The sequence below is a fragment of the Arachis ipaensis genome, chromosome B8 (assembly GCF_059453495.1).
Source record: "Arachis ipaensis isolate K30076 ecotype BB chromosome B8, ASM5945349v1, whole genome shotgun sequence".
NCBI classification, from domain to species: domain Eukaryota; kingdom Viridiplantae; phylum Streptophyta; class Magnoliopsida; order Fabales; family Fabaceae; genus Arachis; species Arachis ipaensis.
The window spans coordinates 37590459-37734637 of NC_142443.1; the positions used below are offsets into that span (position 1 = coordinate 37590459).

The 144179-nt window shown below is 35.2% G+C and overlaps 5 protein-coding genes, 1 non-coding gene and 1 pseudogene across 9 annotated transcripts; 3 read left to right on the top strand and 4 right to left on the bottom strand.

The window, feature by feature from the left end:
* The first annotated feature begins 14183 nt into the window (after window positions 1-14183).
* Window positions 14184-17899, top strand: LOC107610905 (uncharacterized). The gene is made up of 10 exons (XM_088495534.1): window positions 14184-14344; window positions 14387-14580; window positions 14659-15116; window positions 15243-15525; window positions 16002-16139; window positions 16231-16302; window positions 16348-16432; window positions 16503-16776; window positions 16990-17169; window positions 17270-17899. Exons 1-10 carry the CDS (start codon window positions 14184-14186, stop codon window positions 17897-17899), a joined length of 2475 nt encoding a protein of 824 aa, XP_088351660.1.
* A 1722-nt stretch (window positions 17900-19621) lies between these two features.
* LOC148547723 (small nucleolar RNA R71) lies at window positions 19622-19729 on the bottom strand. The gene has a single exon (XR_015897899.1). It is a non-coding gene; the product is annotated as a small nucleolar RNA R71 (small nucleolar RNA).
* Window positions 19730-25446: 5717 nt separating this feature from the next.
* LOC107610906 (peroxisomal and mitochondrial division factor 2-like) lies at window positions 25447-25764 on the bottom strand. Its single transcript, XM_016312886.1, has one exon. It carries the CDS (start codon window positions 25762-25764, stop codon window positions 25447-25449), a length of 318 nt encoding a protein of 105 aa, XP_016168372.1.
* Window positions 25765-45707: 19943 nt separating this feature from the next.
* On the top strand, window positions 45708-54955 carry LOC107613206 (putative leucine-rich repeat receptor-like serine/threonine-protein kinase At3g14840). 3 transcript variants are annotated; one of them, XM_016315096.3, is made up of 24 exons: window positions 45708-45981; window positions 46107-46284; window positions 46759-46830; window positions 46917-46985; window positions 47565-47636; window positions 47728-47799; window positions 47934-48005; window positions 48100-48171; window positions 48290-48361; window positions 48491-48562; window positions 48688-48759; window positions 48898-48969; window positions 49459-49521; window positions 50470-50535; window positions 50640-50675; window positions 50772-50812; window positions 51230-51606; window positions 51824-52019; window positions 52107-52259; window positions 52560-52678; window positions 52811-53021; window positions 53127-53373; window positions 53554-53704; window positions 54575-54955. In XM_016315096.3, exons 1-24 carry the CDS (start codon window positions 45834-45836, stop codon window positions 54941-54943), a joined length of 3072 nt encoding a protein of 1023 aa, XP_016170582.1. In that variant the 5' UTR covers window positions 45708-45833; the 3' UTR covers window positions 54944-54955. The 3 variants fall into 3 exon arrangements, with proteins under 3 accessions (XP_016170582.1, XP_088352746.1, XP_016170581.1); XM_088496620.1 differs by having other exon boundaries at window positions 52155-52259; XM_016315095.3 differs by having other exon boundaries at window positions 51824-52259.
* A 1199-nt stretch (window positions 54956-56154) lies between these two features.
* Window positions 56155-58608, bottom strand: LOC148547724 (uncharacterized). The gene has a single exon (XM_088496621.1). It carries the CDS (start codon window positions 58606-58608, stop codon window positions 56155-56157), a length of 2454 nt encoding a protein of 817 aa, XP_088352747.1.
* Window positions 58609-60775: 2167 nt separating this feature from the next.
* LOC148547725 (uncharacterized) lies at window positions 60776-62172 on the top strand (annotated as a pseudogene).
* Window positions 62173-100056: 37884 nt separating this feature from the next.
* LOC107614255 (uncharacterized protein At4g14342) lies at window positions 100057-102432 on the bottom strand. 2 transcript variants are annotated; one of them, XM_088497136.1, is made up of 5 exons: window positions 102311-102432; window positions 102140-102225; window positions 101938-102061; window positions 100940-101011; window positions 100057-100829 (listed from the first exon to the last, which is right to left on the bottom strand). In XM_088497136.1, the coding sequence occupies exons 1-4, from the start codon at window positions 102314-102316 to the stop codon at window positions 100964-100966; spliced, it is 264 nt and encodes an 87-aa protein (XP_088353262.1). In that variant the 5' UTR covers window positions 102317-102432; the 3' UTR covers window positions 100057-100829; window positions 100940-100963. The 2 variants fall into 2 exon arrangements, with proteins under 2 accessions (XP_088353262.1, XP_016171965.1); XM_016316479.3 differs by having other exon boundaries at window positions 100057-101011.
* Window positions 102433-144179: the final 41747 nt, after the last annotated feature.

The window sequence follows — 144179 nt, forward strand, 5'->3', positions numbered from 1 at the left end:
TGCAGGTATCAGGTTGATGCTTGCCCCAAGATCGCATAAAGCTGTCTTGGTGCAATCACCTTCTAATATGCATGGTATCAGAAAACTCCCAGGGTCTTTAAGCTTTTCAGGAAAGCTTTTCAGAATGACTGCACTGCATTCTTCAGTGAGGAGAACTCTTTCTGTTTCTCTCCACTCCTTTTTATGACTCAAGATCTCTTTCATGAACTTGGCATAAGAAGGTATTTGCTCAAGTGCCTCTGCAAATGGAATCTTTATTTCAAGAGTCCTTAGATAATCTGCAAAGCGAGCAAATTGCTTATCCTGCTCCTCTTTCCGGAGTTTTTGAGGATAAGGTATCTTGGCTTTATATTCCTCAACCTTAGTGGTTAAAGAAGCCTTTTTAGAGGGGTTGTTATCAGCACTTGTGTGTGTCTGATCCCTCACTGGCAATTGAGTGCCAGAGTCAGAAGCTGGAGTGACGTTAAACGCCAGCTCACTGTCTGTTCCTGGCGCCTGAACGCCAGGAATGTGCCCATTTTGGGCGTTCAACGCTGGATTTTGCCCCATTTGGGCGTTCAACGCCAGATTCTTGCCCATTTCTGGCGTTGAACGCCAATCCTGCCTTGTTTCTGGCGCTGAACGCCAGTTTTGGGCATGGTCTAGGCGTTCAGTGCCAGCCTTCCACTCATTTTCTGGCGTTTTAGTGCCAGAATCATTTTTCCCTGGGCTCTTACTGTCCTCAGGTGAATCTTTGGTGGGTCGCTCATTTCTTGAATTTTTGATGCCTTGAGGTGGGGTATTTAATGTTTTCCCACTTCTTAATTGAACTGCTTGGCATTCTTCTGCTATTTGCCTTGATAGCTGCTTCTTTGTTTGCTTAAACTGTTCGTCCATATGTATATTAGCTATCCTTGTCTCCTGTAGCCTGTCCTTGAATTCAGCTAGCTGCTTTGTTAGAAAATCCAATTGCTGATTAAATTCAGCAGCTTATTTTACAGTACTGAATTCGGCAGTTACTGTTTTAACCTCTTCATTCATGGAAGGGTTGCTGCTTAGATACAGATGCTGATTCCTGGCAACTGTATCAATGAGCTCTTGAGCCTCTTCAATTGTCTTTCTCATATGGATAGATCCACCAGCTGAGTAATCTAGAGACATCTGAGCTCCTTCTGCAAGCCCATAGTAGAAGATGTCTAACTGAACCCACTCTGAAAACATTTCAGAGGGGCATTTTCGTAGCATCTCTCTGTATCTCTCCCAGGCATCATAAAGAGATTCATTATCTCCTTGCTTAAAGCCTTGGATGTCCAGCCTTAGCTGTGTCATCCTTTTTGGAGGGAAATACTGATTCAGGAATTTTTCTGTCAGCTGTTTCCATGTTCTTATGCTGGCCTTAGGTTGGTTATTTAACCACCTCTTAGCTTGATCTTTTACAGCAAATGGAAATAGTAATAGTCTATAGACATCCTGATCTATTTCCTTATCATGTACTGTGTCAGCAATTTGTAAAAATTGTGCCAGAAACTCTGTAGGTTCTTCCTGTGGAAGACCGGAATACTGGCAACTTTGCTGCACCATGATAATGAGCTGAGGATTCAACTCAAAGCTACTAACTCCAATGGAGGGTATGCATATGCTACTCCCATATGAAGCAGTAGAGGGGTTAGAATATGACCCCAGAGTCCTCCTGGACTGTTCATTTCCACTTATGTCCATGATGGATGTATGGATATAACTTGGACTGATTTATCTTTTTATTTATTTTATTTTATAAGAAGTAAACACTTAAATAAAATAAAATAACTAAAAAGAATTTGAATTTTGAAATTAAATTTTTTTTTTCGTAAAAAAAAAATAAAAATAATTAGTTAAAAAAAATAGAAATTTTTGAAAAAGAGGGAAGATATTTTCGAAAATTAGAGAGAGAGAGAGTTAGTTAGGTAGTTTTGAAAAAGTTAAGAAACAAACAAAAAGTTAGTTAGTTAGTTGAAACAAATTTTGAAAAGATAAGAAGTTAGGAAGTTAGAAGAGATATTTTGAAAAGATATTTTTGAATTTAGTGAGGAGAGAGAAAAACAATAAGATAGTACAAGATTTAAAATTTTTAGATCTAATGCTCCTTGTTTTTGAAAATTTTGGAGGGAAAACACCAAGGAATACCAAACTTAAAAATTTTAAGATCAAGACACAAGGAAAACTCAAGAACACTTTGAAGATTCACAAGAACACAAGAACATGAAGAAAGAACACCAAACTTAAAAATTTTTAGAAAACCACCAAAATTTTCGAAAACCAAGGGGGATTCAACAAGAAAACACCAAACTTAAAGTTTGGCACACAATTTAATAGAGAAAATATTATTTATGAAAAAGAAGGTTTTGAAAAGAGTATAAAAGATTCTAACCCAATTACCAAGAACACAGATTAACGCTCTAGCCAAATGAGTTATGGAACTTTTGAAAATTTTAAGAAAGATTATTTTTGAAAACACCAAACTTAAAGTTTGGCACAGGATTTAATAGAAAAAATTATTTTTGAAAAAGATTTTAAAAAATATGATAGCCAATTACCATGAACATAAACACCACGTTCTAACTAATTGAGCTATAAATTTAAAGTGTTTTAACAAGGGATAAATAATAAAAGACTCTAAACCAAAAAAGAAAGATTTTTCCTAATCTAAGCAACAAAATAAACCGTTAGTTGTCCAAACACGAACAATCCCCGGCAACGGCGCCAAAAACTTGGTGCACGAATTGTGACTCTCTTACAATTTCGCACATATGACCAGCAAGTGCACTGGGTCGTCCAAGTAATACCTTACGTGAGTAAGGGTCGAATCCCACAGAGATTGTTGGTTTGAAGCAATCTATGGTTATCTTGTAAATCTTAGTCAGGAAGTCAATTATGTTTATCAGTTGAATTGCAAATAAACAATAGAGCATGGATTAAAGGTTACTTGTTATGCAGTAATGGAGAATATGTTGGAGTTTTGGAGATGCTTTGTCTTCTGAATCTCTGCTTTCCTCTGTCTTCTGATTCACGCACGCACGTCCTCCTATGGCAAGCTGTGTGTTGGTGGATCACCGTTGTCAATGGCTACCTTCCATCCTTCCAGTGAAAACTACGCTCACGCGCTCTGTCACAGCACGGCTAATCACTGGTTGGTTCTCGATCCGGTTGGAATAGGATTTACTATCCTTTTGCATCTGTCACTAACGCCCAGCCTTCAGGAGTTTGAAGCTCGTCACAGTCATTCAATCCTTGAATCCTACTCGGAATACCACAGACAAGGTTTAGACTTTCTGGATTCTCATGAATGCCGCCATCAGTTCTAGCTTATACCACGGAGATTCTGATTAAGGAATCTAAGAGATACTCATTCAATCGGATATAGAACGGAGGTGGTTGTCAGGCACACATTCATGGTTTGAGGAAGGTGATGAATGTCACGGATCATCACCTTCATCACAGTTAAGCGCGAATGAACATCTTAGATAGGAACAAGCGTGTTTGAATGGAAAACAGAAATACTTGCATTAATTCATCGAGACACAGCAGAGCTCCTCACCCCCCAACAATGGGGTTTAGAGACTCATGCCGTCAGAGAATACAAAGTTTAGATCTAAAAATGTCATGAGATACAAAATAAGTCTCTAAAAGTTGTTTAAATACTAAACTAGTAGCCTAGGGTTACAAAATATGAGTGGACTATGATGGATGATGCAGAGATCCACTTCTGGGGCCCACTTGGTGTGTGCTGGGGCTGAGATTTAAGTGAGTCACGTGCAGAGGCCATTTGTGGAGTTGAACGCCAATTTTTATGCCAGTTTGGGCGTTCAACTCCAGTTTTTGATCCTTTTCTGGCGCTGGACGCCAGAATTGGACAGAAAACTGGCGTTGAACGCCAGTTTACGTCGTCTATCCTTATGCAAAGTATGGACTATTATATATTTCTGGAAAGCTCTGGATGTCTACTTTCCAACGCAATTGGAAGCATGCCATTTCGAGTTCTGTAGCTCCAGAAAATCCACTTTGAGTGCAGGGAGGTCAGAATCCAACAGCATCAGCAGTCCTTTTTCAGCCTGAATCAGATTTTTGCTCAGCTCCTTCAATTTCAGCCAGAAAAATACCTGAAATTACAGAAAAACACACAACTCATAGTAAAGTCCAGAAATATAAATTTTTCCTAAAAACTAATGAAAATAGACTAAAAACTAACTAGAACATACTCAAAACTATATGAAATTAACCCCAAAAAGCGTATAAAATATCCGCTCATCACCTGCCTTATGGTATGTTTTTAACTAGAATATTTGAGTACTTTAAAGTTAATTTGTTAAATGAAGCTGTAGAAAACAAGGTGTCTTCAATCAGAGGAGGAGGAGCAACTAAGGAAACCAAAGGGCGAAAATCTGCTGCATCGGATAGTGACTATGAAGGCAGACCAGAATCTTCCAAAATAGTTAAATTCATCAAAGAGATTTTGGGTGAATTTTCCAACATGGCAGATATGATTATTCAATCTCACAAAGAGACTCGCAAGCAAGCCTCTGAAAGCGAGAAAGCTTGGAAGAATTGCAAAGAAAGGGTCGGTCTGATGCTAGCATCTCTTAAGGATGATCTAGAAGATGAAAGTGAAGGAGGCGCTGAAGAGGAAGATATTAATTTTTCTGATTGAATGACTGTTTTTACTCTGTTTGATATTGGCTCTATTAGGCTCAATCTTTTTTTTGTAGGAGCATGACTTGATACTCACTGCTCTAGGATAATCTCTAGGATACTGTGATATACTTTTGCTACTTTACTTTGAATATTTTGCTATGTTGATCATGTTTTGTGCAGGTGCCCCCATGATGACAAAAGGGGAAGGAGATTTATGTTCCAAAATTGAAATTGGAACAAAACAGGGGCTGGAAAAACAGGGGATGAGAACAGGGGCTGAAATTTTCAAAATTGAAAATTTATGATCACCCTTGATTCAAAGAATGCATGTGTTCAAAGAATGAATGTTGTTATAGCATTTGTTTTACTGTGGTTAATGCTGTTTGAACTGCATGAAGCATTTGGTTTATCATGATTAGTTAATACTCATTTGGCATTTGGTTTATAATGATGTTTGATTTATCTTTGATGCCTGGCTGTTGACTCATCATTGACAAACTTGTTAGATTGAAAACTTATTTTTGGCAGTTCCTTTAAATTGTGTAAACTGCCTTGTTTTGCTCATGTGTAATTCAAATATTTTTCCTATCATTTTGTTTTGCTCTGATATACTAACAAGAAATGTTTGGAAAATATTTGGATAGATTTTTGTTTATGTTTGAGCAGTAAATCAGTTATGATATCAAATGAGTTTTGATTATCAATTAAAACTGCTCATAGATCAAGCATTTAGCATCATAAAATATGCTAAATAACATTGTTACTTGAAGCTTGATTTAAATGTTACAGGTTAGTGCTTCCCTTGATAAAATAAGCATGCATCAAGGGGGAGCTATGTGACATTTAGAAAGGGGGAGAAATTCAAACTCAAAGGGAGTATTCTTTACTCAATATCTAAATTTCTTTCCATTTCAATTTTAATAATGTTTGTCATCAAGGGGGAGATTGATGAGTTTGGAAAACTCTTATTTAATTTTGATGATAAACAAACATTATTAAAATATTTAATTACAAAATTATTAATTTGATCTTAATTCATACTTACTAGATTAATAATTTTGTTGCAGGTTTTAATTTGGGCCGAAAAATAAAAACTGCAGCAGGCCCAAATCAAAATACACAATCAGACCTTGCTATATGTTCCCTACATTATGTGGCTGAATTGTTGTAATTAATTGGGCCAGAACTCAAAAGCCCAATTAGTTTGAAGGAATCAAAATTTTATTGGGTCAGATTAAGCTTTATTGCTACCAAGCCCAATTTGAATTTTGATGAATGTTTCCATGCATGATCCGAATCCAATATTCATCAGGAAAGTAAATGTTATCATTTGGGCCAGATTAAATCTTAATGCTACCAAGCCCAACATTATTTTGATGAAAGTTTCCAAGCTTGGTCCGAAACCAAGTTTAAATGAAAGCTAAATGGCTTCATGCTTTCCAACGGATTCCATCTCTTGTTAAGAATGGATTTCAAATCCTAATATGTTAGCATTGGAAACATGAGAGAGAACTTGACTTTGATTTGATGGGAATCATTATGATTAATGCTATACGCTACTCAAAGCAAGGGAAGTAAAAGCAATCTATCAATATGTTTCATTTTCATTTAATTGCTTTTACTTTAACTTCACATTCTCTCTCATCTCTTTCTTCTTCTTCCTTCGGTCCTTGTCCAGGAACCTATGGACGCTATGCTCATCAACTAAGAAAAGGAAGAAGTTGCATGCATCAAGACCATCAAGCTGATGATGGCAAGAAAACATACTAAAATAAAAATGAGTTGTGGCTGAGATATTCACCATATTTGGTTAGATTTGGTGAGGTATCTTGAGCCTTTCATGCTCAAAAATGGACGTTGAAGATTCGGCCAGTATGGAGGAGATTCTTGAAGCATGGCTTGTCTTTGATTCTGTTTAACCACCACAGGGAGTAGCTAGAGTGGCGAAGTGATGGTTGAGGTAGAGATTGAAGCAGATGAAGTCATTATCATCATGAAGCATCAAGGGCCAGAAATCCATCTTGGAGAGCAAGACAAGGATGGAGAGCTCGGATTGATGAAGGGTGATGATCAAGAAAGGTCCAGAGGTAATTGCATGTTGGGTTTTGCATGATTATCTCTTCTCTCTCTATGTGGCCGAACCGGTTTTGTTTCTTGAAGGAAGAAGAAGTTGGCTTGGGTTTTTGGCTTCAAGTGTGGAGGCTTCTCTCTTCTATAAAAAGGGGGAACAGCCACTAGTTGGAGCAAGGAGTTAGAAGTAAGCAGTGAGAGTGCAAGGCACAGGATTCTCAGAGCTACCTAAGCTTACAGATTTTCTTCTCCTTCAATGTATTCTGTTTTGTATTTTTCTATTTAATTTTGTCATGTCTTGAGTCTCATGGAAAAAAGGCAAACAGTGAGGTTTGTATGAAAAAGCCATAGAGCGAAAAAAGGCAGAGAGTGCAAAATTAAAAGAAAAAGCCATAGATGTCTTAGAGTTCCTTTGTTCATCTATGTTGTGTTTCATGATTCTGTGGGAATCCCCTTGTAAGTTGGGTTAGCACTTTACAGTTTGTAATCAAGTTGATTATAGTGAAATTCCATCATGTTTGTGATGGAGACTGGATGTAGGCTGCACTGCACTTAGCAGCTGAACCAGGATATATCTGGGTGTAATCTTTCTTCTCTTCTACTCTATTTCTGTTTTCTACTGCACAGGAGCAAAAACTAAAATGTCTCGTGCCAAGTGACGAGCCAAAACAAAAAGTCTCGTGGCAAGTGACGAGACAAAACAAAAAGTCTCGTGTCCAGAGACGAGCTAAAACAGAAAAGTCTCCTCTGAGTTCAGCAAGTGTTAGCAACGAAAAAGGGGCTAAGATTCAACCCCCCTTCTCTTAGCCACTGAAACCATCAAGATCTTCTATAATCACAAAATTTAATAATACTTTATCAAAAGTCTAGAAACCAAGGAAATTAGATTCTTAATTCGATAATGAGCAAAAACAAACACCATTGATAGAAAATTAGGAATTTAAAAACCCTAAATTTCAAAAAAAAGTGAAAAGAATAAAGAAAGACCTAATGTTCGGCGCTGGCGAATGAGGACCATGGCATGGTGGATTGACTTGGCCATGCCAAACTTGAAGACGAGAGTCTGGAGGCGGTGCTCGAGGAAGTTCTCGACGGTTATCGAGAGCGAGGACGTAATCGTGGAAGTGACAGAGACCATATCGAAGCCAGATCGATAGCGGTGAATTAAGCGGCAGTAACAATATCCAAATCAAAGCCAGATCGAGAACCAGATCGTAGAAGCTCGATGAAAGCAGCAACAATAGCATTTCTTGCAGTGGCGAGGAGATGAGCAGCGATGAGGGGATGAATGATAGCGAGGAGATAATTGGTAGCGACGCGAGCTGAAGGACAATGGTGTGAGATGAACGGTGGAAAAAGAGTAGTGTTCGTCATTTACATTGCCCACAAATTTCTCATATATGCAGCAACATTAATCATGTGAATTAAAAGAGAAACGGAAAATGATAAGGGCGGTTTTAAACCGCCATAATCAACTAAAACCGCCACAAAAATATAAAAATTCTGGCAGAGACTAAAAACGCCGAAATTGGCAAAAAAAATGGCAGTTTTGTGTAACCGCCGTAAAACTATTGGCATTTTAATCCATTTTTTTTGTAGTGAAAGGAGAATGCTTATGGTAATGGATGCAGAGTGAAAGAGATAAATGGCTTGCTGCGATCAACACAATTTTTGGTCATATTGAAGGTACTGTTAACAAACCTTTTGAAAATTATATCAGATTAAGAAACAAAAATTGGTGCTATATATCAAATTTTATTCTTATACCCCTTTTATTCTGTACCTCTTGAAATGCTAGTATCTATGATATAGAATGATTTGACAACATGCAAAAATAAAATAATTTCATGCCTTTTCGAAACTTCTTGTGATTTACAGTACCTAATTAGTGTTTGTAAATATGGTGATTTCCTCTTCAGCATATATTGCTTCTTATTTTGATTTTTCAAAATTAAAGTCTAGTTTGTGATATAAATAGAACACAATAAATGTTGGCCGTTAATTTCTATCCTAATTTTGATAATTATTTTATTGATATGATTCAGATTCTTTAATCCTGAATAGTCCAAAAACTTTCTGTTTTGTTTAGTTGGATTTTGATAGAAACGTAAAGTTTCTTGCAATCCTTACCAATACCGGGGTTGAATAGTGCTGTGACTCTCTATAAGTATAGCATAGGTGATCACCACACTTACTCTTTATCTATACTGAAATTCATAATATTTGAATAATTTTGTAGTGATAGGTAGCAATGGCAGCTAGGTGAGTTCATGTGCCATGTGGATTGTTTCACAATAATTTTTTTTATCTTTCACTAAATATGAGGTCCTTGATTTTTAGGTATGATCTCATCAAGTGTATCAATGCTGATCCAGCGCATAAGGTGTGAAAGCTCAAAGTACGTGTCATTAGACTTTGGACCGTTTCTCACTTTATAAGATCTGGGATGAAGGCACCTATTGAGATGGTTGTTCTTGATGAAGAGGTAAAATTTTCTCTTTGTATTTGAGATTTATTTTGGTAATGATTAGGCAATAAACCTCATTTATCTATGACTCTATAAAATTAATGCATTTAGGGGGATACAATTCAATGCATTGTTAAAGACATATTTGTTCCTATTTTTGAGGGTCTACTCGCTGAGGGCAACGTGTACGTGGTCACTAATTTTGGAGTTGCTTTGAATACTATCAAGTTCAAGCCTACTAGACACGAAATTAAAATCCACTTCAAGAGAGACTCGATTGTGCATCCGGTACAAGATTCTTCAGTTCCATTGAACGGATTCAATTGATGGAATTCTTTAGAATATAGATTTTTTAACTAATGAAATATGAGTCATTAATTATGTCTGCTATTTTTAAGCTCTTTATTTACTTTTAACCATCATTTTAGATTTTAATTTTTTTAAAACCAATAATAGTGAAATTTTATTGATGCTAGATAAAAAAGCATATGAATGGGATAAAATTATCTTAAATTTGCTGTGTATGATGCCTGGTTTAGAAAACAACAATAAAAGAATGAGATGACCACAGATTTGTTGAAATAGGAGTGGTTCACGAAGAAGACGGCACAAGTTTTAAGCAATCATGACATGGAACCGATATATATTATTCATATTCTAAATTCTTCAACCTAAAACTCAATCCGCAAACAAAAATTAGTATATGAATTTTTTCGAAATAAAATAATAACAATATATAAAAAGTGCTTTTAATTTATTATTAATTAGACATTGAATGTTAAATTATCAAATAAAAAATATTAATTGATGAGAGTAGTTACTGAATGAGAGTGATTGTTAGGGTGTTGGTGTTGTATGCTGCTGTGGCTCACTAAAGTAGATTACATTATATTTATGACTCCGTAAATAGAAAATTTTTATTTCGCTCAAAAAAGGAAACTTTTGATTTGAAATAAAATAATTTCTTTCCAACAAATTATAATATATACACATTAAAATTTTAGCCCAGCCCCAAATACAATAGCTCTATATAAGAACTCTACAATTACATATAATTATCATATTCAGTATTTGATTATTAGATATTTTTTCAAGGTGTTACTATTGCATATTGCACCACATCTTTATGTAAGTTTTTTTTTTTCGTTTCAAATAAATTTTTTAAGTGTCGATTAATCTTCTATTGAATAGTATTTTCATTTTATTTTGTTCAACTTCTTTGCAATCTTACTTTTTTACGGTTCACATGTTATAAACTTATTAGTTTAGTAATTGAAAATAAATAATATTTATATAATTATTAAATATTTAAAAAAAAATAAGACTATTATGCATTCTCTAAAAGTACTGTTACTATACAATACACTATGTTTTATATAAGTTTTATATGTTTTATGTAAGTTTCATTTTCTTTTATCAGATAGATCAAAGTTTGTTAGTTTGGATACTAATTTTTATTATTAACTTAATCTAATTATCCAAAAAAATTATTTTATTATTTATAAAATAAATTTAAAAATTACATGTCACCCAAAACATACAGTACTACCTTTTAAAAGTATATTATTATTATTATTATTATTATTATTATTATTATTATTATTATTATTATTATTATTATTGAAACATACCACAAAGTTTTATTTAATTTTTAATACGTAATCCAATTTTTAATATTTAAATTTTAAATGACTAAAATTATTATATATTAAATATTTTGTCCTTAACTAATTTTTTTGTTATACGTTGATTAAAAAAATGTGATTTATTAATCACTTCTAAATTCAAATTTAAAAATTGTTGTGCATGAGTGTATATTTTTAATTAATTATTTAATAATATATAATATAAAAATTAGTTTGCTTAAGATAGCTATGTATAAATTGGTTTGGCGCATATATATATATATATACCCCTTTTAATTAGATTATTAATTTGTGAATTAAAAGTCACTATTTTTATATATTTAAAAATTAAGTTTTTTACTTTTAAGAAAAAAATAGATACCTCGTAAATTAATTAATAAATAATCAGTATTGTAAGTTAATGGATATTTAAAATTTAACTTTAAGATAAGTATTAAAATTTGAAAATTTATATTCGTAACTCATTGTTGCGGGAGAAGTACATTGTAGATAAGTAACTTAACAATGATAAGTAGTTTAAACTATCATTATTGTTGAGAATATTAGCGAAGTAGTTTGTACTATACATAATTTTTTAGATATTTTAATTTAGTGATTGAAAAACTATAAATAATTATTCATCTTTATAATTTTTTTTAAATTCATATTTAATAAGCTATAAGTTACATAAAAACTATGCAATCTTCAAATTTTCATGTACTATTTAAGTTAATTAATTATTTAATATTATTTAAGATATACTCTGTCATAATTTAAAATAATATACTATTTAATCTAAATTAATACATGAAACTCTATACTAATTGGAAAAATATAAAATTTAATGCTTTTGTGTAGATCTATTTAACTCGATTTAAATAAATTGAAATTTTAAAATTATATTTAAAATTAGAGTTTTATTTATTATTTAAATTCAATTGTATTTATTTTTAAGTCATGACTAGGTATGTTTTAAATAATATGATATAGATCCTCATTGATTTAGTTTAATAATTTAAAAAATAATTCAATAAAACTAAACCAATACAAAAAAAATTTTAACTACGAAAGTATACTACTAAAATTGTATAAAATTAAATACGAGATTAGTTAATTGAATAATTATTATTTGTATTTCATTTATTTTTCTTGACTTAACAGTGTCGAAGAACAACAATAATAAATTTTGACGTACATGAAAATGTGCATCATATTACTACAAGTCAAAGAACAGTGTGTCAAGAAACTGGTACCTCATCTCAGTTTACAATCCAGTGAAGATAAATGTGATATTTTTCTCACTGTAATTGACTCATATTTATCTAAATTTAATTTATACCAGTTTAATGACGAAATTTTTTTATATATTTCTCAATACTCATTCATAGGGAAGCAACTATCTATGTATGGTGTACACTGTGCCTCGCATGAAATTGGACAAGAAAATACTCCTCCTAATTATGTAAGACCTTCTACAACAGAGATAAAATCTAAATCTTTAACTCTATAGACGAATCCCTCATTGACAAGAACTCCACTGTCCGTGTTAACAATAGTACGTATAATTAGTGATTGCCAAATGATTCATACACCAATATTTAACCAAAAGTATACTTCATCGAAAATCATTTATATAACATAGATTTATTACAATTCTAGCATACTCCGGTGTATAAGGACCCGTCAATAATCTAACGGAAGTTGTTCCGCAAAATCAGCTTCCATCACACTGCGATTCCCACAGATCGTGCCTAACAGAAAGGTAATTTAAAAAAGATGATCATCATTATTATATTCTTTTATTTCCTATAGTTTCTAACGTTTAATTGAATAAAATTGAACTTTTTGTAAAGAAGTTCTACTATAATTGGGGTGCAAAAAAGACAATCTTCCTCTGTTGTTGCTTCGATGGTTATTAATTTGGCACAACTTTATGAAGATGTAAATTTATCGACTATTAAGACGCACCCACCAAGCGGTGACACACAAAGTAGCCAAAATATTGACCCTTTTGTTGATGATGAAGGTAATTTCTCATTATATCAAGAATTTAAATTTGTAATTTGCAAGAGATATGAATTATTAGTAATACATCAACATATATGTTTGCATTTTTTATGATTTTTATTTATTGTAGTTTTGAATGGTTATGATGATTCAATGTTGGATGTGGATATGAAAGATAATTGTATACCATCCTCAGAAACCTTAGACGGTATGTAAAATTTTATCTGTATGTTTATTTGCATCTTTGTGTACATCATGGACTAAATTGCATCGGTATGACAACTGAGTATCTAAAGAGAGTTCATTTGGCAGATGTCTGGGATATAGGAAATCCTATTTATCAATGTCAATACTGTAAAGCATGGATGTGGTCTGGAGAAAGGGTTGCTAAATCCAAACAGTCGCCCCAACCAAAATTTTCATTGTGTTCTATGGAAGGAAAGATCGAGCTTCCTCTACTTTCTGTGCCTCCTGATAAGCTCATTCAGCTTCATACTGGAGGAGATCAAAAAAGTATTCATTTCCTAAAAAATATAAGGACATTTAATTCAATATTTTGTTTTACATCAATGGCCGAAAAAATTGACCGTGGGGTGAACAATGGGACTGCTCCTCCAATTTTTAAGCTTGGGGGTCAAAACTACCATAGTATTGGTAGCTTACTTCCTCCTGATAGTTTGCGACCAATATTTGCCCAGCTATATATCTATGACACAGAAAATGATATTGATAATCGAATAGGCACACTTCGGTAATTTTCATGCAACCAGTCAAATTTTTTAGTTATTTTTTATCTGTGAGAGAAAATAACATAAATTTTATTTTATTTTTTCGCAGTTCCAATGAAGCTATAAATGAGCGAGATAGGAAAATTGTGGCAATATTAAGAAATATGCTAGACAAATATAATAGTTTGGCAAAGAATTTTCGCTATGCAAGAGATAGGTACCAACAGAAAAATTGCACAAACATAAAGCTTAAGTTGATTAGCAAAAGGACTACAGATGGCAGGACATACAACTTGCCATTTGCATCTGAGATGGCTGCATTGATTGTTGGTGATATCGAACAACTTAGCAAAGATAGAGATATTATTATAGAGAGTCAATCTAGAAAGTTCCAGCGGATTGATGTTTTTCATCCATCTTATTTAGCCTTGCAATATCCATTGTTATTTCTGTATGGGGAGGATGGATTTCGTTTGGGTATTGCAACATCAGATTCTATATCCGCTAGGCCTACAAAGAAAAACAAAACAAACTTTGCAACAATTCTTTGTTTTTCGACTACAGAAAAGGACGGGTGAATCTCCATTAATTCTGAGATCAAAGAGATTATTCCAACAATTTCTGGTAGATGCCTACACAATGGTGGAATCAGAGAGGTTAAAATTCTTTAGGTGTAAACAACCACAGTTGAGGGTTGATAAATACAAATGTCTGCATGAAAGTCTTATAAACGGGGATGTAGATGCTGCAAGGCTTGGCAAAAGAATCATTCTTCCTAGTACTTTTACCGGTAGACCTAGGTATATGATGAATAATTGTAAAGATGCATTTGCAATTTGCAGATACGCAGGATATTCTAGTTATTTTATCACCATGACCTTTAACCCTGAATGGGATGAGATAGAAAGAGAAGTGACTCTCATTGGATTGAAGACAAAAGACCGTCCTGATATATTGTGTCGAGTTTTCAAGATCAAGCTTGATGATTTGATTGATGACCTAAAAGAGGGAAAAATCTTTGGCAAAATTTTGGGATGTAAGTCTGTGTTTATGCAACGCTTTATTAAAATCTTATGTTGTAATGCTTTGCTCATTTGTCTTTTTCAATTTTCAGACGTTTGCACTGTAGAGTTTCAAAAGAGAGGGCTTCCGCATGCACATATCATTTTATTCATGAATAACGAGTTCAAGCCACAAACACCAGATGACATAGACAAACATATAACAGCTGAGATTCCTGATGAAAATGAAAGGCCAAATCTATATGGAGCTGTTCAAAATTACATGGTACATGGTCCATGTGGTCCGTACAACAAGAATTCACCTTGCATGAAGAATGGATCCTGTTCAAAGTTCTATCCTAAAGAGTTTAGACAGCAAACACTCATTGACGAGGCTGGATTTCTCAAATATAGGCGTACTGATAACGGTCGAACAGTGAAGAAAAGGAAATGTGTACTAGATAATAAGTTCATTGTTCCATATAATCCAGAATTGTTACTCAAGTTCGGATGCCACATAAATGTGGAATACACATGCCAAACAAGTTCTATTAAGTATCTGTTTAAGTATGTACACAAGGGTAATGACGCGTAACAGCTACTCTATACAATGCTGGAGATCCGTTAGAAGCCACACAAGTTGTTGACGAAATTAGGAATTACTACGATTGTACGTACATTTCGGCATGTGAGGCAGTCTGGCGTCTTGGAACCTTTTATGATTAGACTTCCATTCCATTTGGAGGATGAGCAACCTGTGGTTTATGGTGAAACTTCTAATGTGAATGATATCGTCGAAAGAGCAATATCTCATAAGTCCATATTTTTGGGATGGATGACGGCAAACATGTCATATCCCTATGCTCGAAGTCTGACTTATGCTGAGTTTCCAACCAAGTTTGTTTGGAAGGAAGATTCTTCAAAGTGGTTTCCTCGAAAGAAAGGCTTCGCAATTGGAAGGTTGACTCATGTACCTGCAGGTAATGACGAGTTTATATTCAATTTTGATCTTACTTATTTAATGATTTAAATTTAAAATCTTAACAACCTGTACCCCACGTCCATTTTATTCGATTTATCTACACTAAAAAGTAAATGTTCAAATAACTTTCAACAGTTATAATCTGTAGATTATACCATTTTTTATTTTTCTATATTTTTTAGGAAAATTATTCTTATGCGGATGTGTAGCTACATAATAATTAAAATAGCGTAGCTTAATCCATTTAACAACTTAAAAGTCATATTTTAACCAAGTTTTTTGTAGCAAATACCGAAGAATATTACCAACGACTTCTCTTGAATACTCAAAGAGGATGTATGAGTTTTCGAGATATAAGAACAGTAGGAGGAACAATTTATGCTACGTATAGAGATGCATGCTTCGCCCTTTGACTCTTGCAAGATGACAAAGAATTCATTGATGCAATTAAGGAAGCAAGCTCTTGGGTCTCAGGATCATATGTTAGGAGGTTATTTGTCATTCTATTAACATCCAACAATATCTCAAGACCAGAACATGTCTGGGATAGATGTTGGCATGAACTCTCAGATGATATTTTGTATCGACAAAGAGCCGTGATGAACATGAGAGGTGAGTTTTTATTAATTACAATGATAAAAGTTCTTCCTTATTGATCATTTTTTAGTTTGATTGAATTTTTACAGTATCGTATAATATGCAGAGTTAACAATGTCAGATGATGAGATTAAGCAGTTGTGCTTAATAGATATAGACAATATCTTACATTCTTATGGTAAAACCTTGAAAGACTATCCTCCTATGCCTTTATCAATTTAAGTTGATAGTTCTTTGTTAACTGAAAGGGTTATTAGGGAAGAGCTAAACTTTAATAGGGATAATTTAAAGAAAAATGCCTCAGACATGTTAGCCATCGCAACACCTGAGTAGAGATATGCATTCGATAAAATTGTTACAGTTGTGATTGTGATGAAGGGGTTTTTTCTTTGTGTATGGTCATGGGGGTACTGGAAAAACATTTCTCTGGAACCTTATGTCTGCTGAGATTCGCTCAAGGGGTGATATAGTGTTAAACGTTGCTTCGAGTGGTATTGCATCTTTACTTCTTCCCAATGGAAGAACGGCACACTCAAGGTTCAAAATACCGCTGAATATAACTGAGGATTTTGTATGTAACATCAAATCTGGTTCCCCTCAAGCAATGTTGCTGTTGAAAGCCAAATTTATAATTTGGGATGAGGCTCCAATGGTTAGTAGGTACTGCTATGAAGCGCTTGATAAATGCTTATTGGGTGATATCATGAGGTGTTCTCCAACATATAAAAAAGATTTGCCCTTTGGAGAAAAAGTGGTTGTACTAGGTGGAGACTTTAGACAAATTCTTCCTGTCATTCCACGAGGATCGAGACAAGATATCGTTCATTCAACTGTGAATTCGTCTTTCCTTTGGAAGTTTTGTTAGGTGCTCAAACTAACAAAAAATATGAGACTCTCTGCAGGGACGACTACTTCAGATCAAGATGAGATAGAGCAATTTGGTGAGTGGTTATTGAAAGTTGGTGATGGTCTAATAGGTGACAATATGGATGGTGAATCTGAGATATGTCTTCCAGGAGATATTGTTATTCCTTCTTCGGACCAGGCATTTAATGAGTTGGTTCATTTTTCTTATCCAAATATTTTGGAAAACATGTCCTCAAAGGATTTTTTCAAAGCAAGAACTATACTGGCTCCCACACTAGACGATCGTTGAAGAGGTCAACAACCATCTGATGGCTATCATTCCTGGAGGGAAAAAATTATATCTTAGTTCAGATTCCATTTGTATAGATGAAGGGAATATGGAGAGTCAACTAGATCTCTATGGTCCTGAATTACTGAATAGCATAAATTGTTCTGGTTTGCCTCCACATAAATTAATACTCAAGGTTGGTGTTCCGGTGATGTTACTGAGGAATATTGACCAATCCAGTGGTCTTTGTAATGGTACAAGGCTACAAGTTACGAAGCTTGAAAATCATGTCATAGAATGTGAAGTCTTAACAGGTAACAATGTTGGTCATATTGCTTTGATTCCAAGAATGAATATGGTACCAACAAATGAAACCATCTCAGTTAGATTCCAACGAAGACAGTTTCCCATAATAATATCGTTTGCCATGACAATTAATAAGTCTCAGGGACAAACTTTATCTCATGTTGGATTGTACTTGCCCAAACCAGTTTTTACACATGGCCAACTATATGTGGCACTTTCAAGAGTTAAGAGTAAGAGAGATTTAAAAGTTTTACTTATGAATCACATAGGAATGTCTGCAAATTCAACCATCAATATTGTTTATAAAGAAGTTTTTGAAAAAATAGTATTCTAATGTAAATATTTTAATTTTATTTTAAATTCTGTATCAGTGTATAATTATTTTACTTTAAAAAATATAAAATAATTATTACTCACTTTTTTAAGTTAAACTTTAATTTTGATAATAATTTTATAAATTTTTTAAAATAATAATTATTTTGTATTTTTGTTTTAAATATTGAAGCATATAATTTTTTTTTACTTAGATAAATTTTTCCGTGCTGAGCACGGGTTCATACACTAGTTTTACTCATAAATTTCGAAATTTTGGGTTGACTTAGTCAAAAAATTTTAAAATTTAGTTGTTTCTTGTTAATCAAGTCAAATTTTCAATTTAAAAATTTTATCTTTTCAAATCTTTTTCAAAAATCAAATCTTTTTCATTTTTCTTCTTAATATTTTCGAATTTCTTAAATAAATTTTCAAAATCTTTTTCTTATTTTTATTTCATATTTTCGAAAACTTTACTAACATTTAATATTTTGATTCAAAAATTTCAAGTTTGTTACATTCTTGTTAAGAAAGGTTCACTCTTTAAATTCTAGAATCATATCTTTTAGTTTCTTGTTAGTCAAGTCATCAACTTTAATTTTAAAAATCAAATCTTTTTCAAAATAAGTTTCAATCATATCTTTTTCAAAATTTAATTTCAAAATCTTTTTCTAATTTTCTATCTTTTCAAAATTTATTTTCAAATCTTTTTCAATAATTTACTACTTGACTTTTTGTTTTAATTTTAAAAAGTTTACTATTTCTTATCTTTTTCAAAACCACCTAACTACTTTTCTCTCTCATTAATTTCGAAAACTAACTAACAAATTTTTCAAAAAAATTTTTAATTAATTAATTTATTTAGTTCTCAATTTGCTTTTATTTCCTTTCTTATATTTCCTAATTCTCACTAATAATTAAAATAAAAACAAAAATATTGTTCTTTTCTCTTAATTAATATTCGAATTCCCTCTCTCTCTCTCTCTCTCTCTCTCTCTCTCATCTCTTTCTATTTATTTTATTTAATTACTAACACTTCTCTTCTAATCATAATTTGAACCCCTCTCTCTTCTCTCTGTTCAAATTACTCATCGCCTCTCTCTTATCATTCCTCTATTCTTATATTCTTCTACTCACATAAAGGAATCTCTATACTGTGACATAGAGGATTCCTCTTCTTTTCTGTTTTCTTCTTTTTCATATGAGCAGGAATAGGGATAAAAACATTCTTGTTGAAGCTGATCCTGAACCTGAAAGGACTCTAAAGAGGAAGCTAAGAAAAGCTAAAGCACAACACTCTGGAGAGGACCTAACAGAAAATTTTGAAAAAGAAGCAGACATGGCAGCCGAACCCAACAACAATGCTAGAGATGCAAGGAAGATGCTTGCTGACTTTACTGTACCAACTTCCAACTTCTATGGAAGAAGCATCTCAATTCTTGCAATTAGAGCAAACAACTTTGAGCTTAAGCCTCAATTAGTTTCTCTAATGCAGCAGAATTGCAAGTTTCATGGACTTCCATTGGAAGATCCTCATCAGTTCTTAGCTGAATTCTCGCAAATCTGTGACACTGTTAAGACCAATGGGGTTGATCCCGAGGTCTACAGACTTATGCTTTTCCCTTTTGCTGTAAGAGACAGAGCTAGGATATGGTTGGACTCACAACCTAAAGAAAGCCTGAACTCTTGGGAAAAGTTGGTCAATGCTTTCTTGGCCAAATTCTTTCCACCTCAAAAGATGAGTAAGCTTAGAGTGGAAGTCCAAACCTTCAGACAGAAGGAAGGTGAATCCCTCTATGAAGCTTGGGAAAGATACAAGCAATTGATCAGAAGGTGTCCTTCTGACATGCTTTCAGAATGGAGCATCATAGGTATCTTCTATGATGGTCTGTCTGAATTGTCCAAGATGTCATTGGACCACTCTGTTGGTGGATCTCTTCATCTAAAGAAAACCCCTGCAGAGGCCCAGGAACTCATTAAAATTGTTGCAAATAACCAGTTCATGTACACTTTTGAAAGAAATCCTGTGAATAATGGGTTGACTCAGAAGAAAGAAGTTCTTGAGATTGACACTCTAAATGCCATATTGGCTCAGAACAAGATATTGACTCAGCAAGTCAATATGATTTCTCAGAATCTGACTAGATTGCAAGCTGCATCCGGCAGTGCTAAAGAAGCCTCCCATGAAGGGGAGGCTTATGATCCTGAGAATCCTGGAATGGAAGAAGTGAATTACATGGGAGAATCCTATGGAAACAGTTACAATCCTTCATGGAGGAATCATCCTAATTTCTAATGGAAGAATCAGCAGAAGCCTAATCAAGGCTTCAATAATAATGGTGGGAGAATTCGGTTTGGCAATAGCAAGCCTTTTCCATCATCTTCTCAGCAACAGACAGAGAATTCTAAGAAGAGCCTCTCTGACTTAGCAATCATAGTCTCTGATCTAACTAAGACCACTTACAGTTTCATGAATGAAACAAGGTCCTCCATTAGAAATCTAGAGGTACAAGTGGGTCAGCTGAGTAAAAGAGTTACTGAAATCCCTCCTAGTAATCTCCCAAGCAATACAGAAGAGAATCCAAAGAGAGAGTGCAAGGCCATCAATATACCCAAAGTGGCCGAACCTATAAAGGAGGAAGGGGTAGTGATTTCCAGTGAGAAAAACCTCAATGGACGTCCACTGACCACTAAAGAGTTCCCTAATGGGGAACCAAAGGAATCTGAGGCTCATACAGAGACCATAGAGATTCCATGGAACTTAATGCTGCAATTCATGAGCTCTGATGCGTATTCTTCCTCTGAAGAGGATGAAGATATTGTTGAAGAGCAAGTTGCTCGGTATCTAGGAGCAATCATGGAGCTGAATGCCTACTTATTTGGTAATAAGACTTGGGAGGATGAACCTCTATTGCTCATCAATGAACTGAATGCCTTGGTTCAGCAAAAATTACCTCAGAAGAAACCGGATCCCGGAAGGTTCTTACTACCCTGTACTATAGGCACCATGACCTTTGAGAAGGCTCTATGTGACCTGGGGTCAGGTATAAACCTCATGCCACTCTCTGTAATGGAGAAACTAGGGATCTTAGAGGTACAAGCTGCAAGATTCTCACTAGAATTAGCAGACAAATCAAGGAAACAGGCTTATGGACTTGTAGAGGATGTCTTAGTGAAGGTTGAAGGCCTGTACATCCCTGCTGATTTTATAATCCTAGACATTGGGAAGGATGAGGATGAATCCATTATCCTTGGAAGACCCTTCCTAGCCACAGCAAAAGCTGTGATTGATGTGGACAGAGGAGAGTTAGTCCTTCAATTGAATGAGGACTACCTTGTGTTTAAGGCTCAAGGATCTTCTTCTGTAACCATGGAGAGGAAGCATGAAAAGCTTCTCTCAATACAGAGTCAAACAGAGCCCCCACACTCAACTTCTAAGTTTGGTGTTGGAAGGTCACCATTAAGCTCTGCGTCTCTGTGAAGCTCTCTAAGAGTTCACTGTCAAGCTATTGACATTAAAGAAGTGCTTATTGGGAGGCAACCCAATGTTATTTAATTATATTTATTTTTATAGACATTTATTTTCCATTGCCATGTTATGTTTTCTTTAGGTTGATGATCATATGGAGTCATAAAAACAGCTGCAGAATTAAAGCAGAATCAAAAACAGCATCAAAAATAGCACACACTGGAGGACAGGCTTACTGGCATTTAAACGCCAGTAAGGATAGCAGAATGGGCATTTAACGCCTATGCAGGCAGCATTCCGGGCGTTAAACGCCAGAATGGGCAGCATTCTGGGCGTTCAGAAAAACGCCCAGTAAAGAAGGATTCCTGGCGTTTAACGCCAGTCAGGGTATCTGGCTGGGCGTTAAATGCCCAAAAAAATAGTCAAGTGGGCGTTAAACGCCAAAATGGATAGCATTCTGGGTGTTTAACGCCAGAATAACACAAGGGGGGTAATTTTGTTTTCAATTCGATTTTTTTCAATTTTTCATGTTTTAATTCATAATTTTTTGCATCAAACATATTTTAAACGTTCATCTTTCAATTTCTATTTTCAAAAATTAATAATCTTTCCAATTCTTTTTAATTCTTTTTCAATTCTTTTCAATTCCTTCCAAAACGTTTTCAAAACTTACATATCTTTTCAAAATTCTTTTCAACTCTTTTTAATTTTTCTTGCATACAGTAATAAGTTTTCAAAATTAATTGCATCATTCTTCTTCTACTCCCTTCTATCTTATTTTGCTCGAGGACGAGCAAAGCTTTTAAGTTTGGTGTGGAAAAGCTCAGCTTTTTGCTTTTCATAACCACTAATGGCACCTAAGGCCGGAGAAACCTCTAGGAAGAGGAGCAACAAAGGCAAGGAAGAGACATAGAGGAGCTCAAGAACTCCATTGGTTCTTCAAGAGGAAGAAGAAGCCACCATCACTAAGGTGGACCCGTTCTTTAATCTCCTTGTTTATTTTCTGTTCTGTTTTCGGTTTTTACGCTTTATGTTTTGACTATGTTTGTATCTTCATTACATGATCATTAGTGTTTAGTGTCTATGTCTTAAAGCTATGAATGATTCCATGAATCTCTCACCTTTCTTAAATGAAAAATGTTTTTATTTGCGAAAGAACAAGAAGTGCATAATTTCAAAATCTATTTTGAAAATAGTTTAATTATTTTGATGTGGTGACAATACTTTTTATTTTCTGAATGAATGCTTGAACAGTGCATATTTTTTATAGTGAAGTTTATGAATGTTAAAATTGTTGGCTCTTGAAAGAATAATGAAAAAAAGAGAAATATTATTGATAATCTGAAAAATCATAAAATTGATTCTTGAAGCAAGAAAAAGCAGTGAAAAACACAAAGCTTGCGAAAAAAAAGGGCGAAAAATAAAGAAAAAGAAAGAAAAAGTAAAAGCAACCAAAAAAAGCCAATAGCTCTTTAAACCAAAAGGCAAGAGCAAAAAGCCAATAACCCTTTAAACTAAAAGGCAAGGCTAAAAAGGATCCAAGCCTTTGAGCATTAATGGATAGGAGGGATCAAAGGAATAAAATCCTGGCCTAAGCAGCTAAATCAAGCTATCCCTAACCATGTGCTTGTGTCATGAAGGTCCAAGTGAAAAGCTTGAGACTGAGTGGTTAAAGTCGTGATCCAAAGCAAAAAGAGTGTGCTTAAGAACTCTGGGCACCTCTAATTGGGGACTCTAGCAAAGCTGAGTCACAATCTGAAAAGGTTCACCCAATGATGTGTCTGTGGCATTTATGTATCCGGTGGTAATACTGGAAAACAAGATGCTTAGGGTCACGGCTAAGACTCATAAAGTAGCTGTGTTCAAGAATCAACATATTAAACTAGGAGAATCAATAACACTATCTAAATTCTGAGTTCCTACAGATGCCAATCATTCTGAACTTCAAAGGATAAAGTGAGATGCCAAAACTGTTCAGAAGCAAAAAGCTACTAGTCCCACTCATCTAATTGGAACTAAGCTTCATTGATATTTTGAAACTTATTGTATTTTCTCTTCTTTTTATCCTATTTTGTTTTTGGTTGCTTGAGGACAAGCAACAATTTAAGTTTGGTGTTGTGATGAGCGGATAATTTATACGCTTTTAGGCATTGTTTTTACATAGTTTTTAGTATGTTTTAGTTACTTTTTATTATATTTTTATTAGTTTTTATGCAAAAAGCACATTTCTGGACTTTACTATGAGTTTGTGTGTTTTTCTGTAATTTCAGGTATTTTCTGGCTGAAATTGAGGGACCTGAGCAAAAATCTGATTCGGAGGCTGAGAAAGGACTGCAGATGCTGTTGGATTCTGACCCTCCTGGACTCGAAGTGGATTTTCTGGAGCTACAAAAGTCCAATTTCCACACTCTCAATTTTTTTGCAAAGTAGACATCTTGAGCTTTTCAGCAATATATAATAGTTCATACTTTTCCCGAGATTTGATGGCCCAAACTGGCGTTCAAACGCTAGCCAGAGACCCTTTTTCTAGCGTAAAATGCCAGAACTGGCACCAGAACTGGAGTTAAACGCCCAAACTGGCTTCCAAGCTGGCTTTTAACTCTAGAAATGGCCTATGCATGTGTAAATCTCAATGCTCAGCCCAAGCACACACCAAGTGGGCCCCAAAAGTGGATTTCTACACTATCTGCACTTAGCTACTCATTTTCTGTAATCCCTAGTAACTAGTTTATTATAAATAGCACTTTTTACTATTGTAAAGGATCAATCGATCTTTGGACTTGGAGGCTGGCCTCACGGCCATGCCTAGACCTCTTTTCTCTTATGTATTTTCTACAGTGGAGTTTCTACACCTCATAGATTAAGGTGCGGAGCTCTGCTGTTCTTCATGAATTAATGCAAGTACTATTGTTTCTCTTTCAATTCACACTTACTTCTTCTCCAAGATATACTCTCGTACTTAATTCAGTTAAGTCAAAATGAAAAGGTGACCCGTGACAATCACCCACTATCTTCGTTACTCGCTTAGCCAAGATCCGCGTGCCTGACAACCACAAGCGGTCTACATGATGTTCAACGTAGTCATTGGACGACAGCCGAAGTATATTCTCTTGGGTCTTTAATCCACGGACCGAGTCCGTGAGATTAGAACCTCCGTGGTATAAGCTAGAACCAATTGGCAGCATTCCTGAGATCCGAAAAGTCTAAACCATGTTTGTGGTATTCCGAGTAGGATCTGGGAAAGGATGACTGTGACGAGTTTTAAACTCGCGAATGTTGGGTGCAGTGACAGTGTGCAAAAGGATAGAAAGATCCTATTCCGACGCTAGTGAGAACCAACAGATGATTAGCAGTGCGGTAGCTGTACCTGGTATTTTTCATCCGAGACGAGAAATCCGACAGTTGATTAGCCGTGCAGAAATCGTACCTGGTGTTTTTCATCCGAGAGGATCATACAGCTTGCCATGGAAGGGAGCACACATGATTAGATGAAGACAATAGGAATGCAGAGGTTCAGAGGCAACAAAGCATCTCCAAATGCTTATCTGAAATTTTCACCAATGAATTATATAAGTATCTTTATTTTATTTTATGTTTTATTTATCTTTTAATTATCAATACTCATAACTATTTGAATCCGCCTGACTAAAATTTACAGGATGACCATAGCTTGCTTCAAGCCGACAATCTCCGTGGGATCGACCCTTAGTCACGTAAGGTATTACTTGGACGACCCAGTGCACTTGCTGGTTAGTTGTACCGGAGTTGTGAAAAGTGTGATCACAATTCCGTGCACCAAAAACCCCATTTCCATTCACTCCACTATTCACAGTATCAACCTTTTGATTCAGTCCTCTGATCACTTTCTCAGCTACACCTGGTTCTTCCTTCAACCGAGCAACAAACAATTCCAAACTCTTTTCTCTTTCCTCAGACTTCTTCAGTGCCTCCTGCAAGCTCAGTTTCTCGTTAACCCACTCTTCCATATTCGAACTCTTCGAATTTGCAAAGCTCTCCACTTTCTTAGTCTTCTGCCCTAATTCCAAAACCTCCTTTTCCTTCTCTTGAATCTTCTCCCTCAACTCCTCTTCAACCCTAGTCTACTTGTTCCTTTCATCAACATCTTTTTTCTCTAAGGCTCCAATTTTCTTCTCTAAATCCCTAATTTTCTCTTCACTCTCAGATTTGTCCTTCTTCAGAAATTCAACTTCTCGCTCCAACAATTCCACCTTGGATTCCATCTTCGGTAGCAGCTTCCTGAGCTCAACAGCCTCAGACATCGTCTCCTCGGCGGCTCTCATATCTGATATGGAGTCATGTTGGAGCCTCGCCAACTCTGTCTCCAGATTCGTTGCCCTCGCGGCGATCGCACTTGCGGCCTTAGTTGCATCGCGCAACTGCTCCAACTCCTTCTCCATCACGCCAACTCTGTTGTAGTTGTGGCTGAGGATAGGACTAGTTCGAGAGAGAGAGGGAAGAGTAGAAACTCGACGACGGTAGGGTGAAGATGGTAGGGTGACGGAAAGGGAGAGAAGAAGAATTGGGGGTTGGAGAGGATGTGGTTTCGAAGAGAATGGTAGAAAGAAGGGGATGGGAAGGGAAGACAGTGAAGAGACACCGGGGTGGGGTGGGGTGGAGTTTTATTTTTATTTTTAATATTATTTTTATTAATTGTTAAGGTTAATTTGGTAAAAAAATAAAAAAGGACGATTTTATAACGTTTTGTAACGTTGAATATGATTTTAATAACAAAAAAGGTCGGGGACGAATTTGATTTTCACCCCAGACCTTAGGGACGAAAAAAGTACTTAACCCTATTTTTTATATACTCGTTTTATTATATTATTCTTTTGATAATTTAATGATTGTTCTTACTCAAACTTATTCTTTTCGTCTAATGTTTCAATGAGATTGTCTTTCACCGCAGTCGTTTACAATGCATCACATCCATGAAATACCTCATCAAGTTGTATTCACTGATTCGGGTTCTAACTACATGGATGTAAATGTCCAAAGAAGAGGAAGTAAACTCTATTTTACCGAAGGATGGTTGGATCTACTCACATATTATGACCAACCTAATGGAATGTGGGTAAAATTAATTTTCTTGGGATGAGGTCGATTTTCTATTGAGGAATTGTTTTCACGGGACTTTGTAGGCCAAGTTCAAGTTCCATACCCTCTATGTTTTCTACGTCTACCCGCAGATCTTTAAAGTGGAGCATATAATGAGATTGAATTCCCTCAATTTAAGTTCAGTTTTGTTAAATTCGTGTCAAACTCAGATATGCAATTTCAACGATTCGTAATATATTTAAATTTTCTTATTTTAAATTTTTCGTTATTAAAATAATTTTATAACATATTGTGATTTTTTTTAGAAATTATCAGCCTTCTTTTGCATCAATGCAATGCCATTAAGGGGAATAAGGGTCAGTTTAGTTTCTCGGTGTGGCAATTCTATATATTGTCATATTGCATGGATAGCAGATGATGAAGTTTATTTAACAAGAGGATGGTCTGAATTTGCACGAATTTTAAATATCCGAACTTATGATGTTTCAGTTGGTTGTCGTTACGAGAATGAATCTAATCTATACGTGTCTAAGGATTAGAACAGATTAAATACTATTTAAGTAATTTAGTTCTAATATTGGTATTTGATTAAATTCATTTTATATTAATTTAAATTTAAATTGTTGCCTCAATTTATATATTATGACTATTTTTATTGGATATGTTATTTTTAAATATTTTAAGATAAGATTTTTTTTCTAATATTTAAGTTTATTTTTTTCTTGGATATATATATCACCTTTTTTTCTCTTTTTGTATTTTAGATTAGTAATGCAATTCTTAATAAAAGTTTACTTAAAACAAAAAAAAATTAAAATATCATTATTTAAAGGAAAAAGAAAATATACGTGAAAGAAAATAAAATGAAAAATTAAAATTGCTCTATTAAAAAAATTATATACATTTTGTATATGAATAGGGTTGAGATTGAAAGTTATATATGGATATCAAATATAAAAGCTTATTGCACGCATTGTGGAATAATATATATAAGAAAATAATTATAACAAAAAAATATTTAATATATGTGATTTAAATATTCTTATGTATAATTAATATATATGTATGTATAAATAAGGAAATATATAGAATTATTTAACAAAATTAATTAACTACTATAATTTATGAAGATTGCACATAAATTTTTTTTCTTTCAAATGAATTTATTCTAATTATATTACAATTAACTCATGAATAATGTATAATTATATTATTTTAAGAAAATATCTTTATTATAATTATATTAAATCAATATTCAATGTATTATTAAACTAATTATCAATCATCAATATTTTTATTCATTCTAATTATATTAATTGATGATATAATTCTAATTTTCATTCATGTACAATAATTAATTCTATCCACAATTTTATTAGTAGATAGTTGTATTCACAATAATTCATGCTATAATTCTCACCCATCCTAATAATGGTTCGTTAATTATATTGTTCTTTATCTTCTACTTTAATTAGTGGATAATAATAATAATATTGTATAGACACAAGATTAATTAGTTGACAAATTGAATTTTAATTATTATCTTTTATTTTTTACTCATATTTTTATTCATTAGTTATTTTATTTTTTATATTTACAGTAAATATTGAATGTAAAAAAAAATAATATTAATTGTTATCTATTTTATTTATTTAGAGTCATAATTAAATTTGATATAATTGTAGCAAGTATCTATAATTAATAATAACATGATACTATAATTTTAAGTTGTATAATATAATAAAAAAGAACATAACAATTTATATTTGTTTCCTATAGAGCAACAATATTATATATATTTATATATTTCTTCTTTTAGTTCTTTCCTAAAAATATTAGCACATAATTAATGTAGATAACGAGCTTGTTTGGGTGAGTTTCTAAAAAAAGATCTTTTTCGAGTTATCTTTTTTTAAAAGATCTTATGGAAAAGTAAAAGTAATTTTATGTTTGGGTATCTCATGTAAAAAGATCTTTTTATCTATCAATTATGTTTGGGTATAACGATATAAAAGTACTTTTTTGTTTATTTATTATATGAAAAACATCTTTTTTTTTAAGGAAAAAAGATCTTTTAAAAAGAGATGTAAATTACATCTTCTCAAAAAAGAAGTTTTTTTTTATTTTTCTAGTACTTTTATTTTTACTACTAGAAATTTGCCAAACACGTTAAAAAATAAAAAAAGATATTTTTTATTGAAAAAAGATTTTTTTTTATCAAAATAATAGCGCCCAAACAAGCACAACATATATATTAAGCAAGTATCTCCATTGAATTAATCATAAAGGTTAATAAAAGATAATGGCATCATTTTTACCTAATTGTAACAAGTATCTCCATTAAAAATATTGACTAATTATTACCGTGTACAATGAGCGTGTGTGTGTGTATATATATATAAGGAGTAATAGTGAATTGTAACAATTATTTATCATTTAGAAAATTCGTACCTCAGACATAGTTCTTTTTCTATTTATTATTTTTCACACTTAATGACGTACGATTCTATCAACAGTATTACCTATGGTAGATTATGTAGTGAAAAAGTTTGGAAAATAAAGGCAAGAGTAATAGGTAAAGATGGTCTGCGAGTGCTGTTGCAAGATCACGAACACTTGGAAGATAACTACACGATGAATGTGGTATATAGAGAAGTTTTTGAGAGCTTATAATGAAAAGGTAATAATAAAATTTCTTAATTAAATTTATTAATTTATTAAAATTTATTACTATTAATTTAAAAAATTAAAAAATTTTAGGTGCTAATGAGTAATGTATTCTTATTGTACATTTATAACTTATATTAGAATTATCATAAAAATTCGTATTATTTTATTCCCTTGTTAAACAATTTTATAATTATGTTAAAGAAAATTCTACCGTGCTTATACATGTTTTCAGCATAGTATGCTGACTTCGTGTGGCAATACTAAAGAATGACACGTGGGGTGGAAATGGTTGTGAGACAGAGCGAATTAGGAAAAGCATTCGTTCTGCGATTGAGAATAATTAATTAATTATACAGTAATTAGTTTTATAATTAGGTGTTAGGCTAATGGACCATTGATTTGTGGGCTAGGAACTTATATTTTAAAATGTATATAAGGAGTAAGGACCAATGAATGTGGCATGAAGGGAATTATTATTGTTATATTGATTCATGATTATGATGAAAATATAAAAGTTAGTAAGAGAGTTCGGTTTAGTTTAATTTAATAGGCATATCATGAAATGTGGGATGACAATCAGTTTTTGTTTTAGATGAAATCATTGATTTTCCATAATAGAAAGAGTATTTTTTAAAATAGGGTAGAAATAGAATTTTTGGTTTTTGGTTAGGGTTTACTAATAAAATTATAGTAATTAGATTAAGATCTGTAAATCAATTATACTATATATTATAATTATAAATTTAAAAATATTATATTGTTTATAAATTAATTAGATAATATATAGATTAATATTAAATTTAAAGACTCATTTATAAAAAAATTTAGAATTTATGTATAATTTAATATAATTATTTAAAAATAAAAAACAAATAAAAATAAACAACAATAATAACAAAAGTTTTGTGAAGTTGGTCTCTTTTTAAATATAACTCATATATTTTCTAATACCTTTATATAATAAAAATTTTTTTTATATACTTTATCATAAAATATAATCAATTCTAAGAAGTTATGTTTATTTTTATTTATTTTCATGAATATTTTTCATAAATAAATTATTCAAATTTTAAAAAATAAATTATATTTGTTTGTTGATATTTTTGAGTAAATGGTGGTTTATAGTGTAATTTTTGAAGTATTTTTTTAGTGTATTTAGATATTTTATTTTTTAAAAAAAAAGAGAAAGAAAAATTAATTAAAAATGAGAGGAAGCAGTGGTTTGAAGTGCAGTGGTTCTCATTAGTTCGTATTTTTCAGCTAGCCACTTGAGATCTTTTCAGAACCTTTTTTATTTTATTTTTTTTGGGATATTCTTTATTTTTTTCATTTACTTTTAAGTTTTAACCAACATCAAACAACCCACCACATGAAGGAGAGTTGGTCCATTACCTAATCATCTATAAATTAGTGATTATCTTCTAATTATTTATTTTCTACAAATCAATCAAAATGGAAACAATGAAATCACTTCACAGATCCCTAGTCTTATACTCACATTTATTCTTAGCTCCACGCGTCAGTATCTTGGCATGACACCACATGTAAGCATGTGATGTTTATAACCATCATCAACATTATAGAATCTCCCCTACGTTAATCATATAATTTTATATATTAACATTGATATAGTATTATTTCAGGTATATATTTTGCAGGCATTAAAGGATAGTGTTGAGTTGTTATTTAGTGGGTTTAAATTATTTATTGTTTATTGGAGAACTTTCTACATTAGAATTCTCTAATAATTTGTTGTTCATTTTCAGTTGATTTTAATATGTTCTTACACACATAACAATTTGTTGGTGGATTTAGGTATTACTAGATTATTTATGGTCACATTCAATATATATGTCTGGTTTATTGGAAAAAATAGATTACTAAAACCGGTTAATAACTATTTTAGAGTTAATACAATTAACACTAAATTAAGAAAAAACAAACAATGCATAACTCATTACTTTTTTATTAGTTAAATTATTATAGTTCAAATTAATTTTAACAAAACAACTTAAAATTATAATTTCAATTTTATCACGTACATAGCATGGGTAATTACACTTGTTAAGAAACTTAAAATCAAGATCTTATGATGTGACGTGTTCATTATTGACATAAATATTTTCTTACGGTTGTAGATGGAAAGAGTAAATTTATTTGGGAGTGGATCTTCTAATTTTTTTTCAATCATTTGATTAACTATGATATCTTATTTTATATTTTTTAAACGAGACTAAGAAAACATATGTGAAAAATATTAAATAATAAAAGATTATACTTTACCAAACAATTTAAAAAAAAAATTAACAAAATCAGAATCCACTCCCAATTTACTTGGGTCTTTTTTATGAAAACTAAATTAGAAGCTTCTCAACTTGTTCCAAAATTCGTGAATTATGTTAAAGTGCAGTTTGAATAGCAAATAAAATGCACAAGAATAGATAATGAGTTTGAATTCACTCTCAAATCCTATTTTGTTATAGTGAAATTTTACACCAAACCTCCTGTGTAAAAACACTGCAACAAAATAGAATTGTGAAACGCAAATATCAACATATATTAGGTGTCATATGGGCACTGTTTTTTCAATCAAATGTCCCAAAATACTTTTAACACTTTGCAGTGACTCATGCTGTTCACCTAATAAATAAATTGCCAAATATCAGTTTGAAAAATAATATTCCTTACAAATTGCTATATGAAAAACTAGCTGATATCTCGAATTTAAAAGTTTTTGAATGCTTGGCCTATGCATTCACACTTACCACCTTAAGGTCCAAACTTGATTCACGAGCAAGAAAATATGTCTTTTTTGATTTTCAAGTTGGGACCAAAGGTCTTAGATTAATTAATGTAACATTTAAAGAAATTTTTGTTTTTGGTATGTCACATTCTATAAAAATCAGCTTTCTTTCTCAAATTTTGCAGCAAATGAGAACATAAATTCTAATTTTGCACTTCAAATTTTACCACTTGACATTGTATCAAATACATGTATTGATCCATTCATTTATGATTCATGCATTATATCTTCGCCTTATACTCATTCTCACCTTTTTACCATAAAAAAAACTTCTTGTTACTTGAAAGATTATCACTGCATGATAACCAACTCCACTGCTAGTGACAAATCATCTTATTTTTTGTATCCATTCTCACACTGTTTATCACCCCAAAGTACAGATCTTTGTCCCTTGTCATTTTGGCCAATTCGAAATCTAGTACCTATGAAGAGGTTGCTACTCAATGTTGTTGGAGAGAGGAGATACAAGTTGAATTGAAAGCTTTATACCAAAATCAAACTTAGGTGCTCACTAAACTTCCAAAAGACAAGAAAGTTGTTGGGTGCAAGTGAGTTTTTCATGTCAAGTTCAATCTGGATGATTCAATTGAGCGGCACAAGGTCAAATTGGTAGCCAAAGGGTTCACTTAGGTATAGGACGTGAACTATGCGGATACTTTTAGTCCAATGATAAAATTCACTACTCTTAGAGTTATCTTAGCAATTGCAGCAGCCAAGAAGTGACACCTCAAGTAGCTGGATGTGAACACTGTATTTTTACACAGCGACTTAGATAAGGAGGTCTACATGAAGCTTCCATGCGGATTGAACACCTCCTAACCAAGATTTGTTTTAAACTACAAAAGTTCCTCTATGGCTTAAAGCAAGCTAGCAGGTAGTGGAACATCAAGTTAGCCCAAACACTAATTGCTGCAGGCTACAAGAAGTGTGATGATGATCATTCCCTCTTTGTTAAAACTAGGACAAGCGAGTTTACTGTTATCCTCGTGTATATTGATGTTCTAGTTTTGACTGGTGATGACATTGCTGAAATTGATGCAATTAAAGGATTTTAGATGCCAAATTCAAAATCAAGAATCTTAGTGATTTGAAATATTTTATAGGGATAGAAAATTGCAAGATCAATTGATGGAAGGTTGCTTTATCTCAAAAATACTATACTTGATATTTCTTATGCAGTGGACAGATTACTCGGATCACGAATTTGTACACGGTGTAATGAGCGTAGAAGCAATGCTATATTACACAAATAATTCTTACTCCTAATAACTATGGTAGTTAGAGTCATGCTATGTTAAGAGCAATCAGTTCTTAGTATATAAGACTCACGTTGCATATGAAAAAATTCTTTAACTCTCATATAGACAAAGTAGAGTTTTTGGTGGTATTATATAGTAATCATGATGATTATGTAATTTTGAGTTTTTGACAATATTTAAAAAATATTATTAAAATTAATGTCATATTATTTTATATATTTTTACAAACTTTTTTTTCAAATATTACAAAATTAAAGAATTATTTTAGTTTTAGCAACATTTTTTTAGTATTGTTAAAATTGTATAATCACTAGAACTATTATAACATAAACTTATATATAATATTTTATTGTTTACTGAATTTAACATTTTGTAGAGGATAAAAGCAAAAATTGTTAATGATTATTATATTAAAACGAGAAGGGTACATACCCTTTTCAGCCCTTGACCTTTTTTCGTGAAATATAGTATATTTTGATCATTTTTAAACTTCAACCAAGTCTCATTCATTAAGAAAAATAGACAAATCGACCCTCTTACTGAATGGCAACCGGTTGCCCGCTGATATGTCAGGTAACAATTTTAAATGTCAACTCCAAATGATTACAGGGACCAAAAATCTTCACTCTATCTCTTCTTCCTCCTTTTACTCCTCTTCCTCTTCTTCTTTTCCTTTTTTTTTTGACTCATCATCAATGGCTGCACATACTAACCCGTTTTATTTAAGTCCGTCTTAGTGAACCAAACCAGCTAAACCTTAAAAGCAACATGAATGAAATTAGCGCAAAAGAATCCCTAGCAATTGAAATTCTCAAATTGAAAAAAATCAGAAAATCCCAAATCTTTTCGAATTAGGTAGTGGAATGAGGGAAGAAGGGAATGGGAAGAAGAGGATGGTGGTTGAGTCGCTTGGATGGCTAATGGAATTGTCCATAATGCCGAAAAAGCACCGCGCCATAGAGGGCATGCGTGCATTGTCGATGATGGAGTTGAAGGCTGAGCTCTACAAGTCTCAGGAAGATTCCAAGAAGTCTAGGGAACTCGTTGGCCTCGACGCTGAGTACCAACGTGCCAAGAGCAAGCTTGCTTTCTTGAATTTTTTCCTGAAAAAGTATGCTACCACAATTTCTTCTTAATTGAATGTTTTACTTTCCACTATTGTGAATTGTCATGTCTATGGAAATTAATACAAGCTAGTGTTTCTGAAATTTTTTACTAAAAAAAAGAGTTTTAAGACTGTGGAGGTAGATAATGATGATGATGGGTCTGAAAAAGAAGAAAAAGACTAAGGGAGGAGGAGGATGAGAAGGAGAAGGAGGAAGAAGAGATAGAGGGGGGATTTGTAGTCTCTGCAATCATTTGGAATTGACATATGGCACTGATACCTGACATGTCAATGGACAACCGGTTGCCATCCGGTAGCAGGGGTCGATTTGTCCATTTTCCTTAATGGATGAGGACCTACTTGAGATTTAAGAATGATTAAAGTGCGCTATGTCTCACAGAAAAGAGATATTCTCTACATCCAAACAATTTTGGCATCCAAGTTCATCCAAGCAATTTTAGGTTACGCGCTTTTTCCGTTTTCTTCTTCCCTTACGCTTCTTCTCTTCTTCTTCTTTTTCTCTTCTCCCCACGCTTCTTCTTCTTCTTCTTCTTCTCCTACACTTCTTCTTCTTCTTCTTCTTCTTCTTCTTCTTCTTTTCACGCTCGTTTACGCACGAAGCATCTTCTTCTTCTTCGCCTTCTTCTTCGCGTTCATCCTCCTCCTCATTCTCCTCATTCTTTTTCGTGTTCTTTCTTCTTCACGTGTTTTCTCCTTATCGTCATTCTTTTGTTGTTGTTGCTGCTGTATTTTTTTGTCTTTCCTCCTTCTCTCCCTGGTGAAGAAGCAGTAGAAGGTAAAGAGGAAGAGTTTTGAATTGTGCATAACAGAAATGAACCGAACATGTTATTATAGTGAAACAATTGTATAGTACTAAATAAATGGAACATTATCCATTATATAAATTCAAATTCGAACAACTTTCTGTATAATGAACCGAACACGTACTCATGGTAAAACAATTGTATAGTACTGAATGAACAAAACATAATCTATTATATAAAATCAAATTCAAACAGCTTTCTGCATAATAAACCGAACACGTACTCATGGTGAAATAATTGTATAGTACTGAATGAACGAAACATAATCCATTATATAAAATCAAATTCAAACAGCTTTCTGCATAATGAACCGAACACGTACTCATGGTGAAACAATTGTATTGTATTGAATGAACGAAACATAATCCATTATATAAAATCAAATTCGAAACACTTCTATCTACAATTTAAAAATTATCAATTCAATTTAGATTCAGAACACCTGCGTCCATTCAATTCAATTTAGCAATTGCATTCCATTCAATTCGATTGAAAAAATAATCCATTAGTAAAAGGTTGGTGTTGTTGGTGATGACGATAACGAAGAAGGAGAAGAAGCGCGGGAGAGGAAAAGATAAAGCGTGTGTAATGACACTCTTTTAATGAGAGTGATTTTTGTTGGTATTGGACCTACTTGAATAAAACTTGAATGAAAAAATATTTAGATGTATAACATAATCCAAGAAAAAAGGTCATGGGATGAAAAGGGTATTTACCCAAACGAAAATGAAAAATGTATTATACCCTTTGGGTGTGTTTGTGAAACACGTTGGAGAGGATAAAAGTGCGTTTCAATGTTTTGAACGCTGTTCTTTGATGTTTGGCAATTTTTCTTCTCTGAACGCCAACGTGATTCTGCATCCCAAAAACTCGTTCACTAGAAGCAAAAAATTATAACTTCTGCGTTTACTCAACTTACGTTTAGATTTATTGCTAGTTATTATTGATTTTTTCATAATTTTTTTTAAATAAATACTGAGAATATTAAAATAATTATTCTAATTTTTGTGCACTGTTTACTATTTTAATTTTTTATAATATATATTATTGTTCCTATTAAAAATGATAAATTAAATAAAAAATTAATTATAAATAATAATAAAAATATAACTTTTAAAAAATTAGAACCTAAAATAATAATAAAAATAAGATTATTAAAAATACTTAAAAAGAGTACTAAAATATGTTATTTTATATATTTTTTAATTTAATAAATAAATATTAATTTTTACTATAAAAAATATTTAAAAAGTTATCAATTTTTATATGTTATTTTTAATTTCATAAATAAATATTAATTTTTATTATAATAATAAAAAATTATAATATACTAAAACAGAGTACTATAAAAAAATACTATATAAAAAATACTAAAAAAATATAAAAAAATTAAATATATTTAAAAAAATAATATTATAATTTAATATTATATTTTTTTAGTAATTAATTAATTATTTATTTAGAAGTGATTTTAACTAATATTATTTAAATAACATTTATTTTATCAAAATTAGTTTTAGTAAAAATTGCCAAACATAAATCATATTAGCACAAACTCACTTCTACTCAAAATCAATTCTACAAAATTACTTCAATTCAAACTAAGTTTGTCCAAAGTAAATCCAAACACACAAAGCCATATTGTAAATCAAATCATAGAGGTTCCGGAATTTACTCGGACAACGCAGGATGTCTTGTCCATGCCCATAGAATAGAAGGGTCAATTAAAGACTTTTCCACTGAAATTGATGATAATAAGCTGGCAAATTATTGCCATATATCATGGGCCTTAGTAAGGGGTCTCCTTAGTAAGTTTTTACTGTCATTGCCATATTTGTAAATGTAAGCTTGTGGCTTTGCATATTAGAGTACAGCATTGTAACTCTTTTCATTTTCTTATTATATATTACTACCAGTAAATTATTATTGATTCTAAAACACTCAATTTTGAAAAACAAAATTCAATTATTCTTAAAGATTATTTTTGGCAGAAAATATAGTAAATATCTGAAATCAAATTGAACCAATTAGTTCAATTGGATTAATAAAATTTTTTTTATTAATCTAATTCAGTGTAAAAATTAGCTGACATAAACTAATTAAGAATTTGGAAAAACAAGTAAATTGGTTAAAAGTTTATTTGTTTTTTTTTGGGACAAAATACCGGTTCAAAAGCTTTTTTTATAATATATCTTATAAAAATGATATAATTTCATTATATTCAGTTTAATTTTTGTTAAATTTGAATTAAATCTCTACATCTTTAAACATATAGTTTTATTTCTAATAGAATTCAAGTTTTACAATTATCTTTAAGAATTTAATTTTGATGCACTATCAGTGTAAAATAATTTTACACATATATCCAATTACCTAATGTCACATTAGTCAAAATAACTAATTTTTATATCGTGCGTGAATGAATCATCCAAAAGAATGAATGTGATTATACAACTGTATAAAATACTTATACTATCAATACATCAAAATTAAATAAATACCACATAATTTTTCCCTACTTATCCGATGTCAAGGAGTTCCTATCAAGAAAGGAAACCGGCCTTTTAGATTCCAAGCGGCATGGGCAACGCATCCTGATTACAAGGCCATTGTTCAGAAATCTTGGAATAGTACAGACTTTGGCATCCATAGGAAGTTGTTGGGGGTTCAAGAAGCTTCGTTGGAATTCAACTCTACGGTCTTCGGCAATATTTTTATTAAAAAGAGGGAATTGGAGGCTTATTTGAATTATATTCAACGAAAAATGGAGGCTGACGATGATCCGATTTTGAAGCACAAAGAGGAAGAATTGAGAGCTGAGTATAATCTAGTTTTGGCCCAGGAAGAATTGCTTTGGTACCAGAAGTCAAGAGATCAATGGGTTCGGTATGGTGATAGAAATACTAGTTTTTTCCATATGCAAACCATCATTAGAAAAAAATCTAACAAGGTTCATGGGTTACTGGTCAGTGATGGGTCCTGGTCTGATGATCCGGAAGTTTTGCAAAGAGAGGTCGTTCATTTTTTCAAAAATATTTTTTGCTCTACTGAGCCTGTTGAGGTTAATTGCATGGGAGAAATTCCTATGCCATCTCTTAGCCAGGATGCTTGTGATAATTTGTCTAAACCAGTAACAATGTTGGAGGTTAAAGAAACTCTGGATAATATGAGCTCGTTCAAAGCTCCTGGGCCGGATGGTTTTCAAGTTTTTTTCTTCAAGGAATATTGGGATGTGGTGGGTCATGAGGTGTGGCGTACTGTTCAGAAAGCATTCTTAGGAGAGACTTTAAGCCATTCTTTGTTAGAAACTTTGATTGTTCTTATCCCTAAATGCGACCCTCCAACTAGATTGAAGGATTTTCGGCCAATAAGCCTTTGTAATGTAATTTATAAGTAGGGGTGTGCAAAAAAACTGGTTTCACTGAACTGAATTGAAACTGAACTGAAACTGTTCTAAATAAACCGGTTTTTTTAAATAAAAAACTGAACTGAAACCATAGTTTTTATGAAAACCAGTTTATTAAAAACCAGTTTTTATGGTTCAGTTTAGTTTTAAACCAAATTAAAACTGGTTTTATTTAAACTCTAAAATTAGTTTTTACATACTATTTCTCTCTCTCCTTTCACTTTCTCTCTCCCCTTCCTCTCTCTCTCCACTTTCTCCCCCCTCTTTCCCTTCTCTCTCCTCTTTCTCCCCCCTCTCTCCCTTCTCTCTCTTTCCCCTTCCTCTCTATCTCTCTCCTCTTTGTCTCCCTCCTCTCTCTCCTCTCTCTCTCCATCCTCTCTCTCTCCTCTCTCCTCTCTCTCTCTCTCTCTTTCCTCTTTTTTCCTCTCCTCTCTCTCTCCTCTCCCTCCTCTCTATCTCTCTCCTCTTTGTCTCCCTCCTCTTTCTCCTATCTCTCTCTCTCTTTCCTCTTTTTCCCTCTCCTCTCTCTCTCCTCTCCCTCCCATCTCTCTTTCTCTCTCTCTCTCTCTCTCCTTTGCCTCTCTCTCTCTCCCTCTCCCTTCCCGTCTCTCTTCCTCTCTCTCTCCTCTTTTTCCCCCCTCTCTCTCTCCTCTTTGTCTCCCTCCTCTCTCTCCATTCTCTCTCTCTCTCTCTATCTCTCTCTCTCTCCATCTCTCTTCCTATCTCTCTCTCTCTCCCTTCTCTCTCCTTTCCATCTCTCTCTCCCTCTCCCTTCCTGTCTCTCTTCCTCTCTCTCTCTCCTCCTCTTTCTCCCTCTCCTCTCTCTCCCCCTCTCTTCCCCTTTCTTTCTCTCTCTCCTCTCCCTCCCCTCTCTCCTCCTCCCATCTCTCTTCGTCTCTCTCTCTCTCTTCCTCTCCCTTCCCGTCTCTCTTCCTCTCTCTCTCTCTTCTTTTCTCCCCCTCTCTCCCTTCTCTCTCTCTTCCCCCCCCTCTCTCTCCTCTTTGTCTCCCTCTTCTCTCTCCATTCTCTCTCTCTCTCTCTATCTCTCTCACCGTCTCTCTTCCTATCTCTCTCTCTCTCTCCTCCTCTTTCTCCCTCTTGTCTCTCTCCTCCTCTTTCTTCCTCTCCCTCTCTCCTTCTCCTCTTTCTTACCCTCCTCTCTCTCTCTTTTTCCTCTCGCTCTCTCTCCATGTCTTTCCTTTTTCTCCCCTCTCCCTTGCTCTCCCTCCCTTCCCCCTTCTCTCTCTCTCTCTCTTCCTCTTTTCTCTCTCTCCCATTTTGTTTCTCTCTCTCTCTCCCTCTTTTCCCTCTCCCATTTTCTTTCTCTCTCCTCTCCCTCCTTTCTCTCTCTCCCTCCCTTCTCTCTTCCTCTCTCTCTCTCTCTCCTTTTTTTCCTTTTCTCTCTTTCTCTCTCCTCCTTCCCTTATTTCTCTCTCCTCTTCTCTCTCTTTCTTCGCCCTCCTCTCTCTCTTTCTCCTCTTTCTTTCCTTCCCTTCTTTTCTCTCTTTTCTCTTTCTCTCTCAACCTTCTCTCACTCTATATCCCTCTCTCTCTCTCTCTTCTCTCTCTCTTTCTCCCTTCTCTCTCTCTCTCTTCTCCCCCTCTTCTCTTTTTCTCTGAACCTTCTCTCTCTCTTATTTTGGAGAAAAGAGGGGGAGAGAGAGAAGAGGGATATAGAGTGAGAGAAGGTTGAAAGAGAAAGAGAAAAGAGAGAAAGAAAGGGAAGGAAAGAAAGAGGAGAAAGAGAGAGAGAAATAAGGGAAGGGGGAGAGAGAAATAGGAGAGAGAAAGAGAGAAAAGAAAAAAAAGGAGAGGGAAAGAGAGAAAGAGGAAGAGAGAGAGAGAGAAACAAAATGGGAGAGAGAGAGAGAGAGAGAAGGGGGAAGGGAGGGAGAGCAAGGGAGAGGGGAGAAAAAGGAAAGACATGGAGAGAGAGCGAGAGAAAAAAGAGAGAGAGAGGAGGGTAAGAAAGAGGAGAAGGAGAGAGAGAGAGAGAAAAAGGGGAGAGCGAGGAAAATGAAGGAGGGAGAGAGGGAGAGAGAGAGAGAAGAAGAAGAAGAAGAAGAATAAGAAGAAGAAGAGAAGGGACGAGAGAGAGAGAGAGGAAGGAATTGGGAAAGAGTGGGAGAGGAGAGAGAGAGAGCGAGAGAGAGAGAGAGAGAGAGAGAGAGAGAGAGAGAGAGAGAGAGAAAGACGAAGAGAGATGGGAGGGGGAGAGAGGGGAGGGAGAGGAGAGAGAGAGAAAGAAAGGGAATAGAGAGGGAGAGAGAGGAGAGGGAGAAAGAGGAGGAGAGAGAAAGGAAGAGAGACGGGAAGGGAGAGGGAGAGTGAGAGAGGGAAAGGAGAGAGAGATAGGAAGAGAGACAGAGAGAGAGAGAGAGAGAGGAGAGAGAGAGGGGGAAAGAGAGAGAAGGGAGAGAGGGGGGAAAAAGAGGAGAGAGAGAGGAAGAGAGACGGGAAGGGAAAGGGAGAGAAAGAGAGAGAGAGATGGGAGGGAGAGAGAGAGGATGGAGAGGAGAGAGAGAGAGGAGAGGAAAAAAGAGGAGAGAGAGAGAGAGGAGAGAGAGGAGAGAGGAGAGAGAGGATGGAGAGAGAGAGGGAGAGAGGAGAGAGAGGAGGGAGACAAAGAGGAGAGAGATAGAGAGGAGGGAGAGAAGAGAGTGAGGAGAGGAAAAAGAGGAGAGAGAGGATGGAGAGAGAGAGAGAGAGAGGAGAGAGAGGAGGGAGACAAAGAGGAGAGAGATATAGAGGAGGGGGAAAGAGAGAGAGAAGGGAGAGAGGGAGGAGAAAGAGGAGAGAGAAAGGAAAGAGGGGGGAGAAAGTAGAGAGAGAGAGAGAAAGGGGAGAGAGAAAGTGAAAGGAGAGAGAGAGAGGGGGTAGGAGAGAGAGAGGAAAGAGAGAGAGGAGAAGGGAGAGAGAATGGGAAAATGGGGAGAGAGAGAGAGAAGGGAGAGAGAGAGAGAGAGGAAGGGGGAGAGAGAGAGGGTAGGGTAGGAGAGAGAGAGGGGAAGGGAGAGAAAAGGGGAGAGAGAGGAAGGAGAGAGAGGGAGAGAGAAGGGAGAGAGTGTGGGAAAGGGGGGAGAGAGAGAGAGAGGAAGGGGGAGAAAGAGGGGGGAGAGAGAGAGAGAGGGGAAGGGGAGAGAAAGAGGAGGGAGAGAGAGGGGGTAGGAGAGAGAGAGAGAATGGGAAAAGGGGGAGAGAGAGAGAGAGAGAGAGGAGGGTAGGAGAGAGAGAGAGGGGAAGGGAGAGAAAAGGGGAGAGAGAGAGAGAGAGAGGAAGGAGAGAGAGAGAGAAAGAGAGAGGAAAGGAAGAGAGGGAGAGAGAGGGTGTGAAAACTAGTTTTAGGCATAAACCAGTTTAAACTGGTTTTTTTAATTAAAACCAGTTTTATTTTTATGAACTGGTTTAAACTGGTGCACTGTATTATAAACTGGTTTAAAACCAGTTTCTTATATGACAAAGCAGTTTGGTTCAGTTTCTAAACCATTTAAAATGGTTTGGTGCAGTTTCAGTTCAGTTTATGAAAAAACTGAACCATGCACACCCCTATTTATAAGCTAGTGACTAAAGTGCTGGTTAATAGATTACGACCTTTTTTGGATGAGATTGTTAGCCCAACTCAGGGAGGGTTTATACATGGTAGAGGAGCGCCTGATAATATTATTGTGGCCCAAGAAGTTCTTCACTTTCTTAAGCGGACAAAGTCTAGAAAAGGAGCTATGGCTTTTAAGATTGATTTAGAAAAGGCTTATGACAGAGTTGATTGAAATTTTCTTGAGCACACTCTTGAATCTTTTGGCTTTCCTTCTCTAATTATTCGGCTTGTAATGAATTGTGTTCAGGCTTCAAATCTTTCCATCCTTTGGAATGGGAATAGATTGGACAGCTTCCAACCTCGCAGAGGGCTCAGGCAAGGAGATCCAATTTCTCCTTATTTATTTGTTTTGTGCATGGAGAGATTGGCGTGCTTCATTTCCAAACAAGTTGACGAGGGTATTTGGGATGATGTGGCTGTTTCTAGAGGAGGACCTAGAGTTTCTCACTTGATGTTTGCAGATGACCTCCTCCTTTTTTGTAAAGCGAAGAAAAATCAAGTTCGGAATGTTGTGCACACCTTGGAGTTGTTCTGCAAAGCTTCAGGTATGAAGGTTAACATTGAAAAATCTAAAGCTATTTGTTCTAGAAATATCTCTAATAGAAGGAAGGAAATGTTGTCTGGTGTTTCTCATATTCCTTTTACTAGTGACCTAGGCAAATACTTGGGGGTGAACCTTAACCATCCTCGAGCTGCTAGGTCTATTTTTTCGGACTCTTTAGAGAAGATCAAGAATAGGCTGGCTAGTTGGAAAGGTCGGCTCCTTAACAGAGCAGGCAGGCTTTGCTTAATTAAATCTGTTGCTTCTTCTCTTCCTATTTATCAGATGCAAGTGACTCTTTTTCCTACTTCGATTTGTCAAAAGATTGATTCTGTGCTTAGACAATTCTTGTGGAAGGGAAAGGTGGGGGAGCGATGCTTAAATTATGTCAAGTGGAGCAAAGTTGTCACTCCAAGAAAATATGGAGGCTTGGGAATTAGAGATACCCAGTGTGTAAATTTTGCTTTATTAGGAAAGCTTGTTTGGCAATTACTGCATAATAATGATAAGCTTTGGGTAAGAATTATGTTGGCAAAATATTTATCTGGGAGGTCTTGCTTTTCATCCAGTTTTTCTAATAATGTTTCAAGCACTTGGCGAGCGATTTATAAGACAATAGAAAAGCTTCGTGATGGTTTTGATTGGTGTACAGGCAGGATGTCTCAATCCTTTTGGTATCATGCTTGGCGACCATGTGGAACGCTAGCTCCTTTGGTTCCTTTTGTACACATCTCTGATTCTCACTTGAAGCTAGAAGATGTCTGGTACCATGGACATTGGCAGTGGGATATTCTTTGCACAATGATTCCGGAAGAAGTTAAACTTGATTTGATGCTCTTTGATCCTATCAAGCAGGCAGGAGATAAAACAGGTTGGTTTTGGACAAACTCAAATACTATCACCTACTCGACTAAAAGCGGGTATGAATGGCTATTGAAGAAGAAATTTGGCTGGAACGATAATGAAAATTGGCTTTGGCTTTGGCGCTTGAGAATACCGGAGAAGATAAAGTGTCTGCTCTGGCTTTGTCTCAACAACGAAGTTCCCACAACTAGTTACCGGTTTCAAAGAGGTCTTGCTACTTTTGATTTTTGTCAGCGATGTTATCTTGCTCTAGAGGATATTAACCACTGCTTTAGGACTTGCCAAAAAGCTCGTCAGATTTGGATTAGCTTAAATTTGGGAATGACCGCTGAGGACTCTAGTTTGGATTTTGTGTCTTGGATTCGTTCTAACCTCAACAAAAATGAGTTTCTCTTTGCAGCGGCCTTTTGGTGGATTTGGAGGGATAGGAACAATGACATCTTCCATCAAGATGATCCATGGAGTAAGGAGAAAATTGTTCACTTAGTTCAACATGCTGCTCGCGATTTCTCTAAGGTTGTTACCAACCAAAAACATATTATTCCTTCCTCTTTGCAATATAACTGGGAACCACCTCCAATGAATGTGTGTAAAGTGAACTGCGATGCAAGCGTTTTTGAAAATGGGCAATTAGCGGGCTTTGGATGTATTATTAGAGACAGCATGGGAATTTGGATGAAAGGTTGTTCTGCCAGTATACCTCTTTCTAGTGTTCTCTCTTGTGAGCTTCATGCTATTTGGAGAGGGCTTGTTATGGCTTGGGATTGCGAGTGTAAAGAGGTCATATGTGAAACTGATAATCTTGATGCATTTCTTCTTGTTTCGCGAGGCACAACCAGCATGATTACGAATGACTCTGATCTGCTTGGCAAAATCAAAGAGATGCTTCAGCGCAATTGGACAGCTACTTTAGTGCTCATCCAGCGTACAGCAAACAGAGCGGCTGATTTAATGGCTAAGACTGCTGCTTTAAACAAGCAGGTGTACCTAGAGTGGTTACAACCCCCTAATAATTTAGACATTATTATTAGAGAGGAGTGCTACTCTTTTTCTTAGGTGTTTTTTCTTTGTGTTATGTTCAGTCACAAAAAAAAAAATACCACATAATTTTAAAGTCTTGCTCCTACTTTTTCAATTTTCTTTCTCAAAATGGTCCTTTATTCTTAAACTCTTGATCAAATTAACTGCACCCGTTATTTACTTTTCAATGTTCTAGGCCTGGGCGGCTGGGCCACATCCGTAAACGGTAAACTTAGGCGTGGACTGAGGCCATAAACCAGATTTAATAGTACCACGATCCAATAATGTCTGCAAACGCTGTCTACAAGTAAAACCAAAGTATTATATCATGTACATAATATATAATGAATTATTCATGTAATTTCACATGAAATTTTGAATTTTTAAAAAAAATGATTTTAACTTAAAAAAAAAAAATCTCAAGTGAAATGACCTCATAGATATACAATATTTAAATATTTTACTTGATAATTTATGTTATGTTTGATTGTTATTTATATTTATTAGAGAAAAAAATGACAATACACTTCTATTTTTCTTAATGCCAATCTACACATGATTTTTTTCATTGTATATTTGTATGAGTTTATAAAAAAAATAAATGACATTATAAAAATAATAATATTCTTTTCTATATCAAAGATAGAAACCAGTAATATACGTCTATTATTTATTTATTAAAATATAATATTGTATTTGTTGTCCTGTTAGAAAGTTAAGTAAATATTAAACATGAGATTTACAAATTATTACTAAAATTGTTTTTTTTTATAATTCTTAAAATTTTATTTTCTATTGTCAGTATCTTTATCACCAATAATTTTCTTTTTATCAGAAATAAATTTTGATTTTCAATGACAAATAAAATTGTCATTATCTTTATCACCAATAATTTTCTTTTTATCAGAAATAAAATTTGATTTTCAATGACAAATAAATTTATATTTTTTTATTACTAACTTAACAACTAAATAAATTACATATATTTACCTACATCTATATTGTTTGTGTTTACGAGTATCTTTATATTTGTGCATTCGTTTTCTGAGAGAAACGAACAGTAGTCAAAGTGTCAAACACAGCTTAAGGATGGTGTGGACACAGAAAAAGTTCCTGCTCTAGTCTTTACTAATATATATTTTATATTTTAATATACATTTTATATAAATAATTTAGCAACTAATTTTTTTATGAACACCTAGTCTAGCATGATTGATAATATATATATTATTATTATAATGAGCTTCTTGTGCAGGAGCATGTGTTGTGTTGTGTTCCAATTTGCTAGTAGAACCGTAAACCATTTGCTGTTTTGCACTTTTCTATGCTTAATTGCCTAACTTATTTACTTTCAAGTCCCTGCAAATTTTGCACAAACTTCAAACTTCAAAGCATGAAACTCATAACTATCTTCTTTCTCTCCCTCCTTGCATCACCATTAGTTTCTGGAGCCACTCTAAAACAACAGGAAGGTAATTAACAAATGTATATATATATATATATATTTTATTTTCATGTATATTATTTAAGTTTCACACGAACAATGGTGACTTTGATTTGCTTCTTAATTATTATAAAATTGATATTGTGAATTCAGTGGAAGTTCTCAAAGAGATTGGGAACACGCTTGGGAAGAAGGATTGGGACTTCAGCGTAGATCCATGTAGCGGAGAAAGGAATTGGACTTCCCCTGCTTCAAAATCTTATTCAGAACTAAATGCAGTAACTTGTGATTGTTCTTTCTCTAATCACACTCTCTGCCATGTAGTTAGCATGTAAGCGTTGCTTCTAGATCCACATTCAACAATATTTCGCTTCTAGTGTTAAATAATTAGGTAAAATATTTTGAGTTTAAATTCTAGTCGTTAGCAATGTAAAACTTGTTAGGTAGAGTCACATAGGTAAAAATAGTTTCTATAGCTAAATATCATAAGTGTATCATAAAAAATTTTATTTTAGAAAACAAAATTCCAAATAAATTATCCTAAACCCTAAGAATTGTTATGCAGCCCAATGGAAGTTTAGACAGATGCTACCTCATAGGAAGTAGCCACCCAACATGATAACTAACAAACAGAATTATGCATAATAAATTGTCCGTTTCTTGAATTTTAGTATTATGGTTTGTTATTTTATATTCTCAATGTATAAAATCAATAAAAAAAATCCTTTTCAAAAATAAATACGTTAACAAGTGTGATGGGACATGCGAGTATGGCAGTTGATGAAAAAATATATGGCCTATACAGAGTTCTGAAATCACAAAATCTTTCTGGTAGTCTTCCGCCACAGCTTGCAAGGTTGCCTTACCTACAAGAAATGTTAGTTCCACACTCACATTTTCTGTTTCTCTTTTCAAATTTCATCACTATCTTTGCTCTCACTTGGTTTTCACTGTTTGTTATAGTGATCTCACCCTCAACTACCTTAACGGCACAATTCCAAAGCAATGGAGTTCCTTGAATCTTGTCAACATGTAATTTCTTTCTCTCTCTCTTTTTCTCATTCCTTTAATTTAGTCTCTCATATTTTTCTTCCTTGTATGAGGAAGATGAAAATGTCTTAGATGCACCAAGTTGAAGTTGGTGCATTGTGCACTAAGGTATTGAATAGTGTGAGAGTGATTTTGCGTTAAGGTGCAGGATGCAAATTTATACCATTGGATTACCTTGATGCATGATCTGCGAAGTTCAATCCCATGCATCGTAGCATGGTCTGTGTAGAGCATATGATTATAGATATTTTTAGTGTGAAATGTTTCACTTTCTTAGCCCATCAGATACGGTTATACTAATTCCATTCAGTGCTTGACATTTCAATCATGGTTCATGATTCATGATAATGTCTACTACTAGTTAGCTTATGATCTAAACTTTGTCAAATATTGAAATGAGTTAGTAGAATTTTACAGGACACTAAGAGGGTGTAAATCTAATAATTTCTTCATTACATCATTTTCATGTGCATGTTGTTTTAGTTTGAAGTTGTTAACTGTCTTTTGCTTTTCGTATGAAACATGATTCTAATATTAAATATTAATGTTCCCTTTTGCCAGTTCTCTTTATGGAAATCGAGTAACAGGTTCAATCCCAAAGGAACTAGGAAATATAACCACTCTCAAAAGTTTGTAAGTTTCTGGTTTTCCAACAGAGCATTTCTGTTTTCCTTTTTTCATTCCAATGGAAATTGTTGGGAGCAACTTAAAGTTTAGTGGATAGGGTCCTGGAGTTCAATCAATTATCTGGAAATCTACCTATGGAGCTTGGGAGCCTTCCCCAAATTGAAACACTGTAAGCCTTTTACAATTGTTACTATTATTATTTCAGAAAATCAATGTGTTACCATTTTATTATTTATTTTACTGATTGGTTTCTACTTCTAAAGTTTTAAATATATGGTTTGTTCTTTGATTGATTGGTTTTAGACTTCTTACTTCCAATAATTTCACTGGAGAGTTGCCTGCATCATTTGCTAACCTCACTACACTGAAGAACATGTGAGCTTCCTTCTTTTTTCTTCTACCTATTTTGTTTCAGACTGTATTTTATTCTAGTATTTAATTTTAAGTTTTTAACCATCTTGTAATGCAGTCGACTAGGTGACAATCAATTCTCTGGATCAATACCCAATTTTATTCAGAACTGGAGAAGTGTTGAGACAATGTGAGAAAATTTTTCCCTTTTGCTTTGTGATCGTCAACTGCTTTTCTATTGTTTTATTCATTATTGTCAACTTTTCATGACTCAATGTTGTTTTTCTTTTTCCTTTAAAAAAATATAGGGTAATCCAGGGTAGTGGCTTCAGTGGACCAATTCCTTCAGGAATTTCACTTATGAAGAACCTTACTGACTTGTAAGTATAAGTGGTTTATTTTTGCCGGCTTTTAAAAGCAAGTTCATTTTAAGGAAAAAAAAAAAGAAAAAAGAAAAACAAACAAGAAACAAAGCTTTTCTGACCATGTTTAGAATATGATATATGCAGGAGAATTAGTGACTTGAATGGATCCGATTCACCTTTTCCCCAACTTGATAGAATCACAAATTTGCAAACACTGTGAGTACTATTTCACTGCGTGAGTCAATTTCTTTCCAAGGAAAATTTTTCAACTATTTAAATTAAGAAGTGATAATCGTGCCTCATTGCTTTTGTAAATAAGAGAAGTATTATATGTTTCCCAGAATGTTGAGGAGTTGCAATATTATTGGAGCAATGCCTGAAAATCTTGGGAACTTGACTAATTTGAAAGTTCTGTAAGTGTGGATTGATTTTTTTTTTTTCTCATTAATATGGTGAAGAACTGCAACATCTTTCTTCTTTTGCAGCATATAGAATTAAGAACCATCTTTTGTTTCTGTTTTATAACATTGTTGATATAATTTCATTATCAGAGATCTCAGCTACAACAAAATAAGTGGGCAGATTCCGAGCAGCTTTGCTGAACTACAGAAAATGGACATGCTGTAAGATGCTGTCCTTGTTTTATTATAGGATTACACCTAAATGGGGAAAAGGTCTTCTTTAGCTTGGTGGTGCTATTCCATTTAATTTGGAAGTACAATTTTCAGATAGCTCTAGCTGCATTGCTCCCCTTGGAAAGTAGGACTGTGTCATTGAAAGTATTGAGTACTATCTTGTTCAAATAAGATTGTATCTTATTTGTCTTTTTGCTAATAATATGATCCAATCATTTGAAATAACATGAAAAGTATCACTGGAATTTGTGTAGCATTACCAGTATGTTTTTAGTTTCATAGAAGAACTGTCATTTGGGTAATTGATTCATGTTTGTAACTGCATTAAAAATGATATTGGTGAAGTGGAATCGATTAAGGCAATAGAAGAGACCTTGGGGACTGTAAAAATTAATTGGATGAGCTTATTTATTGATGTTTTAGTTCATAAACAATTCTAAACTCTATGAACTGACATCTTTATCTTGGTTTTGATAGATTTTTAACTAGGAACCTTCTAACTGGACCACTGCCCGATTGGATATCTAAACCAGATTTTGTGTAAGTTGTCTTCCAAATGCTAGTACACTATTCCTTGAATTAAATTTATCATTTTTATTTTTGTCTTTTTAAATATTGCCCTTACACTAGTTATTGTTCCTTTTCTCCTTTGAGTGAATATGAATTTTTTATTTTACACATTTGGGAACTCTTAGCTGATATGATTGTGCTTTATATCCTCAAGATTTCAACTCAACTCTGTTTATTGGACAAAGACACAACTTTGGCATTTATCAAATTTCAAAATACATAAATTTTGAGAGTATCTCCAGAAGCTTGAACCATTCATTGCACTTTCATATATGCTCGGTTTATTTTCCCTCCCTCTCTCTGTTTAGTATAAAGTATAAAGCATGTTTTTTGGAATATGAAGAAAAGGCAACTTTTTGGTAACGTGCCATACTATGCTTTTGGTTCATCATAATATGGTCTAGGGTTGTGTTATCAGAGCAACTGAAGCACTTTGAAGGAAATATTTTCAAGATTTTTGGTGCTCCACCTATACAAGTAAAAAAGTAGCCTTGTATACCCTTCCATTCTATTAATTCTATATTATAAACAATTGGTTCATGAAGATATACCAATTTGATATCAAACTGGTGACATTTGTAGTAAATAAATGGGGGAAGTAGTGCATGAGTACTATAAATCTTAACACATCTTAAGCTTATGTCTTTCTAGTGACATATATTGTTGTTGAAATAAATGTCTTGCTAGTGACATATATTGTTGTTGAAATAAATCACTTACCCTTAAAAATAGGTTTAAATTTCTATATGACCTAGGGAAAATGCGTTAGACAAGAATTGATGCTAGAATGGATGTCTATCAGATATTGTTACGATTTTGTTAAGCAATAAATGTTCTATGAAGTCAATAAATATAGTACATAAATATAATGTATTGCTGCTTCTTAGATTCTGAACCCATTCCATGAACTTTATTTAGAGATCTCTCATTTAACAACTTCAGCATAAGAAAGTCAGAGGAGCCAGGTTGTCAACAGGGAAGCACGTAAGTATCCATGCATTTATGCATTTTTAACTTTCTTCTTTCTTCTTTATGTGTGTAAAATTTTAGAAGTATATCTGATTCTAGCCATAAAACATTTTCCACAGGAACTTGTTTGCATCCTCCGTGAATGGCAATAGCATGTAAGTTAATACTCACCAGGCTTCATTATTGAATTTACAATGCTTATAAACGCTCTGACATTTTTTTGGTGTCCTTCCCTCCTATTATTCTTTCAGAGGAAATATTTCATGTCTGCAAAACACTGGCTGTACTAAAAGTAAGTTTATCAAGTATTTCCTTTAGAATTAAGTGTCACTTGAACATTGGAATATGTTAGCTTTGAATGTATTTATATATTTTTCAAGTTTGAGGCACAAGGAGAAATGGAGATTAGCCTTTCACGTTTTGCCATACTTTCATGAAGAATGTGTTAGGTTCTATGATTGCTGAGTTTAGAATGATGCTATCAAGTTCTTGTCAGGAACAAAACATGAAACCTTAAACTTTTGGGGCTAACAACATTCAGGATCAAACTCAAGACTAAGATTTCATTCATTCCTAAAAGGGAAGATAAAAAGAAGCAACAGACACAGAGTAGAAATAAATAATTTTAATAAATACCTTTTCTCTATTTTTAGTTTCTAATGCTGCTTGATTCCCTTAGTAGCTGCTCACCGATTTCTGCTTATCCTAGCTTGGTACTCTCTCTATATAAATTGTGGTGGAAAGCAAGTAGTTTCTATTGGAAATAAGACATATGATGATGATTCGGGTACGACTGGACCAGCAAGATTTCTCTCTGAAGGAACAAACTGGGCACTCATTACCACCGGTCACTTCTTCGACAGTGGTCGTGCAGACTACTACACATGGTCTACTACAAATAAACTTGCAATGGAAAATGATGAACTGTATAGGGATGCACGTGTTTCTCCCGTTTCTCTGACTTATTATGCATTTTGCCTGGGAAATGGAAACTACACAGTAAATCTTCATTTTGCGGAGATAATGTTTACAGATGATAAAACATATAGCAGTCTGGGAACGCGTGTATTTGACATCTACATTCAGGTGCATGGTTGCATTACTTTCATACCTTTGGAAATGTGATGTTTATTATTCAACAAATGTCTTTAGAGAGTACTAGTCTCAGAAAATTAATGATGCCAGATTTAAATTCATTGGAGGATTTATTATTATAAATCATTTTCTCCTAACCAGATCAAGGCATGAAGTTTGAATTTGAATGCCGTACTAATCATGAAGCATATGGATTTTAATGTTGCAGAGAAAGTTAGTGTTGAAGGATTTCAATATTGCAAAGGAAGCAGGGGGTGTTGGGAAGGCAGTAATAAAAAATTTCACTGCTGTTGTGAATGCTAAAGCCTTGGAGATCCGTTTATATTGGGCTGGAAAAGGGACAACTACTATTCCATTTGGATCAGTATACGGTCCTCTTATATCAGCTATATCTGTTGATCCAGGTGGGCTGTACTTGTTCAAAGTTTCTTATTCGTGCCATCTCCTCCATTATCTAATCTTATCTAAAGTTCTTACATGTAACAAAGCAGATTTTGTACCACCTCCTCCTTCGGTGAATGGTGGTGGCTTGTCTGTAGGCGCTATTGTTGCCATTGTTGTTGCAGGAGCAATTATTATCATATTGATTTTTGGCATACTTTGGTGGAAGCACTGTTTTGAACAAAAAAGTTCAGTGCCTAAAGGTAATCATCACCCATAAAAAACTTTGGTTATCATAATTACCAACCTTTCCAACGACACACTCAAGAGTATCATACACACAATAGAATTTTGCTTCCGCTGAATTTAAAATTGTTTCCAATAAATTGGTCATGTACCTATTAATTTTATTTATCATCTTGCTTGTTAAAGTAACAGCATTGAGATGGTGGATCCAATAAGGCCATTATTATCCAATATAATGTCAGATCTACGAACATATATACATTATTAATGATGTATAACATTCCTTATACAACATGTTTGTTTGCTTCTGATGGCAGAACTCAAGGACATAAACTCACAAACTACCATATTCACATTAAGGCAAATAAGAGCAGCAACAAACAACTTTGATAGAGCCTTCAAGATTGGACAGGGAGGATTTGGTCCTGTGTACAAGGTTGATTTTAAAACACTGTCCAATAGTTTTACTTGAACATGATGAAAGAAGATCCACTGTAACTGGACAAATGCTCCCCCCCCCAAAAAAAAAAAACTTTTCAAAACATTAATTCCATGCCACAAAATGCAGGGTGTCTTATCAGATGGCACAAGAATTGCAGTTAAGCAACTTTCCGATAAATCAGTGCAAGGGAATCGTGAGTTTATAAATGAGATTGGAATGATTTCTGCCTTGCGGCACCCTTACTTGGTTAAACTCTATGGATTTTGTATGGAGGAGGATCAGTTGTTGCTTGTATATGAATACATGGAGAATAATAGCCTTGCACATGCTTTATTCGGTGATTTCTCTCCCTAAGTTCAAGTGTCACTGCTTTTTCTCTTAAAATTTTTTAATGTTGTATTGGTAGTATATTCATGAGTAGATGCTACTATATTTATTGCAGATGGAAATTATGACAGGAAAACTGAATTGAGATTACACTGGCAAACAAGACAGAGGATTTGTGTCGGTATTGCTAAAGGTTTGGCTTACCTTCATGGAGAATCAAGATTGAAGATCGTTCATAGGGACATTAAAGCCACCAATGTGTTGCTGGATAAAGATCTCAACCCGAAGATTTCAGATTTTGGTTTGGCCAAGCTTGATGAACAAAACAAAACACACATAAGCACCAGAATAGCGGGAACTTAGTGAGTTATATTTTTCATATTGTTTTACATTGTTCTTTTCCAAATTATATTTCATACATTTGTTTCAACTGGAAAGAAAACAATACCTCATCAGTTTTGGATTACCCTACTTATCTTGGATTTAAAATGAAAAATGATTGTGCTCTGGTTTCTGTAATTGATGAATTTGCAATGTCGCAGTGGGTACATCGCTCCGGAGTATGCGATGCATGGTTATTTGACGGACAAAGCTGATGTTTATAGTTTTGGAATAGTCGCTTTGGAAATAGTTAGTGGGAAGAGCAATACGCTTACCAACCCCACAGATGAATTCTTCTCTCTACTTGATTGGGTAACTTCTTTTCTCATGCTTTCTTAGGCTATGTTTGGTTCTGAGAATAGTACAAAACAAGACATTGAGAATAAGACACAAAGAATAGAAACACAAAAATTAGTGTTCTTATATTTGGTTTGGTGATAAGCTAGAACAAATTATGAAAGTTCAATTTATTTTTATTTTTTTCATTCAAAAAATTTGAGAAGAAAAATAAAATAATAAAAAATATAATTATGAAAAATTAACAAGAATAATGAAAGAAAAAATGAAAAATAAGTTGTTTCTCTTGTTAGTATCTATGTGTTTTTCCTGTTAGGATGGATACAAGATACACTAATTCGGTGTCTTTGAACACAATGTCTCTGTCTATGTCTCATCTGCCCAATACGATTTTATGTCTCTGTGTCCCTGTCTCGCAGTGTCCCGTACTTGTAAACAAATGCAACCTTAATGCCTAACATTCATGTTAATCTAATTGCCCTTGAGACTATTTAGAATGGCAGCATATTTTGTTGTCTAGAAACTGTATACTGAATCTTGTTCAACTTTCAACAACATATATGCATTTATTATGCATTCTAAAAACTCTTGAAGTAATTGAAATGGAAGTTGTCCATGTATATGTGATCAGTGTTTCATACTTTTAGAAATTCTGGTGTCTATCCAGGCAAATATTACAAAATCTTGTTCACTATGATGCTTGTATTGCTTCACTGATAAAAATGGCAACATTCTTGCACCAAAACTAAAACATAAAATGAAATTTGCTGTAAATTCATTGGACTTGATGTACCAAAAGGAAAATGAGAGGAAAAGAATGGCTTGTTTGTTTCAACTTGGTGACTGAATTTAGAATCAAAAGCTGTTTGAGTTTTACTTTAACAGGCAAATCTCTTGAAAGAAAAAGGCAATCTGTTGGAACTTGTTGATGGGAGGTTGGGTGAAGACTTAAACAAAGAGGAGGCACTGGTGATGATCAAAGTGGCTCTTCTATGCACCAATGCCTCTCCGGTGCTCCGGCCCACCATGGCTTCAGTGGTAAGCATGCTTGAAGGAAGCACAGTTGTTCCAGATGTTATGCCAGGCACAAATGATTTATTGGATGAGAAGAAATTTGAGATGATGAGACAACATTACCAACAACATAGGGGAGAGAGAGAGATAAGTGAGACTCCAAGCTACGGTATCTCAGTTGGTGAAACTAGTGCAATTGTAACTGACACTGATTCTTCTTTTTTGAATGCCAGAGATTAATTAAAGAATAAATTAATCTGCATCACAGTCACATATACATACATTTGCTATGGTTTCGTTTACAGCTGATGATTTTCCTTTAGTATCCCTCTAATGTGACCAACACGTTAACCCTGTTCTAACAAGATAGAAGAAAGGAACTGAGACTGAAATTTGTTTAATTTTTCTTCATAAACATCTTGTATTTTCCACTACTCCATGATTGCTTTATGTAAATTTTCTAAGCATGATTAAATCAATTTTTTTTTCAGATAATTTATAGGTTCATTTGTAAATGAGATGAGATGTTCATTTGTAGATGATAAGTAAACACACTCACATATTAAGTTAGATATGAAAAAATGATGCATATAAACTAAAAATCAACCGCTATGAATTTTTATATTTATACATATTATTTTATATATTTCTCAACTAAATAATTAGTAACTAGAATAATCAAACCTATAATAGAAGAATAGTCAAATTTACAGTAGACAAATGATCAAACTTATTTACCGTAACATAATAAATTATTTATGGGAAGTCAAATTTGTATTTCTATACACAATGATTGATTGATGATTGATTTTTGGTATATACTTAATATAATTAGTGTGTTGTGTGTGTAAGCCATATAGATCTAGAAAATAATGTTTTGATTCATGAGAAGGAAAACCTTTAAATTTTAAATGCAATGTTGTATGCTTTTACAAGATATAAACAATGTTACATACCGAGAATAACATTGTAAGAATTTTTGTTGTAATTCATGGTGATGGTAGAATCTACTAATTACTGCTTCCTTCATTCGTGAGCTGAGAGTGTGGATATAGAAATGCAGAGAGTTTGTCAGAGAAGATTCTGAAATTGATTCATAGATTTTTTGTGACTTGACAAAGGAAAAGAAAGACGAAAAAAAAAAAAAAATGAGGCACGTAGTGTTGGAAGAAGAAAACCAACCTGTTAATGACAAGCTCTTGAATTTTCATCACAAGGTCTCTCTCTTGTTTGAGCAATAAGTTGATGGATGTGAAGAAAACCATACCCTTTCAAAGACCAAAAACTCAGTGGCGGAGCTTGAACCAAAATTTTGGGGGCCAGAAACTTAACATAAAAATTTAATAATAATATTTATATCAAAATAAAATTTATAAATATAATTATTCTTTAAGTTTGTTACTAATAAGATAATAAATAAATAATTCTACAGATAAAAAATATAAAATAATTTATAATGGTACTCTTCGAGTTTTTAATGACTTAAAATCTTCAATAATTGAGTCAGAACTAAACTTTTCAACAATTTCTTTCTCAATATAAATAACCAAATTATTCGCAAGAAAGTCGTCCTCTATCTTGTTTCTTAACCTTGTCTTTATTATTTTCATTGCTGAAAATGATCGCTCTGTAGTAGCTGTAGAAACTGGAAGAGTTAATATCAGACGAATCAATCTATCAATCAAGTAATATACTTTTGACTTTTTTGTTTCTGCTAAACATCTACACAGTTCATGAATAGTTGACAAATTCTTCATTTCTGGATGCTGACGAACATCAAGAATAAAATGCTGAAGCTGAAAAGGCAAATTAATCTTCTCTTGTTCAGTAAAGTCTTCGGGATAGTAGCTATCAACAAGAGTAGAAATCTTAGCAATGTCAAAATTTTTGTAAGCATCTTTAGGCATGAGAGTAGAGCTCAGACTTAGTAGATCCATTGCTTGATCATTAAATCTGCTATTTAACTCTTGTAATTGCTTATCAATTGTGACTAAAAATATCTCCACTCTAAAATAATGCTCAACTGTAATATGATCTTTTTGGTGACGCGAGCGTCTTTGCCTTGCAACATAAGAAGCAGTTAAATAAGGAATTAGAATATCATGTTGCTCACAAAATGATTTCACATTTTTTAATAATTCCTCCCATCTGTCATCTCTCATGCTTTGGATAAGTGTTTTTGTAGAATGAACTAGTTGCACAGCATTAACTATGTCTTGAGACTGCTTTTGTAAAGCTTGACAAAGAATATCAGTTATTCCCATCATATCTTTCATCAAATGCAAGATCAATACAAACTCAAATGAAGTCAGGGTATTGTAAGCACTATCTGCATCACCACGCTGAGAATAAGTTGATCCATCAACAATAATCTTTTGTAAAACAGTCAACGTTGTACCATACATATTTATCAAACTGCAAACAGAAGAGAAATGAGAACTCCATCGAGTATCACCTGCTCGTTTCAAAGTACCAATTTGATTTGCCCCTTTACCAGTTTCAAGTTCATCAATCTCTAATAAATGGACAATTTCATCTGTCTTGACAGCATGTAACTCATCATGTCGCTTACTAGAAGAACAAATGATATTGACGATGAAAGTCAATTTTGAAAAAAACTGATGTACAGGAATAACTTCTCTTGATGCAGCAACTAATGCAAGTTGTAATCGGTGAGCAAAACAGTGGATATAGTAAGCATAAGGACAATCTTTTAAGAATAATGCTTGTAACCCATTCCATTCTCCTCTCATGTTGCTGGCGCCATCATATCCTTGACCACGAATATTAGAGACATCAAGACCATGCCGAGAAAGAATGCCGCACAATTCTTGTTTTAGAGTTAATGATGTAGTATCTTTGACATGTACAAGATCAAGAAAACGCTCTTGAATAAAACCATGTATATCAACAAATCTCAAAACAAGTGCCATTTGTTCTCTTTTGGATTCATCACGAGCTTCATCTACTACAATGCAAAACTTGGAATCTCCAATTTCTTCACAAATATACTTTCTCACCTTGTTTGAGAGTATATGCAAGATTTCTTTTTGAATTTGATGTGAAGTATATTTAGCATTATATGGAGCATTTTCTAACACAGTTCTTGCAACTTCATCATTGTAAGATGTTATGAGTTTTATCATTTCAAGAAAATTACCTCGATTTTTTGATTCAGGAGTCTCATCATGGCCTCTGAAAGCACAAGCTTGAAATGTAAGCCAACGAGTTACATCAATGGAGGATTTTAGACGCAATCGATTCTTTTGAATTTCCTCAGAAGTATGATCCTTAATTACATTTTGGATGTGACTTGCCTGATTCAATAAATCTAGACATGCTCCAACTGCATTATTGTGTGGTGAGCAAGGATCTCCAATATGTTTAAGAAAAGCACAATTCTTTCCATCATTAACTTTTTTCCAATTTCTAAACCCTTTACTAATAAAAATATCTGACCCATTATGTCCACTGGATTTTTTGCTAACCAAATAACAAAATAAACAATATGCAGCATCTTCAGAAGGTGAATACTCTAACCATGAAGGAAAAATACCAAACCAAGCATATTGAAATCGTCTTGGATGCTTCGTACCAGATAGAGGATAATTGTCAAGATGTTTTTGATATGGACCCCATTTAAGATAAGCTCGTCTAACTTCATCTCTCTGGTTTGGGTGATATTGCCAAATTTGAAGCCGTTTTCCAGGGTCTCGTTCCAAAGAATTAAGATCAAACTCATCAGATGCAACTCTTTGAATTTTTGGAGGTTGTATCTCACTTTCTTCGTGATTCATTATAGTAGAAGAACTATCTACAAGTGTTAATATTGTAGAAGTTATATGTTCCCCTTCTTGAATATTAGCCTTTCTCTTAAAAAATACATCAATTCTTTGATTTTTCATCATTATTTTGTATAAAAATTTGAATATATATTCTGTAAAATATGTAAAAAAAAAAAGTTAGAAGGATAAATATTAAAATTTATAATATTTATTAAATTTTTTTTATGAATTTATCAAAATACAATAATATCAATACTTATTAAATATTATAATATTTTTATCATATAAAAAATTAAATTAAATAAATAATAAAATATAAAATAATATTAAATTAAATAAATAAAAAATACCTAATTTTTTGAGAAGCAAAGCAAAGGCAGTAGCGTGGTGTGTTTTGAGAAGCAAAGGTTATCTTTTGTATTTTTATAGTTATCTTTTTTTATTTGATTTGATTATTAGATGATTTTTTTTATTCTTATTTTTTTGTTAGATAATTTAGGGTTTAGGGTTTAGGCATGCCCCCCACTTTCTTTACACGCATAACCTTTCGAATTCAGGCTTCTAAAGAAACCTAAACTAGCATTTTTCAATAAGGAAGGATCAAGAGTATTCCATACCACCTTAGCTTTGCACAATCTCTAATGTAGTGAGCAACTGATTCCGCCCTTTCGTGACATCTGGGACAAATCTCATTAACTGCCAAACTGCACTTATATATGCCGAAAGATCTAAGTCGGAAGAGCATCATGGAGATAAAGCCAAATGAGAAATTTGGCCTTTTCTGAAATATTAGATTTTCACACCCAATCCCAATTCACATAATCTCTCCATGGAAAGCATTGCTTAGCTAATCAAGAGTAACCATTCCGAACGATGAACTATAACTACTTTTTATCACTAACATTTTCAAAATTCTTGAAAATTATTTCTAATAATTAATTTGATTTAATTGTGTACTTTTATTTGAAATAAGTTATTAAGATTACTTGTACTGTTAATTTTTTTGATAACCAACTATTAGTTAAATATTTATTTTTCAATTTTACATGAATATATAGGGTGCATCAGGTTTGTATTTGTAATGTATGATAATCAAATACGAAGGCATTCAAGCGATCATCATAACTAATTCCTTCCAAGTTCCGATGACTATTTTTGAATATTGGAAAACTAAATTATGATTAAAGTGATGACCAAATATTATTAGGATTATTATCAAATTGGTTGTGTGATATATTTTGTTTAGTATGCAAAAAAATCATTTGATCCATTTGACCCAAGAAAAATAAAATTGGTCCATTAAGCATAAATCAGCTCACAGACATTTAAACTCTATGGCCTTATACCAAACTCAGTTGTTTCACTCTATTCTTTCCATACTTAAATTCAAAGTTTGAACGGTTACCATCACAATTTCTTTCATCAGAAATAAATCAAGTCTCTAGTCAAATGAAGGAAACTAAATTTGGTCCAAATAAAGATCTAAGCTCAATTCGGTGACCACACACAAACTCATCTCACTTCAACAAAGTCACTGACTAGGTAAACAAATTTAAATATATTTGAATCCTCTTTTACTTTCATAGAACCCACAAACTCTCTCTTCTCTCTCTTCCCTTTCTTATCACAGCAATCTCTAAAACAAAAAAGAAAAAAGAGAAAAGATCTAAAGCTAGGGCATAAAGAAGAATGAAAAGCTAGCTTCCATTTTCAAACAAGAAGGAAAAGTTAAAATACTACAACAAAGAGAAGATCTCAATGCAATAGAAGATCACAAAAAGGTGGTTTCCTCATTCGTGCTTCAATGAAAAATCATAAAAAAATCTTCTATGTCTCAAGCACCTTTCATGCAACTATCAAGACAAAGAAGTCAAAGGTGCTCAATGGCTCATCAAAAGTCAATAATCAAACTTAGGGCCAAAGGAAAGATACACGACTCAGATTCAACAAGCTTGAGGAAAGTAAAGTGTCTCCTGTTTTCTCTACCTAGCAACTTCTCTATTTTTGGTTTTTCAACTTAGGAGATAAAAGTAAAGTGTCTCCTGTTTTCTCTACCCAGCAACTTCTCACAATAACTGTTCTTCTACGCTACTTCATTCTGGCTCTTCTTGTGTCAGGAGACAAAACCTAAATTTCTCCTGTATTCCTCATCAGAGAATAAAGTTACAAGAAGAGTTAAAAGGAGGCCAAGATTCAACCCTCTTCTCTTAGCCACTGATTACCATCAATTGGTATCAGAGCTTGGTTTCAAAGAGATCAAGGTTTGCAGCTTGGAGGAAAGATCCTGATGGCAAGCAACAATGGTTCCAACGTGGTGGCATACACTTTGACTGAAGGTCAATCAAACAACAGACCTCCATTCTTCAATGGAAAAACTACAACTATTGAAAAGAAAGAATGAAGATCTTTGTTCAATCGGCAGACTACAACATATGGAAAATCATCATGAATGGTCCTCAAGTCCCAACCAAAACCGGCACAAATGGCGTTGTCATTCCCAATATTAAAGCCGATTAGAACGATGAAAACAAAAATAAGATAGAGCTCAATGCCAAAGCTATCAACATGCTAAACTGTGCAATCAGTTTCGAGGAATACAGAAAGGTATCAAGGTGCAAAATAGCAAAGGAGATCTGGAATAAGCTTCAAGTCACAGATGAAGGCATTATTCAAGTCAAGCAAACTAGAATTGACATGCTGTGTAAAGAATACGAGATGTTCTCTATGAAGGAAGGAGAATCCATTGATTATATGTTCGAAAGATTTTCTATCATCATCAATGGCTTAGATGCTATGAGGATTACACACTCTGAACCAGTGCTAGTGAGAAAAGTTCTAAGAAGTCTAACAAAAGAGTGGAAAACCAAAGCTACAGTCATATCTAAGAGTGGTAATATTAGTCAAATGGCTTACGATGAACTGAGAGGAAAATTACTTACTTATGAAATCACTCACTTAAAAAATGATACAAAAAAGAAAGGAATGGCTCTCAAATAATGTACTGAGTCTCTGGGCGATGTATCTAGTGATGATTTATCAGATGAAGAGTTTATATTTTTTGTTAGAAAACTCAAGAGAATGATGAAACTAAGATGAAGAAGTAAGGGAAGCAGTTCATGAGGACCAAAGAAGGACCTAAGCAAGGTCATCTGCCACAACTGTAAAGAAGTAGGATACTACAAATATGACTATCCAAAATTGAAGAAAGAAGACAAGTCCCAAAAAGACAAGAAAAATGGGCTTACAGCCTCTTGGAAAGATCTGGAGAATGATTCAGATGAAGATGAAGATTCAGACAACAGCTCTCAAGCCTACCTTATGGCCGACCACAATCAACTTGATGAGGTGATTTTTATTGAACCATCTAATGAAGACCTTCATCTCATGATTGATCATCTCACTGAAAAATTGATAAGTTTTCTAAATCAGTATCATGAACTTGAATATGAAAATGACATCTTAAAAGCTGAAAATGTATTTCTCAAAGATAAATTGAGGAAAGCCAAAACCACTGTTGATCTTGTTGAAGAAAACAAACCGCTTAAGGCTGAACTTAAAGGTTGTGAAAAACAGCACTCAGTGATTGCATATTTAAACTATTTTGAAGAAAATAAAAGGTTTCATAAAGAGATTAAAGGTCTAGAACAAGATCTAGCCAAGTTTGCTCAAAGTTCTAAAAATTAAAATAAATTATTGGCTAGTCAAAGACCTCTTTATGAAAAAGTAGGTTTGGGTTATTGTAAAAAATTAAAAACTGTTTTCAAAATTTCACAATTTGAAAATGTAGCTTCCACTTCTAAAGACATAAGATTTCAAAATCCAAATCTCCATAAAAAATAGCAACCAAATTTTTTTTGTCACATGCAATAAAGAAGGTCATTTTCCTATTCAATGTTTCATCCATAAAAGGAAAATTGATGAAAAAATCTACAAAATAGTTGGCAAATATAATAATCTTGGTCAGAGAAGATGGTTTAACATTAAAAAATTTGAAAAGATTTGGATACCTAAAGTTACTTAAGAGCTTTGTGCAGTTTTGCCTAGCATCCAAAAAGAAGGATGACATGTGGTACATGGACAGTAGATGCTCTAGGCATATGACCGGAAAGTCTACTTTCTTCATCAAGCTTGACAAATACGATGGAGGCTTTGTGACTTTCGGTAATAATGATAAAGGTAAAATTTTGGCCATAGGTAAAGTAGGTAAAAATTTTTCCTCTTTCATTAATGTTGTATTCCTAGTCAAGGATTGAAACACAATCTTCTAAGCATTAGCCAATTATGTGACTTAGGATATTTGGTTATTTTCAAGAAATTGGTATGATTGGTTGTGTGTGAAAAATTTGGTGAAATTTTGTTTGAAGCTAAAAGATGCAACAATGTGTATGGACTTACTCTAGAGGAACTAAAAGAACAAAATGTAGCATGTTTTACCTCTATGGAATCCAAAAAATGGCTATGACATAAGAGATTAAGACATGCAAGTATATTCCAAATCTCTAAACTTGTAAAGAAAATTTTGGTTAGCGGTCTTTCCAACATCAAATTTGACAAAGATGTCACTTGTGATACTTGTCAATTGGACAAACAAATTAATCTTCTTTTAAGCCCAAGGATGACATCTCTACCAAAAGGCCATTGAAAATGCTACACACTGATCTTTTTAGTCCTACTAGGACTCAAAGCTTAGGAGGCAAACATTATGATTTAGTAGTGGTTGATGACTATTCTCGATATGGATGGGTCCTTTTCTTGGTTCATAAAAATGATGCTTTCATTGCTTTTTCAACTCTTTGCAAAAAGCTCCAAAATGAAAAGAATTTGAAAATTGTTTGCATAAGAAGCGATCATGAAAAAAAGTTTGAAAATCAAGATTTTGAAATCTTTTGTGATGAATTTGGAATTTCTCATAATTTCTCATGTCCTAGAACCCCCCAACAAAATAGAGTTGTTGAAAGGAGAAATAGAAGTTTCCAAGAAATGGTTAGGGCAATACTTTGTGAAAATGAAGTTCCAAAATTTCTTTGGACAGAGGCTGTAAACATAGCTTGTTACATTTTAAATAGAACCATCATTAAAAAAGGTTTAAAGAAAACACCTTATAAGCTTTGGAAAGGAATACCTCCTAATCTTAAGTATTTTCATATTTTTGGATGCAAATGCTTTGTATGAACACTAAAGATAATCTTGAAAATTTTGATCCAAAGTCTTATGAGGGTTCTTTTATTAATTACTTAACCACTAGTAAAGCATATAGAGTTTATCTCAATGAACATCGAATCATAGAGGAGTTTGTACATGTCTCATTTTGTGATACTAACATCATTCCAGGTACTGTTGTAGAAGATGATGCAGGAACTGAAGCTGATTTGAACTCACAAAAGGATCAAGGAAAGATAAATCGGTCCCCACTGTGAAAAATGCTGGCTCTAACTCTACAGATCAAAATACAAGAGACAATTCTATTTTGTCTCCTACTGAAGCTGGAGATTCTAGAACTGTAAACACTGTAGAACCGAATCAAAGGCAAACTGAAATCACCTCTCAAAAGCCCAGAGAATGGAAGTTCTTGAGAAACTATCCACATGAATTCATCATTGGAGATCTATCCCATGGATTCACTATTAGATCCTCAAGTAGAAAGAGAGTCAAAATTAACAAATTTTCTCTCTTATCACAAATAGAGCCCCAAAATGTGAAGGAAGCTCTTGAAGATCCATCATGGTTAAGACAATGGAAGAAGAGTTAGTCCAATTTGAAAAGAATGAGGTTTGGACTTCTGTGCCTTGCCCAAATGGTAAAAAGGTAACCGGCACCAAATGGATCTTTAGAGATAAATTGGGTGAGAATGGTAGTGTGGTTCGAAATAAAGCTAGATTAGTGGCCCAAGGGTATGATCAAGAAGACGGCATTGACTTTGATGAGTCATTTGCTCCGGTGGCTAGAATGGAAGCAATAAGATTATTGCTTGCCTATGCTGCCCATAAAGGTTTTAAACTCTTTCAAATGAATGTCAATTGTACTTTTTTAAATGGCTTTATTGATAGAGAAGTGTACGTAGCCCAATCCCCGGCTTTGAAAATAATAAGTTTTCAAACCATGTTTTTAAACTTTCAAAATCTCTTTACAGTTTGAGACAAGCTCCAAGAGCTTGGTATGAAAGGCTTAGGTCTTTCTTGTTACAAAATGGTTTTCAAAGGGGCACTACGGATACTACTCTCTTTATTAAAGAGTCCAATGATCATTTCATTCTTGTCTAAGTGTATGTGGATGACATTGTGTTTGGATTGGCAAATGAAATCTTGTGTGAGGAATTTGGAAAACTAATGATTAGTGAGTTTGATATGAGTATAATGGGAGAGCTCACATTCTTCCTTGGATTACAAATCAAACAAACTCCTAGTGGTATTTTTGTACACCAAGGTAAATATGCCATAGAATTAGTAAAGAAATTTGGTTTAGAAAACTCCAAACCAATGAGTGCTCCAATGCATCCTAATACCAAACTTGACAAGGATGAAAATGGGAAAGATGTTGATGAAACTCGGTATAGAGGAATGATCGGATTACTTATGTATCTAACTTCCTCTAGACTGGACATTGTTCAAAGTGTGGGTGTATGCTCTAGGTTTCAATCTCACCCTAAAGAACACATCTTTCTGATGTAAAACGGATCATTAGATATGTTAAAGGCATGTTTGATCTTAGTCTGTGGTATCCTATAACTGATGAATTCTGTGTAGTCGGATATTGTGATGCAGATTTTGCAGGTGATCGAGTGGATAGGAGAAGCACTTCAGGAATCTGTTGCTTCCTTGGACAATCCTTGAACGTTTGGTCAAGAAAAAAGCAAGCCACTGTTGCTTTGTCAATAGCAGAGGCCGAATATATCTTAGCTTCCTCTTGTTGTTCTCAGTTAATTTGGCTCAAAACTCAGCTTGTCGATTACAAACTGAAAGTCAACAGTATCCATTTGCTTTGTGACAACTTGAGTGCCATAGATATTTCTAAAAATCCTATTTTACACTCAAGAACTAAGCACATTGAAGTTCGGTTTCATTCTATAAGAGAACATGTGCAAAGGGAACAATTGATATTCAATTTATAAAATCGGAAGATCAATTGCTGATATCTTCACTAAACCGTTGTGTGAAGATAGGTTTTGTAAACTGAGAACTTCCTTAGGAATGGTTGATGCCAAGTTTTTGAATTAATTGTACTTAAAGAGTTTTCTGGTTGTTTTTGTCTCACAAGTCGCAGGAAGACAAATCTAGGTAGATGATGACTTCCTCTGTGTTTCGTGAGGCTCAAACGATGTACTGCACATTTTTGTGGGTATAAAATTGAAACTAATTAATCCATGGTGGCCTAATATGTTTCCGTAACACCATCTCTGGGCCTATGAGAAAAAGGTTTTGTTTAATGAATTGGGCCTCATGCTAGTTTTGATAATCAACTTAAAGGAGGAATTTTTTATTTTATTTTATTTTATTTTGCCCTAACTTAAATTTGTCAGTTACATTTCAAATCATCATGACTTGTCACTTAAAAACTGATTTCTTTAGATTTTAAAATCCCTTGAATCCCGTTTTATTAGTTTAAATTTTCAAGGAAGTTCCTTTTGCATTTAAGGTGATTTTTCAATCAAGAAAACTTCTCTCCTTCCCACTATTTCACATTGTCATATTCTCTCTCCTCTTTACCTTTTTCTTCTTCATGATGAGAAAGAAAGTGGTCACATGAAGAGACATAGGTTTTTATCATCCTCCTCGCAATCCTCCTCCTTTTAGGCCTCAGTCTCACACTCACATACATATTCACTCACACTCATCTTCCTCTTATTTCTCTCAACCTCCAGCTTCTATGGCAAGAACTAGGTCTACCAATCCCAGGCCGTCATCTGCACAACAGGAGGCTGATTCATCTCGAGCTAAAGCAGCTAAAGGTAAAAGACCAATGACAAAAGAGGAATGTCCACCGTCTCTTCCTCCTCGTTCATCCTCTCGTCCTTCTGGACGATCAACCCCATCTAGTCGTCATTCTAAAAGTACTAAAAGACCTATACTTCAATTTATCACAGAACCTCCTAATCTTGATTCTCTTGATTTCAAATGCCACTTTAGAAAATATTTCCATTCTCGCTATGATCCTCTTCATTTTTCATCATGCATGAACTTTAAGTTTCACAAAGAGGTAATCTCAAAATGCACTCTGTGTTCATCCTATGTCACTGACTTGGATGCCCTGACTGACAAGGGTATAGACTTTAAAGATAATTTTTATCTGTTAAAATAGAAAAAACATCTCCATAATCCAAAAGCCTGTGTATCTTAACCTGGTTAAGGAATTTTATGCAAACATGTTGTATCATGATGGAAACATTCATTCATATGTTAAGGGCTGTCAAATCATTTTGAATAAAGAATCCCTAAGTGATGCTCTTGATTATGAGTATATAAGGGTGAAAGCCTTTGTACCTGGTAAATGGGACAATAATCTGAGCTTATCACATAAGGATGATCTTGCTAACATATGTGATAATTTCTCACTCATGGATGGAATGATACCCACACACAGAGCTTTAGACCCAGTTAGAACCTAGCTTTATCGCATCATTACCCATATTATCCTGCCTCAAAGTGGATCCTATCAAAGGGTCACCATCTGTGATACCTTGGTTCTTTATGCAATCCTCAATCTTGCTCCAATCTCATTTGCCTATCTCATGATGCATCACATGATTGACTGTGTTACCAGTGATACAAATGTTTCACTCCCATACGGAATGTTTTCAACTTGTCTTTGAGCATTTTTCTGTTGAACTAAGCAATGAGGCCGTAGAGAACAAAATTTTATCTTTTAAAAGTGGCGGTGCAGTGAAACCTACCAAAAGAAAAGCTCTAAGGCCACTAAGGATCCGGTTATGGACGAAAGTGAAGTTGAAAGCCTCCCTCCACCTTTGGTTGCGGGCACCTTGATGAGCGGATATTTTATACACTTTTTGGCATCATTTTCATATAGTTTTCATTATGTTTTGTTTAAGTTTTATTATGTTTTCGTAGGTTTTAGTGCAAAATTCATATTTTTGGATTCTACTTTGATTTTGTGTGTTTTATGATGATTTCAGGTATTTTCTTGCTGAAATTGAGGAGCTTGACCAAAAGTTTGATTCAGAGACAGAGAAAGGACTACAGATGCTGTCAGGATCTGACCTCCGTGCACTAGAAGGAGCTTTTCTGGAGCTACAGAATTCCAAATGGCGCGCTCTTAGCGGCTATGGAAATCTGACATCCAGGGCTTTCCAGAAGAATATAATGGTCCATACTTTGCTTTGGAAATGAAGGCCCAAAACTAGCCTTCAACGCCAGCCACCAGCTCCATTCTTGGCGTCCAACGCCCACAGGGGAGTAGCTGGCATCCCAACGCCCAAAAAGGAGTCTCAAGCTGGCGTTCAATGCCCCTAAGGAGTTCTAGCACATGGAGACACCTTTAGCTCAGCTCAAACACTCACCAAGTGGGCCCGGAAAGTGAAATTTTGCACTACAAGACTAGTTTATCTTATTTATGTAATTCTTAGTTAGCAGATTAGTATTTATAGGAGAAGATCACCCTTGTTTGGGGTGCCGGTATTCTTCTCCCTCCCCCCATTTTGTATTTTCGAACATTATGAGTCACTAACCTCCTAAGGTTAAGGTTAGGAGATCTGCTAAGTTTCATGGATCAATAATATTACTGTTCTAGTTCAATATGTCTGATTCTATTCTCTTATGCATCCTCGTTCTTCATCTTATGAATTGAGGGTGACCCATGACAATCACCCTTGTTCTACACGGGTTCCGTGCGAGTGCTGACCCGGATAGCGTTAAACCAAAGCTAGAGATTGCATTGCGGATTCCAATAAAGTACCTGGGTAACTTTGGATACGTGACATGAAATCCCGTTGACCGTGGGTAAGTGAGGTCTCTGTGGCGCTAAGGCTAGAGTCTGAGAAGCAGCATTCCCTGATCTTGAAGATCTGCCTTGTTTGTAGCACCTTGAGTAGGATCATGAAGGGGAGTAGATTGCTTAGAGCTTCATCTTCTGCTATAGTGAGAAACCTAGCAGTGGCTTGATGAGAGGACATGAGTCACTTGCAACATGGTGGATTGCTGCAGTGGAGGAGGTTAACTTGATGAGAGGACATGAGTTAATCACCTACGGCTACCATTGAAGGAATCAGAAAGTTATTGAAGTGGACAGTAAGAAAAGTTAATCCGGAAAGACAAAGCATCTCCAAAGCCTCAACTGTTCTCCTATCATAGATTTCACACCTATGTAGTAACGTTTTATTTATTTATTCTATTTTATGCGTTTTATGTGATAAACTATAATTTCTATCCGCCTAAGTAAGATCTGCAAGGTAACCACTACTTGCTCAAACCAACAATCTCCGTGGGATCGACCCTCACTCACCTGAGGTATTATTTGGATGACCCGGTATACTCGCCAGTCTATCTGTGCGAATTCTGCGGAGCCAGTTTTGTACACGAAGTTTTTGGCGCCGTTGCTGGGGATTGTTCGAATTTGACAAACTATCGGATTATCTTGTTGCTTAGATTAAGTACTTTTTACTTTTGTTTTGTGTCATTTGCTTTTTTTCAAAGAGTTTTGAAAACCTTTTCTTTTCTTTATTAATCTTTGTCTTTTGTTTGAGTCTTTTGTACTTGTTCTTGTTAAATTTTTTGAACTTTCTTGTTTCTTTTTCCAAAAATTTTCAAAAATAGTGTCTTTTGTTTGAGTTTAACGTCAATTCTTAAGTTTGGTGTCCTTTGTGTGTTCTTGATCTTTTCTTTAAAATTTTCGAAAATTGCTCTTAGTGTTCTTTCTTGGTATTCAAGTTGTTCTTGTTTCTTTTCTTGTTTTGATCTTTAAAGTTTTAAGTTTGGTGTCTCTTGGTGTTTGTTTTCTTAATTTTCAAAAATTATTACTCTTTTGATATAAAAATTTTAAGTTTGGTGTCTTTTGGTTATTTTTCGCGTTCTTCATTAATTCAAAAAATAAAAAATATCTTTTCTATCTTTATTTAGAATTTTTGAATTCCTTGCTTACTTTTCTTGATTTAAAATTTTTTTAAGATTAGTATTTTCTTGTTAGTAAAGTCAAATTTTAAATTTTAAATCTTATCTTTTTAAATCTTTTCAAATCTTTTCTTTTAATTTTGATTCTTTCTTATCTTATCTTTCTTTTAAATTTTAAAATTCAAAACTTTTTAAATTCTTCATCTTATCTTTGGCTTATCCTTCTTTAAATTTCAAACCATTATCTTATCTTATCTAAAGTTTAAATTTCAAATTCAAAATTTAAATTTTAAAATTCAAATTTCAAAATCTTATCTGTTTCTAATTCAATTTCAATTTTTAAATTTTAAAATTTAAAATTCAAAATTTAAAATTCAAATTTCAAAATCAAATCCTTTTCAAATCTTATCATATTTAGTTATCTGTTTTCTCTTTCTTCTTTTTCAAAACTTCCTAACTAATTCCTCTCTCTTCTAATTTCGAAAACTTATCACCTCTTTCTCTCTCTTCTTTTTCGAAAATCATCCATTTAATTTTCAAATCTTGTTAATTAATTTGCTTTTAATCTCTTTGTTATTTTTGAATTTAATCAATAAATAAAATAAAAACAAAAATATTTTAATTCTATTTTTCCTTTTTACTTCTTAATATCCAATCCTACCTTTCTTCACCATGAACCCAAATGGGAATGAACAGTTTAGAAGAACTTTGGGATCCTATATGGCCCCCACTCCTGCCTTCTATGGGAGAAGTATCAGTATACCTCCATTGAAGCAAGTAATTTTGAGCTAAATTCTCAGCTCATTATTCTGGTGCAGCAAAATTGCCAGTACTCTGGACTTCCACAGGAAGAGCCTACTGAGTTCCTGGAAAATTGAGGGAGTAAATCAGGATGTCTACAGACTACTACTCTTTCCCTTTGCTATAAGAGATCAAGCAAAGAGGTGGTTAGATAACCAACCTAAATCTAGCTTGAAACCAGGGAAGCATCTAGTAGACAAGTTTTTAAATCAATACTTTTTCCCAAGGAAGTTAACTCAGTTAAGGCTAGACATCCAAGACTTCAAGCAAGAGACTAATGAATATCTTTATGATCTCTGGGAGAGGTATAGAAGAATGCTATGGAAATGGCCCACTGAAATATTTTCAGAATAGGTGCAAGTAGACATCTTCTATTATGGCCTCACAGACATGGCTAGGATGTCTCTAGACCACTCTGCTGGTGGTTCTATACATATGAGGAAAAAAATTGAAGAGGCTCACGAACTTATTGAGACAGTCGCCATGAACCAAAATCTATACTCTGTTGATGAGACTTCCATGAAAGGAGAAGTTAAGTCAATATCTACTGAGTCTAACCCTCCAGAATAGGATGGCCCATTGACTCAGTAGCTACACGCCCTCGCACAGCAGTTGCTGGAGTTGCAAGAGGCTTCGCGAGAAACTCAGACTTGCAATAGGAATGTAGAAGCCCAGCTAAGTCAGACAAGGCAGCAATTATCTAAGCAGATAAAAGATGAATATTAGGCAATCTAATTGAGGAGTTGGAAAATATTAAACACCCAACTTCAGAGCAACAGGAGACTAGAAGAAGAAAAGCTAACAGAGGACAACCAGACAACTGTCCAAGACACCCCTGAGGACGTTGCACGTCCTTAGAGGAATGTCATTGGCGTTCAACGCCAAGAAGGGGTGCTCACTCCTGGTGTTGAACTCCCAAAGGGGGGCAACACTTTGGCGTTCAACACCAAGAAGGAATACCCACCCTTGGCATTGACCGCCCATAAGGGAACAGTGTTCCTGGCGTTGAACGCTAAGAAGGGGGCAGCAAGAGTGTTGAACACCCAACTAGGAATGGTCAGACACATGCAAGTGCAGATAAGACCCTTCCTAAGTAAGTTACTAACCCCACTTCCGATTCTGTAGGCATCCAACCAACATCAACTAAAGTTGATGAGTACAGGGCTAAGATGCCATATCCTCAGAAGCTTCGCCAAGCGGAAAAGGATAAACAGTTTGCTCACTTTGTGGATTATCTTAAGACACTTGAGATCAAGATCCCTTTTGCAGAGGCTCTTGAATAGATACCTTCTTATGCTAAGTTTATGAAAGATATCTTAAGTCATAAGAAGGACTGAAGAGAGGCAGAAGTAGTCCTCCTATTTGAAGAATGCAGTGCAGTAATGCAAAAGTGCTTACCAGAGAAACTCAAAGATCTTGGGAGCTTTATGATACCCTGCACCTTAGGGGATGCCTGTACAAAGACAGCCCTATGTGATCTTGGAGTAAATATTAACTTAATACCTGCATCATTGATAAAGAAGCTCTATTTAACTCACGAAGTTAAACCTACCCGCATATGTCTTCAACTTGTTGATGGCTCTGTTAAGCTTCCATCAGGCGTGATTGAGGACATGATTGTTAGGGTTGGACCCTTTGCTTTCCCCACAGATTTTGTAGTACTGGAAATGGATGAGCACAAGAGTGCAACTCTCATTCTAGGAAGATCCTTCCTAGCTATAGGACGAACTCTCATTAACGTTCAGAAAGGGGAAGTAACCCTGAGAGTCAATAAGGATGAGTTCGTACTAAATGCTGTCAAAGCCATGCAACATCCAAACACTCCAGAGGAGTGCATGAGTATTGATATCATTGATTCCCTGGTGGAAGAAGTGAATATGGCAAAGAGACTCGAAGAAGAGCTGAACAACATCTTTTTTTATGCTTAGCCTGATTTAGAGGAGTCAGAGGAAATAAAGGAGCCTCTGAAAACTCCTAAGGAGGAGGACAAACCTCCTAAACTCGAGCTCAAGCCATTACCATCCTCCTTAAAATATGCATTTCTTGGAGATGGTGACACTTATCCTGTGATTATAAGCTTTGCCTTAGAACCACAGGAAGAAAAAGCACTAATCCAAGTGCTAAAGACACACAAGACAGCTTTTAGGTAGACACTAAGTGACCTTAAGGGCATTAGCCTAACCCGATACATGCACAAGATCCTGCTGGAAGATGACGCCAAACCAGTGGTTCAACCACAAAGGCGACTAAATCTAGCCATGAAGGAAATGGTGTAGAAGGAAGTCACAAAATTATGGGAGGTCGGGATTACCTATCCCATCTCTGACAGCCCCTGGGTGAGCCCTGTCCAAGTTGTTCCCAAGAAGGGAGGCATGACACTGGTTTATAATGAAAAGAATGAACTGATTCCTACAAGGACAGTTACAGGGTGGTATATGTGCATTGACTACAGGAGGCTCAATAACACCACCAGAAAGGATCATTTTTTTTACCATTTTTTTTGCAACTCCAACCACTAAACATCTTTCTCTTACGCTTAATTCTATAAAGCCTTCTAAGTTGACCATCCGTTTCAAGAATACCATACTCAGGTGGGACAGTAAAGCGAATAGAGATAAGTTTTACCCACTCAAATGAAGGAGTAGATGGCAACGTAGGTAGAGAAGTCTCCAATGATCTTGACAACGCATGTTCAACTCCCGTCCATCCTTTTCGAATGACTTCTACTTCTACATCATTCGCAGACTCAATCAGAGAAGAGTCTTCATATTCAAGGAGCTCATTTGCGGATGTAGATTCATCACTAGAAGGGCTTGATTCATGATCCTCATCACCAAGGGAACTTGCTTCTTGATCTATCCTATCCAAGTATTCATAGGGAATATGCCATGGAGGTTGTGCACTGGCCTTCTTGACATCAATTTCAATCTTTTTAGAGGAATACTCTGCAACTCTAGATTCCCATGGAGGTTCAGCATCTCCTAAGTCTTCAACCACTTCTCCCTCTGCAACTATTATGGCTTCCTCCACTTGTTCCAATACATAGTCACGTTTCTCATTGTCCACCAGAGTTTCTAGTGCCTCCTTCATGCTACGCTCTTCTTTAAATTCTTCATATGTAGCCATGGGAGTACTTCGAGTGTTCAAATGTTGGGAAGCTAATCGGTTTACTACCTCAGTCAAGGCAGCCGTGAGTTATAGTACCTCCCATTGCATCTCTCTTTGTCCTTGAAGGAGAACTCCAATAGTGTTATCCATTGGAGATTGGGGTGGAAATGGGGGCTCATTGTTTGGGAGGAAAGGTTCATGATAGGAGGGTGGTTCATCATAATAAGGAGGTGGTGGTTCTTGGGAGTAATTGTGTTGGGATTGGGGTGGTTCTAAGTATGGCTCATAAGGTTCTTGGTATGGTGGGTAAGGATTAGGATCATAAAAGGGTGTTTGGTAGTGGGTGGCTTGTGAGTATGGTGGTTCAAAGTTATGTTGAGGAGGGGCTCACAGGTATAGTGTGGTGGGGGTTGATTGTCACGAAAAGGTTCACCATAACTATTGTCTTGGTATGCATCATAGAATGGCTGTTGGCTATAGCGCATTGGAGGGGGTTGTTGCCAAGAGGGTTGATCAAATCCTTGTGGCTCCTCCCATCTTTGATTGTTCCAATCTTGATGCATGTTCTCATTACAGCGCCCATTCCCTGCAACATAATTGGAACCAAACTCATAGCGACAGGGGTGAGAATTCATAGTAGCTAATAAAAATTAAAAACAAAAACAAACAAACAAGCAAAAAGCAAATATTTACAGTAACTAATAATAAGGCACACGTTTGCAATTCCCTGGCAACGGCACCATTTTGATAAATGGATTTTTGCTAGTAAAGAATTCACAACAAATTCTCGTTGCAAGTATAGTTTCTAAACTAATAATAATCCTTTCATACAAAAATTTGGTTGTCACTTAAGCAAACCCAATAAAAATAAACCGAAGTATTTAAACCTCAGATCGTCTCTCAAGGAATTGCAGGGACATGTAGTTATTATTGGTTATGAGTTTTCTGAGAAATTTTAAGAGTTGAAGAACGGAAAAGTAAATAATTGTAAATTAAAGCAATGAAAATTAACAAGAGGTTTTACGTAATTAAAATAAAAAGCCTTGGCTAGGTGAAGGTTAATCGGAAGTTCTATCCTTGTTGGATTTCCCAAGATTAATAATAATAATAGGTTGTTGTTTCTACTTGGTTAACCCTCAACGAATGAAGGAAAGTCAAGTAGGGAGCCAACTTCTATTCACAAGTCCTAATCCTCTCCCTTGGAAATGATTAGCGTTAGTGGCTAGAGAGCCAGCCAACAACTTCCAATTACAATTTAACTCTTGAGTCTTCCAACTCAAGGGTCTCCAAATATTAATCAACTCCAAAGCCAAGTTAGAAGCCTACTCTAAAATAGAAGAAAGCATTAATATCATAAATAGAAGAAAGCAATCATAAATCTGAAATACCTCAAATTGTATTAAATAGAAAATCAAATTAAACATGAGAATTCAAAAACCAAATAGCAACATAAAGTAATCAACAAGGAAGATAAATAAACTAGAATGCTAGAACAAATGAAAGTAGAAGAGAAACTAAATTAAAGGAACATTGAACCTGGAATTCAGAAGAAATAAACCTAAAACTAAGAGAAATCCTAAAACCTAGAGAGAGGAGAGAGTCTCTCTCCCTAGAAAACTACATCTAAACCTAACTAATGTGTGAATGATTCGATGTGTCTTGAGTCTCTGCTTGTCCCCTGACTTTAGTCTGCGTTTCTGGGCTGAGAACTGGGTCCAAACTCAGCCCAAAATTGCCCCCAGCATTTTTTGCGATTTCTGCACGTGGCGCATGTCACGCGTATGCGTCAGTCACGCGTACGCGTCGTTTGGCAAACTTCCTTGTCACGCGTATGCGTCAGGCACGCGCACGCATCGCCGTGCAAAACTCCAATTCATGCACACGCGTGAGCCATGCGTGCGCGTCGATGCTCGCTGGTTATCTTCTTTATTTCTTGTGCTTCTTCCATGTATGCAAGCTTCCTTTCCATCCTCTAAGCCATTCCTTCCCTATAAAGCCTGAAAACACTTAACACACAGATCATGGCATCGAATGGTATAAAAGAGAGGATTAAACATAGGAAAATTGAGGTCAAAGAAGCATGTTTTCAATCACAGCATAGAATTAGGGAGGAAAATGTAAAACATGCGAATTCAATGAATAAGTGTGAGTTTAGTGGATAAAATTCACTCAATTAAGCACAAAATGTACCACGAAATAGTGGTGCATCACTTCTGTAAGAGTTTGATATAGAAATCAGAGACAGAAAAGGGGTCAGAAAACCAAGTGCTCGACCACTTATCTCGAATTGAACCAGTAGAAGGGACATCTCCTCCCTCTACTGAGGTATCTGAAACCTTCTCGGATGAACAAATCTTTGCCATCCGGACAACACCTTGATTTGCAGACATTACAAATTACAAGGCTATAAGATTCATCCCCAAAGAATATAGTAGGCAACAAGCCCGAAAGCTCATTCATGATGTGAGATACTACTTGTGGGATGAACCATATCTCTTTAAGAGATGCTCGGATGGGATAATCCGCCGCTGTGTATCTGAAGAAGAGGCACATAAAATTCTATGGTATTGCCATGGCTCCGATTATGGAGGACACTTTAGAGGAGAGCGAACAGCCACTAAAGTTCTCCAAAGTGGTTTCTACTGGCTCACACTCTTTAAGGATTTCTGAGAGTTTATCCGTCGCTGTGACAGTTGCCAAAGGGCTGGAAATCTCCCTCATGGTCACGACATGCCTCAGCAAGAAATACTAGAGATTGAGTTGTTTGATGTATGGGTATAGACTTCATGGGTCCATTCCCACCTTCACACTCAAACACCTACATCCTTGTGGCAGTAGATTATGTGTCTAAATGGGTTGAGGCAATCGTATCACCCATAAATGACACAATAGTAGTAATGAAGTTCCTTCAAAAGAATATCTTCAGCAGGTTTGGTGTCCCTAGTACACTGATCAGTGATGGAGGAACTCATTTCTGCAATAAACAGCTTAACTCTGGTCTGAGCCAATATGGAGTCCTCTATAAAGTGGCCACTCCATATCATCCACAGACAAATGGGCAAGTTGAAGTCTCAAATAGAAAACTAAAGAGAATCCTGGAAAGAATGGTGAATACCTCTAGAAAGGATTGGGCAAGAAAGCTTGATGATGCCCTTTGGGCCATAGAATAGCTTTCAAGACCCCTATAGGAAATCACCATATCAATTGGTGTATGGAAATGCATGCCACCTGCTAGTGGAGCTGGAACACAAGGCCTACTGGGCAACCAAACTCCTGAACCTGGATGCAAGGGCAACAGGAGAGAAACGGTTGCTCCAGCTAAATGAGTTAGATGAATTCCAATTCGCTGCATTTGAAAATGCAAAGGTCTATAAAAAAAGGGCCAAGAAATGGCATGATAGAAAGATTTCTTCTAGAGTCTTTGAACCTGGATAGAAAGTTCTGCTCTTCAATTCTAGACTGAAGCTCTTCCTTGGAAAGCTTAAGTCATGCTGGATGGGACCTTTGCTGATTACTAATGTATCACGCTATTGTCATATAGAACTCCAATGCAATTACTCTGATAAACGATTTACTGTTAATGGCCAGAGAGTGAAACATTATTTGGGTGGTGAGATTGAGCAAGACCAATCCACCCTATTGCTAACATGAGCGCAGTACCGTCAAGCTAGTGACGTTAAAGAAGCGCTTGTTGGGAGGCAACCCAACCATAAGTAAAGTTATTTCTGTTTCCATTAAGTATATTTCAATTATATTAGTTTAATTTCCTTAGGTTTGTGATCATGTGCAGTAGTCAAAACAGAAGCAGAAGTAGTTAGAGCAGAAAATAGAGCACCCTGGGAGGCAGCAATACCGGCGTTCAACGCCAGCCAGAAGATACTGGTTGGGCATTGAACGCCCCCTAAGGTGCAACAATTCTGGCGTTGAACGCTAGCCAGGGAGCACTGCTGGGCGTTCAACACTCTGAAGGGAGGAAGCAAGGCTGGTGTTGAACGCCAGCCAGGGAGCACTGGCTGGGCATTCAACACCCAGAGAAGAGTAGCAGGTTGGTGTTGAACGCCAGCCAGGAGGCACTGGCTGGGCGTTCAACGCCCAGAAAGAGCATCAGCATGGTGTTGAACGCCAGAATCAAAGCATTTTGGGCGTTCAAATGCCCAAAACAGGTTAGGAAAGTTGTTGACTTTTTCAAAACTTATCTTTTCCAATTTTTATCTTTTTAATCATCTCTTCTAAACAACATTCTTTTAACCATCATCTTTTAATTTCAAATTCCCTTCAAATCTAAAATCTTTTCAAATCTTTTTTAATTCTTTTTCAAATCTTTTTCAAAACCTCATATCTTTTTCAAAATTTCATATCTTTTTCAAATCTTTTATTTAACTTTAAAATCTTTTTCATACCTTCTATCTTATCTTTTTATCTTTTTCATATCTTTTGATTTTAAAAACTTATCTTTTTCTATCTTTTACTAAAGTGTGAATCATATCTTATTTATCTTTTATCTAATTGAATTTCGAAATCCCACCCTCTCCATCCCTATTTATACCATTCGGCCATCCTCATCCTCCTCCCATTCGAATTCTTCTTCTCCTCTTCGTCTTCTTTCCTCTCTTTTGCTCGAGGACGAGCAAACTTTTTAAGTTTGGTGTGGAAAAAGCATTTCCTTCTCACTCCATTCGAATTCCATCGCTCCCAAAAGTGGAAATCCCAGTTCAAGAAGTAAGAAAGAAGACAACCAAACAGTTGTTTTCAAACCTTTCAGATTATACATAAAGCAGCATGAAGAAAATTATTACAAAATAATGTGCAAGAGGACAGTGATCCTAGAGGCCAAATTCAAATTAAAAGAAGATGAGTACTCGGAGATCCAAGAGCAAATTCGAATGAGAGGCTGGGAGATCTTGGCTGATCCTGAGATCAATGTTGGAATAACAATGATCCATGAATTCTATGGAAATCTGTGGATGACAGATAAGAAAAAGAAGGATGGACAAGGATTCCATACTTTTCGCACCATGGTGCGAGGGAAGACTCTCTATTTTCATCTTGACAAGGTGAGAGAGATCTTCAAGTTACCTCCACAAAGGGATAATCCAGAATCCTTTAATAGGAGGATGGTGGCTAATCTAAAGTTGTATCAGATTCTAGAAGACATATGTCTACCTGAAACTAAGTGGATCAACAACACAAAAGGTAATTCAAACTAACTGAGAAGAGTAGATCTCAAAATAGTTGCTAGGGGTTGGTTGGATTTTATTGGGCGTTCCATACTCCCTACTAGCAACCGTTCTGAAGTTACCATCAGAAGGGCTATGATGATCCACTGCATTATGATGGGAAATGAGGTGGAAGTCCACCAACTGATTCCCTTTGAGCTGTACAAGGTTGCAAACAGGATGTCAACTCAAGCCAGATTGGCCTATCCAAACCTTATCTTTCGCTTATGTAAAGAAGCTGGAGTCATGATTAACGAAGACTCATTTATCCCAGTAGAAAGCCCAATCACCAAGCAGGTGATGGAAAGCGCCCAAGTACCAGCTGACCAACCCAAAAGGAAGGCGCCTGAGCAAGCACTAGAGATCCCTCCAATTGAATATTGGATCCAGCTAGAGGCATTGGTTGCACAATTGCAAACCACCTTGGATCAATTAAGAGAGGAGTAAAAAGACCAGACTAGCATACTTTGCAAACTGGTCAAGGAACAAGAGAAGCAGGGGCATGAGCTAGAAGAACTGAGTGTCAGAAATTATCCCCTGAAGAACCTAACACCTCCCATGATTAAGGTGGTTGATTTTTACCTCTCTATTCCTGTGCCTATTCTAATTCTTGTTTCTTATGTTTAGATTTACATGATCACACGTAGTCTTTAAGTTCTTTATTTAAATTTCTATTTTTTTTTTTAAATTTCAGAATTGCATGAGTATTATTAGAATTTAAGTTTTTATTTTCCAATTAGCTATAAAATGTTCCTCTTATCATCTCATTGAACTTAAATAAAATTTTGATTTTTTTTAAAAGCTGTAATGATACATAAATTTCAAATTTTATATTAAGAATAGTTCAATTATTTGATGTGGTGGCATTGCTTTTATTTTCTGAATGCATGAGTAAACAGTGCATGTTTTGAGGTTGAAGTTAAGAATGTTGGCTCTTGAAAAAATAATGATAAAAGTGAAGTATTATCGGTGATCTGAATAATCCAAAAATTGATTCTTGAAGCAAGAAAAAACAGCAAAGAGAAAGAGAAAGAAAAGTAGCAAAAAAAAAGAAGCAAGCAGAAAAAGAAAGAAACAGAAAAAGCCAATAGCTCTTTAAACCAAAAGGCAAGAGCAAGGGTCCAAGGCTTTGAGCATCAATGGTTAGGAGGGCCTAAAAGAAACAAATCTTGGCCTAAACAGTTCAAATGAGCTGCCTCCCTAACTATATACTTGTGGTGTGATAGTGTCAAGTGAAAAGCTTGAGACTGAGCAGTTAAAGAAGTGGTCCAAAGCAAAGAGTTTGCTTAAGAACTCTGGACACCACTGGCTGGGGATTCTAGCAAAGCTAAATCACAATCCTAAGGGGTTCACCCAGTTAAGTGTCTGTGGCGTTTATGTATCCGGTGGTAATACTGGAAAACAAAGCGCTTAGGATCACGACCAAGACTCAAAAGAACCTGTGTTCAAGAATAAAAAAGAACTAAACTAGGAGAATCAATAATATCATCTGGATTCTGAATTCCTAAAGATGCCAATCATTCTAAGCTTCAAAGGAAAGTGAGGTGCCAAAACTATTTAGAAGCAAAAAGCTACTAGTCCCGCTCATCTAATTGAAACTGAGCTTCATTGAGAACTCTGAGATTTATTGTATCCTTCTCTTCCTATTATCCTAATTTGTTTTCAGCTGCTTGGGGACAAGAAATTGTTTAAGTTTGGTGTTCTGATGAGCAGATATTTTATACGCTTTTTGGCATCATTTTCATAAAGTTTTCATTATGTTTGGTTTAAGTTTTATTATGTTTTCATAGGTTTTAATGAAAAATTCATATTTTTGGATTCTACTTTGAGTTTGTGTGTTTTATGGTGATTTCAGGTATTTTCTGGTTGAAATTGAGGAGCTTGAGCAAAAGTCTGATTTAGAGACAGAGAAAGGACTACAGATGCTGTTAGGATCTGACCTCCGTGCACTCGAAGGAGCTTTTCTAGAACTAAAGAAGTCCAAATGGTGCGCTCACAATGGCTATGGAAAGCTAACATCCTGGGCTTTTCAGAAATATATAATGGTCCATATTTTGCTTTGGAAATTAAGGCCAAAAACTGGCGGTCAACGCCAGCCACCAGTCACATTCCTGGCGTCCAATGCCCACAGGGGAGAAGCTGGCATCCCAATGCCCAAAAAGGGAGTCCCAAGCTGGCGTTCAATGCCCCTAAGGAGTCCTAGCACGTGGAGACACCTTTAGCTAAGCCTAAACACTCACCAAGTGGGCCCGGAAAGTGGATTTTCACACTACAAGACTAGTTTGTCTTATTTCTATACTTCCTACTTAGCATATTAGTATTTATAGGGGAAGATCACCCTTGTTTGGGGTGCTGCCATTCTTCTCCCTCCCCCCATTTTGTATTTTTGAACATTATGAGTGTCTAACCTCCTACGGTTAAGGTTAAGAGCTCTGCTAAGTTTCATGGATTAATAATATTATTGTTCTAGTTTAATATGTCTGATTCTATTCTCTTATGCATTCTCGTTCTTCATCTTATGAATTGAGGGTGACTCGTGACAATCACCCTTGTTCTACATGGGTTCCGTGCAAGTCCTGACCTGGATAGCGTTGAACCAAAGCTAGAGATTGCATTGCAGATTCCAATAGAGTACCTGGGCAACTTTGGATACGTGACATGAAATCTTGTTGACCGTGGGTAAGTGGTCTCTATGGCGCTAAGGCTAGAGTTTGAGAAGCAACGTTCCCTGATGCGGAAGATCTGCCTTGTCTGTGGTACCTTGAGTAGGATCATGAAGGGGAGTGTATTGCTTAGAGCTTCATCTTCTGCTACAGTGAGAAACCTAGCAGTGGCTTCATGAGAGGACATGAGTCACTTGCAACATGGTGGTTTGCTGTAGTGGAGGAGGTTAACTTAATGGATTTAAACTCCAAAATGGTCCCTGAGATTGACGTCGTGCACTAAAGTCGTCCCTGAGATTCCAATTACACCAATTACGTCCCTGAGATTGAAAAAATTGCACCATATTAGTCCCTGACCCATTTTCCATTAAAGACGTGATGACTTGGCATGATGATGTGGACTGTAAGTGACACGTGTCAATTCATGATTTGGCCACGTGTAATGGTATGATGATGTGGTGACCAGTGACACGTGGCATGCTGACGTGGATGGTTGTGCCACGTGTCATAATGTTATTTGGCCATGTGTCCGTTTGTGCCACGTGTCGGAACAGTATTCGTCCACGTGTCATCCATTATGTCATTGTTGTAGACGCACCAAATTAGTTCCTCACTTTGCATTAAGTGGCTCATTTTAGCCCCTGAAACTGAATGTTGTGCACCAAACTAGTCCCTTCACTAATTTTTTCTCATTTTTTCTATATATTCAAAATTCTCAATATTTTTTAATGTATTAATTTCAATTCTATTTTTTCACATGTTCTTCAAATAAAAGTGCTTTTATAAAATATTTTTTCTCTTGCGAATACTCTAACCGCTGACTTGGAGTTGATGTGAAGGCATTTCAAGCACCTTCACTACCATCTCCGACCTCTTTCAGTGCTTTTATAAAAGATTTTTTTTCCTGCGGATACCCCTAACCGCCGTTTTGGAGTTGACGTGAAGGCATTTCAAGCTTCCCTCGTTACCATCTCCGACCTCTTTCGTCTAGACTGCAGAGGTCAGAGATGGTAGTAAGGGTGCTTGAAGTGCCTTCAATCTAGCTCATTTACACATAACGAAAACGTGTATTTTATAAGAAAAAAATGTTTATTTTATATTATTAATTTCTTGTTAAAAACAAATGTTTTTTTATGAGAAAAAATGTGTCTAATCAATCATATAATTATTTTTTTATAATAACATACTTATATATTATAAAATTTATTAATGTTAAATTATTAAAAAATTATATAATTAAAACTAAAATCTTAAAAATTTTTATGAAAGCACTTGTATTAAAATGATATATTAAAAAATAGAATTGAAATTAGTGTATCCAAGATATTAAAAATTTTAAATTTAAAAAAAATAGAAAAAACTGGTGAAGAGACTAGTGATGAATCCATATTTTACGATATATTTTAGTTTGATTTGAGTGGATTTCATCACATAAACCCACTTTTATTCATCTAAATAGCATGCTTTTGAGATTTCTTCCTAAATTGTGCTTGAAAGTGAAAACATTCTCTTTTATGCTTAATTTAGCCAATTTTATTCACTTTAATCCCATTTGGTGTCTTGACGATTTTGGTGAGTGATTTAAGGTTTTCAAGGCAAGTTTGGGTTGAAGAAGTGAAGAAAGAGCATCCAAAAAGGGAGAAATCATGAAGAAAACGGAGTTTGGTAGCTGCTGCAAAGGTGCGTACGCACAGTGATGCGTGCGTACGCACAACGGTGACTTCGTGCTAGGATGCGTACGCACCAAATGTCGTACATACGCACGATGGGAATTTTGCGCAATTGTGCGTACGCACCGTAGATCGTGCATACGCACGACTTTATATGCGTGAGGTCATTAATTGCAAATCGCTGGGGGCAATTTTTGGGCCTCCAGAACCCAATCCAACCCATTTCTGAAGCTATTTAAGGCCAAAGTGAAGAGAAATGAAGGGAGGAACAATTAGGATTAGTTTAGCATTATGTAGGTTGTCTTCTAGAGAGAGAAGCTCCCCCTTCTCTCTAGAAATTAAGGTTCTTAGTTTATTTTCTTTGTAATTTCTACTTTTAATTCTTGCTTTCATCTAGTTTCCTTTATGTCTCTATGCTTTCTTGTCTTTATCTTCTTCATTTCCTTTGTTAATTTCTCTTTTATGTCATTTTCCATTTTTATGAACACTTTGTTACTTTTAATTTCAATTAATGCAATTTATGTTTTCATGTCATTTATTGCTTTCTTTACTTGTTATTGTCATTTTCTTGCTTTTGGTAGTTAGAGTTTATTTTTAATGTATTTTAATATTCTTTTATTTTCATGCACACCAAGTATTTGATAAAATGATTGGCTTAGTTTTTACTTAGCTTTTCTCTACTCTTGGCTTGAAGTTATTGGTTTTGGTAATTCTTGAGTCATTGATGTCCATTCTTGTTTGATACATTAGAGTAGTTAGTTGATTTGGTTTCCATTGACTCTATGTGACCTCTTAGTGTTGACATAGGACTTATGGATTGAAATCAACTATGCCTATTTGACTTATCTTCGATGTAAGGTTGACTAAGTAGGATTAACTCTTCATAATCACCATGTATTTGTGGTCAATGTCTAGGATAGGTAACCTTAGCTCTCAATTACTTGCCAAGAGATTTCTTGCATTTGAAGTTTCCTTTCCTTGCATTTAATTGCTTTGACTTTTATTGCTTTGACTTTTAATTCCTTGCATGTTTAGTTTTCACACTCTTGGTTGAAAAATTGGGTGTTTGGGTGGAATTGAGTTGTGGATGTCTGAAAGAGCGAAACTCTCACGCGATCTAGAATTTTCACAAATAAATTCCCGTTGTAAGTATAGCTTCTAGACCGACAAGAATTCCTTTCTTACAAAAGTTTTGGTTGTCACAAGTAACAAACCCCTAAATAAATTAATAACCGAAGTATTTAAACCTCGGGTCGTCTTCTCAAGGAATTGCAGGGAGGTGTTCTTATTATTGGTTATGAAAAAGTGTGTTTTGGGGGTTTTGGATTAAGATAAAAAGCAAGAATAGCAATGGCAGAGGAAATAAAATAATGACAATAAAAAGCTTTGATTAGGAGAGATTAATCGGAAGTTCTATCCTTGTTGGATTTTTCTCAAGATCAATTGATAATTGAGGGTTGCTTCTACTTAGTTATCCTTTACCAAGTAAAGTAAAAGAAAGTCAAGTAAGTTGGAAGTCTACTTCTATTCACAAGTTCTAATCCTCTCCCTTGAGAAGGATTAGCATTAGTGACTAGAGAGCCAGCCAACAATAAGCCCAATTACAATTTAACTCTTGAGTAATTCAACTCAAGGGTCTCCAAATATTAATCAACTCCAAAATCAAGTTAGGATCTAACTTAGAACATCAATTAATAACAAACAATAGAAGAAGTGATAAATCTGAAATACCTCAAATTGCATTAAATAAAAGAAATCAAGTTAAACATGAGAATTCATGAACCAAATTGGAAAAAATAAATAAAAGAAACATTGAACCTGGAAATTGAGAAGAAATAATCCTAAATCCTTTAAGAGGAATCCTAATCCTAAATCCTAAGAGAGAGGAGAGAACCTCTCTCTCTAAAAACTACATCTAAATCCTAATAATTATGTGAATATGAGTTGATGATTATGAATGAATGGATTCTCCCACTTTATAGCCTCTAATCTGTGTTTTCTGGGCTGAAAACTATGTCGAAAATAGCCCAGAAATCGCTGGAGAAGAAATCTGCCACGCTGATTTTCGTCACTGCGACGCGTCCGTGTGGATAACGCGTTCGTGTCACTTATCGTCAGGGAAACTATGGTATATTATATATCAAATTGAAGCCCAGGACGTTAGCTTTTCAACGCAACTGAAACCGCATCATTTGGACCTATGTAGCTCAAGTTATAATCGTTTTAGTGTGAGAGGGTTAGGCTGACAGCTTTGCAGTTCCTTCAACTTCTTGTATTCCTTCCACTTTTGCATGCTTCTTTTCCATCCTCTGAGCCATTCCTGCCCTGTAATCCATAAAATCACTTAACACACATATCAAGGCATCGAATGGTAATAAGAAATGATTAAACATAGCAAATTTAAGAGCAATGAAGCATATTTTCAATCATAGCACAAAATCAGGAAGGAAATTATAAAACATGCGATTTTTATGAGTAAGTGTGAGAATAGTGGATAAAACCCACTCAATTAAGCATAAGATAAACCATAAAATAGTGGTTTATCAACCTCCCCATACTTAAACATTAGCATGTCCTCATGCTAAGCTCAAGAGAAGCTATAAAGGAGTGAAGAGGAATGGTAGAATGCATGAAATGCAACCTATCTATGTGAATGCAACTACATGCAAAATGTTTCTACCTACTTGGTTAAAAGTAAATAAGTTCTCCAAGACAAACATAAATCAAATTTCACTAATTCAATTCATACAATAAAAGACAAGTAAACTTGTGAGAAGATAGCTCATAAAAGCAGGGAACATAGAATCAAGCATTGAACCCTCACTGATGGTGTATATGCACTCTAGTCTCTCAAGTATATAGGGTAATCACTCTTTCCTTCTCTAATTATGCTTTCTAAACTTTGTTCTTCACCTAACCAATCAACAATATTTAATGTACCAATGCAAACATCATGAGGTCTTTTCAGGGTTGTAATGGGGCTAAAGTAAGGGTGAGGATACATGTATGGTCAAGTGAGCTAAAATATGAATCTTTAATTAACCTAAACTCTTCACCTATACACACACTCTATGTACTTCTAAAATCATGCTTAACTATCCAAAATTCCCACTTTTGCATCTCATACTCATGTATTGACTTTTCTTTAACTTTATCACATATGCATTGATCTTTCATTAACTTAACATTGGGGTAATTTTGTCCCCTTATTTATTTACTTATTTATTGAATATTTTTTTTCTAATAATTTTTTTAAATAGAAAAATAAACATAACTTATCAATGCACATGGATTTTTTTAATTTTTCTGGTCTCACATGAGTAGGTACCCAATTTTCCAATATTTTATCAAATTAAAAATATAACACATTCCCTTATTAACCCATGTTCCCACAGTTTCCCCACACTTAGTTGATACACAATCTCTATCTTAAGCTAACCAAAGATTCAATTGGGGTATTTAATTATTTTTCTGCTTAAGGCTAGTGATGTGGTAAAATATAGAAGAAATGGGGATTAAAAAGGCTCAAGGTGGCTAACAAAGGTAGTTGAAAGGGCAGGCTATTTGGGATAAGTGAGCTAATAAAATGATGGCCTCAATCATATGCAAGCATGTAAATACACTAAATAGTGGACATATAGAATGGAACAAAATATAGATTACAATCATAGAGAAGCAAACACACAAGAATAAAATATTTATGGTTAAATAATGTAACCATATAAATAAGCTCAAAATCTCACAGGTTGTGTGTTCTTACCTTTTTAAACTATGTTCCAAATACAACTTCAAACAAGTTTTAACACAAAATTTTTTTTAATTTAAATTAGTGAAATACTATAAAAATTTCTTGAAAAAGAAAATATTACTTCAACCAAGTAGTAACTAAATGCATAAAATCAAGAAAACATGTAATCAAATATGCAGATGCAACAATGAACTAAAAAAGAAAATAAGACACTAGTGTTGAGAAGAAAATAACTAACCCATGGAGATCGGTATCGACCTCCCCACACTTAAAGATTGCACCGTCCTCGGTGCATGCTAAGATGTGCAAGTGGATGGGGGTTGTGGTTCCTCAGCTGGGGCTCTTTTTGTTCCTTTCCTTGTCGGTGGTTTGGGAGTAGCTTTCTCTTTACCCTTCTTGGTAGCCATCCTGAAAAAGGAAAAAAGAAAGTAACTTTTAAAGCTAAGGGTTAGAGCAAGGAAGAGAGCGGAAAAGGTGGTAATCAATGCACAATAAAGAAGAATAACGTTAACACATGGTCATGACTACATGTGAAAAGTTCATCAATGGAAATATAGCAAGTGCATGTAATGACAATTAAATGCAAGATGTTTATTGGCATGCTGGCAAAGGCATGAGTAGCATAGATCAAGCATTCAATGTCCAAGTTAGATTACCAAGTCTTTCAAACTAACAACATGTTTGTAATAACAATTATATTTAATTAATAAAATATAAAAAGAGTTTTGTGAAAAGCAAGCATTTAGAGTAGTAGAATAAAAGAAATCTAAAAATAGTGCACAATGCCATACGGGCATTTTCACAAACACATAGCATGCATGGTAAATAAGTTATTGAATGTATTAAATTGAATATGCAAGCAACCCTTTAAAAAGTAATATATAATTGTCAAACAATTCCTTTAATAATCCACAAGCAAAATATAGAAAATAATGACCCAAATAAATTTTTAACACCAATGAAAATAATGCAATGAATGAAAGTATGCAAATAAATTAAATAAAATAGAATGGAAGTGAAGAGGGATGAGAGGTTAAAGAGATAAAGTAAGAAAGAAATAAGAAGGGAAAGAAAAGATTTGGTTTTGGGGAAGAAAAGATAAGATAGTTGGCGCTAATATGGATAAGTTGTGCGTCGCATGTGACGCGGACGCATGCGTAACGCGGTAGCGTGGTGTGTGATATTTTCAGGTGACGCGGACGCGTGGGTCACGTGATCGCATGGCCTGATTTGTGCGATTGGCGCGAGAGCAGCCTCGCATTCACGCAACTCTCTGTTTCATATGATCATTGCCAAAATTCAGGGTGACGCGTCCGCGTGGTTGACGCGCACGCGTGAATGGCCTTTCTTTTAAAAATGACGCAGACGCATGGGGGACGCGTTCGCGTGGTAGGGCTTGTTCTTCTAGCATGGTTCCAGCCCCACTCCATCATAACTTATTGCCATACACCCATTTACGTCGATTTCACAGGGCCACGCGTTTGCGTGGGTGACGCGGACGCGTGGGGAGGCTATTTCGCAAACGACGCGGATGCGTCATTGACGCGGTCACGTGGGCATGTTTGTGCCTAAGGCACGCCTCCAGCCATGCTCTCGCGTGACTTTCTGTTCATTTTTGTTTTCTTCCCAACGCACATGTGACGCGGACGCGTCGCGTGCGTGTTTTTTTTTTATTATTTTTTTATGCAGTATGCAGAATGCAATGCTAATATGGATGTTATGAGTAATTCCAGTTTCAATGAAATAAAATAAAATAAAACTTAAAAATAAACAAAACGAAATAAAATTAAAATTGAAAAAGGAACGATCCTACCATGGTGGGTTGTTTTCCACCTAGCACTTTTAGTTAAAGTACTTAAGTTGGACATTTGGGGAGTCCTTTGTTATGGTGGCTTGTGCTTGAACTCATCTAGGAATCTCCACCAATTTTTGTAATTCCAATGGCCTCCGGGATCCCAAACTAGGCGTAGAAAATCTTCAAGCAAGTTGAAGCAAGTGACAAGGCCCCAAGAGTGTTGATTGTTGGAATGAATTACGGGGTCCCAAACCTTGCTTTTGCACCCGTCTTCTTGTTGATCATCATGATTCCATCCGGGTGATAAGCAATCCAAATTCTCACCGAGGTGTTCAAACAACTTCCTAGACCCATTCAATCGAGCTCTACACCAATATTTGCACTTCAACTTGGAGTGTGCAACCGTATTGAACCTTGTAGGGAAACTCCTACCACTAACCATTTTCTTCTTACTCTTAATACCACATAGAGCTCTAAGTTGACCATCTGTCTCAAGTAAACCATATTCAAGTGGGATGAGAAAACTAAGGGATATGAATTTTACCCACTTGAATGTTGTGAGGGATGATGGTGACTTAGGCGGAGAGGTCTCCAACAACTTTGGCAAGGTGATTTCAAGCTCCACTCCCTTATGCTCTTCTTTGACAACTTCCACCTCATTGTAAGCATCTTCAATTTCAACTTCTTCCTCTTGGTAGCTTTCTTCCAATTCAATATCCTCTTCATTGCTTTCGAAGGGCATGGGAGGTTGTGCTTCTTCTTCTTTAATCTCCATCTCTTGATCAACCTCTTCAAAGTCTTTAGCCATGATATGCCTTGGAGGTTGTACACCCTCTTTGGCATCAAATTCAAATGTCTTGGAAGGAGGTTCTATGACTGGACTTTCCCATGGAGGTTCTGCATCTCCTAAGTCTGCAACCACTTCTTCCTCTGCAACTATTATAGCTTCCTCCACTTGTTCCAATATAAAGCCATGTTCTTCATTGTCCACCGAAGTTTCTAGTGTCTCCTTCATGCTACGCTCTTCTTTTGATTCTCCACATGTAGCCATGGGAGTACTTTGAGTGCTCAGATGCTGAGAAGCTAATTTATTTACTACCTTGGTTAAGGCAGTCGCGAGTTCCAGTACATCCCTTTGCATCTTCGCTTGCCCTTGAAGAAGACCACGAAGGATGTCATCCATTGGAGATTGGGGTGGATATAAGGGTTCATTATTTTGGAGAAAGGGTTCATAATAGGAAGGTGGTTCTTCTTGATAAGGATATGAAGATGGTGAATATTGAGGTGGTGGTTCTGGGTGTGGTTCATATGGTGGTTGGTGTGGTGGATACAGGTTAGGGTCATATGGTGGTGTTTGGTGGTAAGGGGCTTGTGAGTATGGTGGTTCAAAGTTGTGTTGAGGAGATGGTTCATAAGCATATGGCGGGGCTTGTTGGTAACTACAAGGGGGTCCACCATAGTCATCATTTTGGTATGCATCACAGAATGGTTGTTGGTTATAGTGCATTGGAGGGGGTTGTTGTCAAGAGGGTTGATCAAATCCTTGTGGCTCCTCCCATCTTTGATTCTTCCAACCTTGATGCCTATTTTCATTATAGTTTCCATTCCTTACAACAACATTAGAACCAAACTTAAAGCGATGGGGTGAGAACTCATAATAGCAAATAAAAATTAAAAATGAAAATAAAAACAAATTTAAATTAAAAGGTTATTGAAATTTAAATTTTGAAGTTGAAATTTGAAATTTTAAATTTGAATTTTAAATTTTGAAATTTGAATTTTGTAAAAGTCAACAATATAAGATAAAGTTTTGAAAAAGATTTAAATTTTGAAAAGGTTTGATTTTTAAATTTTAAAATTTAAATTTTGAAATTTGAATTTTGGAATTTAAATATTGAAATTTGAAATTTGATTTTGAAATAAGATAAGATAAGATTTTGAAAAAGAAATGAATTTTGAAAAAGATTTGAATTTTGAAATTTAAAACTAAGATAAGATAAGATAAAAATTTTAAAAAAAATTTGAATATTTTTTTAATGAAAATTTCGAAAATTCAATTAAAATAAAGAGAAAATATATTTTTGAATTAAATGAGAAAAGAGAAAAACAATAAAATAACACCAAACTTAAAATTTTTTTAGATCAAAATAAAAAAAACAACTAAGAACAATTTGAATGTCAAGATGAACACGAAGAACAACTTGAAGATCAAGATGAACACCAAGAACAAATTTTTGAAAATTTTTTAATAACTAAATAAAAACCAATAACCTCTTAATTTACGAAAAAGCAAAAATAAAAACAAAAATAAAAATAAATAAACAAGCAAAAGAAAATATTTACATTAACCAATAATAAGGCACACGTTTGCAATTCCGCGGCAACGGCGCTATTTTGAAAGAGCGAAACTCTCGCGCGATCTAGAATTTTCACAAATAAATTCCCGTTGTAAGTATAGCTTCTAGACCGACAAGAATTCCTTTCTTACAAAAGTTTTGGTTGTCACAAGTAACAAACCCCTAAATAAATTAATAACCGAAGTATTTAAACCTCGGGTCGTCTTCTCAAGGAATTGCAGGGAGGTGTTCTTATTATTGGTTATGAAAAAGTTTGTTTTGGGGTTTCGGATTAAGATAAAAAGTAAGAATAGCAATGGCAGAGGAAATAAAATAATAACAATAAAAAGCCTTGATTAGGAGAGATTAATCGGAAGTTCTATCCTTGTTGGATTTTTCTCAAGATCAATTGATAATTGAGGGTTGCTTCTACTTAGTTATCCTTTACCAAGTAAAGTAAAAGAAAGTCAAGTAAGTTGGAAGTCTACTTCTATTCACAAGTTCTAATCCTCTCCCTTGGGAAGGATTAGCATTAGTGACTAGAGAGCCAGCCAACAATAAGCCCAATTACAATTTAACTCTTGAGTAATTCAACTCAAAGGTCTCCAAATATTAATCAACTCCAAAATCAAGTTAGGATCTAACTTAGAACATCAATTAATAACAAACAATAGAAGAAGTGATAAATCTGAAATATCTCAAATTGCATTAAATAAAAGAAATCAAGTTAAACATGAGAATTCATGAACTAAATTGGAAAAAATAAATAAAAAGAACATTGAACCTGGAAATTGAGAAGAAATAATCCTAAATCCTTTAAGAGGAATCCTAATCCTAAATCCTAAGAGAGAGGAGAGAACCTCTCTCTCTAAAAACTACATCTAAATCCTAATACTTATCGTCAGGGAAACTATGACATATTTTATATCAAATTGAAGCGCAGGACATTATCTTTCCAACGCAACTGGAACCGCATCATTTGGACCTCTGCAGCTCAAGTTATGACCATTTTAGGGCGAGAGGGTCAGGCTGACAGCTTTGCAGTTCCTTCAACTTCTTGTATTCCTTCCACTTTTGCATGCTTCCTTTCCATCCTCTGAGCCATTCCTACCCTGTAATCCCTGAAATCACTTAACACACATATCAAGGCATCGAATGGTAATAAGAGAGGATTAAACATAGCAAATTTAAGAGCAATGAAGCATGTTTTCAATCATAGCACAAAATCAGGAAGGAAATTGTAAAACATGCGATTTTTATGAGTAAGTGTGAGAATAGTGGATAAAACCCACTCAATTAAGTACAAGATAAACCATAAAATAGTGTTTTATCAATGTCCATTCCGCATTGTGTGTGAATTGTTAATTAGTTTGGTTTTTCTTGACTCTAAGTGACCCACTAGTGTTGACTTAGGACTTAGGGATTGGGATCAATTATGCCATTTTAACTAATTCTCAAGTAGGATTGACTAATTGGGATTAATTCCACACAATTGCCATGTTTGTGGTCCACAACTAGGATATGAATCCCTAAATTCTCCAATTCTCACCAAGAGCGCTTTTTAATTGCTTTCCATTTAATTTCTTGCATGCCTATTTACTTTCTTGCCTATTTACATTTCTTGCCTCTCTTGCATTCCCAATCTCCCAATTTCTCTCATAGCCAATAACATACATTTCATTGTAACTCCTAGGGAGAACGACCCGAAAGTTTAATACTCTCGGTTTATATTTGATTTGAATTGTGACATCCTTTACATTTGATTTGAGCATTACTTGTTGGCTTGGAACTATACTTACAACGAAAGAAATCTTATTTTGAGATAAAAATTCCTAGCCGACGGTTTTGCTCAACGTCAAATAGTTTGGTGCACGACATTCAATTTCAGGGACTAAAATGAGTCACTTAATGCAAAGTGAGGGACTAATTTGGTGCATATACAACGATGACATAATGGATGACACGTGGACGAATACTATTGCGACACGTGGCACAAACAGACACGTGGCACAACCATCCATGTCAGCATGCCACGTGTCACTGGTCACCACATCATCATACTATTACACATGGCCAAATCATGAAGTGACACGTGTCACTTACAGTCCACGTTATCATGCCATGTCATCACGTCGTTAATGGAAAATGGGTCAGGGACTAATATGGTGCACTTTTTTCAATCTCAGGGACGATTTTAGTGCACGACGCCAATCTCAGGGACCATTTTGGGGTTTAACTCTGAGAGGACATGAGTTAATCGCTTACGGCTGCCATTGAAGGAATCAGAAAGTTATTGAAGTGGACAATGAGAAAAGTTAATCCGTAAAGACAAAGCATCTCCGAAGCCTCAACCATTCTCCTATCATAGATTTCACACCTATCTAGTGGCGTTTTATTTATTTATTCTGTTTTATGCATTTTTTGTGACAAACTATAATTTCTATCTGCCTAACTAAGATCTGTAAGGTAACCACTGCTTGCTCAAACCAACAATCTCCAAGGGATCGACCCTCACTCACCTAAGGCATTACTTGGACGATCTGGTCTACTTGCCGGTCTATCTGTGTGAATTCTGCGGAGCCAGTTTCGTGCACCACACCTCTAGCTCTCACAAATACTTTATCAATGGGGTAGTTAAAGATATACTTCAGAATTTTGTGAATATGACCAAACAGATGGTCTACTTCAGCAAACAAATTCAAAAACTTGGCCTCCAAAAAGAGAAATCTTTGCTAAAATCTCAAGACAGAGTTGAAGTACTTCTAAAGTACCTCGATTCATTGGATGAGAATCAAGTGTTATCTGAGTAAGAGGAAGATGTCTTGGGCACTGAAGATGAGGATTCTGATGCTGAGTATTTGTCTCTTACTGCTACTGTGAGATTAATAGTTTGTTGTTATTTATAGTTCTGATTGACACTCTATTTTGCTGCTTCTAGCTTACTGAACACTGTTTCAACACTGTTTCTTTTGGATCACTTTAATAGATTTAGACTATTTATGATGATTAACTGTTTGATATATTAGCATGCTTGTTGATCTGATCTTTTTTGCAGGTTTCCCTTCTTGATAGCAGAAAGGGGAGAAGAAAAAGAAAAAATGAATTGAGCATGGCTTCCTAAAAAAACTGCCTCTGTTTTTCTTAATGTTTGTCATTAGTGAAAATTTGCTACTTTAAATTGTTGTTTGTGAAAGCCTGATTATAAACTCCATGAATCATTGAATATATGGCACACTGTCTGTAAATAGCATGTTGATAATAGTTGATGAAAAGAAAACATTCAGGGAGAGCTTAATGATCAAAGAAAGGGGGAGCTTCATCAAAGGGAAATTTCTTAAAACTAATCTCATTTTCTTTCAATTCATTTTAATAATCTTTGTCATCAAGAGGGAGACTGTTGAATATTAGAAAACTAAAACATGATTAAAGTGATGACGAAACATTATTAGGATTATTATCAAATTGGTTGTGTGATGTATTTTGTTTAGTGCGCAAAAAATCATTTAATCCATTTAACCCAAGAAAATGGAAACTGGTCCATTAAGCATAAACCAGCCCACATACACTCACACACTATGGCTGATGCACCACTATTTCGTGGTATATTTTGTACTTAATTGAGTGAATTTTATCCACTAAACTCACACTTATTCATATAATTCGGATGTTTTATATTTTCCTTCCTAACTTTGTGCTATGATTGAAAACATGCTTCTTTGGCCTTAAATTTGCTATGTTTAATCCCCTCTTATTACCACTCGATGTCGTGATATGTGTGTTAAGTATTTTCAGGCTTTATAGGGCAGGAATGGCTTAGAGGATGGAAAGAAAATGTGCAAAAATGGAAGGAACGCGAGAAAATAAAGTTTTGAGAAACTGGCAGCGACGCGCACACATGGACGACGCGGACACGTGCCTAGCGCAGAACACGAGAGACGCGTACGCGTGACAAGGAAAATCGCCAAATGACGCGCACGCGTGACTTACGCGTACGCGTGACAGACGCCACGTGCAGAAATCTGCAAAAAGCGCTGGAGGCGATTTCTGGGCTCCTTTTGGCCCAATTCTAAGCCCGAGAACACAAAATAGAGGCTGCAGAATGGGGGGATTAAAAGAGGCATTCCATTATTCAGAAATTTAGGTTTTAGATGTAGTTTTCTAGAGAGAGAGGCTCTCTCCTCTCTCTTAGGTTTTAGGATTTTAGGATTAGCTTTTCTTAATTTCAGATTCTATCTTAGTTTAATTAGTTTCTCTTCTACTCTTATTTATTCTATCACTTTAGTTTATCTATTTCTCTTGTTGATTTATTTATTTTCCCAATTTGGTTTATGAACTCCATGTTAGATTTGATTTCTTTATTTAATGCAATTTGAGGTATTTCAGATTTATGATTGCTTTCTTCTATTTATGTTATTGATGCCTTCAATTTAATTTAGATTTTTGCCATTTTGGCTTTGGTTGAGTAATTGGAGACACTTGAGTTATCAAACTCCTTTGTTGATTGATGATTGGAATTTGCTGGTTGGTTTGGATCCGTCTAAAGCTAGTCTTTCCTTAGGAGTTGACTAGGACTTGAGGAATCAAATTGATTAGTCCACTTGACTTTCCTTTATTTAGTAAGGGTTAACTAAGTGGGAGCAATGAACAATTCTCATCACAATTGATAAGAATAACTAGGATAGGACGTCCAGTTTTCATACCTTGCCAAGAGTTTTTCTAGCTATTAATTTACTTTCTTGCAATTTACTTTCCTTGTTCCATATTTCAAAAACCCAAAACGATACTTTTCCATAACCAATAATAAATACACCTCCCTGCAATTCCTTGAGAGACGACCCGAGGTTTGAATACTCCGGTTTATTTTCATTAGATTTGCTTAAGTGACAACCAAAGTTTTTGTACGAAAGGATTCTCTGTTGGTTTAGAAACTATACTAGCAACAAGAACTTATTTGTAAAATTCTTTACTAGCAGAAATTCGTTCGTCAATGGCCCTATACCAAACTCAGTTGTTCCACTCTATTCTTTCCATACTTAAATCCAAAGTTTGAACGGTTACCATCACAAATCCTTCCATCAGAAACAAATCAAGTCTCTAGTCAAATGAAGGAAATCAAATTTGGCCCAAATAAAGATCTAAGCCCAATTTGGTGACCACACACAAACTCATCTCACTTCAACATAGTTACTAACCAGGTAAACAAATTAAAATTCATTTGAATCCTCTTTCACTTCCACCGAACCCACAAACTCTCTCTTCTCTCTCTTACCTTTCTTTCTTATCACATCAATCTCTGAAACAAGAAAGAAGAAAGAGAAAAGATCTGAAGCTAGGGCATAAAGAAGAATGAAAAGCTAGCTTCCATTTTTAAGCAAGAAGGGAAAGTTAAAGGGCTACAACAAAGGGATGATCTCAACGGAACAGAAGATCACAAAAGGTGGTTTCCTTATTCGTGCTTCAATGAGAAACCGTGAAGAAATCTTCTATGTCTCAAGCACCTTTCATGCAACTATGAAGACAGAGAAGTCAAAGGTGTTCAATGGCTCATCAACGGTATGGTCAAAAATCAAACTTGGGGTCAAAGCAAAGATACACGGCTCAGATTCAAGAAGTTTGAGGAAAAATGATGAAAGAGACAGGTAAGATTGCATGTCATTGCCTCGGTCCCCTCTCTCTCCTCTGACCACGTCGCTGCTAATTCTGATTGTTGGAGAAGAAGACAAGCCATGTGTTGAAGGTGCCTCAAGCCATGGAAGCATCACTCCTCTATGATAGGGGTGAATGGCCAAGTATTGAAGCAAGAGAGATAGAACATTGGTTTCGGTTCCCATAGCTCCTTGAGTTATTCTTGTTCTTCTCCTTCATGGTTCTCATTTTGTAATTCTTTTTCTCAGTTTAGTCTGTCTGAGTTTCATTAGTAAAAGGCAAATATGGTGAATTTTATAAGAAAAAGCCAATGAGTGGAAAAAGGCAGTGAGCTAGATTTGGAGAAAAAGCCTAAGTTATTTCAGAAATCCTTTGTTAGAATTTCTGTTTTGTGTTATGATCCTGAGAGGATCCCCTTGCAAGTTAGGTTAGCATTTTGCTGTTGAAAGCTAGGGTGAGTCCTAATCTAGTTCAGGGTGGCTTAGAATCTGGACTTGTCCCATATAGGATTGGGTAGATCCTAGAAAAATTGGTGATTGTTATCTATTGAAAAATAGTGGAATTCCATCATTGTTGTGATGGAGACTGGATGTAGGCTACATTGCAGGGAGTAGCCGAACCAGGATACATCTATGTGTTACACTCTACTCTCTTCTCTATTTATGGTTCTACAACTTAGGAGATAAAAGTAAAGTGTCTCCTGTTTTCTCTACCTAGCAACTTCTCACAATAACTGTTCTTTGACGCTACTTTATTCTAGCTCTTCCTGTATCAGGAGACAAAACCTGAATTTTTCCTATATTCCTCATCAGAGAATAAAGTTTCAAGAAAAGTTAAAAGAATGTCAAGATTCAATCCCTCCCTTCTCTTAGCCATTGATTACCATCAACTATAAAATGAAAAATAGAAACATTTGACATAAAAGACGGATAAAACTTCATTGGCTCGTTCATCTTTTCAATTGTCCTAAAATTATAGCGGTTAAACTACTAATTCCGCCCTTCGAATGATCAAAATGCTTAAAAAATGACAAAAATGTCCTTTAAATATTTAAAAATGTTGCAAAAATACTCAACTGTGAGAAAAAAAATCTTTTCCGTTAAAGAAATTGGCTAAGGTGGTAAACGGAGATGCTAATATATCATTATTGTTTAATTTTCAAATTAAAAACTCTCATTTTCCTAATTAATTGATATAAAATGACTAAATTAATCTTTTTTTTCCATGAACCAATACCATAGCTGCCACATTCTCTTCCTCTTCTTCATCACTGCTTTTCTTTTTCTGCATCATTCCATTAACAACGCATTTTAGAAGCCTCAAAGAAAAGAAGATAAATTCACACTCTGATTCTCCATAAAATTAATTCTCAAAAATTATGTTATGAGAATTCGTTAAACATCTGAAAATCATCTCATTACAACATAACAAGGCGTACTTAGATAAGATAAGTTAAACAAAAGAAAGTATATTAGAAAATAAAAGCGTGTCAAAAGCCAAAAATTGTATCGATAATGATGAATTTCAGTCGTCGAGTTCGAATTCATTTACAAAAACTTTACTACTAATTTTTCTTGAATGATTTAGCTTTAGTAAAATATCCTAAATATATTTTGGAGCTGAGATACTCTCTGCTACCAATATCCCAGATGATGATTGTTTAAACTAACACGGTTTAAAACAGTAATTTCACGGTTTAGCCATTAAACCATTATCTTCTTTCTCTTTCCTAAATAATTCGGCCAATACACCAAGGAACTCTCCTTAATAAAAATCATGAATCCACTAGGAAGATTATCTAGAGAAAAATAAAGAACTGAAGTAACAAACTTAGTTAAAATCTAACCGAGTTTAAATTGAATCAAACCAAACCCACTCTCTTTTAAACCAAACCGATTTTCTCTCTCACTCCAATAAAAACCAGTCTAGTTCTTCCTCTCTCCATCATGACAGAAGCTCTCCCTCCCCCACCAAACTAACCAAGTGTTAGTTTAAACCAATGGCAAGCATTAATGTATATGAAAACTTGGCTAAGCATGCATGACAATAAGTGTGGCCCCTTAATGAGGAGCAACGTTCCTCCCCTCTCCTCCACTCCATCTTCATATTTATTACTTCAGCCCTTGCATGATTTAGACGCAAACACAAGAAAGAAGCTAGAAAGGGTGAGGAAAGATTCCGAGAGTGTGAGAGAGAGTTCATGGAGTTTCATATATTCAATACCTTCTCTACCATCCAATCTTCATATCAATCCCTTCCACCAAGCTTGAAGTGAGTGAGTGAGAAACTTAGAGAAAACAACAAGAGAGGAAGAGGAGATCGAAAAAGTGATAGAAGGAAGAAAGGGAGAGTGAGCCGAGAGTGAGTGAGCAAGGAGGAGGGTGAGTTCTTTCAACCTTCATGAAGCTTTCCTCAACAAAAATCTGATCTTACACTCGCCAATCTTCTTCATCCAAATTCTGAATTCGCATCACCATCTTCCTAGGAGTCCAATGAGCTTGGTCTTCTTCACCATCTTCCTTTGGAGCTTCTTGAAAAATAGCAACTAGGTGAGAAATAACAACACCACTTTTCTCTTTTTAGGCCATGAGAGGTTTTCATTTTTTCTAGCTAAAGACATCACTAACATCTCCTCTAAGTTCACAAAGCCAAACAATATCCAAGCTTGAAGAGGAGCCTTGGCCGAGAGAAAAAGAGAGAGAGCTAAGTGTAAGAACCGTAATTCCTATCAACCGTTTAGATAATATAAAATAATTTAATCGTTCGGAATAGGTTCAAGATATTATAAGTCTTAATTTAGAAATTTAACGGTGAGATTTGAATTCAGTAAATTTTTCTAAGTGGGAAAATGTAATTTTCAGCAGAAAATTGCGTAAAAACGCATATCGGTAATTTGGTCGACAGTACCGGCTTAAGTCTGTTTGGTACTGTGTGAGAATAATAAAAACAGTAGGAAATCTTAAGAAAACTTTTAAAATTAAAAATCATACACTAATTCTAAAGATTTTGGTCCAAAGTGGGCTAAACATATTAAAAACACTAACGGATTGGACCTTATTATGTCGTAATGAGGTGATTCTCGAATGTTTAACGAATTCTCATACATAATTTCTGAGAATTAATTCTATGTAGAATCGGAAGATTATATTGAGAGAGAGGAAGGGAGGGAGGAAGAGAGAGAGTTTCAAATTAGGAAAATTAGGATTTTCGATTTGGGGTATTGAAAACCTAATAGGATTCAATATGTATCGGATGCCATATTGACATTTCCGTTTGCCACACCAGCCTATTTCATTATTAGAGAAGGATTTTCTTTACAATTGAATATTTTTATAATGTTTTTAAATATTTAGAGGATATTTTTGTCATTAATAAAAGTAGAATTATTTTTGTCAACATTCTAATAATTCGAGGGTGCTATTGATAGTTTACTCAAGTATAGCACTTTTGTTAGTGATGAATGGAGATGAGAAAATATTAGAAATGTCACAAAGCAAACTACTAAACATTGATTTATCTAACCAGGCATTGGAAATCACTTTCAAATTCATTGAGTTCCTTAAGACCTCACTAAATAAGTCAACCTGAAAATATTCCTCTCATCGCTCATCGGTGGAAACATAACACTCAGAAATGCCACAAACTAAACCAATAAGCATAAAAATTCTACAACAAAGGCATTAACACTTCAAAATTAATGTGTTCCCTTTAGACCTTACTTCACATGCAGAGGTCACAGCAGTCATCAATAAAAAAGAGAAGAGAAATGCCACAGAGCAGGGTTACAAGTTTGGTATGCTGATTATCTGTAGTAGTCTCCAATCCCCATATGTAGTTATTTACACTAAACAGAACCCTTAATCTTAATTTTGTTCCTATTATATAAGGCTGTGTTTGGTAGCCCACACAAGATACAAATACAAATTTCCTGCTTTGTATGTGTCCTGCCCAGCTGCCAAACTCTGCCTAACTTCACCATAGTTTTTAAGGGTAGGAGAACCTTCAAAAATGGGATCTTTCACAATATTAATACTAAGCTATTATAACATGGACCATAAACACAAACAAAACTTGGTACTTAACAAAAACAAATGAGCAAAATATCCATCAATAAATATCTTATGAGGAACCAAGTTAGCTAGAGAAAAGTAAAATGGGGGCATGAAGCAGGAAAATCTACCTCGGCACATACACAAGCTCATAATTTATAGAGACTATCCTTTAAACCAACATAAAATATAAGCTAAACTGAACATCTCGAGCTAATATTCCAAGCTGCATTATAACCAAATCTTAAGCGTCTACAAGATAGAGAAAGATGATTCAGTAACCTCTAATCAACAACCATATGTTTTCAATCAGAATAGCACAGTACAATGAATTATCAAAGGATAAAACTGTTGTGATCTACTCTTTGTAATCCAGATGAAAATTCTCAATCTTCTTCTCTTTCTGGAGGGAGACCACAGGGTAGGAGCATTTTCTACACACAAAGTTGAATTCATCAATAAAACGAGTAAGAAATTCTACAATATGCTAGCACACCTAGAGAAGAATTCGCATATGGATCACTCATAGTATGTAGTAACAATAAGCATAAAATATGCCCAATCAAACATAAACTAAAATAATAAATATACAATTAAAATTTAAAGTGCCAACTTTTCCAAATTGCTTGGCACAACCTTTTGAAGGCATACAGTTTGTGATGCAATGAGGTGTATGATTCAACATCCTTACTTTATATATTTTCTCACAATCTAACCTTTTTAAGAAATAAAAACTGGATGTATTCCATCCCAAACCCATCTAGATTTCCTATCTCACTTTACAACTTAACCATTTCAACTTTTTCTAACATCAAGTTTACGATATAGTTCTACATATCAAGAAGATGACCAAAGAGAGAAAAAACTAGAAGCTTCAGAATAAACATCTATGAACAGCGATGATTTGAGAAACCAATGTCCAACCAATATGAAATAAAAACAAAATATAAGGCAAGCAACATTCACCTATAATTCTTAGAAGTTATAACCAGAGACCTATTGTTAAACTATGACCACGACCATGTGCAGCACAAATGAAAAAAAAAACTATAGTACGGGAGGTGTCACTTGTCGGGGGCAGGGCTAACACTCCCATGAAAAAGAATTAAGTAGGATGATAGCAGTAACAACAATTTCTCATGAGCCCTAGCCAAAACCTGGAGCATATCTCAAGAGTTAAGAACTTAATCATCAAACAGGACAACGGATTAAACAAGCCAAATTGCAGATATAGGAACACAGGCATAATACAATCTACAATCTATATATCAAAAGGAATGGCAATAATAATAATTGAATCTTGCAATTAATAAAGTGACTGAAATGAGAAAAGAAAAAGAAAAAGAGCTCAAAGCATAACCTGCATAAAGGTGTAGCGTTCTCTCCCAATGGATTCATTTTCAGCAATAGCAAAGTATGCAAGTAAAGGGTAGTGCCCGATATATGAAGCATAGCTATCACGCTGAATATTCACCGCCCACTCACTGCACATACGCATAATAAATATATAAAAATGCCAAAAAGAAAGTTCTTTTTCTCCAAAAGGAACAAAGAAATCTCACAATCTGTTCAAATCGGCATGACCAGTTCCAACATATTTAGCTTGGAGATGCTCAAGTTGGGAATTGATGTTAAACCTATCACTTGCCTACATAAAATCCCCAAAAATCTGAAAAAGGAACGATCGAACGTAAACTTCAGCCAAAGGAAGAGGTGAAATTGAAGGTTCATACCTGCATATTGCTTCTTCAGAAATACGGAGCTGCCTCCGTTTCCGTGTGAGAGAACAGAAATAGAGACAGAAGTTGAGCTGCTCTTGCACACAATGCTTTGAACTTGGAACCACTGGGAAATAAAAAATGGTGCTTTATTTGTTATTCATTTTCATAATCATAAGTTTTACAAAAAACTACTAAAAGCACCTGTGAAGTTTGAGAACACGGACAAAAGTATCCATAAATTAAGAAAATTAATGCTGTACTGATTAAAGATGGATTTCGTATGACAAAAATATTAAAATTTTAATTTTTTGTTAATTTTTTAATAAAATTTTTAAATTACTCCACCCTCAACTTAATAAAATTCCCAAACCCTCAACTTCAACTTATTTTTTCAACCTTTTATAACCTATCCTGCATCTTTAAAACCCTTATCATAGAGTCTAAAACTACTCCTGCCGAAATCAATGGTGGTAGTGGTGAAGGATCGAACCTCAATTGGTTTAGTTATAAGTTTATCAAACACTTTTTCTGCATGCAGCACCACCACCCCTCTCTCTTCTTAAGTGCGCGACAACGGTACTACGATAATGTTCTCCTCGGCCGGAATAGGCGTGCCACGGCGACGTTCTCCTTAGGTTGGGTCACAAGCATGCAACGAAAGTGTTGTAGTCACCTTAAGAGTGAGAGGGAGAATCTGAGAGGGGAGGATATTGTCGGTAACAAAGTAAATAGGTGGCGGATAGCAGTAAAAAAATAGGAGAAAAGTTATGTGACCATGAGGATTTTTGAGAGAAGAAAAAGTGAAGAGAAAAGAAGAAGTGAGAAGAGAGGAAGTGCCGTAGAATGGGGTTATGGTGAGGTAGTTTGAAAATTTTATTAAAAAATTAATAAAAAATTAACATTTAGATATTTTTGTGAGTTTGTCTATGAAACTCATCTTTTATGAGTATAACATTAATTTTCTTAGTTTATGAATATTTACCAACGTTAATAGACTTTGTAGTTTTGTGTATTATTATAAAAAGAAAAAAAAACTTTTTTATTAATTATATTCAGAAATATCATATTCCTCAATTAATATTAACAAATAATATAACTAAATCTTAAATTTTAGAAAAATATTTTTTTTACAAAATATTGATGTAACATTCTCTAATAATGAAACAAAAGCTCCTAGGACGTGGTCTTCATCACATCTCTCACACTTTTCAAAAACATTAATTTATTCTTTAAAATATTTTTTGGTATATTCACTAAATTTTACAACACCAATAATTTAAATGTTGAGATAATAAGATTAAGCTCAATGTGGGTGCCAATTAGTATCAAAATATGCATATTAAGGTCGAATGAGGGTATTATATCTTCATTTCAAAGTAATGTTATATTTAATTATACCATAATAATATTCAGAGCTCAAAAGTTTTATTTATTGGTGAATTTTATGATATATAAAAAAAAGTTTTTTACACCTATAGAATTATCGTGGCACACTTATAGAGAAGACATCTGGTGAACTGAACAATTTTAAATCTTTTAAAATTAATGTTGACATTTTTCCATCAACTGTCACTTACAATTTTGTAGAAAGATCAATAAAGTTTTCTTTTTTATCGTAGCAGATTAATAAATTTATTAATAAAATAGTATTTTATAATAATTTATTGTGTCTTGGGCTTATTACATTGGATCAATATATGTGTTTCATGTGATTGTGGGCTTGTAAATATAATAATGAAATTGAATGTTACCTGTATGCTATATTTAGATAGATTTTTGTTTCACATCCAAAAAAAAAGATAGATTTTTGTTTCTAATAAGATGAACTTATTCTTAAAAAATTATATAATTCATTCAATCTATTTTTGTTATTATAAAGTTTCAGTAATAGTAATTTATTTATATAGTTATTATAAGATAAAAAAACGAAAAAGAAAAATTTACAAGAGGTGTAAATATAATTTAATCTCACATTAAAATTTGTAATTTTAAGTCACTTATTTATAATTAAATATGTTTTTGTTCTCAATAACATATTTCTTGTCAACTCTTCTAAAAAAATTAATAATCACATATCTAAAGTCATAAAAATATTCGTAAGTTGTTGAACACTAATTTTGTTGGCTTTCATTTATTTTCGATTATGATCAATTGAATCATGTTCCAAATAATTGGTGCTTGAAATAGAGCAATATTAAAAAAAATAAAAATAATTCTAGAAATTCCTTATTTGTGATGATATAAAAAAAAAATATAAAAGATGCATTAATAAAAACGGTTCTCTTGAATTTCTCATATTGCAGCTTTTACCAATCTAATAATATTCATACACACTTTAGAAGAGTTGGCAAAAAATATGTTATTGAGAGCAAAAACATATTTAATTATAAATAAGTGACTTGAAATTACAAATTTTAATGTGAGATTAAATTATATTTACACCTCTTGTAAATTTTTCTTTTCTCCCTTTTTTTAATCTAATAATAACTATATAAATAAAGGAGAGTACTAAGTAAAGAATGACTATTTTGAACAACATGAAAAACTACCAATCAAATAAAAACACATTACACTTTTAAATTACCCACATAAATCTTAATATTAAAATAACAATCCGTACACCTAGTAAAATGAACATCCAATATATCTATTGGTCCCAAAAAGTTTTCACCAGAATCGAAATCGTCCCTCATCTAATTTTTGATTTAGAATCGTCCTTAACGTTTTTTTTGTATTAAAATCGTCCTTTTTAATAAATTTTTTTTATATTATTCCTAAACTAACCCCTATTTTAATAAAAAAGTTATAAAAAAAAACGTGTTTGGCACGGGGGGGAGAAAACTAACCCCTCATCTAATATATATATTTCTTGGGTTTAAAAATATCAAATGTCACTGGGGCAAGTGCCCCCCATTCATGAAGGTGGGTCCGTGCCTGCTCACCGCCAGCTGCGCCCAGCCTTCACCGCCGTGCCCAGCGCCTCACCGCCAGCTGTGCCCAGCCCTCACCGCCTCACCGCCCAGCCCTCATGACGTCGGAGATTTTTGCCAGTAAAGAATTTTATAAAAATAGTCGCGTTGTAGATATAGTCTCTAAACCAACAGAAATCCCTTCGTACAAACGTTTTGGTTGTCACAAGTAACAAACCCCTAAATAAATTGATAACCAAAGTATTCAAACCTCGGGTCGTCTTCTCAAGGAACTGCAGGGAAGTATGTTCTTATTATTGGTTATGAAGATTGTAAATTGGGGTTTTAAGAATGAGGAGCGAATAGTCTAATTAGCAAATAAAGTAAATGAAGAACAAGTAATTTAAATGGCAAGTAAAATAAATAAATGACTGTAAATAAACTTTTGGCAAGGTATGAGAAATTAGAGGTCCTATCCTAGTTATCCTTATCAATGATGATGAGAATTGAATCTTAATTCCACTTTGTTAACCTTTACTAAGATAAAGGAAGGTCAAGGGATTAATTGGTTTGATCTTCGAATCCTATTTATTTCCTAAGAAAAGATTGGGATTATTGAAGTTCAATTTAATTAACAAAGATAACAATTATCAATCATGTTTGAGTTTGATAACTCCTGAGTTACTGATTTCTTAACCAAGACCAAAAAGAGAAAAGTAAATCTACTGAAATAAAAATGTCTTCAGATGGGAGTAACAATAATGTAAATAGAAGAAAGCAATATTAAACTGAAATACCTCAAATAACATTAATTAAGAAAATCATAACATGAATGGGGCATAAGCCAAATAGGCAACATAACTAATATAAGCATTAAAGTATCTGAAAGTAAGAGATAAATATAAAGTAAAAGAACATTAAACCTGATAAAGAGATAATTCTGAAAGCGAATAAAATCCTAAATCTAATTCCTAATCCTAAAGAGAGAAGAGAGAGGAGAGAACCTCTCTCTAAACTAAATCTAAATCATGAAAACTAACTAAAGTGGAGACTCTCTTTGAATGGATGCATTCTCCCACTTCATAACCTCTGGTCTATGCCTTCTGGACTTAGATTTGGGCCAAAAAGGGCTTCAGAATTCGCTATGAGCATTTTCTGCAATTTCTGGTGCGTGGCCTCTATCACGCGTCTGCGTGGGTCACGCGGTCGCGTCATTCAGAGTTTTTCTTGTCACGCGGTCGTGTCAGTCATGCGACCGCGTCATATGTGTTTTGCTCGAGGCGCGCGGTCGCGTCAGTCATGCGGCCGCATCAATGCCTTTTCGCGCTGGCATGCGGCCGCGTCGCCCATGCGATCGCGTGGCTGCCAGTTTCTTCAAAAACTCTGTTTTGTGCTTTCCTTCCATTTTTGTATGTTTTCTTTCCATCCTTTAAGTCATTCCTGCCTTAGAAGATCTGAAACTACTCAACACACGAATCACGGCATCGAATGGAAATAAAGGTGATTAAAATAATTAATTTTAAAGCATAGAAAACATGTTTTTCACATACATCACATAATAAGGAAGGGAAAGTAAAACCATGCAATTAATATGAATAAGTGGGTGAAGGATTGAATAAATCACTCAAACTAAGCATAAAATATATCATAAAATATGTGTTTATCAACCTCCCCACACTTAAACAATAGCATGTTCTCATGCTAAGTCCAAGATAAAGAGTAATGTAAGGTTAAAGTGGTAGAATGTCATGCAATGCAATCTAATCTAAATGCAACTACCTAAATGAATGATGCATCATGCAATTCTAATTTTTATTCACTTGAATATAAAGCTTGCATGTAGTTGAATTAATTCACATTCTCAAGGAGTCATATATATATACATATAGCCAAACCTTAGATAGTTGATAAAGTGCCTTTACAATTGGAATGGGAGAGAAAAATATTTTATAAACTTGTAAGACAATTAATAATTTCAGCAGAGATATATGTTAATGAGCTATTGAACCCTCACTGAATTTTGTGTTTACTCTCTAGTCACTCAGTGGTTATTGGGTTAATCACTCTATTCTTCTTTTTATTCTTACTTTCTATAACTTTGTTCTTCATCTAACCAATCAACAATTATAGAATATAGACATACCAAAAATTATGAGGTCTTTAGTTAAGGTTGTAATGGGGCCAAGGTAAAGGTAAGGGTATATGTATAAGGCTAAGTGAGCTAATAAGTGAATCCTTAATTAGTCTAAGATCTCACCTAACATACATACTTTGTAAAGCAAAGCTTCTTTACCTATGTTCCCATATTTTCCCACTTTTGATGTTACATGCTCATGTTTCAATATTTATTATTATTTTTTTTATCCCATGTGCATTGCTTTATTTCACATTTGGGAAATTCTTTTTGTGTCCCCTTTATTTAACTACTGAAAAATAACATTTTTTTTAATGCACATGGTAATTCAATTATTTGATTTTACATGAGCATGCTTCTCAAAATTTTTATTTGAATAATTTTATTCTTTTCAACTTTTCTACCTTTTGTTTTTATCATCCATGTTCCCAATAGGTTTCCCACACTTAAACAATTACACACTTTCTATCTTAAGCTAACCAAGGATTCAACTTGGGATTTTTATTTTGTTTTTCTGCTTAAGGCTAGTAATGTGGCTGATAGAATAAAGGAGGATTTAAAGGCTCAAGGGGCTAACAAGGGTGATGTAAAGGGTAGGCTAATTTGGGATAAGTGAGCTAAAATTAAACAATGGCCTCAATCACTCTCTTGGTATGTATTTCTATTCTATAATCGGACATATAGATTAAAACAAAATAAAGAACACCAGAATAAATAAGAAGGGTGGAACACACGGGGATAAAATATTATGGTTTGAATGTAACCATACAATTAAGCTCAAAACTCACAGGCTGTGTGTTCTCTAGCTCAAAAATCATTTATCAGTTATGCATGTCATGCAGGTTTAGTTAAAAATTCCCATTATTCTCAATGTAAAACTTAAGGTGGCTTTAAAGTTCTAGTGTTTCTCCTTGATGAAATGTTGTTAACTAACTAACATGTAATGCTATATATACAAGGTGTGTGGATTGTTTCTATTATGTTCAAGTCCCTAGTTTACTTCCTTTTTATATTTTTCAATTTAAACTAAGCTATCTTATGCTAAAAAGGGTAAACTATACTAATTAATCCACAATTTCTATAACTAATAAGTTAGAATTGCTACTAAACTAAATGGCTAAAATATGAACTAAAGTGCAATATAGAATAAATACATAAAAATAGCAATATATATAAGTACTGAGAAAATAAAAATAAAAATATAGAAAAGTATCAAAATAAAATGAAAGAGTCTGTAGTGGTTCACCAAAAAAATACGCCAGAGATGGCGGCCTCCTCACACTTAAAATGAAGCATCGTCCCTGATGCTCACTCAAGCAGGGTGTGAAGGGGTGTCATCACTGGAAGGACGGGTAGCTGGAGTCTCTGTGGTGGTGGTCGGAAGATCTACCTGCTGCAGAGGAGGTGCTGACTGGATAGGGATCTCGGGGTCTACAGCCTGAATCTGAGGCGGAGCCTCCTGATGTGATGCGGCCTGCTCTATGCCTGCCTGCGCAGCCTCGCTCTTTGGATGGGTCTCTGCCTCGTGATCATCTGCTTCCTCCTCAGATGCCTCGGATGGTGTGTCAGGCTCGGAGGGGATGTCGCCAGATCGTATCATCAGCTTCAGGTGCTCATAGCGTCGCTTGCTGCGATGCTCCATCTGGTCAAGCCGTCGAAACAGGCGGTGCACTAGATGATAGACGGGCTCTGGGGCAGGTGGAGGTGGCGTGGTGGTGGTAGGGGTAGCTGTGGAAGAAGAGGGGTTGGCAGATGGTGTGGCTGTCTCAGCAGTAGCAGTGAGGAAAGGAGGTTTGTAGCCCAACGCCAGAAAGTTCCTGCTGTGAGGGATAATCTTCTTGCATTCTACAGCAGGTGGCTTTTCATTAGCATCCTCCCAAGGCACGTCAGCTCGACGGCCTAGCTGTGTAATCAGATAAGGAAAGGGAAGAGTGCCTCAGACGTGGACCCTGGCCATATAGTACCGGATAAAGCGTGGTAGGTACAGGTCCTTACCCTCCATCACACACCATAGGAAGGTGATCATAGCGGCTAGTATCTCAGTCTCGTGAGTACTCGGCATAATGAAGTTGCTAAGTATCTGATGCCATAGCCGAGCCTCATCATTCAAGTAAATCCGCTTGATTCCCTTTGGCATGGTAGTGTTCTGACCCATAATCCAAGGAACGGTCGGGTCAAGGGCTATCCTGGCCTTGACTGCATCCCAATCAAACTTCATGAAGCGCATGTCCTCTTCAGCTTTTTTATAACCATCCAGCTGATCAGTTTTAGGCAGAGGCTTCAGAACATCTTCAATGGCCTCTTCAGTGACCAGAATCTGCTTTCCTCTAAGGTTCACTGCATCTAGGGAGGTTTTGAAGTAATTGCAGTAGAATTCCCGTACCCAAGATGCATTGACCTCAGTCAGGTTTCTCTCCAGGAAGAACCAGCCTCTTTGTTTGATCTGATCAGAGGTGTATTGCTGGAGTTCTTCTGGGATCTTCAGAGTCCTCTCCAGGTATAGGTTTCTGGAGGCTGCAAACACCGGATACTTCAGCTCACAGTATCAGTTTGCAAACTTTACTGGATCAGTAGCAGGGAGCAGCTGGTCGGCCTTCTCCTGCGGGGTAAAATTTTTCTCCCGCCAGGAGTCATCGTGCATGATGTCCAGGATGGACATGGCGAATTCTCCTCTTTTACGTTTGCCAGTAGTAGCCTTTGCTTTCCCTTTTCTTTGGCTGGCAGACATCCTGAAAGACAAAAAACCAGGATATAATAAAAATAGGAAAATAAATAGGCAAATAGTCAAAAGAAACACAAAGTGGCAAAAGAGCAATAGGATAGGGAAAATGAGTTAAGTAAATGTGCATTAAGGATTGTATAGGAGTTAAAAGTCCGAAAAGGAGAATTCACAATCCAAAAATGTAATTGAATTCATGTTAAATAGAAAAATTATCATCATGCCATGGTTAGAATGTTAAAAGAAAGTGAAAGAAAAGCAGAAGAGAAGTTTTGAAAGGTTAGGTTGGTTAGAATTGAAAAAGAGTTTAGGAAGTTAACATTAGTGAGTTAGTAAAAAGTGGGTTAAAGTAAGTGGCATAATGAAAATATTCCAAGTAGCAAGTATTCACAGTTAGAAGCTATAAGTAACTCATATCCAAATAAGGAAAACAGGTTGATGATGATTCAAATAGATATAGAAATAGCAAAAATTGGAATCAAACATCAAAAATGCAAATTATGAACCAGAAAATAAAAAAGAATAAGAAAGCTTGCCCTGGCATTCATGAATTATTTTGGTTAAATCTAAGGAAAGCACAGTTGAAAATGCCAAAATCAAGACATGAATGGAAACATTTTACAGAGATTTGGGCAGTATTCCGGCTAAAATTGGATTGTCCCGGAAAATAAACAACAACAGAATAGTTCATATGAATCAAAAATACAGCCGCAATTACATATAAGGAATAGGAACATGAAAAATCAGAGTAAAGAGCAGCATGAAACAAGAAATTACAGCATATGAACAAAACTAACATCACAGCAACAGCAGAATTGCGAAAATAATGAAACAAGAAACACGAACAGCGCAATTAAACAGACCTAAATCCACTAACCACATCCTAGGCTACCTAACAACCTAAAATCTACTACAACATGCATATCTAACTAGCCTAATGACGAACATACACAGAAAAATATGAATTAACTACGAAGGATAGAAGGGTTCGCAGAACCTGGTAGGCGTAAGAAAGATAGTGGGGCAGAGAGGTGGCTGGGGATGACGGCGGTGGCGTCCGGCGTGGCAGAAGAGGGTGGCGCGGCAGCGGTGCCTGCTGTTCGGAGGGAGGGAGGGAAAGGTAGGGGTAATGGGGGTAGGGGGTAGTAGGGGAAGGGAGGGGGGCGTGTGGGTGGTACTGGGCAGTGGTGACGGGGCGGCGGCGATGGGTGGTGCTCGTGGAGGGGGGCAATGGCGGTGGAGGGAGGAGAAAGAAGAAGGAAGAAGAAGAAAGAAGGGGGAAGGAGGAAGGGGGTGGGTGGCGGCGGCGTCTGGGTGGTCGGCGGCGTGATGGTGGTTCGGTGGTGGTGGCTGGGTGGTGGTGGTGTGATTGGAGAAGAAGAGAGGGAAGAGAGGGGTTTAGGGGGGGCGCGACTGGTAAGGTTCGCGTAACTGGGGGGGTTATAAATTTGAATCCACGCGATCGCGTGGGGCACGCGGTCGCGTGGTTGGGCTGAAATGGTGGTTGACGCGATCGCGTGGAGGGCAAAAAGAGTGAATGACGCGATCGCCTGGGGCATGCGATCGCGTCGCTGGAAATTGTGCTAAACGCACGAATCCAGCGTCGTTTCAGCGCAACTCTCTGTCTCCTTTTGGGGGGTTGTGCAATCCATGCGACGCGATCGCGTGGGCATTTTGTGCAAAACGCACAATGGCCGCACGATTCCAGCCTAACTTTCTGGACGTTGGATCTTTACGCCGGTCTCCAGATCACGCGGCCGCGTGAATGACGCGGTCGCGTAGGAAGTGTTTTTCGCAACTTGACGCGATCGCATGAATGATGCGGTCGCGTCGCGCACCCTTTTTTTTTTAATGCAGTATGCAGAATGCAATGATTAATATGAATGCGATGCAAAACTCCAGGTTCAATATAATAAAATGAAATAAGACTTGAAAACAAATAAAACTAAATAATAAAAAAAATTGAAAAAGGAACGATCATACCATGGTGGGTTGTCTCCCACCTAGCACTTTTAGTTAAAGTCCTTAAGTTGGACATTGGATGAGCTTCCTGTTATGGTGGCTTGTGCTTAAATTCATCCAGAAATCTCCACCAATGCTTGGAATGCCAATAGCCTCCGGGGTCCCAAACTAGGCATGTGAAGCTTCTGAGCAGCTTCAAATAGATTCTCAGGCTCCCGGGGTGATGATTGTCAGAATAGATTCCAGGATCCCAAACTTGGCTTTTGAATCCACCTTCATCTTGATCTATACTTTTCCATTCGGGCGGTTTAGAAATTAGATTCTCACCAGAATAACCAAACATTTTTCGAGATCCATCCGATTGATCATGATGCCAATCCGTGCACTTCGAGTTGAAGCGTGGAACCTTATTAAACCTTGTGCACCAGCTCTGAGTACGAGCTATTTCTCACTTACTATTAAAGCCGCAGAGAGCTCTAAGCTGGCCATCTGTTTCAAGCAAACCATATTCAAGTGGAAAAATACAGTTAAAGGTTAAGGATTGTACCCATTTGAAACTTGTATTGGGTGGTAATGGCCTTGGGATAGGTGGTTCCAGTGGTTCTGTGAGTTCCACTCCCTTGTGCTCTTCTGTGAAATTCTTCACTTCTTTGCAAGATTCTTCAAATGTATCCATGTCCTGATCAAAGCTATCTATGTCTTCCTCATCACTTAAGTCATAGACTGGAGGTTGAGAGAAATCTACCTCCGCATCGCCTTCGTATTCACTTGGGGAAGATTCTTCGATCTCAGAGAATTCACTTGTGGATGCAAGTTCATTACTAGAAGAACTTGACTTGAGATTATTGTCATCAAGGAAACTTGCTTCTTGGATTATTCTGTCTAGTTCTTCATGAAATACCTGCCTTGGGGACTGCGCACAATCCTCCTTAGCATCAATTGTAACATCCTTGACAGAATGCTCCACAACTTTGGATTCCCATGGAGGTTCAGCGTCTCCTAAGTCTTCAACCAACTCTTCTTCTTCAATAATGACAGCTTCCTCTACTTGTTCCAGTACGAAACCATGCTCTGTCTTGTCTACTGGAGTTTCTAGTATTTCCTTCATGCTACGCTCTTCATTAGATTGTCCACATGGGGCTGTGGGATGTCCTTGAATGTTCGAACGTCTAGCAGATAATTGACTTACTGCTTGCTCCAGTTGATGAAGGGTTGTTTGAAGTCGATTTACTGTTTCCTTGAGGCGAACCTCTGATTCTCGGGGTGATAGATTTGGATATGGCACAGGGGGAAGTGGTGGTGTTTGGGAGTGATTGGATTGGAACTGGAGTAAATGAGGATCATACGGTAGTGAATGGTGAAAAGGAGCTTGTGAGTGTGGTGGTTCAAAGTTACGTTAAGAGGATGGCTTATAAGCAGAGGGTGGGGCTTGTTGGTGATTATAAGGTTGTCCACCATGTCTATTTGCTTGGTATGCATTGTAGAATGGTCTTTGTCCATGATATCTTGGAGGGTGTTGTTGCCTAAAGGGTTGATCAGATCCTCTTGGCTCCATCCATCTTTGATTGCTCTGACCTTGATGCATGTTCCTGTTATAACTTCCATTCCTTTCAATAACATTAGAACCAAACTCAAAGCGGAAGGGGTGAGAATTCATAGTAGCTAAAAAGAAATAAAGAGGGGAAAAATAAAGACAAATAAACAAGTAAAAGAAAAATATTTATAATAACCAATAATAAGGCACACGATTGCAGTTCCCCGGCAACGGCGCCATTTTGACGTCGGAGATTTTTGCCAGTAAAGAATTTTATAAAAACAGTCGCGTTGTAGATATAGTCTCTAAACCAACAGAAATCCCTTCGTACAAACGTTTTGGTTGTCACAAGTAACAAACCCCTAAATAAATTGATAACCGAAGTATTCAAACCTCGGGTCGTCTTCTCAAAGAACTGCAGGGAAGTATGTTCTTATTATTGGTTATGAAGATTGTAAATTGGGGTTTTAAGAATGATGAGCGAATAGTCTAATTAGCAAATAAAGTAAATGAAGAACAAGTAATTTAAATGGCAAGTAAAATAAATAAATGACTGTAAATAAACTTTTGGCAAGGTATGAGAAATTAGAGGTCCTATCCTAGTTATCCTTATCAATGATGATGAGAATTGAATCTTAATTCCACTTTGTTAACCTTTACTAAGATAAAGGAAGGTCAAGGGATTAATTGGTTTGATCTTCGAATCCTATTTATTTCCTAAGAAAAGATTGGGATTATTGAAGTTCAATTTAATTAACAAAGATAACAATTATCAATCATGTTTGAGTTTGATAACTCCTGAGTTACTGATTTCTTAACCAAGACCAAAAGGAGAAAAGTAAATCTACTGAAATAAAAATGTCTTCAGATGGGAGTAACAATAATGTAAATAGAAGAAAGCAATATTAAACTGAAATACCTCAAATAACATTAATTAAGAAAATCATAACATGAATGTAGCATAAGCCAAATAGGCAACATAACTAATATAAGCATTAAAGTATCTGAAAGTAAGAGATAAATATAAAATAAAAGAACATTGAACCTGATAAAGAGATAATCCTGAAAGCGAATAAAATCCTAAATCTAATTCCTAATGCTAAAGAGAGAAGAGAGATGAGAGAACCTCTCTCTAAACTAAATCTAAATCATGAAAACTAACTAAAGTGGAGGCTCTCTTTGAATGGATGCATTCCCCCACTTCATAACCTCTGGTCTATGCCTTCTGGACTTGGATTTGGGCCAAAAAGGGTTTCAGAATTCGCTATGAGCATTTTCTGCAATTTCTGGTGCGTGGCCTCTGTCACGCGTCCGCGTGGGTCACGCGGTCGCGTCAGTCATGCGACCGCGTCATATGTGTTTTGCTCGAGGCGCGCGGTCGTGTCAGTCATGCGGCCGCGTCAATGCCTTTTCGCGCTGGCATGTGGCCGCGTCGCCCATGCGATCGCGTGGCTGCCAGTTTCTTCAAAAACTCTGTTTTGTGCTTTCCTTCCATTTTTGTATGTTTCCTTTCCATCCTTTAAGTCATTCCTGCCTTAGAAGATCTGAAACTACTCAACACACGAATCACGGCATCGAATGGAAATAAAGGTGATTAAAATAATTAATTTTAAAGCATAGGAAACATGTTTTTCACATACATCACATAATAAGGAAGGGAAAGTAAAACCATGCAATTAGTATGAATAAGTGGGTGAAGGATTGAATAAATCACTCAAACTAAGCATAAAATATATCATAAAATATGGGTTTATCACCTCACCACTGCACCCAGCCCTCACCACCAGCTGCGCCCAGCCCTCACCGCCGCACCCAGCGCCTCACCGCCGCACCCAGCGCCTCACCGCCAGCTGCACCCAGCCCTCACCGCCTCACCGCCCAGCCCTCACCGCTGCACCCAGCCCTCACCGTCGCGCCAACGACCCACGCCAGAGGAGAGAGATTGGACAGAGAGAGACGCGAAGAGGGAGAAGGACTCACGCTACTGCTTCTTGCCGCCTCGCCGCTGCTCCTCGCCGCCTCACCACTGCTCCTCGCCGCTTCTGCTTCTTGCTTCGATCTCTGTTTCTGCTTCTTCTGGGTTTGCTTGAGTTTGAGTTTTGGGTTTGTTTTTCTAAGTTTGAATTCTGGATTTTGAGTTATGGGTTCTGATGATGATGATGATTTTCTAATGTTGATGATTCTGGGGTTGTTTTTCTAAATTTGAGTTCTAAATCTGAGTTCTGAGTTCTGATGAGGATGACAATGATGATGTTGATTTTCTGAGTTTTGGTTGGTGTGATGCAGATGGTGATGGAGTAGCAGTGGGTGGGGGTGGTGGTGGTGGGTTTTGGTTCTGAGTTCTTATGATTCCATTATCCATGGTGGTGGTGGTGTTGATGTTGGTGTTGGTGGTAGTGGTGGTGGTGGTATTGGTGGTGGTGGTGGTGGTGGTGGTGGAGGAGGTAATTGTGCTGACAGTGGAGAGGGTATTTTTGTCCGAAAAAAATTAAAAGGACGATTTTAATACGAAAAAAAACGTTAAGGATGATTCTAAATCGAAAATTAGAAGAGAGACGATTTCGATTCTGGCAAAAAACTTTTGAGACCAAAACCATACTTAACCCAATAAATTACTATTACTGAAACTTTATAATAACAAAAATATTGAATGAATTATATAATTTTTTAAGAATAAGTTCGTCTTATTAGAAAAAAAATCTATCCAAATGTAGCATACAGGTAACATCCAACTTCATTATTATATTTACAAGCCCACAATCACGTGAAACACATCTATTGTAATAAGCCCAAGACACAATAAATTATTATAAAATACTATTTTTTTAATAAGTTTATTAATCTGCCACGATAAAAAACAAAGCTTTATTAATCTCTCTGCAAAACTGTAAGTGACAATTGATAAAAAATGTCAAGATCAATTTTAAAAAATTTAAAATTGTTCAATTCACCAGATGTCTTTCCTATAAATGTGCCACGACAATTCTATAAGTGTAAAAATTTTCCTTTCTACACCATAGAATTCACCTTATTTATTTATATTTTGTAACATTGAAGAAGCCATATGTTGTGCATGGCATGGAAAATTGTTAGACAGTAGAACTGCTACTTTGGTTTAAAGATTAGAGACATGTGCAACTATATATATGCTCTACCTTGTTTACAGAGTTAAAATTCATATCAAGATGTGGTAACATGAAAATTTAATTCAACATTAAAAGGGAAAAAAAGAAAGAAAGAAAATAAACATTTTCCTTTGGGTTTAGATATTTATATCAAGTTGCTAGTGTTACAGGTGAACAATCATCAACATACAAGCCAAGATGTCTCTATAGTCTCCTTGTTATCTTGAAAGAGCCATAATCGCTGTTCTTCTTGTACTCAAACAGTGAAAGAACAGGTTTGAATGGTCAAATGCTATGAGTTTCACAAATCCAAAGTCATGGCAGCCATAACAAGAACAACAACTAGGCAGCCATAATAACAAACCAGTGTTACGAGAATATAAATCTTTTGAAACTACATCGACTTTGTCTTGACATTATAGATTATGGCAAAAAAAAAAAAATATAAAATCAAACTATTTTTACAAAAAAGTTGTAGAGAAAAAGAGTCCTCGTCGCTAAGAATACCAAGATTTTCATAGATAAAAAAAATTCAAATAATTATTATTTTCACATGAAAGAGTTTAATTTTTTATTAATAATTAATTTTAACATTCATTATCCAAAATATGAAAGAATTTAATGTGTATACTTTTACATTTGATTAGGTATTAAGTCTGTTGCACAAATAAAAATAATTAATTTTCATACTTGTTATTTAAAAATATTTCTCTCTCTATATATAAAAATATAATTAAATATTAGTATAAAAAATTATATTAATAGTTATAAAATTAACTCAAATTTTGTTTAAATTGAATCTCAATTCTAATTATTCATCACAACATTAGTATTCTCTTTAAATTACATGTAATAAAAATTTGAAAAAAGAGAGGTAAAAATATATATTAAAAATATAAGCTATGAAAATTTAAAATTAAATAAAAAAACTAAAAAAGTATGCATATAATAATAATATATTTTTTTATGTGAATAATATTATGGAATTATTTTTTAATATATTTTATAATTTTATGAATTTATTTGAATTGTATTATTTTATTAACTTTATTTTTTGTAGAACAGAAAGATAAAGAAAAATAGAAAATAAGAGAGAAAAGAGAGAGAAAAATAAAGAAGGAGGAGAGCGAGAGAATTTATTAATTTTCGAGAAAAAATTTTATTTTAATTATAATAAAAAATATCTCGTGACACATTTTGTTTTATCAAATTAGCAATATAAAATATAAATTATAAGTTATATATAGAGTGAAAAATGTAGAGAGAAATAAAAAAGAAAAGAAAAGTAGATAAGACGATGGAAGAAGGGAGTTTATTAATTTTAAAAAAATATTTTATCTCAATTTTAATGAGAAAGTATATGTGTCATGTGACACATTTTAATTATTAAATTAGTAATATAATAAGGAAAGTTCTATGGTGCTGACCCTGGTTGTCAGCATGGTATGCTTCCAAGGTGTATCATAGTGAGAAGGTGACACGTGAAAGGTGGCTGCTGATACGTGGTAACGTGGGTCACGGTTAGGTGTCGAACGTTTGAGTGAACTGAGTTTCTGTTTTTCATTTTAGTGAGGATGTTTATTTAATTACTAATGACGTTGTTAAAGAAATTGGATTGATGAGTTGGATTAGTTGCTGGGCCGACTATTTAGTATAGAGAAATAAAAAATACAAAAAACGTCCTAAAAACCACTTTTCTTCTGGAGGCTTTATTTTACATACAACCCTTTTAGTTTTGTACCTCTAATGGTCCACTTTGAATTTCTACTTCTAAGCTTGATGCACCACTATTTCGTGGTACATTTTGTGCTTAATTGAGTGGATTTTATCCACTATTCTCACACTTATTCATAGAAATCGCATGTTTTACATTTTCCTTCTTCATTTTGTGCTATGATTGAAAACATACTTCTTTGGCCTTAATTTTGCTATGTTTAATCCTCTCTTATCACCATTCGATGCCTTAATATATGTGTTAAGTGTTTTCCAGGTTTATAGGGTAGGAATGGCTTAGAGGATGGAAAGAAAGCATACAAAAGTGGAAGGAATACAAGAAATTGAAGGAATTGCTGAGTTGTCCAGCCTGATCTCTTCGTACTAAATCGACTATAACTTGAGCTACAGAGGTCCAAATGAGGCAGTTCTAATTGCGTTGGAAAGCTAACATCCGAGGCTTCGAAATGATATACAATATGCCATTGTTTCTATGCTGTTAGGTGACGCACACGCATGGATCACACGTATGCGTGACCTGGCAAAAGTTCAATCCACGCGTACGCGTGGACGACGCATACGCGTGACAGAGCGACGTGCTGGACGTATCAGAAATCGCTGGGAGCAAATTTTGGTTGTTTTTGACCTAGTTTTCGGTCCAGAAAACACATATTAGAGGCTACAGAGTGGGAGAATCCAAATACATTCATACACTTCTCATTATTGACAATTTAGGTTTTAGATGTAGTTTCTAGGGAGAGAGGCTCTCTCTTCTCTCTAGGTTTTAGGATTTCTCTTAGTTTTAGGTTTATTTCTTCTCAATTTCAAGTTCAATGTTCCTTTAATGTAATTTCTCTTCTACTTTTATTTGTTCTAGCTTCCTAGTTTACTTATTCCCCTTGTTGATTACTTTATGTTGCTATTTGGTTTATGAATTCTCATGCTTAATTTGATTTTCTATTTAATGCAATTAGAGGTATTTTAGATTTATGATTGCTTTCTTCTATTTATGTTATTGATGCTTTCAATTTAATTTAGATTTTTTTCCTTTTGGCTTTGGTTGAGTAATTGGAGACACTTAAGTTGTCAAACTCTTGTTGATTGATAATTGGAATTTGCTGGTTGATTTGGATCCCTCTAAAGCTAGTCTTTCTTTAGGAGTTGACTAGGACTTGAGGAATCAAATTGATTCATACACTTGACTTTCCTTCATAGTTAGAGGTTAACTAAGTGGTAGCAACTGACAATCCTCATCATAATTGATAAGGATAACTAGGATAGGACTTCTAATTTTCATACCTTGCCAAGAGCTTTATTAGTTATTAATTTAATTCTCGCAATTTACTTTTCCTATTTCTTATTTAAAAATCCCAAAAAATATAATTTTCCATAACCAATAATAACTACACCTCCCTGCAATTCCTTGAGAGACGACCCGAGATTTAAATACTTTGGTTTATTTTTATTGGGTTTACTTTAGTGACAAACAAATTTTTGTATGAAAGAATTTTTTGTTGGTTTAGAAACTATACTTGCAACGAGAATTTATTGTCAATTCTTTACTAGCAAAAGTCCGTTCGTCAAAACTGCATGAAAATTTTTCCACCACCATGTATGATCATATATGCTTAACCATTTTTTCTTCAATTTATTTATTAACTATGTTTACGAAATTTAAATATTTTCAACTTTATTCTCAAAATATTTACTTCATTGTACCTCTATCACTTCAATTTGAATTTTAAATCCTAATGTCCCTAAAATTTTTTCCACCACCATCTGCTAATACTTGTGCCTAACCAATCTTTTTTTAATTAATTTGTTAACAAAATTCAGAGAGATTTAACATATTTCAACCCTAATCTCAAATATTTTTAAATTCATTGAAACTCCAATGGTACATTTTAATTTTAAATATTCAAGTTTAATCTCTAAAAAAAAAATTCCACCGCAATCTGCCTTTATATGACTTCTTATGACGTAGAAAATTGGCACATGAATTGAATATATAATACTTCATTAACATCAAACAAAATCTAATTACAACATAAAATTTAACAAAATACACATAGCATCTACTTCTAATCAGCACATTAACCACCTAAACCGTTATTATAACCCACAAACTCATTAGCAGTACTAAAAACACACTATTTATATGAAAAAAAATAAGCTAACAGTAAATCTACTCTTATCATGAAGGATAATTTTTTTAATTCTTTTTTTCTCTCATCTATTGGATCATTACTACTCCAACTTTGGTCCAAAAATACACATTGGGTAGTGATTGTTAAAAATAAATGCTCAGTATTTTTTATTTTTCATTATTTTTAAAAGATATTTTCTTGCATTCTCGACCTCTATTTAAATCATATGCATTTTGTATTACAAAACAATAAATGTCATCTATTTAAATCATATCCATTTTACATTACAAAATAATAAATGTCATCGAGCCCATAAGGAAAAAACGCCCAAAACCTACGTATCCTTAACCATTTAATTAGTCAATTCATCAGTAACAAAAGTCGCACATAAAACGGGACACGTTACAGATTACACTAAATTCACGTACGTTCCCCTTCCATACCACATGCCCCCTCCCCTTTCACGTGTCGTGCTTTAAACATGACACATTTAGATAACATAGCATGCTGCCAAATTCGGTCAGCACCATAGAATTTTCTATATAATAATATATTATATTTCAATTTTAATTTCAGTTGCAATTAGAGAATGTCATGTTGTACATTTGATTGGCAAATTTGTAATTAGTTATATTTCTCCTTTCTGCCATACATTTGAGGGGCCTTCTACTTCCGCGATCCTTCCTGGTTTTTTATTTGAATTTTCTGTGTCACTCTCTGAGACTCTCTTCCGCTCTCAAAAATTGAACGTTATTTCCTTTGAACCCTAAACCACTCTCAATGTTCTCATAACATAATCTATATCTAATGCAAGACGGGATAAAGTTAGACAGTCCCATGTTAAAAAAGATCCACGGGTTTGGAACTGGAAAGCGTATCTCCGATTAGAAAGTGAATCATTCACAATTTTTTGTGGATAATTTATCCGACAATGTTTCGAAGAATGAATTGTTTCATATGTTCAAGTGGACAGGAAGGATAAATGACATCTATTTGGCACGTAAAGAGAAGTATGGCCAGATCCATCTGTTTGCTTTCATCAGGTATACTACAATAGAAGGGGCATTAAAAGCCATCAAGGAGATGAATGAAATGCGATTAAGGAGCAAAGAGATCTTTGTGGGAGAGGCTAAGCATAGGAGGAGGATTGATGTCCAGAAAAAAACCACTACACATGATGAAGATGTCAGGGAGTCTCGTGATGAAAAATAGAAAAAAAAATAAAGGAAAGGATATTGAGGTGAACGAGAAAGATAGTTGTTTTAGAACACCATGGAAGTGAAGAACTAGAAGCTCAGAGGGAACCGTTGGAGTTAGAATGGGATGCGGTGGTAATGATGCCATAGGGACTACGAGAAGTAGAGCATGATAAGGATAAAAAGGTAATTACCGTTGAGGATTTGAATGAGTGGAACGAGAGTTTTTTTTGAAAAGGCGAACGAATAATCCTTTGGTGTATCCGGCAATTATGGTGAGTGCGAAATCAACGGAATCTCAAACAATCAGTAACGAAGCAATCTCTGAAAGAACGGAGACTTGGGAATATGGGGATAAACGGAAAGAAGGGGTTGATTTGGTGAAAAAAAGTTCAGTTGGGGCTGGGTTGAAGCATATAAGGCCCAATATGTTAGTGGGGTGTTTTAGCGAAGTGGTTGTGTGGTGCGACGAAGAGTACGTCATTGTGCATTTTAAAAGGGCCTCCTTGCTGGCTGCTGCGGACAACGGTGAAGAGAGGGGTGTGGCTCATCATGGAGTTCACGAAGGGGTTGATGCTGCAGTGAACAGCACTGACGAGGCAGATCTGGGAGCAGCACAGAAGTTAGCTGCTGGTGGCAGAGGTGATAATGTCCGTGCTGAGCTTGATGGCGTGGAGGGTAGGGAGGAGTGTGAAGCCCCTGATGCACCCGACGAGCAGAATCAAGCCGAAAAGGAGAATGGCGGAGGTGCAGAGAATTGTTCAAACAGCACATCGGAGGAAAACATTCCACCAAGTGTAGTTAATGAGACCCACGCTAGTTTGGACGGGAGTGGTAAGCAACATGTTGGCATATGTCTGATGAGGGGTGATGTAGTGCAGGATTCAGATTTAGAGGATGACAATACAATGGTGCAGGAAACTGGGTTGGATGATGAAGGGGCTGTAAGGAATATGGAAGATTCGGGGGACTCAGAGTAGGATCCAGACTGTGAAACTAATCAAGATGAGCACAGAGAAAGTTGGGATAAAGATATGGCTGAAAATAGGGCTGCTTCGGATCTGGCTGTCGAATCAGGAGCTATTTTATATGACGAGGATGAGGACATTATGGCTATTCTCCAAGCTCAAAATGAAGTATTGACACAAAAAGAAAGGCAAGCAAAATAGAAAGAGAAAGCAAGAAGGAGCCGCCCCAAAAACCAAAATAAGGTGTATAATAAAGTTTTTAAATGATTTTAGTTCGTAGAATATGAAGGGTTTAGGGGGTGTTGAAAAGTGGAAAATGGTAAAAAATTTAAGCATAAAATAATGTGAATATGTTAGGATTGATAAAGACAAAGAAGGAGGTGATTACTAAGTTTGATGTAGTGCAATTTTGGAGTAATGATGTGATGGGTTTAGAATTTGTGGAATCGGAAGGTGTGCTTCTGGATGTTTATTAGTAATGTGGGATGATATGATGTTTAGGTTGAGTAATTATTACAAAGGAGAGAAATTGTTGTGTATAGAAGGGGAATTGACAAATAATAATTCTCATTTGTCCGGTTTGCTTGGTGAATGGTGTGCATTCAAGGGAAGAGAAGCTTATTGTGTGGGAATAGTTGAGTTTTTTATCGGGAATATGTCAAGTTCTTCTTTGCTACATGGGTGTCTTCAATGAGATTGTGCAGTTGGAAGAAAGGAAAGGCGCTAGTGTGTCAGCATTATGGAACTGGTGGATATAGAGCTGAATGACCGTAAGTTTATGTAGTTCAGAGGTCAATCGTGTAGTCGAATTGATAGAATGTTGGTGAGTTTGGTTTCATTGTTATCATTTGAAGCACTTAGTCGAAAAGAAATGACAAAATCTTCAGGAATCAAGAATCAGGTATTGCAGGGGTAGTCAACAGGTCGATTAAGAGTTACAAAAAGTGGAGTGATATTTGATCTTTTGGGTGTTGATGACTTTTGCCGAAGATGATTAGGAATTAATTTATTTTATTTGTTTAGTACTTTTTTGTTGATGCTCCACCTTGTTGTGTTGAGCTTTTTGTTTCAAAAATATATATATATAACAGAGATAAAGTCGGTGAAGGAATAAGAGAGAGGAGGAGAGAACTCTTTAATTTTGGAGGAAAATATTTGTTTCTAATTGCAACGACATAGTGACATGTGGCACCATATTGGTTGTAAAATTAGTAAGATAAGATATAATTTAATTTTAATTGTAATTAGAGAATGTCATTGATAAATCGCTATTTTACGGTTTATCTTGTTCTCAATTGAGTGAATTTTATCAATCTTTCATACACTTGTTCATACAAAATGCATGGCTTTACATTCTCCTTCCTGATTTTGTGCTATGATTGAAAACATGCTTCTTTGGCCTTATATTTGCTAATATTAATCCTCTCTTATTACCATTCGATGTTTTGATATGTGTGTTAAGTGATTTCAGGATTACAGGGCAGGAATGGCTTTGAGGATGGAAAGGAAGCATGCAAAAGTGGAAGGAATACAAGAAATTGAAGGAACTGCAAAGCTGTCAGCCTGACCCTCTTGCACTAAATCGATCATAACTTGAGCTACAGAGGTCCAAATGATGCGGTTCTAGTTAAGTTGGAAAGATAACATTTGGGGCTTCAAAATGATATATAATTTGCTATAGTTTCTGTATAGCTAGGCGACATGAACGCGTGCTCCACACGGACGCATCGCAGTGATAAAAAACCAACGTGGAAAAATTTGCAAACAGCAATTTCTGGGCTGTTTCTGGCCCAATTATCAGCCTGGAAAACACAGATTAGAGGCTATAAAGTGGAGGAATGCATCTATTCATGAGAGAACAATTAATACAACATACATTCATACATAATTTTAGGATTAGATGTAGTTTTTAGAGAGAGAGGTTCTCTCCTCTCTCTTAGGTTTTAGGATTAGGATTTCTTTTACTTTATGGTTATTACTTCAATCACAGGTTCAATGTTCTTTTAATTTATGTTTCTTTTCTACTTTTATTTATTCTAATGCTTTTACTTGTATTTGACTTATGTTGCCAAATTGGCTTATGAACCCTTCATGTTAAGATTTTCTTAATTAATATAATTTGAGGTATTCCAGATTTATGCTTATTTTATTCTATTTATGATTTATTTTCTTTTTTGACCTCGGTTAAGTAATTGGTAACACTTGAATTGTCAAACTCAGCAGTAGATTGAGATTTGGGAATTGCTGATTGATTTGGATCGCTCTAAAGCTAGTCTTTCCATAGGAGTTGACTAGGACTTGAGGAATCAAATTAATTAGTCCACTTGACCTTCCTTTATTTAGTAAGGGTTAACTAAGTAGGATTAAAATCCAATTCTCATCACACCTGATAAGGATAACTAGGATAGGACTTCCAATTCTTATACCTTGCCAAGAGACTTTCTAAATTATTAATTTATTTTTCTCGCCATTTAAATTACTTGTTCCTTATTTCAAAAACCAAAAAATATACTGTTTTCCATAACCAATAATAAATCATACTTCCCTGTAATTCCTTGAAAAGACGACCCGAGGTTTGAATACTTCAGTTATAAATTTATTGGGTTTGCTTAAGTGACAACCAAAACTTTTGTACGAAAGGATTCTCTGTTGGTTTAGAAACTATACTTACAACGCGATTATATTTGTGAATTTCTTTACTAGCAGAAATCTCATTTGTCAAAATGGCGCCGTTGCCGGGGAATTGCAAACGTGTGCCTTATTATTGGTTATTGTAAATGTTTACTTTTTGATTTGTTTTTATTTTTGTTTTTATTTTTGCTTTTTCGTAAATTAAGAGGTTATTGGTTTTTATTTAGTTATTAAAATTTTCGAAAATAATGTTCCTTGTTCTTTCTTGATCTTCAAGTTGTTCTTCGTGTTCATCTTGACCTTCAAGTTGTTCTTGGTTGTTTTCTTCGTTTTGATCTAAAAATTTTAAGTTTGGTGTCATTTTATTGTTTTCTCTTTCCTCATTAAATTCAAAAATATCTTTTCTCTTTATTTTAATTGATTTTTTTCGAAATTTACAAAAAAAAATTCAGATTTTTATTTTAAAATTTTTATCTTATCTTATCTTAGTTTTAAATTTCAAAATTCAAATCTTTTTCAAAAATCATATCTTTTTCAAAATCTTATCTTATCTTATTTCAAAATCAAATTTCAAATTTCAATATTTAAATTCCAAAATTCAAATTTCAAATTTTAAAATTTAAATTTAAAATTTTAAAGTCAAACATTTTCAAAATTTAAACCTTTTTCAAATCTTTATCTTATATTGTTGTTAGTCTTTCTAGTTTTAGGAGTTTATTTTCATTAATTTTTTTTATTAGTTTTTGATTTTATTTTCGTTAGCTACTATAAATTCTCACCCCTCTGGCTTTAAGTTTGGTTCCAATGTTGTTGTAAGAAATGAAAACTATAATGAAAATAGGCATCAAGGTTGGAAGAATCAAAGATGGGAGGAGCCACAAGGATTTGATCAACCCTCTTGGCAACAACCCCCTCCAATGCGCTATAACCAACAACCATTCTATGATGGATACCAAGACAATAGTTATGGTAGACCCTTTCGTGACAACCAACCTCCACCAAATTACTATGGTCAAGAGCCATTCCGAGGTGCATACCAAGATGATAGATATGGTGGACCCCTTGTAGTTACCAACAAGCCCCATCATATGCTAATGAACCACCTCCTCAATATAACTTTGAACCACTAAACTCACAAGTCACCTACAACCATTCACCTCCATATGACCCTAATCCTTATCCACCACACCAACCACCATATGAACCATACCCAGAACCACCACCTCAATATTCATCATCTCCATATCCTTATCAAGAAGAACCACCTTCCTATTATGAACCCTTTCTTCAAAATAATGAACCCTCCTATCCACCCCAACCTCCATTGGATAACAACGCCCTTAGTGTTATTCTTCAAGGGCAAGAAGAGATGAATAAGAGTGTGCTAAATTTCGCGGCTGCCTTAGGCGAGTTAATGAATCGATTAGCTTCCCAACGTTCGGACACTCAAGGAACTCCCACGACTTCATATGGAGAATCTACTGAAGAACACAGCATGAAGGAGAAGCTAGAAACTCTGGTGGACAGTGAGCAGCATGAATTTGTATTGAAACAATTGGAGGAAGCCGTAATCATAGAAGAGGAAGAAGTGGTCGAAGACTTAGGAGATGTGGAACGTCCATGGGAAAGCCCAGTCATAGAGCCCCCTTCTAAGGAGTTTGAATTTGATGTTGAGGAGGGTGTACAACCTCCAAGGCATATCATGGTTGAAGACTTTGAAGGGGATGATCAAGAGATGGATTCAATCATTGATGAATTCTTATCTACAACTGAACCCTCTCCCATTGGACTAGACATGGAGATCAAAGAAGAAGAAGCACAAACTCCCATGCCCTTGGTAAGCAATGAAGAATAGATTGAATTGGAAGAAAGCTACCAAGAGGAAGAGGTAGAAATTGAAGAAGCTTGCAAAGAGGTGGAAGTTGTCAAGGAAGAGCACAAGGGAGTGGAGCTTGAAATCACCTTGCCAAATTTGTTGGAGACCTCTCCGCCTAAGTCACCATCATCCTTCACAGCATTCAAGTGGGTAAAATTCATATCCCTTAGCTTTCTCATCCCACTTGAATATGGTTTACTTGAGACAGATAGTCAACTTAGAGCTCTTTGTGGCATTAAGAGTAAGAGGAAAATGGTTAGTAGTAGGAGTTGCCCTACAAGGTTCAATACAGTTGCACACTCCAAGTTGAAGTGCAAGAATTGGTGTAGAACTCGATTGAATGGGTCTAGGAAGTTGTTTGGCCGCTTTAGTGAGAATTCAGATTGCCTGCCACCTGGTTGGAACACTAATGATCAACAAGAAGACGGATGCAAAAGCAAGGTTTGGGACCCCGGAATTCAGTCTAGAAATCAACACTCTTGGGGCCTTGTCACTTACTTTAACTTGCTTGAAGGCTCTTTACGCCTAGTTTGGGATCCCGGAGGCCATTGGAATTACAAACATTGGTGGAGATTCCTGGATGAGTTCAAGCACAAGCCTCCTTGACAAGGAGCTCACCAAATATCCAACTTAAGGACTTTAACTAAAAGTGCTAGGTGGGAGACAACCCACCATGGTATAATCGTTCATTTTTTATTCGTAATCTTATTTTATTTTATTTTATTTTATTTTTAATAGTGTTCATTCATAATTTCTGTATATTCACCTGCATTCTGAATTTGCATCTGCATATTGCATAAAAAAAAAGAGAGAGGCACGCGACGCAAAAGCGTCGCTAACGCATCCGTGTCATAGGTGCCTTGGACGCGAGAAGAAAAGAAGCAGAGAGTCACGCGAAAGCATGGCTGGAGGCGTGCCATAGGCACAAACATGCCCACGCAACCGCATCACTGACGCGGCCGCGTCATTTTGAAAAATAGCCTACCACGCGTCCGCATCACCCACGCGAATGCGTGCCCCTAAAAATCAACGTAAAAGAGGTGTATGGCAGCAAGTTATGATTGAGTGGGGCTGGAATGATGCTAGCAGTACAAGCCCTATCACGCGAACGCGTCACCCACGCGTCCGCGTCGTTTTTCAAAGTATGGCCATTCACGCGATCGCGTCAACCACGCGAACGCGTCACTCAGATTTTTGGCAAAATGCATTTAAAACAAAGAGTTGCGCGAACGCGAAGCTGCACTCGTGCTAATATCACAAATCAGGTCACGCGGCGTCTGCGTCCCTTGATAATTATCACACACCACGCGACTGCGTGACCCACGCGTCCGCGTCACCTGCAGCGCGCAGCTTATCCAGATTAGCCAAATATCATATCTTTTCTTCCCCAAATCCTAATTTTTTCTTTCCCTTTCTTATTTCTTTCTTCTTCATCTCTTTAACTTCTTTATCCCTTATTCTCTTTCATTCTATTTTCTTTATTACATTTGCATACTTTCATTCACTGCATTTTAATTTTATGTATATTTTTATTTTCTTTTCTAAGTTTGTTATTTTACCATTGGTGTTAAATATTCAACTGTTGTATCTTTTCTGGTATTATTGGTGCTTCATGACTTGTTTTATTCTAATTGAGTATTATTATTCATAAGTCAATGCTAATCTTTTATGATACTTATATTTCTTTTGCATTGATATAAACTTATACTATCTTTCATGACCTACTCTCCCCCATTGTAGCAATTTTTGCACTATTGATATGCCATTTGCTTTTAATATTTCCTTACTTACATGTTGTAGCTACCATGTAATTAAGACCCTTATTATTTGGCATTAACCCACCCAGACTTTATTTATTTTCTTATCTTTATTTTCGGGTTATTTTTTCTTCTTTTTCCTCTTCTTTTAGGCTGGCAACCGAGAAAGGGAAAGAGAAACTTCTATATGGAGCAACAGACAAGTCCGTCTGCACAATCTCTAGAGAAAAGCATCAGTTGTAGCAGCCCGTCCACTTGCACATCTTAGCATGCACCGAGGACGGTGTACTCTTTAAGTGTGGGGAGGTCAATACCGATCTCCATGGGTTAGTTACTCTTCTATCTCAACACCAATGGTTTATTTCCCTTGTTAGTTGTTGCATTTGCATGTTTGATTGCATATTTATTTGATTTTGTGCGTATTTTACCACCACTTGGTTAAAGTAATATTTTCTTTTTCAAGAAACTTTTTATAACATTTCACTAATTTGATTTAAAATTTTTATTAAACTTGTTTGAAGGAATATTATACTGGAACATGGTTTAGAGCTCGAACACACAAAACCAGTGAGATTTTGAGCCTAATTGATTGGTTGCATCTTATCAACCAATATTTTATTTTTGGCGTGTGTTGTTCTCTCTAAAATTGTGATCTTTGTCTTGCTTGATTATATATTTCCATGGTTTGATGTATGCATGCACTTATATGATTGAGGCCTTTGTTTCACTAAGCTTACATACCCATATGGCCTTACCCTTTCATTATCCTTTGCAAACCAATTTTGAGCCTATTTTACCCCTTTGTTCTTTACTTTAGCACATCACTAACTCTAAGCGAAAAACAATAATGTCCTTAATTTGAATCCTTGATTAGCTTAGACTAGTGAAAGTGCTCATGAATTAAGTGTGGAAAAAGTGGGTTTGGAAACGTTTGGTTTGGGAATTGAGTATGTTAGACTTTGTGTGAAAATGTGAAAAATGTTGAGGACATGTTTATGCATTTAATATCTTAATCATATGCATTGAGAAAAACAAAAAAAAAAGAAAGAAAAAAAAGCAAAAGAGAAAAAGAAAAAAAAGAAAAATAAATAAAAAATAAAAAGGAGACAAAATGCCCCAAAGTAAATGGCGATAGCAATGCATATGTACTGTACTCAAAACTTGGAATGCATAAATATGTAGCAAACACAGTTAATGGGTAGTTAGGATTTATATTATGATTACATGAATTGTCTTAAGTTAGGTAAGAAGTTTAGGTTAATTAAGGATTCAGATTATAGTCCACTTAACCAAATACAATCCTACCTTGACCCTAACCCTATTACAACCCTTAAAAGACCTCTTGATTTGTGTATTTGTGCATTAAACTTTTGTTGATTGGTAGAAGAAGAGCAAGCCTTAGAAAGCAAGATTAGTAGAGAATTGAGAAAATCGAACCTCAAACACCTAAGCGATTAGAGTGTATACACTTCCAGTGAGGGTTCGATGCTCGATTCCTTGTTCCCGGCTTTCATGAGCTATCTTCTTCTTGCAAGTCTATTTCTACTTCATTTTTATGATTTGAATTAGTGAAATCCAGTTCATATTTGTTCTTGAAAGATTTATTTACTTTTCACCAAGTAGGTAGAATCATTTTTGTATGTAGTTGCATTCATATAGATAGGTTGCATTTCATACATCTTACCATTCCTCTTCACTCTTTATAGCTTCTCTTGAACTTAGCATGAAGACATGCTAATGTTTAAGTGTGGGGAGATTGATAAACCGCTATTTTACGGTTTATTTTGTGCTCAATTGAGTGAATTTTATCAATCTTTCATACACTTGTTCATACAAAATGCATGGCTTTACATTCTCCTTCCTGATTTTGTGCTATGATTGAAAACATGCTTCTTTGGCCATATATTTGCTAATATTAATCCTCTCTTATTACCATTCGATGTTTTGATATGTGTGTTAAGTGATTTCAGGATTACAGGGCAGGAATAGCTTTGAGGATGGAAAGGAAGCATGCAAAAGTGGAAGGAATACAAGAAATTGAAGGAACTGCAAAGCTGTCAGCCTGACCCTCTCGCACTAAATCGATCATAACTTGAGCTACAGAGATCCAAATGATGCGGTTCTAGTTAAGTTGGAAAGCTAACATTTGGGGCTTCGAAATGATATATAATTTGCTATAGTTTCTGTATAGCTAGGCGACATGAACGCGTGCTCCACACGGACGCATCGCAGTGACAAAAAACCAACATGGAAAAATTTGCAAACAGCAATTTCTGGGCTGTTTCTGGCCCAGTTCTCAGCCCGGAAAACACAGATTAGAGGCTATAAAGTGGAGGAATGCATCTATTCATGAGAGAACAATTAATACAACATACATTTATACATAATTTTAGGATTAGATGTAGTTTTTAGAGAGAGAGGTTCTCTCCTCTCTCTTAGGTTTTAAGATTAGGATTTCTTTTACTTCATGGTTATTACTTCAATCACAGGTTCAATGTTCTTTTAATTTATGTTTCTTTTCTACTTTTATTTATTCTAATGCTTTTACTTGTATTTGACTTATGTTGCCAAATTGGCTTATGAACCCTTCATGTTAGGATTTTCTTAATTAATATAATTTGAGGTATTTCAGATTTATGATTGTTTTATTCTATTTATGATTTATTTTCCTTTTTGACCTTGGTTAAGTAATTGGTAACACTTGAATTGTCAAACTCAGTAGTAGATTGAGATTTGGGAATTGCTGATTAATTTGGATCGCTCTAAAGCTAGTCTTTCCATAGGAGTTGACTAGGACTTGAGGAATCAAATTAATTAGTCCACTTGACCTTCCTTTATTTAGTAAGGGTTAACTAAGTGGGATTAAAATCCAATTCTCATCACACCTGATAAGGATAACTAGGATAGGACTTCCAATTCTTATACCTTGCCAAGAGACTTTCTAAATTATTAATTTATTTTTCTCGCCATTTAAATTACTTGTTCCTTATTTCAAAAACCTAAAAATATACTATTTTTCATAACCAATAATAAACCATACTTCCCTGCAATTCATTGAGAAGATGACCCGAGGTTTGAATACTTCGGTTGTAAATTTTATTGGGTTTGCTTAAGTGACAACCAAAACTTTTGTACGAAAGGATTCTCTGTTGGTTTAGAAACTATACTTACAACGCGATTATATTTGTGAATTTCTTTACTAGCAGAAATCTCATTCGTCAGTCATATTGCATATTTTGATTGATAAATTTATAATTAGTCATTAATAATAATATATAAGAGAGATAGAGTGGGTGAAGGAATGAAAGAGATGAGGAGAGAAATCTTTAATTTTAGATGGAAAGATTTGATTTTAATTACAATGAGAGAATGGAATATAGTGTATTTTGGTTGTAAAATTAGTAAATAATTATTCATTGATAATGATATATAAGAAAGATAAAGTGGGTGATGTAACACCCTAATTAGCCTAAGCCTTACCTCGCGTTGTAAAGCAAAGGTTAATCAAAGGTTACGACAGTTCCAAAGCTTAAACATATAATATATAGAAGAAATAATATATTCTAGAAGCCCGATGAAGGATATAGCTCAAAAATAGGATTTGAAAAGCGCAAAACGTACTCACGAAGCTACTAACTTAAAGCACGAGATATAGATATAATATAACAAAATAATAGAGTATAATAGTATAAGAACCTAGCCACGGCTCGCGGAGTTTAAGTTGGCTAGCTATATTTACAGATAATACAGAATCTGAAGTTTAAAATAGCTTATACAAGTTTTTCTCTCTCAATACAAGCCTCTAGGCCAAAAGTAAAATACAAAAGGTGAGAGATATGAACCAAATAATAAAAAAACTCCAAAAAGTATCATGATCCTCCGCTTCTATCACCATTCAAGCAACTCACCGAGGTGGGTTGGGACCTACATCTAAAAAACAACAACAGAATATGGTATGAGAACCGAAGGTTCTCAGTATGGTAACAGTGCCCAGTGATATAAGATATAAGACCCCGGGATGCCAACGGCAATCCTAGACTTCATATCCATCACAAGATTCATCTTAAGGGATAACTAAAACATTAAAGCATAACATAAAACCTTAACATAATAAAAGGGTAATCTAACTTAGAGGGTTTTCTAGTCTAACAGTTCTCTGCTGTCCCACAGCCTTCACCAACCTATCCTACATGCGATCCCATCGCCACCGCCTTCTGAACCTCCTCAATCCGAGTAGAAATCACAATTAATATCAATGCAAATAATACACAAGTATAGGCATATATGGTAAGTAATTCAAGTAGGCAATTAGACATGTTATACTGTTAGGCAATCAATTACAAGTCGACAAGGCAAACAAACAGATAGAAGATGCACATGATGAATGCATGTCCTAATAGGCTGTGATATCACATTGTCGGTTAAAATGCTAACCCGACACATCTCCATGGAGATGTCGCCCTTCAGAATCATCATTGGGAAACCCCGAGATATGGTGCTCTGGTGCGGAATTTCTAACCGCAAACTAACCGGCAAGTGCACCGGGTCGTACCAAGTAATACCTCAGGTGAGTGAGGGTCGATCCCACGAGGATTGATGGATCAAGCAACAATGATTGATTGATTGGCTTAGTTAGACAAACAGAAAAGAGTGTTTGGGAGTTCAAAAGACATTAAACAATATAAAGAATATTAAAGATAGGCAGATAAATAAGTTGGGAATAAAATATTGAGAAGACAGTTAAGGTTTCAGAGTTATCTATTTTTCCGGATCAACTTTTCTTACTAACTATTTTAATCATGTAGGATTTAATTTATGGCAAACTATATGTGACTAGACCCTAATTCCTTAGACCTTTCTAGTCTCCTCTAAAATTCATCAACAGCCAATTCCTTGGTCAATTAATTCCAATTAGAGGGAGATGATCAAATTCCAGTTTATATGCCACAAAAACTCTAATTACCCAAAAATAAAAGGATTATATGTCACGTATCCCGTTAAATCCAGATAATAAAAATTTAGGAGAATCTGTTTTCAAGCTGTTGTTCAAGTAAAGAGCTTTTCCAAGTTATACAAGAACTCAAATAGAAAGAGGGTCATACTTCCGTTCCACCCAATTTCATAAGATAAAGAGCGAAAACAATTCTTAAATTATAAATCCATACATGAATTAAAATAGAAAAAGCAATAAAATCAATCCAAACAAATAGACAGAGCTCCTAACCTTAACAATGGAGGTTTAGTTGCTTATGGTGCAGAGTGAAAAACTAGGATTCTGATAAAATGTATTTTGGTAGTTTGGAATGGTATGGGATGGATCCCTCAAAACGGAGGTTTCTTTTCCCTTTTATATCTAATCCTAATAAATTTAAAATCTAATTTTTAAAATTAAAATAATATCTTTTCCTAAAATAAGATTTGAATTTAAATCAGAATTAATTAGCAAGTCTTCAGTTGATGGGTGGGGACCACTTGTTTCATCCATTCTGCAGCTTCAAATCTGTGTTTTCTGGGCTGGAAACTGGGTCAAAACAACCCAGAAATTGCCCCCAGTGTTTTTCTGCGTTTTCTGCACGTGGCGCATGTCACGCGTACACGTAAGTCACGCGTACGCGTCAGTCACGTGTACGCGTCGCTGAGCAAATCTTCAAATCACGCGTATGCATCAGTCACACGCACGCGTCGCCATGGAAAGCTTCAAATCACGCGTACGCGTCAGTCACGCGTATGCGTCGCTCCTCGCTGCCATCTCCTTTGATTCTTGTGTTGCAGAAACTCCATCAAATCCAGCCGAATGCTACCTAAAATAAACAAAATTGCAAAAGACTCAAAGTAGCATCGATATTGGCTAAAAGATAATTAATTCTTTATTAAACTCAACAATTTAAATGCAAATTCACTAGGAAAAGATAGGAAAGATGCTCACGCATCATGCTCGAATCACCGTCCAGGATTTTATGCCTGCACACTCTATTGATCTGAAGGGATGCGAGCGGAATACTCTTACCACAAACCTCACGTCTCAACGTAAGCAGGATTAACCACCGTCCTTACGCTGCCGCCGCTACCTCGACAGGCAAGATTAACCACCGTCCCTGCCAGGCGCATATCGTCTCATAATTCTCAGCATAAGAAAATAGTTCAGTGGTTTCCAGAAAACATTTTTCAGTATAGCATGGATCCGTCATTTCACTATGTTTCCTCGACTCATCTCAACCACTGACAATTCAACATTTCCATTTCAAACTCAGTAGTTCATCAATTTCTCAAGTCATGTACCGTTCTTCATTCTCACTCCACCAAACCCATCCTCAGTACACCAGAATCCTAAGCCTCTGTTTTCTAACTTTTTCAAAGTATACCCTAATCGATTCTCCTAGAACTTTTCCCATGTTTCAATGCCGAAAGATAAGCCCAAGAGTCTTAAAATGGTGTCATAGAAACTTACAAGCTTGTTGGGAAGGTGAAATAGTTGAAAACAAAGTTTAAGTTTGAGAAACAGGGCGTGTGCATACGCACAGGGGTGTGCGTGCGCATGCCCAAGAGATTTTTAAGATGTGTTTGTACACATAGAGGTGTGCCTAGGCACAAGTATAAAATTTCACAAGTCTGTTCGCTCGCACAAGGTGTGCTAGCACCCTCAACAGACTGCCCTTCCCAACGTGTGCATGCGCACAGGGCTGTGCGTACGCACAGGTTGTAAAACTCCATTGGTTATGTGCGCGCACAGGTTGTGCTAGCACTCTAAACAGGAATCATTCCTCTGTGTGTGCATGCGCACAAGTTTAAAATTTCACAGGAGTGTGCGAGCGCACAAAGCTGTGCGTGCGCACATACCAGAAATCACAAAATTATGCAACATTGCAGAATTTTAGATTTTGACACCAATCTTCCAACAATCATATCTTCCCTTACCAAAATCGGATTTCCACAAAACTTAAACCATTTTAAAGCTTGTTCAATCCTCTTTTATTTGATATAAATAGAATTGAATTTCAAGCAAGGTAGTTCAAGATATGATTCATGGAAGTTCATCAAAAATCCCCATTTTTACCAAAATTTCATAAAGTTCAATTTTTCACAATCCTCAACCATAATTAAAACAAAACCATACCAAACCCCAAGTTATATCATAACTCACCCGTTTTGTCACTTTCCACCATTCATACCAAAGTTTTCTCCACATTTCATTATTCTCAACCATCAAACATCAAATATATAACACTATCATCAATCCTCCACCAACACCTTCACCAATCATCATTATTTCACTATCAATTTTCATCATCAACCTCATTCATGTTTTATATCAATAATCAACAATATAAATTCATCCAAATTCAATACACATCATACCTCAACATCATTAATCAACATTCACAATATTAGTTCATCAAACATCATCAACCAACTAACATCACAACCATATCAATCCAAACCTATCCTATGGGTCACTAGCCTAAGTGTCCAGAAATATTATATACTACATAGAAGAAACCGAAACCATACCTTGGCCGATTCCCAATATGAACCAAAACCCCAATTGAGCACAAGCTAAGCTTCCAACCATAAGCAAGCCACCAATATAACTCCAACAAGCACCAACAAGCTCCAATAATTGCCAATAATCACAACCTCAAGCTATAATACACATAAATCATAACCAATCAACCTAGGGCTCAATTTAATCATAATTTCACAAGAGTTCAAGAGCAACTCACCTTACCCAATAGTTTTGGATGCAAACCCAAGATAAATCAAGGGTTAGAGGGTACCTAAACACATAAAACACAAGATTTCATTCAATATCAAAACCACAAAATTCAAATTTTACAAGGGCATGAAACTGGGCAGGGATTTTCGAGTTCTTACCTACACAAGTGGGATAGAACTAACGGGCTCAGCGTGAGTTTCACGTAGCCACTAACGTCACGCGAATCGGAGTACCGTAGCTCAAGATATCACGGATTGAAGTGATGTCTGAATAGTGCTTCTTCTCTCTTCTCCCTCTTCTCTTTCTCAGCTGGTGTGTGTGAGTTATGAGAGTGTTGTGTGCTGAATTGGCTTTTAATGAGGGTATATATATGTTGGGCTTAGGCCTAACTTGGGCCCGGTCCAACCTGTTAGCGTTTTTAGCCCGTTTGGCCCAACTTTTGGCCAAACCTTTAAAATTAACGCCCGATTTTCCATTTCTAATAATTTCTAAGGTTTTCGGCTGTTTTCATTTTTTCTCACACAGCACCGGGCAGACTTGAACCGGTTTGACCAGTTCGGCTGCCGGTTCGCAATTTTTCACAGGAAATACATTTTCTGACTCCAAAAAATCTACTGAGTCCAAAAATCATATTTAAATCCTCAAATTATCATTCTAAATTCTTGGATCTTATTTTGGACAATATTAATTAACTAATTAGGCGGTTTATTAGCCGCGGTTCTTACAGGTGAAGGAAAGAGAAGATAAAAGAGCTCTTTAATTTTGGGAAAATAAGTTGATTTTAATTGAAATTAAATAGTAATATGTGACAAAAAAATTAATAAGATATAATAGAATAATATATTAACAATATGGCAGCAAAAGTGAATAACAAAAAACGATTAACAAGAACAAATAGGTAGCAACAATGATCTATAAGTCAATAACAAAATAACAAAAAACTTAATAACACCTAATGCAACAGCAGTGAAGTGATTAACAAATTAATAAAGGAAAAGTATAGGTAAACAATGAAAATACTAAACAATGTGAACAATGGATATGTCGAATGTTCAATTCAATAGGTATGCAGATGATTATGTTCATTATTTTTAATTGGATTATTATTTCTTTTGATTCGATTTATTCATGCACAGTTAACAATGGCTGGATGTTCAATTCACTAGGTGTGCAGATGGTTATCTGATAAACCCTAATTTTGTGGTTTATCTTGTGTTGAATTTGGTGGGTTTTATCAATTTTTCTCACATTTATTCAATGAAATAGCATGGTTCTTGTAATTCTCCCTAAATTGTGCTTAAGAGTGAAAACATACTTTTTAGGCCTTAAAATAGCTAAATCTAATTCACTTTAATTCCATTTGATGCCTTGATATGTTTGTTGAGTGATTTCAGATTTATAAGGCAAGTATTGGATGGAAGAAGTGAAGAGAAAAGTATGAAAAGTGGAGAATTCATAAAGAAATAGGCATTTTGAGAACTCTGATGTGCGGAAAATGATCCGACACAAAACTCACCGGCAAGTGTACCGGGTCGCATCAAGTAATAATAACTCACGTGAGTGAGGTCGATCCCACAAGGATTGAAGGATTGAGCAATTTTAGTTTAGTGGTTGAATTAGTCAAGCAAACAAGTGTTGATTGTGTGAAATTGTGTTGACAGGAATTAAATTGCATAGAATGTAAAGGGGAATGGGCGATTTGCAGGAAATTAAAGGGAACAAAAAAAGAAAAAGAGCTGAATCTTAAAGAACAAGAAATTAAATGGCAGAAACTTAGAATGCAAGAAATGTAAATTGCAGAATCTTAAAGTGCAAGAAATGTAAATTGCTTGAATTATAAAAGGAGTTGGAAATTGGGATTGCAGAAATTAAACAAGAAAAGTAAAATTCAGCAAACAGGACTATAAAAGATGAATTCAATTAAACCGGATCTCAAATGACAATAGCAATAAGCTTGGTGTAGCAACGAAACAAGGAAATTGAAATTGAAAGATGTAGATCTCAGGACCCAAGAGACTAGATAGCCAAGTCTAGATCTCAATGCCTTCCTAGATCCAGATTTAGAATTCAATTGCAAGAAAAATAAAGATCAAGCAGTAGAAGAAAGGAATTCAAATATTGATTTCTCAAAGAGTGCAGTAAAGAAAACAGAGAGATCTCAAGGTGAGATTGAGACAGAATTTTCTCAATTCTTCAACACCCAAGACTCAAAATCTCAAAATGCTCAAAACCCAAAAACTCTCTCCAAAATCACTCAGTAAAACTAAAAAGGAAAAGCTCCCTTAAAACTTCAAATCCTAGGCTATTTATACACTTTCTTCAAATGATCATTAAGCCTTGAATTGGGCCTTTAGTCTTGATGGAATTGGGTTGACAATAGCCTCTGTTGACAATAAACTTGTGAACCGGGCCATGAACCATTCACGTTTGAGTCAACGTTTGAGGCAAACGTTGACTCAAACGTCTTCATGTGTGGCATTATGCAGCTCGGCCAAGTTGCTGTCATCCACATTTGAGCCAACGTTTGAGGTCAAACGTGAGCTCAAACATGGTTCTTCCCAGACTCCCTTTTTGTATGCTTCTTGGGGGCTACTTTGTCCTCTTGTCGCGTTGCCAATTTTATGCCCAATATAGACTATTATATATGGTTGGAAAGCTCTGAATGTCAGCTTTCTAACCCACTTGGAATCACCTCAATTGGACATCTACAACTCAAGTTATTCTTGTTGGAAGTATGCCCCTTCATGCTGTTTGGCGCCAACGTTTGACCTCACGTTTGAGGCAAACGTTGGCTCAAACGTTGCTGTGCCCAGGAGTGCTATTTCTCTTCTTTTTGGCGCCAACGTTTGACCTAACGTTTGAGGCAAACGTTAGCGCAAACGTTGGCTCCTTCCCCTATTTTTTTCTTCAGCCAACGTTTGCCTCAACATTTGAGGCAAACGTTGGCGCAAACGTTGGCTCTTCTCCAGGGTGTTCTTCATCTGCTTCTCACGTTTGAGTTAACGTTTGAGGCAAACGTTAGCTCAAACGTGAATCCCTCTTTTCAAGCCCATTCTTGCAACCTTCTTCCAAGCTTTATTTCACCTATCATCAATCAACAATTGTATCAAAGCTATGCCATAATCATGAGAGTTGTTCTTCTTCTTGTCATATGAGCAATTATGGCACAAAAACTCATGAAAATGCATCAATTTATCCATGGTTGATTGAATCAAAGGAAACATGAAATTCAACCCAATTAACTTACTTATGGCTTAAGAAAGTGCATGAAACTAAATGAAAACAAAGAAAAAAGACTAGTGAAACTAGGCTAAGATGACTTGTCATCACACTCAAGGCCACGTGGACGCGTCATCCACGCGTACGCGTGAGAAGGAAATCAGCCAGCGATGCGCATGCATGACGCTGATCACGTGACCTCATTAAAGTGAATACGCTGGTGGCGATTTCTGAGCTTTCCAAGCCCAAATCCAACTCATTTCTAAGGCTATTTGATGCAGAATTCAAGTTTGGACAAGGGGGGAGCAATTAGTTAGTGTAGGAAGCATGCCTTAGGTTAGTTCTAGAGAGAGAAGCTCCCTCTTCTCTCTAGAAATTAGGGTTCTTTGTTTATTTTCATATTAGATTTAGGTTTAATTACTTGTTTTGATTTAGTTTCCTTTACTTTTCCTTGTTGATTTGCTTTAATTTCCTTAGTTCCTCTTGTTAATTTCTCTTTTGTGTCACTTTTTAGTTTATGAACACTTTTGTTGATTTTAATTTCCTTTAATGCAATTTGAGGTATTTCATGTTAATGTTGTTTTTTTAGATATTATTGTTAATTTCTTGCATTGGGTAGTAGTAGATTTTATTATTCTTGCCTATTTACTATGCTTTCCTTTTATGCCTTCCAAGTGTTTGATAAAATGCTTGGTTGGATGTTAAAGTAGCTTTTTGAGCATTCTTGGCTTGGAAAGAGAAATTAGGCAATCTTGAGTCATTAATACCCAACTCATATTGGTAATCTAGAGTTGTTAGTTAATATTAATTCTATTGACTCTAATCTCTAGCTAATCCAATTAGTAAGTTGATTAGGACTTATGGATTGAGATTAACTAGTCTTATTTGACTTTCTCTCATGTGAAGATAACATTGTACCTTCTTTCGATGTTGAAGATGACGAAATAGGATTAACTCTTGTTAAGAATTGTGTGATGATTAATGACTAGGATAGAAAGCCTTGATTCTCAATCCTTATCATAAATGTCTCTCTTTATTACTTGCTTTCTTTAGTTGTTTGAATTACTTTTGTTGTCTTTTTAATTTCTTGTTTTATCAACCCAACCTCCCCCCCCCCCCCCCCGTGATACTCATAACTAATAATTGAGCACTCGATTGTAATTCCTAGGGAGAACGACCCAGGACTAATACTCTCGGTTACTTTTATTGGGTTGGACTTGTGACAACAAAAAATTAAACTTTGATTTGAGGATCGAATGTCGGTTTGGTCTATGTTCACAACGAAATTATTTTGTTGAATTCCGAACCGGTACAAATCCTCATTTCAAGTTTTTGGCACTGTTGCCGAGAAATTTCAATGTGTGCTTATTGTTGGTTATTGTACATATGTTAATATTGTAAATAGCTTGGTTTTTGGTTTGTTTGCTAGTTTTTGCTAGTTTTAGGATTTGGTTTCTTTGTTTCTTATTAGATTTCGTTTTTATTTGATCTTGCTACTATGAATTCTCACCACCTTGGCTATGAGTTTGGTTCTAACTATGTTGTAGGGAATGGAAGCTACAATGAGGATACGCATCAAGGATGGGACAATCAAAGGTCGGAGGAGCCTCAAGCATTTGATCAACCTTCATGGCAACAACCTCCACCAATGTGCTATGATCAAGAGCCATATCATGATGCATACCAGTCTAATGTGTGTGGTGGGCCTCCTTGTGTTTATCAACCACAACCACCATATGCTTATGAACCCCCTACTCAACATTGTTATCCACCATATTCACAAACCTCATACTACCATTCACCTCCATATGATCCTAACCCGTATCCACCATACCAACCACCATATGAACCATACTTAGAACCACCACATTTCCAACACCAATACTCCCAAGAACCACCATTTCCTTATACACCACCTCAAGACTTTCACCAACATGAATCACTTTCCAACTATGACACTCTTCCTCCAAATAATGAACCCTCTTTTCTACCACTACCTTCATTAGACCAATATCCCCAACCCCTAATACAAGAATAACAAGAACTTCTAACTCATTGCTAAAAGCAAGGGGAAGTCGTGGATAGCTTAACCGAAGTAATGAGCCAATTGGCATCATTGTGCTCAACTATCCAACATATCCTTATTGTTAAATGTGGAGGATTAGTTGAGGAGCTTAATGAGAAGGAGAATTTGGAGCTTCAAGGTGAAGAAGAAAAGTTGAAGCAAAAAGTGCAATAATAGGAGGAAGCCGAGATCGTTGAAGAAGAGGAAGAAGCGGTTGAAGAGTTAGGAGATGTTGAGTACAAAGAGGAATCTCAAGTTGAAGAGCCTTCTTCCATGGAATCTAAAGCCCATTGTTTACATTGTTTACAAAAGTCATTGTCTACCTAGAAAAACCCATAAATAAATAGGAAAAAAATAACTCAACAACTAATGACAAGAATGTAGCATCCTGAACAACACAACAACAAGCAGCAATAACGACAAGGCAATAACGACATAGAAACTAGCGACCTCCATAACAAAACAAACATCAACAAAATGTGAACAAATAGCAAGGATCAAATAGAAGAAAATACACTTCCTAGAAGCACCGTTAACGATGCTGGAACACGACTGCAGGAAGGCACAATGGTTAGAATTGGAAGGCATGGCTGAAGGCAACGGCAACAGCAACAACAGTGCGAAGAAGAGGACAGGGGCTGTCAGTGAAAAAGTGGAGATTTGAGAGTTTGAGAAGAAAGTCCTAAAGAGGGAATTCAATTAAGGGATCTCGAGTTTTTTTTTTTTTTTGATAATTTGTGGTGCATTTTATTTTATTTTATTTTATTCTTTTATTCATCAGTAAAATGACACCGTTTTTATATTTGTTACAAGAGGTAAATACCAACTCAGAACTTGAAAGATTCATATGTTGACAAAATGGTACCTGAAATATATTATTAACAAAATAGTTCTTAAAAGACGCTAACAAAATAGTTATTAAAAGATTATTAATTTTGACAAAGGTGACCAACTGTTAACTAAATTAGAAGACGCTAACACTAAACGCTAAGCTAACAGTCAACAACTATTATAATTACAAAAATTACCCCCAACAATTATTTATTAAAAAGCTTCAACAGTTAAATCTAATTCTTACAAAAAATATCTTCTTTTTTCTCTCAGCTTAACACACAGCACAACAACAAAAAATCCAAATTCAAATAAAAATCATAACAATAACAAATTTAAATTCAAATAACAACAACAAATTGAAATTCAAATAACAGCATCAAACCCACTATCCATTAAAAAAATCAGAGAAAGAAAAGAAGATAAGAAAGAAAGAGCAATGAGGAAGGTAACGGCCTATGAAACACAGATACTTTCTTGATTTATCTATTCACGTTTAAGACACGACACTCCTCAATACTCGTTTAACACGCATGTCTTATGTGTCCAACCATATCTTAAAAAATTTTTTTCTCCAGACACGCTTGGACACACCTAAATACCATCATATATCAGGGAACTCAGCCTTATTCTTAACATGTATTCTTAAAATGAGTTTAGAAATAATATATAATTAATTATTAAAAATGTTTTTAATATTTTATATAATTAAAAAAATATTAAAATAATTAAAAAATTAATTTATATTTTAATATCAATAAAATACTAAAATATCATTATAATTTATTTTATATTATATATATATATATATATATATATATATATATATATATATGTGTGTGTGTGTGTGTGTGTGTCTGTGTGTGTGTGTGTTTTGTGTTGTGTCATGTTCCGTATTCGTGTTAGTGTACGTGCTTAATAGGTAACACAAAGGAGGATGGCGTAGCTGCCACTAATGCTACGTTCCATCTTCTACCTCATTCACGTCTCAGATCTGCTGCTGATAGGTTCCTTCGCATTGACACCTGGCTTTAGTCCAACCTCTCTTTCCCTCTCTGCAGATTCGCCATTGTGATCGCTTCTGCTGCTGTCGAAGGGAGGAGACGGGAGAAAGAGAGGTGAGGAAAGAGAGAGGCAGTACAGAACAAAGAGACATTGCGAGAGAGAGAACATAAAAAGTAGAGAAAGAAGAGGACAACAATGGCAATGGGGCAGAAGCCATTGCCACTTCCGCTGAGTACAAAATGAAGAGAAAGGGACACTACGCAGAGATGTTGAGAGATAATCGAAGAAGAGGAGTTGACGAAATTGAGGAGTTGTTGTCTTGTCTTTTTAACGTTGTTGCTTTTTTTCTAGAGATTTTTGAGTGACTGACTGAGTT

Coding starts and splice junctions, on each gene's coding strand:
- LOC107610905 (XM_088495534.1), top strand. CDS start 14,184: ATGGTGGAATCAGAGAGGTTAAAATTCTTTAGGTGTAAACAACCACAG. Junction 15,526..16,001: donor GTTGACTCATGTACCTGCAG/GTAATGACGAGT, acceptor CTTGGGTCTCAG/GATCATATGTTAGGAGGTTA. Junction 16,140..16,230: donor AGCCGTGATGAACATGAGAG/GTGAGTTTTTAT, acceptor TATAATATGCAG/AGTTAACAATGTCAGATGAT.
- LOC107610906 (XM_016312886.1), bottom strand. CDS start 25,764: ATGGAGAAGGAGTTGGAGCAGTTGCGCGATGCAACTAAGGCCGCAAGT.
- LOC107613206 (XM_016315095.3), top strand. CDS start 45,834: ATGCTTAATTGCCTAACTTATTTACTTTCAAGTCCCTGCAAATTTTGC. Junction 48,970..49,458: donor CTACAGAAAATGGACATGCT/GTAAGATGCTGT, acceptor TGGTTTTGATAG/ATTTTTAACTAGGAACCTTC. Junction 49,522..50,469: donor ATATCTAAACCAGATTTTGT/GTAAGTTGTCTT, acceptor AACTTTATTTAG/AGATCTCTCATTTAACAACT.
- LOC148547724 (XM_088496621.1), bottom strand. CDS start 58,608: ATGAAAAATCAAAGAATTGATGTATTTTTTAAGAGAAAGGCTAATATT.
- LOC107614255 (XM_088497136.1), bottom strand. Junction 102,062..102,139: donor CATGCCGATTTGAACAGATT/GTGAGATTTCTT, acceptor GCGTATGTGCAG/TGAGTGGGCGGTGAATATTC. Junction 101,012..101,937: donor AACGCTACACCTTTATGCAG/GTTATGCTTTGA, acceptor CTTTGTGTGTAG/AAAATGCTCCTACCCTGTGG.